Source organism: Panicum hallii, chromosome 1 (genome assembly GCF_002211085.1).
Source record: "Panicum hallii strain FIL2 chromosome 1, PHallii_v3.1, whole genome shotgun sequence".
Classification (NCBI taxonomy): Eukaryota; Viridiplantae; Streptophyta; class Magnoliopsida; order Poales; family Poaceae; genus Panicum; species Panicum hallii.
In genome coordinates, this window is record NC_038042.1 from 44,245,448 (window position 1) to 44,386,720 (window position 141,273).

Genomic DNA, 141,273 nt, shown 5'->3' on the forward strand with positions numbered 1-141,273 from the left:
TGATGCACTTCATGAGAACGCCTGATCGAGCGCCACGCCGGTAGAGCTTGCTGTCGACTAGGACGAACCCCTTACTTCTGCGCATGACACGTGCTGCCTCTGTGCTCCTTGCGTCCATCCCCGCCGGTAGCCTTTGATCCGGATGAAATCAATATAAGACTCTCTCCAGTCCTTACCAAGCACCATAACCTCCCGATCAGGTTGTTGAGGGCCCGCATCGGTGGTTACCTGAGGTGAAGACATGATGAACCTCCAGGCCGGAAAATTTGTTTTCCAGTTTGCGCACTTCCTGTACATAAGCGTCCATCGTCTTCTTGTTGCAGTCCCACTCTTTGTTGACTTGCTGAATGACTAGAAGTGAGTCACCATATACAAGAAGTCGTTTGATGCCTAGTGATATCGCCAAACATAGCCCGTGAAGGAGTGGTTCATACTCAGCTTCATTGTTGGATACCTCCCAAAGGATCTGGAGGACATACTTCAATTGTTCACCTCTTGGAGAAATAAACAAAACTCCAGCACCACCACCATCGAGCTTAAGAGACCCATCAAAGTACATGGTCCAGTGCTCTGGCTTGTCGACTGGAGTTGGAATTTGATTCTCTCTCCACTCAGCCATAAAATTGACTGGAGCTTAAGATTTGATTGCAGTGCGTGGCTTGAAGTCAATAGACAAAGCCCCCAGTTCCACTGCCCACTTTGATATACGCCCCGTGGCATCTTGATTATGGAGAATATCTGCCAACGAAAAATCCGTAATCACGGTGATCTTGTACTCGTCGAAGTAATGGCGTAATTTTCTTGATGTAATCAAAATTGCATATAAAAGTTTCTAAACTACCGGGTATCGTACCTTGGATTCGGAGAGTACTTCGCTGACGAAATATACAGGCATCTGCACTCCAAATGCATGGCCTTCTTCACCTCGCTCGACTACAATAGCACTGCTGACAACATGAGTTGTTGCCGCAATGTAGAGTAGTAGATCTTCTCCCGGCAATGGTGCTGTAAGGACCGGAGGGGACTGAAGGTGATGCTTCAAGTCTTGTAAGGCTCGCTCGGCCTCCTCCGTCCAATGGAACTTGTCTTGGCGCTTTAGGAGCTTGAAGAAGGGTAGTCCTCTCTCCTCGAACCGGGAGATGAACCTATTCAGGGCTGCCATACAACCTGTTAGCTTCTGCACATCTTTGATTGTGGCCAGAGCCCCCATATCAGTGATGGCCGAAATCTTCACAGGGTTGGCTTCAATTCCCCAGTTGCTGATGATGAACCCGAGCAATTTCCCTGATGGTACTCCGAAAACGCATTTAGTTGGATTGAGCTTCCACCGAAACCTGCGTAGGCTGCTGAACGTCTCTTCCAAGTCTACAATCAGGCCATCGGGATTCCTGGTCTTGATGACCACGTCATTCACGTAGGCTTCAATGTTTCGATGCAGCTGATTGGCAACGCACATCTGAATAGCGCGCTGATAGGTTGCTCCTGCATTTTTCAAACCAAAAGACATAGTTTTGTAGGCGTAAGTCCCAAATGGGGTAATGAACGCAGTCTTGATTTAATCCTCCTCCTTGAGCGTGATCTGGTGATATCCTGAATAACAATCAAGTAAACAAAGGAGTACACAACCTGCCGTCGAGTCGACGACTTGATCAATGCGCGGCAGTCCGAAGTGATCTTTTGGACAATGCTTATTGAGATCGGTGTAGTCAACACACATTCTTCATTCATTATTCTTTTTCCTTACAAGGATGGGATTAGCTACCCACTCTGGATGAATAACTTCTTTAATGAAGCCAGCCGTGAGGAGTTTAGCTATTTCCCGTTTAATTGCCTCACGCTTGTCGTGAGCAAATCTTCGAAAGCGTTGCTTTTTGGGCATAGCCTTTGGGTGTACATTCAGACTATGCTCGATCAGCTCCCTAGGCACCCCTGGCATATCCGCTGGCTTCCATGCGAATATATCTCGGTTAACCCAAAGGAAACTGACGAGCGCGAGTTCCTATTTTTCATCTAAGCCCGCGTCGATGACGGCGGTCTTAGATGAGTCACCCTCCTGGAGCTGGATCAACTTGAGGGCCACGTCACCAGTCGACTGGATGCTTGACTTGCTGGCCTTTCTTGAAGGGATCTCCAGCCCGGCTTGGGAGAGATGCTGCGCGGCCGCGAGTACTTCCCCTGAAGCATCTGGCACACGCGTAGTCGAAGCATATTAGATCGCCTCCTGGTTGCAATCATATGACTTATTCAAGTCGCCTCGGAGAGTGAGTACCCCACTTTATCCTGGCACCTTAAGAAGAAGATAAACATAATGCAGCACTACCATAAATTTGGCGAGTGCCGGACGACCCAGTATAGCATGATAAGAAGATTCGAAGTTAGCAACTTCGAATTTAATGAACTCGGTGCGGTAGTTCTCCCTCGTGCCGAAAGTGACTGGAAGAACCACCGTGCCAAGTGGGTGCGCCGCATTACCTGGGACAATGCCGTAGAAAGGAGACTTGCTTGGAACCAGCATGTCCGTGAAGTCCAGACCCATTTTCCTCAAAGTGCTGGTGAAGATGAGGTTGAGACCACTCCCACCGTCGATGAGCACCATGGTGAGTCTGACTTCTGCCACCATCGGGTCCAGAACTAGGGGGAAATTATCAGGCTCCGAAAAGCTTGTTCACTGATCGTCGCAGGAGAACGAGATGGGCAACTCCGACCAGCGGAGTGGTCGTGGTGCCGCCGGCTCGACGGACATAATCTCCCAGAGAAGCAGTTTTTGTTCCCGCTTGGAACCGAAGTCTCTATCCCCCCGAAGATGACGTTGACAGTCTTCGAAGCATCCTGGAACTTCAGGTTGCGCCCTTGGTCCCCTTGGTCATCATCTTCGGGTTCTTTGTCCACTAGCCTCTTGTTCTTCTTGCCACCACCGGAATTGCTGAAAGTCCTCCGGAGGTGGTAACAATCAATTGCCGCGTGATTGGCACGTGGATGCCATGGACATTTCTTCTGCATGAGCTTCTCGAACTCCTCCTACGTCGTTGACTTCTTGCCTCGCGAGGGACGATCCACAGCCGCGATGAGATCATCTGGCTTGCGCTTTCGGGGTGGACCCGGATAGTCCCGCTGGCTCTTGTCGTTACGGTTGTCATGAGGACGCCGCAGATTGCCATCTTGGCACCTCGGGAACCGCTCCCGCATCTTCTCCTCCTGCTCGGACCAGTCGTGCATCATGTCAGGCAGCCCCACAACAGTCCTTGGCCTGTTCCGCCCGAAGTCTCTGTAGATGCCTGGACCGGTGATGCCGTTGTAGAAGCAGTCGATGATGTCCTCCTCTAAGATATTCGTAATGGTGGCGCGAACATCAAAGAAACAGCATGTATATGATCGTAGAAGCTTGTTATGTTCCTGCTTACATTAGGCAAGATCATGACGAGTACCTGCATGAGCGATCGCCCCCTGGAAGTTGTCGATGAAGACCTTGTTGAGCCGCTCCCAGGAGTTGATCGAGTTGTTGCTGAAGCTCTCCAACCACGTGAGCAGCACAGAGTCTAAAGCCATCGCGAAGTAGACGACCTTGGTGTTGTTGGAGCCCCTTTCTACTTCAATGGCGGTGGAGTAGCAATATAGCCATTGCTGAGGAGCTTGCTTACCATCATACTTGGTGATGCCAATCGGCTTAAAGCCCTCAGGGTACTTGTAGCTGCTGAACCGTGCGGAGAAAGCTGGGAAACGGTCGCTGCAGTCAGTACCTTCCATCTCAACTTCTTCATGCACTTTACGCCTGGAATCGATCACGGACCGCGCATCGCGGCCTTCATTGATGTGCTAGCGCAAATCTTCTGGAGGAGGCCGCTGATTGGCCTATCGCGGGTTACCCCCTGGAGGTAGCTGTTGTCTCCCGCCAGGGCTCTGACTCCCGCGAGCGTTGTTGTTGTTGCTGCGCTGAGGTCGAGGACGGCCGCCTGCTGTTTGGCTGTGAGCCTAGCTTCGGCTTTCTCCCACGCGCTCTTCCCTGAGGGTAGACATCGGGTGTTGATGATCAAGCTGAATCCAGGCCCTCTGCACGTAACGAAGTGCTTGACGCATGTTCGGATCGTTACTGCGCTCGAGTATGGCTGTAACCCTGGCGACGTTGGCCACCGGAGTCCTGAAGCCCCGCTCACTTACGGCAGCGAATTCGGCGTCAAGCTCACGATGCATGGATCGCATGCGCTCATTGACCCTCCTTCGGCGAGCTGCGCGAGCCCTGTTCCGGGACCTCCGTGCCTCACGGTCGGCGTCACTTTCGTCGCCGGCGTTGGCTGTGGCTTCGTCTTCGGAGACCACATCAAATTCATCGATGGACAAGTCGCCATTGTCCTCGCCTTCTTCCACCATCAGCACCTAGCGGGAGATGAGCTCCTCAGAGTTCTCGTCGACTAGTTCAATCGACTCCTCCACCATGGTGGCTAATGGCCTGCCCTCCTGAAAAGGCAAAGGCTCGAGGTAGGCCACAAGTCAATCCTCAGCCTCGAGTAGATCAGAAGGTTTCATGTGGCAGGACCAACCTGAATTACACCGGCTCAAGTACGCGAGTCCACTCTTGAGGGCTCCAACGTGCTTCAAACGGTATAATCCCTTGGCCTGTCGGGTAACATCCCGATAAACCACCGAATGCAGGATCAAACAAGGTACCTCGCACGAAGGCGAGTCCAAAGATACAATTGCCATCACATTTTACAGCACAGGCAGATATATTACATGAGTGTTTAAATGTAACATCAGTTCCCAACTGATGAAAATTATTACGAAACAGTTCTAAATTTCAAGTCATGGCAGCGGAGTTTTAACACGGGCACTGTACACGTCGCCAATTCAGATATCATGCTAGCCTTGGCATGATATCACTCGGAGGGAACTGTGTTGGCCGGGGACGGATCCCACTCCACGGACCAACCATCGGGCAGCGAGTAAGGCCATGGCATAGGCAGAGCAGGGTCGTTAGGGGGATTACCTAAACAAAAGTTCATAAGGTAAGACTGAGTATTCTAATACTCAGCAAGGCTTACCCGTTCATGGTATACTTAGCCATATAACTAGACTTATGACGGCTTTTCGGGTTTTGGGTAAAGTTTTCAGCTGAAAACAAACAAAGAGTAGATCCTTAATTTCAACTTTTATCTTTCAAGTTCTATGTGATTATTTATTCTAGATAAGCACCTATAGCTATTCAAGCATGCTAGAATCTTTAGCCATACATCATCTTTGATAACCATAAAGTTACTCTTGTTACTCTATGTGGTAAAGGGATCAAGCAGTCTCAATTTCCGCGAGAAACGGACGATTCCTGAATCAAATTTCAGCCTTGCAAGGGTAAACCTAACTCACACACTTGGAACTTTCAGAGTTCGTTCCGAAGCAACCGTTTGCCTTTCATTCCGACTCATGGATCAGAGCCACCACAAGCGACTGCAGGACCATACGCACATCCAATGTGTAGGACGTATGCCTGTAGAGCGACTACACGGCCATACTCCTGGTTGCCCTGCAACACGTATTCCCACACGTCGAGCCAAGTAACAGGAAAAACCAAATATGAGTGGTGGGAGGTATGTCCACTCCTCGGGCCGATTGGTTACTAGGCTTACCACTTACCATATTTCGCGGTATGTGGCTAGTACTTTCAAACGCTTAACCATCGCTACGACACACTGCGACCTTATCAAATTCACTAATACAGACGGGGTATCATCTCAACCATGATACCTCACATAAATTCCGTCCGTCAGCCTTATAGTGTTTACAGGAATGTAAACATTGCAACTCCTATATCGCGCGAGTGACAGGAAATCACTCGACTTCTACCGGTCCTATTAGCGTAGCAGCTATTCGAACTCAAGTGCTAGGATTCAATACATTGGTTCCTAGGAAAAGGTAACTAGGGTTTCTCATATAATTCCTAAGAACATAATGCATAGATAGGTAGAAATAATATAGATTGCAGTGTAAATAAAGTAGGGGTTATGTCCGGGGCTTGCCTTCTTGTGTGGGGTTGGGGGTAGTAGTGTTAGAGTTTTCCGAACTTTGGTTCGGAGCTTTAGTTAGATTTCCGACGGTGTTCCCGGGGTCTTCAGAAATGTCCACTTCTTGATCCGGGATCAGCTCGCAATCTCCGTCGGCGAGAGTTGTTGAGTCTACATGATATGCAAAGTTATAATTTAAGGGATGCATATACTTTTATTTTATTTCACGATAAAGTTGCAATCTAATGGAAATACAATTTACTCATTACCCATATCATTTATTTTTCTACTGGGTAGTCATTTATCGGGTGTAAATTAATTTAGTTAGCTTCATTAGGCAACATGCCTAAATAAACTACTATAGCATTGGGTTAAAAATTTTATTAGTTATAGATTAAGCTATGTCCAAGTCATTGCAAGGTTATTAATGTTTTATTTCTATAGAAACTAAGCCACAAGGGTAACTAATAATAGAGTTAACCTAATAAGTATTACTTAGATCTATATTTACATGCAAGACTTTAGCCTAGATTTTTGTGTATAGGTTATACTACTCAATTCTAACATCTCAAAATAATTTCATGATTTTTGAACATCTAGAACTACATATATTAATTACATAAGATCAATTAAGCCTTATTCATGTTTAAACCTATGCATTATAAAAATATTATACAAACAGTGGGTTAATTATTTTTCCTAAATACTACATGTCAAAGTGAAACTAACACAATTGGTTTCATATTTTTATCATTTTTCTGTTAATTACTATGCATTTTCTTATCCCACATCTACTTAAACATTGGCATTTAAATTAGAGTACAAACTACTCAGAAACTGAAAATCAATCTATAAGGAAAATTGTAGACCTTAGAATAAGGAACCCAACAAATTTTAGTTTGTATTTTTATGATTTTTCCTTGAATTGATATGGAATTTTAAAGTTGACAGCACAAATAACACAAGGGGTCCTTAGGGCACTATTCCTATGAGTCACAGGCTTTGCAGATAGCCCCCTGGGCTTTCGAGTCTTCCAACCCGTGGTCCTTAGCCGGGGTCAGAGGGGGAGGCAGGGGTTTGACCGGCCTGTTCCGGCGAGGAGGGTCACCAGCGGCGAGGTCCGAGGGGAGGGGAAGCTTTAGGGGCTTATAGCGGTCAGATTGAGCCACGTGTCGAGGGTAGAGGTGGTCGGGAAAGGGGATCTCAACGAGAGCCCGAAGCGGCGGCGGAGGGGTCAACGACGACGGCGATGCTCCAGCGGCCGGCGTCGGCGAAGGACCTGCGCATGAGCTTTAGTGAGGTGTGGGGAAGGTATTGGTGCAATCAATTGGGAATACGAGCTTCGGATTAGGGGCAACCGGCGGAAGCAGTGACGATGGCGGCGGAGGTAAACACCGGCGAGCGTCGGGGAGTCGATGTAGTGCACTGGGGAACCAATCGAGGGGTTGTAGAGCTGCACGGGGTCGAGAGGGAGCAAACTGGGGGGTTGTCGTGGTGCGGGGGTGGCTGAGGTGGCCTTTCCACGGTGAGCAGGAGGCGGCGGCGGAACTTGTGCTGGCCGGAGCTGTGGAAGACGAGGCTCGGATGCGGGAGGATGAAATTGATCGGGCTGGAGAGCACTAGTGGGTCACTGCGGTGCTCTAGCAGCACTGGATTGGGGTTCAAAGGGAGCGAGGGTGGCGGACGATGGTGGGCAGTGGTGGCGGCGGAGGTCCGGTGAGGGGGTTGAACTCGGGAAAGGGAAATGTTGTGCAAAAAGAAGGACGGCAGCAAGTAAACAAGATCACAGAGTGGTTGTTGGGTGTGTTTTAAGACCAGGAACGGTGCTACGGGTGCTAACAGGAGCTGGCAATGACGACGAGGGCGTGACGGCCGGCGGTGGCTCGGGAATGCGTGGCGCGCGCAAGGGAGGGCAGCAGGGGAGGGGAACAGGGCCGCAGAAGGGAGAGGACGACGAGTGGGGGCCATCCCAGCAGGAGGTGGAGGAGCGGCGACGGCAGAGCGGCGGCGAGAAGCGGGGCACTGCGCCGGCGGCAGGAGGGCAGAGCAGAGCACGTGCCCAAGGAAGAAGAAGAGAGGGGAGGGGGTCCGGGGGGCCTGTTTGAAAATTTCAGAAACCTCAGGGACCTCTTGGTAAACTAAAATTTCCCACTGATGTAGAGGTCTAATAAGAAAATGCGCAAAATGAAAATTTGAGGGTTTTTCAAACTCTACAACTTTGATTTAGGGTTCAAGTTCAAAAATCCAAAGCTTATAGCTTTACATATTAAATTTCGAACAAAAGTAGAATTTGAATTACTTTTGTCCTTACCAAGATGGATTTGATGTAATTTTGGACATATTTGTAAGTTTTCATAGGATGTCATGATGACTTGTATTCTTATATTTTGGCCCTAAGTAAATTTAAAAGTTACTTTTATATTTCAATTATTTTGCATAAAAGGATCCATGATTTTTACATTAACCACATCTAGGTCCCTGTTTTCACATAAAGACCCATTTTTCATAGAATTCAACCTATCTTTTGCACTTTCTTTCCTATAGTGATATAAATTTGACACCTAGTGTTATATTTTTCCTAGGTTTTGATGCTATCTCCCATTTTACCCTATTAACACTAAAGGACCTATATTTTTACAGAATTACAATTATACCCCTATTCCTTTGTACTACACACATACACCATAGCAAGCATATACTTTTCACACTAAAATCTATATTTCTAATTACCTGAATGTCATATTTCATGCCCTTCCAATGCACGAAACGCCCCTCCGGGGTGGAGGTGATCATCAGATCGCTAGCACCAAAACAACCCGAAGCCCCCCGATGTGCGGTGGCTTCGGGCCCTTCAAGCTGGAGCAGAGAGTCCAACTCCTTCTCTAATGCGGAGAGGGACTCGGAGATGTTGGCCTCCTGGAGATCAGTGGCCAAATTGCGTGGACCGAGTCATGATCGGCTACGCGAATCCTTAGATTGGAACGAGTCCAACCTAAGGAAGGTTGCCGCAGCGCCAGATGAAGTCGCGCCGGAAGCAGACTCCACCTCGGTTCTCGCGGTGGATGCATGGATTGACAAGTCGCCGAGATCATCAACGAACTTGTCAAGGTCGCTGCGAGGACCCGTTGCGGGAGTTTTTGACTTCATGTCGACGAGGAATCGACGAAAACTGCCCACACCATCTGCGATGTAGACCCACGAGCCAAAAACAAACGTTGTACCCTGAGAAGATACTGACCTGGTGAACTGGAAAGATGCCATCGAGTTCGCCGGTGGATCTTCGATGCACTCCCCCACCTGGCGCGCCAGCTGTCGGTGTTTTACCGGCTGCCCACCGAGAGGTATGCCCAAGGTGATAAGTTTAGGTGAGGAGACGCCGAGATCAGGAACTCGAAGGTGCAAGGAACACAAAACTTAGACAGGTTCGGGCCGCGAGGTGCGTAATACCCTACGTCCTTTGTGGTGGTTTGTATTGCCTTGGGTGTAGAATGAGATGTTTTGAGGGGGTCCCTGCCTCCCCCTGTTTAAACTACGTTATGTGCACAGCCCCGTGACCCTGGATCTGACAGGAAGCAATTCGTCGGATGCATCTTACTCATCAGCTCGACGCAGAGGTAAGCGTGGGGATGAGGATGAGAGGGAGGGATTCTTACCTGTGACGATGAGTTGGGTTGGGTGATGTGGGCATGGACGAGGAGGATGACGGGGAGATGCGAATAGCGAGCTCGTGGCGGCGGGGATGGGGACACCGACGGCGTCGGGGATGGAGAGCTCATGGCGGTGAGTACGGCGATATCTAGCACCGGTGAGAATGTCGGCCGAGCAGCGGAGACGATCCCGACAGAGGCTTGGAGGAGTATCCCGGCAGTGGCTCAGCAGGGGATCTCGGCGACGGCAGCTTGACAAGGGATCGAGCTCCCCAACCCTAGGTCCTGGATGAACTCCCATTTGTTTGGGTTTTTTTCTCCAGGATTGGATCGATGCCTTCGGCTTAGCAGGAGCCATGATGGAGGAAAAGTGGCGGGAGGGTCTATTTACAAATATTTGATGCTGTAGGGTCTTATGTGCATATGCGTCACATATTAGTAGGCATTTTCTCCTAAACACCTTCTCTGTTTTAACCGGCAATTTTACAAAACCACCTTCAAAAGAACGTATTATTACGGCGCTGTTCAGTTTTGCCTTGTAAGCAGCCAGATTTTTAGGCGTTCTAGGGAGAACGCCTGCATAACCAGGGTCGGAGGAAGGCCTAGAACCACTAGGGACGTTAGGCTGTTTTTTCTATACTGTAGCAATGGGTGGCCCCATGAGCCCATGGAGTGGCCCTAGACGCTGGGCCAGCCCAGCTCCACCCCTGTGCATAACTGAGGTGTTTCGGCGAAAACGCCATCAAATAGAAGTTAGTAAATAGAAGTTAGTAAGGTGTTTCTCCAGAATGTCATTAGCAAAACGCATCCTAATCCCTAGTGTGCTGTAGCGGCAAGGGCGGGCATTTGGTAACGCTAAAAGAACCCGACTTCTGGAGGCAAGCTTTGCCTGCGGGAGCAAGAAAATGCTTACCCAGCTAGGCGAGCCGAATCAGCTCTCCCTCAACGGCAAGCTGGTGGTTCCTGCAGAGAACGTGTCCTTGCATGCAGTTACACCTAGGAACCAAATAAGAAAGCTCTCTTGCCAAGGCATAGCTCGGATGAGCTAGGTGTTTGATAGCCTGGCAAAGCAAGCTGCATGAGAGATCCAAACACGCTCTCGTGGTCGTCGATGGGGAAACTAATTAAAGAAATCTATGCAATCGACATGGTCATCAAAGGCCTGACCCAGCCCATGCATGATGGAAGCGTGAGCTGCTGGGCTGTTGCTTGGATCATTTCAACTGGGCCGCCCATAGGTGGGGATGGGCCAAGAACAGTACAACCCAAAAAAATTAGTTCGAGATGAAAATGCAACTCGCCCTCTCCACCCTCTTAATATTTTTATAATTGCATAGTTTCAAATTTCCAGCATGGCAAAAGACAGAGGTCCGTCGGCACCCAATAGCTGACTCCATGGATGAAATTTATGAAAGGAACCTTTTGGCGCTGGCATGTCTCAGGAGTCAGGAGTCCAGGCTGTCCAGAATGTGAAGATTGTACTTGCAGCAAAGACTGTCGATTCGGGACGTCAATCTAGAAGCCGTATTCTTTGCTACTTGTGTTCATGCAGTAACATAAAATAGAGAAATGGCTGGATTTGAGACTGTGCTAGATAATGTGTTGCTGCTGCTGCTGCTGTTGCTTGGACAAGGAGTGAACATTTATACAGAATGGTTGCTCTCCGACTGTCTGATTGCAAAATGGAAGAAAACACCAACTTCACTTGAAGCCTAGCAGCTCGAAAATGGCATACAGAATTGCTCCCATTATCTGCTTGCAAAATGGAAGCACCAACTTTAGTGCTAGCAAAATGTCTGCTTGCATATTGCTTCTTCTCTGGCCTGCAAAATGACCCAAAAATAGAAGTACTTTAGCAGAACCGAATAAAACACTAATTTGCTAGCGGTCCCTATGAATTAAATAATGAAGTTTTTTAAAAAAGCGTTGCAAATTTGTTAGCCTTTTCTTCCATCTCAATACTACAGAGTATTATTAAAGATCTCCAGCTTAGCGTAGCGCGTGCTGCACCGCTTGGCATCTCCGCCTGAAGCCGCGGGCAAGCTTACCGTCGCAGGGCCGGGAGCCTCAACGTCGTACTGCTCCTCAACGGCAGCTGCAGGCAAACCACACGAAGTGCAAAGAGGAAGAAAGGATAAGTTAGGGGTAAAACTGTCCGCTCATGAGATCTGGAAGAGCAAAAGGAGTAGAGACACCCGAAATAAAAAATTTGCATGCTTCGATGTTGAATTTTGAAAGGTTTGCGAACTGAGTGTTAAATAATAAAATATATACTGAACCTATTTGATAGGGCTGTAGCTCCTCCTAAAACGGCTCCAGCTCATTTGGTGCGGCGGCTTTTTTGGTGGAGCTAAGGCCGTTTTGAAAAACGTTTGGTAAAACAGCTTTAATCGTCGAGAATCACGGTAGGTGAGAGTGAAGCTGCAACAAGCTATAATTTTCAGCTTCAGCTGTGCAGGGAAGGCTATTTTGCGGTCTTTTTATAGCTTCGATGGTGATGCTATTTTGAAAATAGCTCTGTGATAGGGCTTCAACAGAAGCAGATGGTGAAGCCGGTGGAGAAGTCATGCCAAACGGGCTCCGTGCGCTGCATCGGCCAACCGCGCGACGCCTACCAACCGGTTTTCCTCAAGTCCGCTCCTTTACATTCCGGTGGGGGGAAAAACCGTGGATTTCAACTTCGTCGCCCTCCATCAGCACCCGTTGCCCGCAGGTTGTAGCCCAGCGTCCCTCCGTCCAGATGAGTGGATTGCATTGGATCCAATTTCTTTAGTTGTTCTAAAAATATCTATTTTTTCCAGGTCGGCAGTGTGAGGTTGAGAGGGAAGGCCAAATCCGATCTCTGTCGGTTGGGTCGCATTTCCGGATTCCAATTGGGGGCTGGGGCTCGAATTGGATATGGACATGTTCCGTGTATAAAAATCGGGCAAGGCAGGTTGGTTCATCTGTTCAACCTTTCGATCCCCATCCCTGCCTGGCCGATCACCTCCACGGCTCCACCTTCCGCCCTCTGTTAAATCGGGAGCGGCTACGGCCGGCCAGGTTTACTGCTGCCTGCGCAGATGGAGAGAGGCGGACGGGTTCTCTTGTAGCCTCCCATCTACGATGAGACCGACGAGTGGGGCGACCTTGTCCACCGCGTGGTGTTTAGGCACGGCAGGATGGAGATCATTGAACTCGGAGGTCCACGGACACTGGAGGAAGCTCACGAGCTGGTGCGCGAGATACTGCGAGATGGCCTCAGGAACGGCCACTACGATGAGAGTGACTTCTACCCGCAGAATCCCAGTGACATGTATATGCAGCGGCTCCCTTACTACTACGTTGCTATGGGTGGCCGGGGCCTGGGATAGGAGCAGGGCAATGCGGCGCATGGACACGGTTGCGGCATCCCGGCCTCCGGCGAGGCCATCTTGGGTCTACTGGAGACAAGCGCGAGGAGGGTGTGCCTGATGGACTTCGAGGCCGGCAGCAAGCTCAGGGTGATGCCCTGCTCCCACTACTTCCATGAGCAATGCATCTTCACCTAGCTCCAGCTTAACCATGTCCTCTGCCGCTTCCTACTGCCCACCGAGCAGAAGTAAGAGGGGGGAAGATCGATAGGCATAAGCTCGTGCCAAAAGTCAGAGCACAGCGGATGCATTGTGCTACACCGTTGACCTCTAGATGGTTGTATTATTGTTGTTTATGATCACCTAGTTCCATCTTATACTGGATCTAACCACAAAGATATTTATGTATTGCTTTCCCAAGAGCATATATGTTTTGGTTATGCCGACTACCGAGACTAGTAATACATGAGCTAGGTGCAAGTGCAATTTCGTACGCAAGAATATCTCTTTGTTAGACTAGAACTAGCAATTGTGTGCTTTTTTATTTCTGGGTGCTTCTACTGTTGTCACCCTTATGTTCTTTAATGCTTCTAGCGAACAGCGGTCGATCCCTGCAATATGGATGGGGATACTGGAGCATTTGTTCTACTTTGTTGTGGACGAAGATGTTTGAACTTATCCCCACAGGACTAAGCTATGATAAGTAAAACTGCTACTCGAGGCATTTGTTAGTTAAATATTAGGCAGATCTCCTAATAAGGATTTAAATTGCATGATGTGATGACTCAAATTGCTGACTGGATCCAGGAGGTCATGACAATTCTTGAGCAGTGGTTGATGAAGAAAAGGCTGGAATAGATTGATCTCAAATGTCCCACAAAACTTATTATTTCTAGAGTTCGTAGGCTTAGCCCTTCTTATATGTTGAACTCTATCTGCCTAAAATAGAAATTAGTGTGGGATGATTGTTGGCAGCAGCTGATGGTGATTATTAGTACAAGCAACTGAATATCTGGCTCCCCTCTTTTATTTCGAGTGAAATTGTGTTTCCCTGTCCCTGTATCCATTATGCATTAAGACGTCGCTGCTGTCATTAGTGCAGTCATGGGCTCTGTGTCCTCTCTATTCAAGCTTTTGAAACTGTTACTGAATTTTCCTTGGATGGAGTTTCTGCTTAGTAATTTCTACCAAGCATTGTGATCAGCCTCTGGACTCTTGTTGATACAGTAGATGGAAGGGTCAAAGATAAGGGGTGAAGTAAACGTTTTGGTAACCATCGGACTGAGCCACTGCAAGCATATGTATCTATGTTAATTTGTGAGCTATACCTGCCTGGAAATTTGGCTATTACTTAGTGGTTTTGCTCCTCCATTTCAATACAACTCAGCTCACTTGTACGACTCAATCCGAAATGTTACAAGCAACGCCGATAATCAGATTTGTAAACTGAACCAATTGTGAACAAACAGGAGTCCATAAGACTATAATCTCATTACTGTGCAAAAGCGCCACACCGAACACTTCCAAGTGTCAATGTTAACTAAAATAAGATATTCCACGTTTGAAGCTAAGTTTCAATGGACATTGCACGCTACAATACTTTGTCCATGGTTACAATATTTCCAACTCACAAATGAACACTCATCACTGGAGCAACCAAGCATCATGTTTATGATACGCTTCATATACTAATATGGACACATTTCTGATCTTTGATTTCAATATGCACATCCTGTTTCTTGGCCCTAGCATCCAAGCCAGCCAATCTGTACAAATGTTGCTTGTATTATAGGTTACACACATTAGACAAGCTAACCACACATTGTAAATTTTGTCGTCACATAATTCTGATTCAAATTCAAAAGTTTCTAAATGCTCCAATGCACAATCTGTTGATAGAATTGACATGGACAAGATGATCCGAGCATGTATTGGTAAGATATGCTATAGTCATTTTTTCAATTAAAAAGGAAGAAATTCCTAGCTAATATGCTTTACAGTTTATAAAAATGTGGCAACTTCAAATTGTTCAATCATGATAGTCGTCTAAGTAAGAACGTGATATTACTTAATGAAGACATTAGGTACTTACACAAAAGAAAGAAGATTCTCATCTAATGCAATCAAGACTACCTTATTTGGTACCATACTCAAATAGGGGCTAGATACTTACTACACATAGGATATTACTTGCATGTAGGATTGATTTTAAGTGTATTTATGCCATTTGCAGAAAAGAAAACATGACATATTTAAGCTTTTTCTACAAAATACAAAGGCAAGCAAAAGAAAATAGTTAGATTCAAGCTTTTACGAAATACAAAGGCTAGCAAAAGAAAACAGGAAGATTCAAGCTTCTACAAAAATACAAAGGCAAATTATACATGCATGTAGTTCAAGTACCATGATCCCTTATTGACTTCACGCCCACCTCACGACGACCATTCAATTCTGAAGAAAGAAATTCCATTTGTTCTTGTGTAAGATTTGAGCCATCCCCATTAATGATCCAAGCAGGCAAGTTCTTCAGCCTTTCATGATCACCAATAGGAACAATGGAAGTTTCAACCTAAAAAAATATCACAAATACAGCAAAAATGTGCATTGACCAAAAGAAGTACAACTTAACACCAAACTTCCAAATTTGTAGTCTCAACCAAAGAAATTGATGTCGTAGTTGCAACATCAACATTTTCATTTATCATTCCTCTCCATTCTTGTAGAGTGACAAATTCTAGAATAGCAACACCTTTCAGGTTATGAAGCAATGAAAATGAAGACAAATACAATGGTCACAGCTCCTCCTTCATAATTGCAAATAACATTTGAACTATAGTCCTACAATATATAAGAAAAGATCACATTTCCATATAAACTTAAGACAATTATTAAATAGGTACCTTCATCTTTTGTAGCATGTTTAGAGATTTTTTGTGTCTCTCGCCGCAGTCACCTCCCACCACTACAAGATTCTTATTGCATTTTTCACAATGAAATAATCATCAATGTGGCTTGCAAGTTATATGATGTCGAGGGCAGACAAACTGCAGATCAAAAGGAAATATCATAGTGATAAATCAGTATCTCAATTTTGCACATATTAATTAAAAAGTAAAACTTTCAAATTAGTACCTTATCTCACAATATGTGCAAGTGTATTGTTGAATGATATTTTGGATATTCAATTGGTTCTTTAACTTTTGAGTCATGTCACGAATCTGACACTTGTCAACATCAGAAACCTAGGTTTTAATAAACAGCAAAAGTACAATTAGGCACCATAATACTGCAAGCATCATAAAGCCTATCAGTACCACATATCATAACCACAATTTTCTCTATAGATACAATTGGTCGTTTAATAGATATTTTTTATAAATAAAAATTCAATATACACGTCTCCCTACCCAAAAGAAGCAAGAATTAAGTATTGCATTACGAGAAATAATATTAGCATAGTCCAAACAACAATATGAATTCAAGTAAATCTTTATTGTCTCTTCTCCGCACATGGTGACAATTGGTCTGTCAGTCATTGTGCTAGATGTCATCTTCTTCCATCTTTTTGACTAAGCTCGCATAATGTACAGCCAGAAAAGGAAATAGAAAGAAATAATGAGTACATTAGTCAGACACAAATGTATCAGGTGCATAAAAAATACAACTAAACTTTAAAATAAACTTTGCATGCGGAAATCCACATATCCTAACAATTAGACGAATCCAATAGTTATCAATGATGAAGTAAAATGCTGAGGAAGTGCAGCGTTGCAACATGTATTATGTTGAGCCTTTGGGATCCTTCGATACATAGACTTATGTCATGATATAGCTATTACATGATTAAATACAATAAAAGAAAAATGTATTCAACTAACATTTTTATTTATCATTCTTCTCCATTCTTGTAGAGTGACAAATTCTGAAACAGTAACACTTTTCATGTTATGAAGCAATGAAGGCAAATACAATGGTTGCAGCTCCTCCTGCTCCGACAATATATAAGAAAAGATCACAATTCCATGTAAACTTAAGATAATTATTAAAAATAGGTACCTCCATCTTTTGTAGCATGTCTAGAGATTGCTTGTGTCTCTCACCACGGTCACATCCCACCACTACAAGATTCTTATGGCATTTTTCATGGTGAAATAATCATCAATGTGGCTTGCATGTTGTATGATGTCGAGAGCAGACTTACTGCAGATCAAAAGAAAATATCATAGTGATAAATCAGTATCTTAATTTTGCACATATTAATTAAAAAAGTAGAACTTTTAAATTAGTACCTTATCTCACAATCTGTGCAAGTGTATTGTTGAATGATATTTTGGATATTCAATTGGTTTTTCAACTTTTGAGTCATGTCACGAATCTAACACTTGTCAACATCATAAACATAGGTTTCAATAAATAGAATAAGTGCAATTGGGCACCATAATACTGCAAGCATCATAAAGCCTATCAGAACCACAGTTTCCTCTATAGGTACAATTGGTTGTTTAATAGATTATTTTTATAAATAAAAATCCAATATACACGTCTCCCTGCCCAAAAAAGCAAAAATTAAGTATTGGATTATGAGAAATAATATTAGCATAGTCCAAACAACAATGTGAATTCGAGTGAATATTTATTGTCCCTTCTCCGCACATGGTGACAATTGATGTGTCAGTCACTGTACCGGATGTTGTCTTCCATCTTTTTGACTAAACTCGCGTAACGTACAGCCGGAAAAGGAAATAGGAAGCAATAATGAGTACATTAGTCAGACACAAATGTATCAGGTGCGTAAAAAAGACAACTAAATTTTGAAATAAACTTTGCATGCTGAAATCCACATGTCCTAATAATTAAATTAATCCAATAGTTGTCAATGATGAAATAAAATGTTGAGGAAATGTAGCGTTGCAACATATATTCTGTCGAGCCCTTGGGTTCCTTTGATACATAGACTTTTATCATGATATAACTATTACATGATTAAACACTATAAGAGAAACTAGCATATTTAACTAACATGATATAAGTTCCAGCAAAACTGGAGTATAATATCAGAAAAAATATAAACATTTCATGTGAATTCTCTTCGGATAAAGTTTTCTTCTTGCAGAAGCACAAAATAGGTTCTATTTTCCTATCCAAGTCAAAATTTTTCCTAGATCCAATGGTGTCTGAGGAGAAATTTGCCAAATATAAACATTAATCACTATATACAACATAAATTGATATGCCGCAAACATGAAACTATATGACCAAATAAATAAAAAAATTCATATTAGCCAACAACAAAATGAGAAAAGCAACAATGCAATAGCAAATTAGCATTTAAAAAAGATCATAAGTTTGTTTTGCAAGGTTTACTAATGGATGTAACCTATCAAATTTCTTCTTTAAAGGTAAATGATAAAATATAACATGACAGATAAATTATAGCATAGATCATTATGCCATAGAAATGTAGCGTTTCCAATAAAATTACAAAGACTAACTAATACTAAATCTAATTGGTATCCAAAAATATTTTAAATTTTATTTTCAAAAATATTATTATCAATTGAAGTACTGGTCACCTTGGCAGAGACTATATGACTAGATGATATCCATCCGGGCATGTGGACTCAAGGATGTTTAACCCATGTTTGCTATCAAAGCGGCTGGGGGCATCCCTAACACTGGATTTACCAACACCAGCAATCATATGGAGCAACTTGAAAGCAATGAACCAAACTATTCTTGACAGGATGCCTTTTGTGAATGATATGCAAACTCCTTCAAGGGTGACAAGGCAAATCAAATGCCATCGTAAAAGGAGACCAAAATTTATTACCCAAGTTTTCATGCCAACAATGCCTATGTGCAGTGCCATGATTAGGAGGTTATAGGTGATGATTGTCTAGTGCTTGATGCAATACAAGAAGTCAAAAGGTTTTGATAAGCTGTAAGAGTAGTTAACCTATGAGCTTATTTTGGGCCCATCATGGAATGAGAAGCATGAAGAAAGACGTCCTGCATGGTTTGTTTATTGGAGAAATTATCAATATTACAAATGCTGACTTTATGATGCAATACTTGGTAGAGTGTTACTAGGAAACCAAACACATTTATAATAACAGAGGGCTGCATTCAAAATGGAAAATCAGCAATATCTGGTAGGTGTTCAAGGCAATACCGTTATGGAGGCACCGTGGTTTCAGTCCGGCCAGGGCAGCCACTATAAGCAAGATAACAATACCACTAGTTGAGACTTGGGGAGAAGGATATGAAATTGTAGTATGCTAATGTGTATAGTGAGGATTTGCTTTTTCAAATACAGATGTGGATATGTATGTCGTAGACAATGGCACAATATATTTTATCAGTTGTGTGCCAAATCAAGTGAAAATACCTTGAGACCCTGGTATTGAGAAGCCTAGTTCTGAAAATAGGATGATCCCTACAGCTCACGGATTTGGATGCACTAACTTTGCAAATGCAATACTGAAACTCCAAGGATCCCTTCAAGGGGCACCTCGGCCAGAATTGCAAATGTTGGCAAGAGAGGCTTTTAATGCAAATGTTTGCAAGTCAGTCATCCTCAAAATCCAAAGAGAGCCATGTGCAGTTGCTATGATAGAGAATATAATATTTATAGAGAATATAATATTTATAAGAAAAATGGTTCAGTGCAAAATGTAAAGAGCAGACTATGGGATCTAGGAATTCCAGGTGTTATTCTCAATTATGCAAGATCATATCTGCATATTAGTTCACATTCAACAGGGATGGTTCAGAGTTTAGCAGAGTTCGAGATGCAGTGGTCCGTTCGGGAACAAATACTTCATAAAGCATTCATGTTGCAAAGTATTCATGTTTCAATCTGGTGAAGATCAAATAATATGGACACAAAGTGATCATGTCTCTCAACAAGTTCAGAATTTTGCATTCATCATGACTATTTTTTATGGTGTGGTCGCAAGGAAATAAAAGGAGTTGCGGTGCTAGTTGAGAATTCGACCGGTGATGAGCTTTGGGATGAGGACAGGAAAATGACAGGAGGAGGAAGAAGGGGTCTGGGCTGAGGTGTTTATTTGAATTTTTATAGCGCCAACTTGTCCACCTATTGCTTGAGCGCTTACTTGACAGTGCAGCACTGTCGCTAGCGCGTGGCACACTCAAATTTCGCATGCGGCGACCGGCGATCGGTGTGGAAGCAAGAAACGCTAAGGTACCCTCAGCGTTAAAGAGTTTTACGTCGAGCTTTGGTCCGATGGCCGCGTTAGCAACGATGTGTTAAATTTGGCATTAGTTCAAGCAGAATCAAGCCACATACCTCGCCGTGGAGTCCGTGTACACTTACTTTTGATCCATTTTTTAAAATAGTTTTGCCGAGGGTCTAACTAAATAGATTGTAAAAGGGATAAAGTTGTAAAGAAACACTTGTCCATAGAATCTGGGGTGGGCCCAGTGTGTATCAAGGGTATTCAGGTGAATACCTATTATTTTTGGCAAAAAATTTTGTATGTGTAGGTATTTCTCAAGTATATGGAGAAAAAAATTGAAAATAAGCACCATATTAGCATAGCAGGCTCAAAAATACCAAGCAGCCCACATCCTCGGTCCCCTTTCCTCACTAACAGCCCACGTTGCTCACCTCCTCCCCGGCCCTCCTACGGCCTAGCCCAACTCGCCGCCCCTGCACTCCTGAAAGGATCTTGGTGATACCTAGAGTGGGGTGAATAGGCGTAGCTGAAAAATCTAAAAATTTGTTCGCAGCAATTAAATGTGTCGGAACTTCCGACACTGGACCGGAACTTCCGACAAAACTAAAGTTCTTCTATAAAATTCAAAATTAAACTTTAAACTGTAGAACCTGGCTGAATCAAAAGTTGCACAATGATACTAAGAGACTTCTGCAGGTGATCTTTGCAAGCATAACAACTCGAGTATGTAGATCGGCACAAAACAAACTCTAGATCAATAAGAACTAAATAAATACAATAAGCACAAGACACAAGAGATTTGTTCCCAAAATTCACTTCCACTAAGAAAGCTACATCTCCGTTGAGGAGCTCATAAAGAGCCGGGTCTTCCACTAACATTTTACCTTACTCAATTAACCACAAAGGAGAATTGAGTCACTTACTATGAAATCCATAAATGATAGGGTAATACAAACTTCTCGTGGCGCACACACACGAGAGGACGCTCTACGGCCGACACCAAACCATCTAGAAGCAAGCTTCAAGTGTAACAAATGAGAATCGAAGTATAAGAATGCTTCAAGTACTCTTGAGATGAACTTGGCTGCCCTTTCACTTAAAAGATTGAGTTTCACACCTCAGTCTTGCTCTCACTCAAGCCCCAGCTCAAATCAACTGAAGGATTAGCTCAAAGAAGAATTGGGAAGGAGTAGTAAATGCTTTTGGAGGTGTTTGTCTCGGGTTAGATCAGCAGCAAATGAAGGAGGGGCTGAGGGGGTATAAATACCCAAGGCCCAAAAACTAGCCATTAGTGCACTAGTTAAGTGATTGTCGGAACTTTCGACACACTTCCGACCATTTAAAATCAGCTGGTCGAGGATCCCGGAAGAACCAAGTAACTTCCGACAAGTGACATAACTTCTAACACATACTGAAACAGTCAGAAAACTAGGTGCACAAGTGTGTGATTTTGTGTCTCTCCTTGATGGTTAGCATCTCAAATAAGCACTTTGATACCTTCATGCTATACATTCGTATCCCTCTTAATAGTATGGTATTTCCTAAACTCAAATAAAATAAATAAAGATCTTCTTTCAAGCCCACCACCGTCATTTAAGCAAATTTAGCGTCTTTTCTTGCTCTTTTTTATTTGATTGAATTTTAACCTATCCATAACTCAATAAACTCATTAGATCCTTAATTTTGTATGTCACCAACACCAAAATCTAGTTAAGGGGCCAAATACACTTTCAATCTCTCCTTTTTGGTGATTGATGACAACACAATTAAGGCTCACAATAAATTCAATAAAATATTTTGAATTCAATCATATGGTTGAACTTCCCTTAATATGTGCATTCATCAAGATAAATTCAAAAATAGCCTCAAATGCCATTTGCACGTATTAAGGAAGATTTCTTCTATATAATTGCATTGGTTGGGTGCAACGTCATCGTGATGCATATGACACAATATATCACATCAACTGGTGGAAATAAACAAGCATCAAGTTATGGCAGAACCGCCTGAATTATTCCGGTTCAAGTACGCAAACAATAGAGTCTCAACGCACTTCAAACGGAATAACTCATTGGTCTGTCGGGTCACCGCCCGATTCAACCACGGTTACACAGGATTGACGTAGGTTTACCTCACACGAAGGTGAGTCCAGCATTACAACATATCACAAATTTTACACCACAGGACAATTACACATGATTACACAGAAGTTTTGTTTTACCCTAACTAATACAAATTTGTACAGATATTATTCAAAACTTTAAGTTTTAACAGCCATTGTTCAGAGGGGGCAGGGGAAAGATATAACAACGCGACTACTCGTCGCCAAAAAGGCAGCATACTTAGCCCAGAGTATGGCGTCATTATGATGGGTCATTGCCAGCCAGCGACGGATCCCATTCCACGGACCAGCCAAACGGAACAGAACAGGACCAAGGAGAACTAGCCACTGAGTCCTCGAATGGCATACCTAAAAATAACATTACTAGCAAGGCTGAGTATACCAATACTCATCAAGGCTTACCCGTCAATTGGGTATACTTAGCCCATAACTAAACCATGAGAGGTTGAAAGGTTCTAGGTTTTCTTTTGCTGAAAAGCAACAAAGAGTATGTCCTTACTTTCATATTTTAGCTTTCAGATTCTAGTTTCTTTTAACCATTCTAGGTAAGCACCTATACTATTCAAGCAAGGTAGATATTAGGCATCCATCCAAATTATTCCATTAACTGTTACTGTTCTTACTCTATGTGGCAGAAGTATCAAGTAGTCTCAATCTCCGTGAGAAACGGACGATTCCTGAATTGAATTTCACAACCTTGCAAGGGATCCTAACTCACACGCTCAGAAACTTTCCTTTCCGGGCAACCATTCCCCTTATATTCCGGGGCGTGGATCAGGGCCACCACAAGCGACTGTAGGACCGTACGCACATCCAATGCGCAGGACGTACGTCTACAGCGCGACTGTATGACCGTACTCCTGTCTGCTATGCAGAACATACTCCCGCACGTTGGTGCGTGTGTGCAATAAAAATCAAAATTCGAGTGGTGGGTAAGTCCACTAGCCGGGTCAATCAGGTATTACGCGTACCATATTTACGGTACGTGGCTAGTACTTTCAAACACTTGACCACCACTACCACACACTGCGACCTTATCAAACTTAATTCAACACAGACAGGTACCATTCCAAATCATGGTACTGCACATAATCCTGTCCGTGATCCTTATAGTGATTGCAAAATAGTAAACAATCAACTCCTATATCGCGCGAGTGACAGGAAATCACTCGACTTCTGTCGGTCTTATTAGCAGAGCATCTACTCATCCAGAACTTGAAAACATTACATAGGTTCCTAAGTTTCATGCAACTAGGGTTTCATAACAACTCCTAATACTTAATGCACAAGATAGATATATAGTAACATAAGTGCATAATTTAAAATACTGGGTTATGCACCGGGGCTTGCCTTCTTGGGTGGGGCTGGGGTCAGGGATGTCAATAACTTCCAAACTTTGGTTCGGGACTTCAGTTAAGTCTTCGGCGACGTTCACCTGGTCTTCAGATAAACCTTGCTCGGGTTCCGGGACCAGTGTATAGATTCCATCGTCGAGTGTTGGTGACTCTACATGATATGCAGTGATTTGAATTAGGTGGTTATTGATTTAAGAACTTTACTTCACGATAAAGTTGCAATCTAATAGCTTATATACAAAGCATCACAAAGCAAAGTTTTGAAATCCAAGAATTCAAATCTATTTCTTATAAATTAAACCTATGATAACAAGTTTTATTTTTAGTTTGAAATCTACAGGGGCTCTGGCTTTAAATTTTTGTGGGTGTGCTTATTTCTATCAGATGAGATTATTGTAAATTTTTTATAAATTCTTGAAGACAGAAACTAAGGTATTTGAATTAAGTTCAAATTTTAAGTTTAAATCTAACCTTAGGCAAAACAGTGCTTTTAAATTCTTGAAAAATTACTATGAGTCACTTAATATCAGAACTACACATGGTAAAAGATCTAAGCAGGAAAGCATTAGCATCATGCTTGAATATATTGATTTCATTTCAAACTTGAGTTGCACAAAATTTAAATGAGTTCAAGTTAGAGTGTAGTATTGAAGGTGAAATTTGCACACAATTTCACTTACACCTTAAACAGGTTGCATACCAAAAATCATATGAAATAAAGTTAGCATGCAAAAGTTATACACAAGATACCCTTTTGCTAAACTTTAAAATAACTCTAAAATAATTTAGTTTTAAACTAAATTCTAGTAACAAAAGTTGTAGAGCTAGACTTCTAGAGTTCAACAAAACTAGTTTGATAATTTTTGGATTTTTCTACAAATTCCTATCGATTTTCAAAGTTGACAGCTTTGAATTGGGGAGGGGTACTGATATTTCACAGAAAAGACCCTAGAAAGATTTAAAAGCTTGCAATCGGGTCCTTGGCTGAGTTTTACAGAGAAGCCGATCGACGGTGACCAAATCCCGGCGAGGGGGCTCACCGGCGGCAAAGGGAAAGTGGGGGAAAAGATTCAGGAGCTCACGGCGGTCACGGGGGTGGCCGGAAGCGAGGAAGGAAGGGCTGAGGCGGCGGGTCGACGGTGAACCGAGCCGGTGCGGCGGGGCTCCGAGGACGGCGGCGGCGTTCCGGTAGTCGGAGTGCCGGAAAGCGACGGGAAAGTGGCTAGGAAGCTTCTTCGAGTAGATGTAGTGCGGATGGTGAGCTCGGTGAGGGCCAAGAGGTGGCGGAGCGGTGGGACGACGGCGAGCAGAAACGGCGGCGGTGGAAGAGTTCACTGGCGCTGTGGTCCGGGCGGCGTGGATGCGAGGGAATGGAATTGAACTGGTCAGGGAGCTTCAGTGGGAGGTGAGGATGCTGGCGGAGCACTGGGTTGAGCGTGTGGGGCGATGGAGGCGGCTGACGACGGCGAGCGTATATATGAAATCGAGGAGGACTCCCGGTCGTTCTACGAGAAGAAGAAAGGGCTCTGGCGAGCTGAAGCAGCTGCTGTCAACCGGCAACGTGCGTGGCGGCTTCGGTTACCAGCGGCGCGACATGGAGGGGCGGGAAGAGGCCAGCAGGGGTTGGGCGAGCGGCGGGCAGGTGACTTGGAGGGCCAGGTGGTGAGGTTAAAGCGGCGAGGGGCAGCTGGCAGCGCGGGAGCTCGCCGGCGAGGGGCGGCAGGCGGTGGAGCAGAGCAGCAGAGAAAACAGAGAGGGAGGGGAGACAGGAAGATGATGAGGACCTGGTTGGAATTTTTCAAAAGTGCAAGGACTCCAGTGTAAAGTAAAATTATCTTTCAAACGATAGCTCAAATAAAAATATGCCTAAAAGCAAAAGTGTAGAGTTTAGAAGGATCTACAAGTTTGCTTTAAGGGTCAGCTTCAAAAGAGTTAGATTTTTAAAACTATTTTGAAATCCGTTAAACTATCAAATTTCACATAAAACCTATTTAAAAATTCACATTCTAAAAGAACCCTTAGGATAATTCCATATTTATAGTGATTTAAAAGTAACTTCTTACCTTTATAAAACTAACCTTCTTATATTTTGAAATTACCCTACCTTCACACACATTTAGCAAAAGAACCCTAATTTTTCCATAATTACAAAACTACCCTTTAACTTGCATTTTGGTTTTAAAAGTATTTATCAAAGCAACACACACTTCATTCTAACAAGCATAACATATACTAAAATTTAATATGCCTATCTCCTAAGTACCTGAATGTCATACAAGTCATGAGCATCGCAAAAGCAATAAGGTTCTAAGATCACACTAGCATAGAATCTCAAATAGGTCTTACAACACTAAAAATCTCGCTTGGCACACCACATATTATATAAATACAAGTCTCATTTGTCCACAAACACCAGAGTTTAAAGTTCAATGTTTCAACGACGAAGCTAAGATAGATAAAGCAGCCACAAATCTTTCCCAGGTGGCGCCTATGGTGAGCTCACTCCCTCTTTGGCAACAAGCACAAAAAAAGGAGATGCCGTTCCATAGCCACTACTCGTCATCGCCATCATCATCTTCTGCATCATCTTGTTCCTTATCGGTGGATGTGTTGGCAGCGGTAATATCCTCTTCTTCGTCCACGTCCGACTCCTCACACCCATCCAAATCTTCTTCAATTTCATCCTCATCAACTTGAGGAGCTCCAAACATCATGGAAGATCCACTCATCTCTTGCGTCGTACGGGCTGTAGAAGGTCGGTGGATGAGAAAAATATATGGAAGCACGAAGAGATCCACAACAGATAGTTGGGAGGTTATATAGATTTTTTTCAAATTTAAATTCTAATGTTTAGTGAATATGAATATCGGATATTTCCGATACCCGTATTCCCGTTTCTTTCCAAGGCCCGTATTCCCGTTTCTTTCCAAGGCCTGGCGAGAGGGAGCCTGCACGCGCCGTGCAAGCCAAGCTTTGCTTGTGCGGAAACCATTCACACCCTACATGATCCGGTGAGTTCACGCCGGCCTAGCTAGCTTTAGGTGGCCTGCAGCTTGGAGGAGCCCGGCGCGGAGAACGAGAATAAAGGTGAGGCCTGAGGCTGAGGGGATCGGATCTCAATGGACCGGGCCGGCCGGGGGGACATGGAGCATGTCAGGGCAGAGGCAGCTGCAGCTTTGCATCGCATCATCGTGTAAACATGCAGCTCCAGCGCGCTTAGGTCAGCAGCAGCTACTCATCATCACCTTTACAAACGGAGCTCGCGTTGCATATTTTTGCATGCGTTGGTGTTGTTCTGTTCTCCACCAGGGCGTCTCGATCTCTGCGCGCTGCGACACGCTATATGGGTGACGGGTCGTCCGGGACGACGGAGACCGGTGGCTGTGTTCGGGGACAATGATTCGTGCATCATGGTCTCCCACCATTGCCGGGCAGATCGAGCAGACATCCAAACGGAAGCCTTTGGCCGACATCCAAACGGAAGCCTTTAGCCACCATCGCCCTCACCGCAACAGGATCTCGCTCATCTTTCTCGATCACTTCTTGCCTTTATTCCAGGCTGTCCCGTCTCTGCCTCTTTATCTCTCTTTTGCCCTTGTCTTTTTTCTTCCTCGGATTAATATGGAGGGATTAATATAGTACAAACATTGAAACAAAGATGCTCATATAAATACATGTATATTTGTTCTTGAATTTATATATAAACACATTCGTATAGACTCTCTCTCTCTCTCTCTCTCTCTCTCTCTCTCTCTCTCTCTCTCTCTCTCTCTAAACACCTTTATGTGTAGTAAGGCAGGCATGGTAGAAGAAGCTTCTCCAAACTCAAATGAGCACATGCATCGTGTAGGCGAGAAATCATGGGTCGCATCTGAAACCACCTCATGCCGACCTTAAAGTGCACAAAAGAAGCTTATGCTTATATGTGGATCAAAAGCACTTCGAGACACTAGTACAAAATTCTTTATTAGTCCCGGTTGGGAACTGGGTTTAGTCTCGGTTTTCCAACCGGGACTATTTATTCGGAACTAATGTGTCTAATCTTTTTATTCCGGCGGCTATTTAATCGAGACGAATATTATTTTTTTAAAAAAAATTTGGCTCGCCAGCTCGCGTACGCGGCTAGCTTCTCCAAATCCAAATATTTCTCCAAAATTGCAATCATAAAATCAATCACAACCATAAATAAATCATTCACAAATCAATTCCGGCCACATATACATATTTGAAAAAAAAGTAAAAAACAATCTCACCTTGCGCGTCGCACCGCCACCCGTCTGGGCCAGGCCGAATGGGGTCTGGCCGCGACACCCGCCAGGGCTAGGCGAGCCGCCCCTGCCGGGCCGGGCTGTGCCAGCCCTGCCGGGGCCCAGCTACCGGCGCGCAGCGTAGCTTGCCGTGCCGCCGCTCACATGGCTCGCCACCGGACACCCGATCTGGCCTTGGAAGAAAAGGGAGAGGGAGTGGGATCGAGAGGAAGAGCAGAGGGAAGAGGATAAAGCAGCGCAAGAAACAAAGGAAATGATGTGAGTTTTTGATCCCGATGGTTGGCACCACCCGGGATTAATGCTCCTTTTTTATCCGGCTGGAACCACCCACCGGAATAAATGTTATTTGTCGTGATGGGTGATTCCAACTGGGACTAAAAAGATCAAATAGAGTTACCAACTGGGACTAAAATCTTTCTCTGATAATAGTTATTGGATCCAGGACTGATGTCCATATTAGTCTCGGTCCAAAACCAGCCGGGATAAATAGGCTGGATGGATGACTATTTATGTAGTAGTGAGAGAGCAATTTGTGGTCTGTACTCTGACAGTGATAGTAACAAAGCTATCTATCTACCAAACAAACATTATTTGAGATAACATCACGTGCATTATTCAGATCTTTATTTCGATCTCGATCGATAAAGGGGCCCTGCAGTCTCGTTCTCTAGCTCCAAAGGGGAAACCAATGAGAATTCCACGTGTCAGCATCTCCAAAGGTATCTATATACCTCGACCAAGTTGCAGTAGTGATGATCCCAAGGAGAAGAAACATATTATCAAAAAAGAGGAGGAGAAGAGACATGGCAATACCTTTTGTATGCCGGACACATATTAAGCCCAACCCACAACCACGTGCTGCTGTCCCAGGCACTCACCTCGAACGCAGTTTCACATGGTGTGCACTTGTGGTAAAAGCGAACGCTAGTACAAATAGATTTCTGCTTTCCCTCTATCACATCGAGTCTAGTGTCTTGTGATGCATCTATGTCTATGTGTGAGGATAAACTGTTTCATATGATGTTTTCTGTTTTAGGGCAGGGTCTATAAGTATCCTTATTACCGGTCGTGTTAGAAACCGATGGTGGCTGTCATGTATAGTTAGGTTTCACTATATACTTCATAAAAGGACTTTGCATAAGTTCCAAATTATGTACCATTGCTACCGAATTCGGAACAGGCAGTATGTATAATGAGCAGTGAATGCGCATGCGTGTATGTGAGAATCTATATTATTATTATGGTTCATGAAACAAAACCTAAAGAAAGTATTGTCGGACTCGACTCCTCGCTCACTCTCATGACAATGTCATCTCGACCAGATCCAAAGGTGACATCACCAAACCATTACCTTCATCTCCCTAGACCTCCTCCCCATCAGTAGAGGAGGCACTCAAGTGAGAGGTGATGGAAGGGATTTGTGGTGGCAGTGTTGTACTGGTAGTTGCAAGGTAAATAGTGATAATTAATTATATTAATGTTAATATGTGGACCTCCTCTCCATGAATATGCATTTTCGAAGTTAGCTACAAACACCTAATGGTATGTGCCCCTACACTTGCGTTGTATAATGGAATGTATGCAGCTAATAAACAAGAGTCCGCTAAGTTTCATGTTTTTTATAGGAAAAGCTATATTAATCTTAGATAATTATATCAAAATGATACAATCGTACTTAGATCACACCCCAGCCTCTACATAGCTACTTAACTAGATAAGAGTTAAAAAAACGAAATGACACAGCACATAAAGATGTACCATTTTTCTGCGTATTTAAGTAAAAGAAATATATAGTGAGAGTTAACCGCTATCAATTTCACTGTCACTTCATTATGTTATATAACATCTATTGTAGAGCATTTGTAAGAACAAATTAGTTCCCACACATTTTAAGCTTACGGGGAGACGTAGAGGTGATCAAATTAAAAGGATAAGAGTTTGACTGCACACCCGGCTAAGGATGACCGTTACGAGGGCAAAATGGCCCGACCACGTTCACTTCCACTCTAACGATAGGACCACTTGAGACGCGAGTTGTATCATCACATACACCTCCAAGAAGCAGGTCTCAAACATTCCATGGCAGGACGACTCCACGCGCATACCCGCTACCTTGAGCACCTGTAGCACCAGTGGAGGACAAGGGCTTTCTGGTAAAATCAACCGCCAGGTTATCGTATAAAGATCCATAGTTCCATACTTCCAGCACCAGCACTAAGCACAAGCCTCGGGCAGTAAGACCACCGCCGCCCCTCTGCCATGCTCACTCCCCTTTTCTCAGCGGCCATGGAGCCCCAGCGCGGCGAGAGGGAGCTCCAGCTTCTCCTCCTCCCCACAACCACGCCTCTCGACGCAGCCTTCCACGCCCCTCGGCCGCCGGCGAGCCCCTCCGACCACCCGCAGCTGGACCTGAGCCTGTCCATCAGCATTGGACCACCGCCTGCGCCACAGCCATCGCCGTCGCCGCCAGCAGCCGCTGCTGACCAGATCAAGAAGGCGGCAGCGGGGGCGGCGGACGTGCAGGCGCTGAAGCGGCAGACGGCGGAGCAGGCCCGGATGGCGTCGGCGGAGCGGGCGTACGCGGAGCGCGTGATGGAGCTGGCGCGGCGGGAGCTAGAGCTGGCGGAGCGGGAGTTCGCGCGGGCGCGGGCCATCTGGGAGCGCGCCCGCGGCGAGGTGGAGAAGGTGGAGCGCGTGAAGGCCATGGCCGCGCGCCGGATCGCCGCCGGCTCCGCCGCGGCGCTGGAGATCACCTGCCACGCCTGCATGCAGCGCTTCCACCCTTAAACCACCACCATAGATAGACCTCCACTCCATGCCGTGCATGTTCTGCTAGCTACCTTAACTATTATATTAGCTGCTAAGAGCTTTGTTTATGAGTGTTTTTATGTCAGTTAATTCAGGCCTCGATCGCATCATCGATCATCTGTTGGTGATTCAGTGGGAAAAAGGAAAGGAAAGGAGCAGATCAATGTTCTTCTCTTGCTTTTCTTGTAGAATACAGCACCGTTTCCAGCCTAAAAGGAGAGGGAAAGGGAATCTAGCCAGCAGCTTAGCTTTAGCTAGTGGTGTGCAATTTGGATAAGCTGGCCTCACTGCTGCGTTAGTTGGCCGTCTTTGCGCAACACATGCTTCTGGGATGGGATCTCTCTGACAGCAAAGGATTCAGGACAGTTTGTAACTCAGGAATAATTCTGTCTAAAGTTTATACGAAACAGTTAAAATAGAGAGGAATAATTCCTATACGATCCAAGCAGACTGAAATCTTTCTTTGTTAGTTGCGGTATCCAGTGGCAGTATCAAGCAAGGTCAGGCCAGGACCACGCTTGATCCAAAGCATGAAAGCGTGCATGTCAAATCCGTACGGCAGCCAGGGATAGACACTTGCTTATTAGGCGACAGTGAAGGGTGGATAGCAGCCCTGTAAAGATGGTTACGCAGAGGCAGAGACGAGCAGGAGTAGTAGGCCGCACCGCCCGCAGTAGGCGCAGCAGATTCTCGCAGCCATCACACTCGCTCTTACCCATGAACAGGTGCGCCTGCCTGCAGGCTGAAAGAGACGGCAGGGATGGCTCGCACTCGCACGGCGCGTCGATGCTGCCAATTCCGATGCCAAGCCAAGATGTCGGCACTCGATCGGCAGAAAGGATCTCGCTGTGTGCTGCTACAGCTCCTTGATTTTCCTTTTACCTTTTCCATTTCTTGTGATCGAGTTTTGTGGTACATCAGGCATCAATGTTGGCGATAGCTTGGATCAAGAAGTATGACACGCTGGCAGTAGTATGATCTAATGATTGGTGTGCCATGCTTATGCATGGTGGGGTGGAATCAGAGGAGGTGCTCTCCCTCACTGCTTTGCTCTAGACCAGACATGATGAGGTGATGAACAATCTCTTAGAAAGTAGCTAGCTAACCGCCTCCGAACTGAAACATCTCTAGCAAAAGCCAGCCCATGTGCGCGCGCGGTGGTGCCTTTTGCACTCGGGAATCTTGTCCTCGCATCGCCTGATTTTGTCGATCAGGGCTTCTCGAGCTTGATCAGGGATGAAACGTCATGTGGTGGTCTACTCCTTTGTACTACATGCGTCCCTCTTCTGTTATCTTGTCTTGCAAAGATTACTCGATCATGGTTGCCCATGTTGCTGTCATACGAGTTTCTCGGCAATGGCAATCAAAGTACATACAGAGAGGATGAGCAGCAGCACAGAAATGGGCTACTGATGTTTCTATGTCGGCCGTTCAAAGATCCACGATATGGCAGCGCCAGCGCTGATCAGCAGCATGAGTGTGCATCCCCGGCGAAAGCATGCATACAGATGATCCAAAACTGGGAACCTGACAGACAGAAGCTAACAGATGATCGAGTAGCAGGTACAGGTAGCTTTGGCGTCGCGAGACAAAAGGAAGGGAACAAAGTAGAAGCAGATGGATGGCCTCCTGGGCTGGGCTGAAAAGGACAGATACACTGCACGGACAACGCGCTACGTTCCGGTTCAAAAGTTTGTGTCTTGTGCAGATAAGATGAAGGATCTGTATGCAGGCAATTATGCTTCTACTGGGCCTTCCACAGAAAGATGCAGAACTACTGTAACTGCGAGAGGATTTCAAGTATGTAGTGCCATGCACCGGAGAATACCGATCAGGAAGGTGAGCACGGCACAACAACAAATGATTGGCCGTTTCATCTGCTGCAGACCAAAGTTTACCGACAGTGATAATATCAGAAAACACTGCTACAAATTGCGTCATTGCAGTGATCATCACCGCCGGATCGTAATACAACCCGTTATGACCCGGCGGTGATAGAATCGACTGGCATTATCGCCGGATCGTAATACGAACCGGCGGTGATATCTACTCCTATTATTTTCCTCTCTCCCTCACAGTATTTCTCCTCTTATCCTCTTCTACCCTTATCTCTCCCCTCCGCCCTCATCTTCCCTGTACTGTAGCAGAACCAACCTGAATTATACCGGCTCAAGTACGCGAGTCCTCTCTTGAGGGCTACCTCGTGCTTCAAACGGTATAATACCTTGTCCTGTCGGGTAACGTCCCGATAAACCACCGAATGCAGGATCAAACAAGATACCTCGCACGAAGGCGAGTCCAGAGATATAACAGCCGTTACACTTTACATCACACGCAGTTATATTACAAAAGTACACCAAACATCATCAGTTCCCAGTGAAGGGAGATTATTACAAAACAGGTTTAAGTTTTTAAGCCAAAGCAGCGGAGTTTAAAAGCGTAAATATTGTACACGTCGTTATTACAGCTATCATGCTAGCCCTGGCATGATATCACTCAGTAGAATCGGTGTTGGCCGGGGACGGATCCCACTTCACGGACCAACCATCAGGCAAGGGATAGGGCCATGGTGTAATGAATGTTGGTTCATCAGGGAGATTACCTGAAGTAAATCAACAAAAGCAAGGCTGAGTATACTAATACTCAGCAAGGCTTACCCGGGATTGGGTATACTTTAGCCCATAACTAGACTTATGCAGGCTTTTCAGGTTTTGGGTAAAGTTTTTAGCTGAAAAGCAACAAAGAGTAGACCCTTATTTTCAACTGTTAGTTTTCAGGTTCTAGTTGATTAACCATTCTAGGTAAGCACCTATAACTACTCAAACAGGGTAGATTCTTTAATCAAACATCATCTTTCATAATTACAAAGTTACTCTTGTTACTCTATGTGATAAAAGGATTAAGCAGTCTCAATCTCCGCGAGAAACGGACGATTCTGAATCGAATTTCAAACCTTGCAAGGGTAAACCTAACACACACGCTTGGAACACCAAAGGGTCATTCCGAAGCAACCGTTTGCCTTTCATTCCGACTCGTGGATCAGTGCCACCACAAGCGACTGCAGGACCATACGCACTTCCAAAGTGCAGGATGTCCGTCTGTAGCGCGACTACAAAACCCGTACTCCTGGTTGCCCAGCAACACGTATTCCTGCACGTCGAACTAAGTAACCAAAAGAAGCAAATACATGTGGTGAGGGGTATGTCCACTCCTCGGGCCGATCGGTTACTAGGCTTACCGCTTACCATATTTCACGGCATGTGGCTAGTACTTTCAAACGCTTAACCACCGCTACCACACACTGCGACCTTATCAAGTTCCACAACACAGACGGGGTATTATCTCAACCATGATACCTCACAAAACTCCCATCCGTCATCCTTATAGTGATAACAGGAATATAAATATTACAACTCCTATATATCGCGCGAGTGACAGGAAATCACTCGACTTCTACCGGTCCTATAAGCAAAGCAGCTATTCGGACTCAAGTTCTAGTGTTCAATACATAGGTTCCTGGAATTATGCAACTAAGGTTTACAAACAACTCCTAAGAACCTAATGCATAAAGACATATATAAATAGTATAGTTTGCAGTGTAATAAAGTAGGGGTTATGTCCGGGGCTTGCCTTCGCTGGTGGGGTTGGGGTTAGTCAAATTAATATCTTCCGAACCTTGGTTCGGGGCTTCAGAGAATTCCGTGACAAAGTTCCCGGGGTCTTCAGAATAACCTCCTTCTGGTTCCGAGATAAGCTCGTAGTAACCGTCAGCGAGAGCGGTCGAGTCTATATGAGATGCAAAGTTATAAGTTATGGAATGCATATACTTTTATGTTAATTCACAATAAAGTTGCAATCCAAACAAAAGATCATTACATTTTAATAAACAACCTAACTATCTTGTACTGGGCAGTCATTTATTGAGTATTAAGTATCTTATCTAGATACATTAAATAACTAAGTTAACTTTACTAAATATCTAACTAGTGGCATGGAGCAACAGGTTGGGGTGATGCCCAATAACTAAGTTAAATCCTTTTATCTATTGCTTGTATTATTGATTTATATGAAGTCTATATTGATACTAAATTATGTACTTATTATAACATGTTCAATTTGTTTTTAGTTGTTTTCCATCTAATCTTAAGTTGGAAATTTGGCAATAAACTACACTATTATAAAACAGTACTGGAAAAATAATTTCTTGATTTTTGAGCATTTAAATTATTCATAAATTTTTATGAACTAGAACTATGGGTCATGAATTTTTCTTTAAATCTAAACTTAAATTCATGGCTGAGGTTACATTAGGCCTCTGACTTTCAAATTTTTATCTTAGATTTCTCCTATTGTAACAAAGCTAAGATAAATTTTTCAGCCCTAAACATGAAGGAATACATTTGGAATTAAATTAAGTAACTTTTATTAACATATAACAAAAAGTACTCGAAATCTAAGCAAATGAACAGTAAATTACTCGAACTTTTTACACAGAGCTATACATAGTACATACAGTCTAAGTTTCAAATTTCAGCTATAACACATGCCTATAACATGAGATACAATTAAAACACTTATTTTCTAATATTTAATCTACATCAGAAAATATACACCTACAGCTCAAACTTCCTAAATAAAAGTAGTCGAGTTTTACTTAAAGATTCCAACAAAATTTAGTTTGCATTTTTATGATCTTTCCTCGAATAGATACAGAATTTCTAAGTTGACAGCATTATTTACACAAGGGGGTCCTTCGGGTACTATTCAGCTGGGTCTATAGCCTTACAGAAAAACCCCTGGGTTTTCAAGTCTTCTAACCCGAGGTCCCTGGGCTGTGAACCGAAGCAGAGCTACGCGGGGGTGGTCCTGTTCCGGCGACGGCGGTCACCGGCGGCGAGGTCTGAAGGGAGGAAATGGTGCAGGAGCTCACAAGGGTTCCGTTGCACCACGTGTCGAGGGCTGGGGTGGCCGGAATAGTAGAACTCGACGAGGACCCGAGATGGTGGCGGAGGGGTCACCGTTGACGGCGAGGTTCCGGTGATCAACGTCGGCAAGGAACCTACGCACAAGAACCAGCACGTCATGGGGAACATGTAGGTGCAACTAATTGGAAGGATTCGCGTCGGAGGAGAAGCAATCGGCGAAGACAGTGGCGGCGGCGGCGAAGTTGAATACCGGCGATCGTCGGGAGGGTGATGTGCTGGACTATAGAGCCAACGGACGGATCGTGGAGCTTCACAGGGGTGATGTGGTGCTAGCTAAGGTACTGTGGTGGCGTGGGATGGCTCGGGGTGAGCTGTCCACGAAGAGCGGGAGGCGGCGGCGGACGGTGGCTGTCGGAGACGAAGCTCCGGTGTCCGAGCGGGGAAAAGGAATGGCTGGGAAGCTGCGCGGGGATGATGTGTAGCTGAAATTGGGGTCAGCGCAGGCGGATCAGCGGTGGAGAGGTGGGACGACGGTGAGCTCGAGCTCGCCGGCGTTCGGGTGGAAATGTCAGCGGCGTTCCGAGGCGTGGGAGTGGAGAAAGAAGGAAATAACGCGACCATTAGCTCCGCGGGTTAATAGTAGTGCTCAATCGCGCGCGAACGCGAAGCTTGGGCGCTCGGTTTGGAGCTTGCCACAGCGACAGCTCGGTGGCGGCCGAGCGGTGGTGGCGCGCGCGTGGCGAGCGCAGGGGACGCCAGGGAGGGAGAGGAGCAGAGGTGGGAGAGGCAAGGGGCGACGTGTGGGCATGTACAGAAGCTGGAGGTGGAGCTCGGGGCGCGGCGCCGGCGGTAAGCGGCGGTGGCAGGAGCGGAACAGAGGGGGAAGCGGTGGTGCCAGAGGAAGACGAAGCAGGGAGGTGTCAGGGGGACTTGTTTGTGATTTCCAAAAAGTTCAGGGACCCCTCTGTAAACTAAAATTTTTCACTGCTACAAAGGTCAAATGAGAAAATGCTCAACATGAAAGTCGTAGAGTTTTTCAAACTCTACAACATTGTTTTAGGGCTTAGATTCAGAAACTCAAAGTTTACAACTTTTTAAATTGCATTTTGAAACAAGGATGGAATTTAAATTAACTTTGTCTTTTCCCTTCTAAATTTGATCAAACTTTGGACATGTTTACAATTTTTCTGGTTTGTCATGATTACTTGCAGTTTTACACATTAACCCTTAGGTAAATCTAAATTTTACTTTTACACTTCAATCTTTTCATATATAGACCCTTATATAATTATGTTAATTACACATAGATCCTTAGTTTCATACAAAGTCTATTTCTCTTAGATTTTAACTTAATATTTGTACTTTTCTTCACTATAGACATTTGATTTTGACATTTAAGAGCATTTTTACACAATTGCACATAGGCACTTATAAAATTCATTATTTACAAATATGCCCCTAGTTCTCTGTACAACTCACATACACCTTAGCATGCATACAACCTACGAATACCTAGTGTCTATATTTCTAACTACCTGAATGTTACATGTACTCTCCAGTCTAAGAGCATCTCCAGCAGATTACTCATCCCCCATATCCTATATATTTTTTCTCTCCATTGCCAATAGTATTTTTTGTATTTTTGGTAATGAGTGTCATAACATATTACTCAATAGATACGGTGCAGGGAGGAATCCCCCTACATTTGAGCAAGAGGGAGGTGTGTTTTAGCGACCATCAAATTTTTTTTATTGACGATGGAATTGGTAATCTGCTGGAGCACCTCCTATTACCAAAAGTACAATTTTTTAGTATTGAGGAGAGAAATGAGTAATCTGTTGGAGATACTCTTATCCCCTCCACTGTGCCCCTCCCACTCCGGCGATGCTCCTCGATCTTGACCCTGGCGCTACTCCCCTCCCCTCCCCTTCGCTGCGCCCCTCCTCTCTCCTTCCCCGGTGGCCCTCCCCTCCCTACTGCTGCTCCCCAGTTCCCTCCCCTTCCCTGTAGCTGCTCCCCTCCTTGGGCGCTCCTCCCCCGCTGCAGTAGCGTGATGGCCTACGACATGCGGTGCACAGGGCGGCAGCATGCCGCGCGGGGAGAAGCGGCACGAGGAGTCGCGGTGAGCTGCGCGAGGGTGTGAGGGAAGGTGGGGCGCACGAAGCGGCGGTGCGGCGGCGCCGGTGAGCCATGCGAGGAGAGGCGCAAGGCGCCGCGGCGTGAGGGGCCGCGCGAGGAGCCACGAGGCCGTTGCGCGAGGAGAAGCGCGAGGCCGCGGCGTGTGCGGTGCGAGGAGAGGCGGCATGGCAGCGAGCGGCGCGAGGAGAGAGGCGCCGCGGCGGTCAGCGGGGCGGCGGCAAGTTGCGTCGTGATTTTTTTTATTTTTTAACGGGCATCACCGCCGGTTCTAGAGCCGGCGGTGATGCTCCGTCCCATCCCGTCGAGCCTAATCCAACAGGGACCTAAATCGGTGGTAGTGATCTAATTTGTAGTAGTGAAAGATCTTATTTGATCGAAGAAGCAAGAACAATGTTGATTGGGTTTGTACGCTACTCGATATGATGTTCGGATCGGACGACTGGTGAGAGCGAAATGACATGCTGCTGGCATGGTTGAGCAATGGGGCTACCTGCGCGTCTCTGAATGAGCAGGGATGAGAGGGGCACCAATGGCCACTCGGATCGTGGGCACTGCAATCTTCACGGTAGGCTCCCGGCATGTGCAGGGCAGTGTTGGGTTCCATTGCGTCACAGTGTCAGTCGTTCAGCAGCGTCGACGTACCTCGATCAACATTCTCGCCCCATACTCCCATAGTCATCCCCTACATGTGCCGATGAGCAAGGAGCCATGTGCGTGGTGCAGGAATCCTTAAAGCCTCACAAAGAAACTACCAGGTAGCAAAGAGACAGGCAATGAAGCCAACAGTTCTGATGCCTGGCCATCTCGGGGCTGATCGAGATAGCAATATAGAGCTGATCCTGTAAGGAACTGGCAAGCTCGAAGCCAACAAGCAATTGATCGAATCAACTTTGGGTTGCGCACCCGATCGATCGACTGACGGTGGAGGCAATTGGAGGAGGTGCTACGGAGAACGCTGGTGGCCTGACTCCGTCCTGAGCTCGCTGCCTGCCCTGCCATCCACGGTAGAGTGCAGGAGGAAGCAACGCGAGGTGGGCGCGCACGTGGTTCGGCTAAAAGCGACGGGTCGTCGGCGGCCGATTCCTCGACGCGGAAGCCAACAAGGGGAAGGGAGAAACCTGCGGGCGGCGGAGGGAGCACGAGAGGCTATTTCTTCGCCACTTCGCCACCAGGAGGGGGACTGCATCCGGACCGGCATGCACCGGGATGCATGCGGTGGTGCTGGTGCTCTCAGCTTTCTAGCTCTCCAGCTGCAGCCTTCAGGTGCGGGTCAGAGCGACGGGTCGAGTTGGTTGGTTGAGGTTGCAGTGGATTGTTCGAGGGTTCATTGTTCGTTCGGGGAGGATGACAAGGATCAACATAGCACCAGCGACCAACTGTCTATACCTTGATGCAGAACGATTGCCGTGCTGTATGTCCATGGTGTAGCTTCTGCCTTGAACACATGACTTGATTCTGCCTGGCTGCTCACGTGTCGGCAGGAACAATGGCAATAATGAAAACGTGCCCTACTGAGCGCGCAAATGGGCCGCATTCGAGTTCGAGCAGTGGTTGGAAGGCCCAAATTTCTTCCAAATAAAGGCTGAATTTCTTAATGTGTCTGTCTGACTCTTATCTATCTGAATGAAGAAGATAGACCCCAAAAGTTGGGCCTCAACTAGTTTAGACCTCAGATGCAAATCCGATGGGCCTAAACTACAAAACCTGGGCGGGCCTAACTAGACCAAACAAATTGAGGCGGCCCATTTCCACGCGGCGCAAATCCGTTAACGCTAGCCCTCCTTGCAAGGAAGGAGGCGGCGAACGGCCCCGCGCGCTCCACACAACACAAGCCGAAGAGGCGGCGGAGCGGAGCAGCGAGCGAGGCGGCCGAAATATCTTCTCCATCCGAAGAAAAAGAAAGCCTCGGTGGTCGCGGCTGCCGCCGGCGAGCGAGAGTCACGAGCACGGGAAGATGGCTTGCTGCCGGGCCCTCGCGCTCCACCTCCTCCCCGCGTCCGCTCCCTACCGCCGCGCTCCCCGCGCCCGGGTTGGCGCCCACCGGCCCCGCCCTTCTCCCGTCCGGTGCTGCGCCGCCGCGGGCGACCAGGCGGAGCCGCCGCAGGACGCCGTACTCAAGGCCATCTCTCGTGAGGAATCTTCCTTGCTTCTTCTTTTATTTTTTTCCCTTCCGGACAGTCGATGGAAGGGGCGATTTAGCTTCAGTTGCCTTTGCCTCTACTTTGACATGGATATTCTCGATAGCTGCCGGAGAATCAGTTGAATGTACAGATTCTGGTTAGTTGGGATCGGGATTGGGAGCTGTTGGTTAATTTGCCGATGTCCACTGCCGTTTCTAGCTTCTTGACTGCACAATTCAGCGTCGACAGTCGTAGTTTTGTACTGTGGTACTGCTCCATTGTGGTGCCCTAGGTTTTAGTTTGCAGCTGCGATGTGCTCGAGTTCCCACTAATATAGGCAAGGCAGCAACATAAAGTATTGCCTTTATCTTCCGATTTGGTGATTTCCAAATCCCATCACTTGGTAAAACAGTTAGGGAGATGTCACCAAGATTTTGCTTCCTCTTTTATTGTGGTGTCTATGTCAGAGTTACCATATTGCAACCGGAAAATGACATCCCATAATAAGCTTGTAATTCTTTTTGGTCATACAATTCTTGAAACCTTCCAACTATTGGAAAAGGTTTGCCTTGTCTCAAGTCCTAATTGCTGAATTAGGTCCTCTGAATTAAAAAAAATTGAATTGTCGAGTTTATTGATTTGGACCTTCAGTATAATAAATATTATTCAAGTGACTTAACTTCTTCTTAGAGAAATCAACTCATGTGCTTGATCATAGCTGATGGGTTACCATGGATCCTATTTATCATGCTCTGCAAGAGTCCATAATGGCTTGAGCTAATTGTATAGCATGTTAGATGAACTTGGGCCTAACCCCTCCCTCTGAAGCAACCAAACACAACTTTTCAACAATCCGTCTGTTTTGTTTTCTTGTAGGATTTTCTACTACCACTTCTACCAATTTTTTGTTTGTCATTGTACTATGTTTTTCAATGCACAATTTCCGGATGGGTCTTGGATAAACTATTACAGATACATCTAGCTTGCTTAATGTATAACATTTTAATTATGAATGTTTTACATGCTATGCGCACTTACTATACTATTGTGTTGTTACATGCTTTCAAGCATATTGCTTAGTTGATCCAAAGCATAAAGTAATGCACTCCTTCCATTGTCTGACATGTTTTATCTTGTTAAACACTCACAACTCTTTTCATTTCCAAAAACAGAGATAGCTAGCTCTACTGGAAGAGTTGCACAAACAACAAATGTTGTCATGGGTGGTACTGTAACAGATGACGCAACAGATGAATGGCTTGTTCTTGATAAAAAGGTGTTCTCTCTTCTACATTAGATTATTTCCTCAGCTTCTGTGTGTTCTTCCTTTGGCAGTAGTTATATGAACACCCTGTACTTTTCTAAATCTTGACAGAGCCATTAGGAAATATGGAAATGAAGCCATTTTACTTGAATTTTGTTTCATGTTAATGGTCCCTTTAGAGGAATGATGTGTGTGGTGTAATGTAAATAAACTACATGCCCCTTATAGCTAATATTTCTGCATCAGCTCCTGGTTCTATTCTGCTCTGAACCTGTACTTTGGGTAGCCCAAATACACTAATCGCCATATCCTAGAGATGTAAATAGCTTTTTATGTAAGCTACGTTCTCAGTATCTTTTCTAAACTGTGTTAACACCATAAGCGTAAGGATTAAGTTGTCTTAAACTCAGCAGTTATTTGCAAAAGAGCAGAAGTTGTTTGAGAGTTGAGGTAGTAAATTATCTTGGCACGAGATGCTATGGTATGAAATGTGGGCTCTGAGTGACCTGTGATCCATTTTCTTACTGCTTTTCTTTTAACTATGCCTGAGACCAATTATAAGAAAATGAGAGCAGTGCTCTTAGATTTCACCTGATGCATCATTTTAAGAAGCTTGCTGGTTCTATGTTGCAGGTAAATACTTATCCTACAGTTAGAGGGTTTACAGCAATTGGTACAGGAGGTGATGATTTTGTCCAGTCAATGGTTGTTGCTGTTGAATCAGTTATTGAAGAAAGTATTCCTAAGGTTGGTTTCTTCGGTGTCTTTGCTGCTACGTTTGTAAAATTACATGCATGGATTTAAAAGGTTCCAATTGTCACTGCACATATAATTTCACTAATTATTTTCGAAGTAAGAATACACAGTAGCACATGCAAGAACTGTCAATAACTCGATAACATTCCCAAAACATTTGTTTGGGTCTGAGCAAGCTCCTAAGTGCTTAGTTTCTTATTATTATGCACTTCAGTGCTGCAGGCCCTTTTATTGTCTATGTTACCACATGTGGTTCAGTTCTGCCCTTGTGTAACTATCCTGTTTTCTGATGAGCTGTTAACCCTGTATGTGTAGGGTCAAATATCCCAAAAAGTGTCTGCAAAGGGTAAATATGTGTCTGTCAAGATTGGACCTATCCGTGTGGTTTCCAGCGAGCAGGTAACCCTGTCATTTCGCTTTTGATCAACATAAAACAGAAGCCCACGATCTGAGCCCAGACATATCGATCAAGGCCTTTCTGCATTTCCGACCCTTTCATTTATGTGATGATGTCTGGCACCATCTCGTTTCCAGGTCCAAGCGGTGTACAATGCCATGAAGAAAGATGTGCGCATGAAATTCTTTTTGTGAATGACAAATAGGTATTGCTATTCTACACGAAATGTTGATTATACTTCTTTGGTCGCATCATTTTATAGTAGTGGGCTAATGACATGTTGCAGGTTGGAGTGCTGTACGTCGAACAGGTGAATGGCGAAGATACCCTTGCTCCGCATGAGTAAAAGCTTGCAAAGCAGAGTTGCTTGCGTTGCTTGCTGCATCATCCTCTCGTTGGCGAGGACCAATGCGACATGCCAGTCAGGGAAGGGGTTGATTGGTGGTCAGATCTATGTACGGGAGTTAGTTCCATCGATGTAGCTGGAGATTAGTTTTGGAGACGTTTCAATGTTCAAAGCATCATTATTGTGTTGTAATTAACGGTGGATATAGAAACAAGTATAGAATGGAATGGGCAATGTATACGTCCCCGTTCGGAAGTGCTGCTGCTGCTGCAACCGCTGGAAAATCAGAAAGCGAGGAGGCTGAGAGTTCGTCAAAAAAGAGAGGCAGTGCATGCAAGTCTTTTTCCCTTTGGTTGGATCGAATCGATGCGAGCACTCATTGAAAAAGGAAGTAGACGCAGCACAAATTTATCGCTCACTCCGACTGGCCTAGTGATACCGTGTGCGTAACGATGGGTCGCAGGTACGGCCGTAACGCAAACAGTGCTGCTCACTCAATTGGCTGCCTGCCTGTGCCTGGTACTTGGGACAGTGCTACTAGTGTACGCGGCATCTGCCCAGAGCAAACCGACTGAAAGCCAGGGCAGCCTCGTCACTTGTGACCACGAAACCCACATTGTTTTATGCGGCGGCAAGCAGCACGGTACGTCGACGGACAATCGACACGTCGCGCAAAACCTCCCTCCCATCGCGGCGCCTCCGCTGGCTGACGACCGGGCCCCGCACTGGCGTGCGCCCGAAACGGGCCCACGGTCCAGTGAGGAACTCGCCGAAGCTCGGCCGCTCGGCCCATCCGGGGCCGGGACGACGGCACGTCGCGGCCCACGCCTCGCACGTCCCGCTGACACCGCGGGGCCCGCCGAGAAGACCGCTTGCGGCGATAAGATCGTCCGCCCACCGGCAGGTGCCCGTGGCCGGCGGCGGCACCGTGCTCGCGGGTTGTGCTGAACGCAACCGCATGGAACGGACGGAGCGGGTACGCGCGCGCGGCGGGGCGGCCTGAATCGTTTCCGTCAGGGTCAGGGAAGGGAGGTTTCTGCGCGGGCGGGCGCGAGGAGCGCGCACTGCCGATAGGCGGTTGCTCTGCGCCGCGCGGGGCCCTAGATTTTGGGAAGCTGCGCTGGCCTTTTTAAAATTGCTATATAAAACTGGCGGTTTCCTCAACTGGACCCTCATCGAAATTCCATATTGCATTGGACATTTTACGTCATATAAAACCAGAAACCACATGTTTGCTACTATCAAGCCAGGGAACTGTGATGGCCCTTTACGTCATAAAAAATCACTCGTTTACTGGTTAGTGTGCAGTGGTATCCAATGTTAAGTTGCTCCATCACAAACCAATCGATTGGATGAACCATGAGTTTAACCGGGATATACGATCAATGCACAATGCACTTCTTCAATACTTTGATATGAAAATTGCATCAAAGGTCATGCCATACTGTTGTATTGATAACTCAGTTCAACCGCGCACCGAGTTATTCATTTTCAACTCCGAACCTACTACCACTCTATCACTCAAGCCCCTAGTCACTGTGCGGTCACTCATCGGTTTCTGGTTTCGTCATTGCTACGCGTGACGTAGTAAAGACCGAAGATGAGGCGGTTAATACGCATAAACGATCATATTTCATGGCGTGATTCATGCGCTATAGAAGTGCTTTTTGTATTGTGGCAACTAATAAAGGTAGGTGGGAGTTCAATGAACTGCAACTCTGACTTTTAGATGATACCGCAACTGAGATCTGACTCTACTTAAGAGAAAGTACAAAAATACTCTTATTTTTTTTGGCATAACTTATTTAGTCACTATGAAAAACGGAAACAAAACAGCAAACAATATATGTATACTTCAATACTTATAGAATAAGTGAATAATTAATGTTATATTCTCAATTTCGCTAAATTAAGGTTGGAAGAAATGTCAATCATGAGAAATACCAACACTGTCATTAGACAAAAAATACACTTAATTTTGTTAATATCAACCATTATATTTATGTGCAACGATGTACATACTCATTACCACATTACAATATGTTTTGAAAGAGGCACATGAACCTGCATATTCCAAAAGCGAATTATCATTTTTCATCATTAAAGGTCACGCGCTCACGTTTCACCTCAACGTAAGTTACAGCAATATCACATAAAAGACATTATGCTTGGTTATATTTAAGTAAACTATAGTCTTATTGATACAATTTCAAATAAAGACGTGAAGCCGTAAGGTAGGTACAAACTACATCACTCGATAATATTGATAGAGTTATGTCCGTATAAATTATTTTGTTTTTTTCTTACGACTCACGCTCCTAAAAGTTAGGGTAGGGTAGGGAATCTACAACTACAACAAACGCATACACGTCATGCAAAACGTGAAAACTTGGAGGACTAACTCGAGAAAACGCCAGAAAAGTTGTGCAGAAAAGCAAAAGGAGCCGAACAGCAGGGAGGGAGCACGACTGTGCCCGTGCACCTCGCCTCTATAAGCGCTCCTCCCGAAGCCCGCCACCTCCACCACCTTCTCCGCCCCCTCCGCTTCTCCCCTCTTCTTCCTCACCCCCCAAACCCTAACAGCCCACCACCTCCCGCGACGAGGAGGCCGAGGGGGGCTTAAGTCCTAGTTTGCGACGGAGGCCCAGCGGCGGCCATGAAGACGCTATGCCCCAAGCCGGGCAAGGGCGGCAAGATCCACCCCTCGCCCGCCGAGGACCCCATCGCGGCGGCGTTCCGCCTCCTCCCGGCCACCATCCTCGTCCTCGTCGCGGGGCTAACCCCCGAGGACAAGCGGGTGCTGGCCCACCTGGTGACGCGCTCGTTCCTGGTGGGCTGGGACGCCGCCACGGTGCCGCCGTCGGAGCAGGCGCGCGGCAGCGGGCGGCGGCGGCGCGGGCACCCGCCGACCGTCGGGTGCCTGTGCTTCGAGTGCTATGGCAGCTTCTGGACGCGGTGGGGCTGCTCCCCGCAGCACGACCGCATCCACGCCGCCCTGGAGGCCTTCGAGGAGCACCTCAACGCGGCCGAGTCCGCCGCCGCCTCCTCCTCCGCCACCCCTCCCTCCTCCAAGCGCCGCGACAAGGGCAAGCGCGGCAGGGCTGCCGCCGCCACTCCGTCCCCTCCGCCGCAGCCGCCGATTCGGAGCCGCCCCAAGTCGCCGGAGCCCCCGGCCGTGGCGGAGGCCATCCCGGAGCCCGCGTCCCCGCCCCCTCCTTCCTGCCCTCCTCCCACGCCGCCCCCGGCTCCCGCGGCGTGCCTCTCCGAGAACAAGGAGAATGTCCCGGAAGCCCCCACTGCGGAGGCCACGGCAGAGGAATGCGGCGGCGAGGTGGCGGCGGAGGCCGAGGAGGAGAGGAAGCGCGGGTGGGCGGACGTGATGGGCGGGGTGCTGAACCTGCGCCGCTGGGGGATTTGGAGCCCCGCCGTGGAGAGCGCCACCTAGAGGCCGCAGCCGCCTGAGGGCATTCCTGTGAATGCCGGGCCTCTCTAGGGTTCTTTTAGGGAAACCTGGCTGCATAAGCAGCGGCAGAGATAAAAGAAGCGCCGGTAAATTCCTCTTCTCCCTCGAGGAAAGTTGGAAATCTTCGAGCGCCGCTAGTTACTACTAGTACTGTAGTGTGGGGTAACATGGCAACCAGTGATGGTGCAACTACAACTGAACAAGATGAACGTCACTTGGTGCTTCCTGATGGTGTGAATTCTGCTCGTCTGGCATTGCTGTGTTCATAGCTTCCTTGCTCGCTTGCCTTGCTGATGCTACGTCCCTGCTCGAGGCGGGTTGCGGCCTCGCAGGAGAAGCCTCTTCCTTTTGTGATGTAATTTAGGCAGGTGGTTTTCTGATGGTCGATCATGTAGAGTATTCCCTAGTCAATGCAGTGCTCGATTTCGACAGTATTGCGCTTCTTTGATCCGGCGACCCTGTCTCGTTGGCCTCTTCAGTTCTTGCCTAGATTGTTTTGCTTTACTTGATGTGAATGATCTCATCCGGGAACTGACGTGGAAGAACCATTGGATGAACCGGCTGCTTGTTCCCATTGGAGGCATTGCGTCTGGTGGACAACTGTAGTTCCTGCCAAGTTCTTCAGTTAGTACAAGATGACCACTGTTTCTCTTGCTCAGCAGGATCAGTTCCGACTGGTTTTCGCTGCGCTGATGATTTGTACTTGCGTTACCCGATACGCCCTCTGGCCCAGATCCAAATTGCGAGTTTTTTTTTCTTCTCTGCAAGACTGTAACCGTGTGCATTTCTGAGAGCAGAACATGGAGGGGGGCAGGGGTGAATGCTTCATCTTTGCAGCATTGTGCTCTCCCGTCCGATACGTGGTCTGCTCAACCCAACCTGCTGGATGAGAGGGACGGAGTGGTGGGGGAACTCTGAAGAGCAGCAAGCAGGTGGGGAGCATCAGAGCATGGCGATGCTCGCTTATCAGCCGGAGAGGCCGCAGGACTGAGCCATCGCTATCAGGTACCACGAGCCATTGTTTGGCGGCTCTACTGTTACGGGGATGAGGAGGATTGTTCTGCCTCGCTTCCCTCATCTTTGGGCCATTGTTTAGGGGATCCTAGCGGGGTTCATTGCTCCTTCCCCGAGGACCATTCCGTGATATCGTAACAGTAGCACTAGTCCTGCCTGTCTCCTTCATCAGCTAGGATTCATCCACACAATTCCCGCCTTTCCTGGGAACGGTAACTGGAGCGTCCATGGATCATTCTCACCGTCCTTCCGCGGTAACAAAAAAATTACCAGCTACGTGCCCATGCATATTGTTGTCCGTGGCTCGCCAAACATTGTTGCTTGGCAAATTGTAGCGTGCACACTATTCTTTTCTGCTAGATGATGCACAGCTTGCTGCAGTTACGGTGAATCTTGGTAAGAAGATAATTAACTCACGTGTAATCGGGCTTTAGGAATCAGAAAGTTTGGCGACTCAAAACTCCAAAAGGCATGTTAATGACCGTATACTGAGTCAGAAGTCAGAAATGTTCTGTTCAGTATGCGGCGCCTAAAATTGTGGCAGACAATTGGGGCCAGCAAGCAGGTGCTTTGTGTTTCACTCGACACTGATGGAAAAGGAGCGGGTCAAAATTAAATAGTTTGCTCCTCCTGCACAGCAACACATGCATTCAGTAGAGGGGGTGTCATCTTCCTTCATGCCATTTGAAACTTAGCCTTAAAACAATTATATTCTAAGTTGTCTCTTTATTTAGGCATTTTCTTCAAATACGAATGGAACTTGAAATATCATTTTTTTAATTGTTTTTGTTCCAAATTTAGCTATTCAACTCTTTATTTAGTAATTTGCTTGCCAATCCGTCTTGAACTCAAACTGGGAAATAGATGCAGGCTCCATTTGAAACCCAAGAGTTTTGACACGAACCCCATAGGAATTCGTCTTTAGAAAGGAAACCCCACAGGAATTTAATTGACATGATGGATTGGTCAGTGATGAAAAGCACAGTTTAGAACGTCGGACGGACGGAGTTGGGAGAGGGAGGAGCGATGGAACGCCTGTCCGTCTTCTGGCGTGAGGCGCACGGCCACGCCACGCCGCCGCTCCGTCGCGGCCAGTCCGGCTCCGGATTCCACACCGCATACATGCGCGCGGCGGTGCGCCTCGTTGCCCGACTCGTGCTGTCCCCCACCGGAACGCGGTCGCGGCGCCCCTCTTTGGGCTCCCGGCGGTTGTGGGCATCGCGCCTCGCGCGTGGCAGGAAGCTGCTCTGTTTTGTGATGGCCTTCACGAGGGCACGTTGGCCTTTGCGGATGCCGCTGCACTAGACCGAGGCGTGCTGCGGACCGGCACACGCGTCTTGCTTGCCTCCCCGGTCGCGGTCGCGGCGATCAACGGAGATCGACGCCGAGAACATGCCCTGGAACAAACGGAAGGAGCTGGCCAAGGCCAGCCAGGAGACCGACCGGCCGGCCGAGCCACCATCCTCGTGTCAGCGCGACACGGCGACGCGGGTTCACGTCGCGTCGTGGTCAGCTTAGCTACGCACGCATACGTCTCCATCGGCGTCGAGTACTCGAGGAGCCTCTGTTGCCAAGAGGACACTACTACATTAGTTTTTTGAGGGGACTGCTCTAACAGAGCTGCAAAGCCTGGCCGCCTTGCCGGGCGCGGCGGCTCCAGCACCAGCAGGGCTGCGCCGGGCAGAGAGCCTGACCTCACGACTGCTCCATGCCGTGCTGCACCGCCGCCGCGCCCGTACGCTCGCTGCGCCGACGGCGAGGCGGCAGTGGCACTGCGTGCTGGGGCACGGCACGGCACGGCCGGTCCAACAACCGCGCGCCGCGTGTCGCTGCTAGGAGCGGAGCGCTTTGGTCTGGATTCTGGAATGATGAAAAGTTCACGTCCGAGGGTTTGGTCTGAACTGGCATGCGCGCGGGGCGCATACGTTTGGGGTCAGAGCGAGCTTGCCTAATCCGGATACTGCCGTGCCGTGCCGGCTGGCCTTGAGGAGCCGTGGCGCGCACCGCGCTGCGCTTTTCGTTTTGCAGGCCTCCGTGGTCTGGTCCACGCGACGATCGAGACGCTGCTGCGATGCGATGCGAGGGGAAGGGAAGCGCGTCGCCGCCCCGTCGCTGTAAGCCTGCAGCGCATTCACTATACCACTCTATGAATGGATAGGCAGATGGCGAGGTGGTGGGGGTGTGCCGTGGGCGTAGCAGGGTCGTTCAGGAACCAGGAGAGAGATTTATAGAGCTGAGCGCGACGGGGCATGCACGGACGGTGACGGATTCCGACGGAGGACAGGACGGTTGCATGGATCCGGCTTCCGTCCCCCCTGCCCGGCTGCCCTCCCGCTGCGGATAAGCACGGTGCCGAGCCTTCGCCGTCCTCGTGCACCCACCCCTGTGGCCTTTAGCTCTCAATCTCAAGGAATGCCAAGAAGGGGATAGGGAAGCTGCATCGCTTCGCCCTACAAGGCCATGCTTTTGACGGATCGGCGGAGCCACGTCATCAACGGCGGCGCGTTTTACTCTGAACGGGCGCAGCTTGCGTGCGCCTCCCTGTCTGTTCGTTCCACCGAGCGAGCGGAGTGCTATGGAATATCAGCGGGTGGGCTTCGCGCCTCCGGAGTCCTGGCCTCCGATTCCAATCTCGTCGTCGTGGGCGCGGGCGCAGTGGAGACTGACAGGAAGGAGAGGAGGGAGGGAGAGCTCACAGCTCACGGGGCCTGTTCCCGGCGGCGAGGACCACCGCCGGCCCACCGTGGCGCGCCGGGCCCTGATCAGCCTATGCTCGGTCATGAGTCATGACCCACACTGCTACAGTAAATGACGGGCCCACTGTTTCACGGCGTAATTTGTACCGCGCATGCGTGAGTATAATACTACTACTTCACACCATGAAGACGGAATAAGATCTTCGCATGTGTGTGCTCATGGTTAACAACAGATCAGGTACAAGAAGATGAGTCAAATTAGGCTACCGAGGGCTCCAACAAATGTGACGTGCTAGCTGCCACATCTGGGCTCCAGCAAACATCAGAACTAGCTACTATGCACGTAACATTATTGGCGACTTCTGCCAGCACAAACCTCGTAGTTACCACAGTACCACTGTATAGTTTACGACAAAGTAAAGCGAACTGTGTTTTGGGAAATATTGTTAGTATATGGATAATTTGACATGGCACTGGATCTAAAGACAACTCTGATCCAGCACCAACACCAGCACCAACAACACCAACACTGACAGGGAACCTCTAAGGAAATGTTGAGTTCGACACTAAGATGCATGTGATGACTTCTTTACTCTTAAAAATTTGTATGCTCAGTTTCTCGGAAGTGCTCGTAGAGATAAAATTGCGTGAGTCTGTACTGTATTTCTAAATAAAAAAAATATACTTTCTCCAGCTCACCCCGCGTCATGGGAGAGAGTTTGAATCTGAAGGACCGGCACTTTTCTATTCCTCCTCTCAGGCTATGTCTACCGGCTTCTAAAGTTGGGCTTTTAAGAAAGGCCAAATTGGCCCGGATAAAGTGCATCTGGAGTTCTCTCGTATTCATAATGAAAACAAATCCATGGAAAATACAACAGCTTCAGCTGTATGTATGGAGCTTAACTAATGCGTGAGCGCGCGCTAGGAACGGCCAACAATCAGCTTCCGACAGCCGTATAGTTTCCCTTTTGGGAAATATGTTCTTTCCTTTTTCAGCTTGCCATGCTTCCGCGCACCACGCGCCATCGCACAGGCAGGGGGCCTGCTAATTTTTTTTGAAAGTTTTTTCCTCCCCAACTTTCTATATTTAGACGGTTATAACTTATAAACATAATTTTACACACGACATTTTAAGCATAACTTTAGAGAGAATAAATTCTCACCATAACTTTTACGATACAGGAGCTTTTACGTATAATTCTTTCCTAAAACCTTTAAAGGATAACTTTTTGGTACAACTTTTACGATACATACAATTTTGATGCATAGCTTTTTCTATAAAAAAGTTATAGCTAATAATTTTTTTAGCACAACTTCTATGGAGATATTATCAGGAAGACTTCTCGCACAACCTTTTACACACAAGTTTAATATACAACTTCTAAGCATATCCTTAATATAGTTTTTTTAGTTCAATTTTTATAAGATAATTGTTAAGAGCACTTCTCTAGAGAAAACATAATAGAAGATAAAAAGAAAAAACCTGAAAAGAAACAAAAATGATAACACGAAGCGCTCTAGCGCGCGATCGTAGCACTGGATTCTCCGTATGTATGCGTGCTCAACAATTTGTACAAACGACGATGACTCAGCGTTCGTCCAACGGGAGGCCCAAAATTGCGTCAGTGGCTAGTAAACTTCATCAATATTTAGCAAAACAAAACGCGATCCGCGGGTTAAAACAAGAGTGATGCAGCTTCGTCAAGTTCGAAAGCATTCGGAAATTGTGCATGATACTTTACATCAGTTAAACAAACTGGGGATGTCTATATCACCCACGGGTACTTTTTTCCTCTCTCCACACCTGAATTTTTTTTACCATCAGATCGAGATCTGACGGTGGATCTCGTTGTTGCACTGTTCATCTTCTTCCTTCCGCCCGCCGCCGTCGCCGCCCCGCCTCCCCAGCCGCGGGCGCGGCATGGTCTCGCGGGAGCCCCTCCCAGCCTGCCGCCATGGCCGTCGTCACCCTCGCCCCGGCTTGGCCCAATCGGCCTCCTCCACCGCCCCTGCGCCCGCCACCTCCGCCGGGCAGGGGCGGACCCACAGTGGGGGCAATGGGGGCGGTCGCCCCACCTCAATTTCGGCCCAGCACGCAATCGCCGGCCCAGCCAGCCTCCCAGCCTCCTGACGCGCCCCCTCCCAGCCTCCTGACGCGCTGCCTCCGCCTCCAGCTCGAGCCCTCCGCCCAGGCGCCCTTCCCAGCCTCCTGACGCGCCGCCTCTGCCTCCAGCTCCAGCCCTCCGCCCAGGCGCCCCTCGCCCCCTCCCTATGGCTCGCTGACTCGCTCTCCCGGTCTCCCCTGGTGGCCTGCTCGATCCCCCTCCCAGCTCCCTCGCGGCTCGCGGGCTCCGGCCTCTGGTGGCCTGGCCGTGCCCTGCTGGCCGCACCCAGCCCCGCGCCAGCGCGCCGGCGCCGTACCCGCCTGGCCGCCTCGCTAGTCGCTCCCGTGCGTGCTCGCGCTGTCAAGGGCACATCCGAGGTCGAGGGCGTCGTCACGCTCAGGCAGGAGGACGACGGTGCGTTTCCAAATTCCAATCCTTACCCTGCCACTTTCTCCTCTCATCCACCTTTCATCTACTACATGCTTAGCTAGTTAGCTAGTTAGCTTTGGTAGTTGGATCGCTGGGCAGCCGAAACAGGAACCTTTGTTTCCCCTTTTGTTAATTGGCAGTAGCACACTTTATTTCTCTCTGGGATGTAGAAATTTGTTAATTGGCAGTAGCACCTCTTAGGGTTTAGGGTTTAGAACTTTAAATAATTAAAATTTATTTCTCTTTGTACAGATTAACAGATAAATGAGGAGGTTTTTTCAACCAGTTGCAAGAGGACGAGGATCCACCGCTGGTGGTGTCGGTGACAATAATGTGCAAGCAGAACCTTCAAGAATAGCGGCTTCAGAACAATCAAATGTTGGAAAACCGTTTAATCCGGATGAAATAGTTGTTGATCCTGCATTAAGAAGACAGATTCAAGAATATGATAAAAATGTCCAAGATGAAGTGAGAAGGGCCTATATTCTGAAAGGTCCGTGCCAACCAAAAGGTTTAGATTTTCCTCGCAGGCCATATCGTCAAGGTTCAAGACCTTTTAAAGAAGAATGGTATGAAAAATATGATTGGTTGGAGTATAGTGAGTCAAAAGATGCATCCTATTGCTTTTATTGCTTTCTTTTTAAGCAACCAGGCAAAGGTGATAAATATGAAGCTTTCACCAAAAATGGGTACAATAACTGGAAAGATGCAGGTGAAAGGTTCAAATCTCATGTTGGTGGTGTTAATAGTATCCACAATAATGCTAGGTTGCATTTTGATGATTTTAATAGCCAAAGACAAAGCATTGATACTGTCATGTCTAATGTTAGTCGTGAGGCTGAGGAGCTCTATAAAATTCGTTTGACTTCTGCATTGGCTTGTGCAAGATTTTTATTGATGCAAGGCTTAGCTTTTCGTGGCCATGATGAGTCATCTACTTCCTTAAATAAGGGAAATTTTTGAGAGTTGATTGATTGGGTGAAGGATAAAATTAAGGAAGTGATGGATGCTTTCAATCGTGCTCCAAGAAATTGCATTATGATATCTCCACATATTCAAAAGGATCTTGCCAAAAGTTGTGCTCAAGAGATCACAGAGACCATCATAGGAGAAATTGGAGATAGGAACTTCTCTATTCTTATTGATGAATCACGTGATATTTCTGTTAAAGAACAAATGGCAGTGATATTGAGGTAATTATATTTGCAACATGGATGATAATGTATATTTATATTGTTTTGCCTATCTAACTATATTTTCTTGTAATGTAGATATGTGAATAATCAAGGTTATGTGGTCGAACGATTCCTTGCTCTCAAGCATGTCAAGGATACTACGTCGGATGCCCTAAAGGAAGCTCTTTTGACTCTTTTAGATCATCATGGCTTATCTACATCCAAGATTAGGGGACAAGGATATGACGGAGCATCAAATATGAGAGGTGAATTCAATGGCTTGCAGAAAAGAATTTTGGATATTAATCCACATGCGTATTATGTTCATTTTTTTCGCACATCAACTTCAACTCGTAGTAGTTTCTGTTGCTAGTAGTGCCTGCTGTCAATCAGTTCATGATTTTTTTGAGGATATTCAGAGAATTGTAAGCACCACAAGCTCATCTTGCAAGAGAAGAGATGCTCTAAAAACAAAACAACGTGAAAGTATTTTAGAGAAACTAGAAAGGGGTGAAATTTTTACTGGAAAAGGTATTCATCAAGAAACTAACCTTGTTAGACCTGGTGACACAAGATGGGGTTCTCATTATTTAACCTTGATTCGTTTAGAAACTATGTGGGAATCAGTATTACATGTTCTTGCCATTGTGCATGAAGATGGTCGTATACCGACACAAGCAGCAGGATTGATAGAAAAAATGGAGACTTTCAAATTTGCTTTCATTCTAAAATTGATGTTGAAGGTGCTTGCAGTCACAAATGAGCTTTCACAAATATTGCAAAGAAAGAATGTCGATATTGTTATTGCTATGGAGTTACTTGATGTTGTTAAAGCTAGAATGGCTATGATGAGGATAGACAGTGGATGGGAGTCATTCTTTGAAGATCTGAAGCTTTTTTGTGCTGAAAAGCATATTCCTGTGGTAGATATGGATGCAGAAGTACCCATTAGAGGTCGATCAAGGCGAGATGGATTCAGAGTGACAAACCTTCATTACTACCGTACCGAGATATTTTTTGTTGTTCTTGACAAAATCAATACAGAGTTATGCCATCGATTTAGTGAGGTTTCAAGTGAGTTGCTTGTTAATTTTTCTTGCCTGGATCCAAAGAACTCCTTTTGCATGTTCAATTTAGATAAGCTTGTTAAGCTTGGTGAGTTATATGATCAGGATTTCACAATTGTTGATCGTGCAATATTAAGAGAGCAACTTGAGACATATATTGTCCATGTCAGATTGCATTCTGCTTTTAGTACTTGTGAAGATATTGCATCTCTTGCTATTAAGATGGTTCAAACCGGGAAGCATGTTGTCTTTCCTTTAGTCTACAAGCTAATTGAGTTGGCCTTGTTATTACCGGTGTCAACAGCAAGTGTTGAGAGATCATTTTCAGCTATGAATATAATTAAGAGAGAATTGCGCAACAAAATTGAAGATGATTGGATGAATGATCTAATGGTTTGCTATACTGAGAAAGAGATCTTCAAATCTCTTGATGATGAGATAATTATTCGACGATTTCAGCATCTCAAAACTAGAAGGATGCAGTTGCCTCGGTCATCGAGAACTTAGCGGTATGTTTTTTTTCTTTTATTCATATAGTTTCCTTCTTTGAACTTATATGGTGTATTGATATGTAGCTTAAATTTCATATGGCATTGCTTTATGATCTTGTTTAATTTTATCGTACGGTCTTCTTCGCCCCACCTAGATTCTCGTCCTGCGTTCGCCACTGCCGCCGGGTGGCCTACCACCCCGGCCTTCCTCTAAGGTTGGCAATGGAGAAGCTCGTCGGAACCCTAACCTCCAACCTCCGAAACCTAACTCCCAACCCCGAATTCCAAATCTCGCCGGAGAGCTCACCGGAGACGAAGAAGAAGGTGAGAGGAGGAGAAAATCTCGGATTGGTTATAGAAGGAGAAGAAAAAATTTAGAGTGTGAGAGGCAAAGAAAATGCTCGAGTAGAGTATAGCTTTCCTGAACTTTCAAACTGTTGGTCAAGCTAAAAATTAACCGCCTGTTGTCTAAATAAAAGTTAACTTAAACCGATTATAATCTGAGTGTCTCGCCACCGGTGGTTCGTCGTGGAAAAGAAACCCGAAACAAACTCGGATCAGGCTGCCCTTCGCATCGTCATCTCTAGCGGTCCTCTGCAAAATGAGAAAAAAGAAAATACTCGTATGAGACGTTTGAGCAATTGATCCTGATGGCAAGATAAAGCACGAGGTCAGTTTCAACAAGCCACAAAGCGTTTGACAACTCTAAGCACCATAGGCTCGCTCGAACGCTATGTGGATATTATTGACCTAGAAGAAAATACATCAATAATTGCTACAAAATACAAACGTGTATATATACTGTGTTACTAAAAGTTAAAACTCTCCCCACTATTATATAATACATGGAGTTTAAGCTAAAGGCTAGACCTAGTCCGCTCGAGTCGGAGACCATCTATCGCATCACCAGAGCTTCAAGCTGAACTTGCAGTCCATGCTCTTGACCCTGACGCTGCCCTCGGTGGCGAGCCTGTCCAGCACGAGGTCGCACCGCACCCTGGGCGTCACCCTCGCCGTCGTGACGGGTCCGACCCTGACCCGCACGGGCACCTCGCCGCGGAACACGAGGGGCAGCTCCCCGCCGGCCCCGTTCACGTGCCGCATCGCCTCCACGACGCCCGTGCCCCGCAGCCGCGCCTCGCCCATGGCGACGCGCACCGTCGCCGCGCCGCCGCGGGGGCCCTGGTAGAACGCCGGGAGCGCGCCCTCGGAGAGGCGGTACCCGCGGAACCACACCGAGAGGCTGGACCCGTCCTCGTAGCGGATCCCGATGGCGCGGTTCGGGTTCTCGAACCGCACCGACGCGTCGAACCGGGCGCGCGCCGTCAGGTCGTCGTCCATGCCGAAGGCCGTGACCGTGAGCGCGTCCACCGTGTACCGGGGCAGCTTCGGGTCCAGCGCCAGGTACAGCGCGCCGAGGAGCGCGGCGGCGACCGCCGCGGCGAGGAGAAGGCAGCAGGCCAGCCGGCGGCAGCAGCAGCCGCAGCGCGTCCGCGTCTTCTTCTTCCTATTATTCTTCCGCGAGGGTTCGTTCGCCGCCGCGGTGGGAGGTGGCGCCGGCGGCGGCGGCGGGGAGTGGCGGCCGGCCTCGAGGTCCACGTACACCTCCTCGTCCTCGTGGATCCTCTCCAGACGTGCCATGGCTCGTTCTGCTGCTACCTCGTCGGACGGCAACATCTGCATGCAGAGCGGTTGGTGGTGCGGCACGTACGGTTGGTACGGCAAACTTTGTATAAGTATCTCGGTGAGCCGTGGATGATTAATCATAATCGCAGGGCTTTCTCTGATACTTGGCAGGAGGGTTCGTCATTGCCTGAATCCGAAAGGGAAGGGATTCGATCGATCTCGAATTCTCGATGCGCTCGCGCGTTCGGAGTCGGAGAAGGGCCGACGTCACGTGCCCGATGAAAGGAACCTGCTTGCAGGTTTGATCTCTTTTGTGTATGGATAGGCAATTCTGGCTAAGGTTGGTGTCCCCGTAATGTTTCTTAGAAATTTAGATCCAACAAAGGGTTTATGCAAAAGAGCAAGGCGCTCATAGTCACACTTACTCATCACCGTGTGATTGAGGCACAGATTATCACAGGATAAGCAAGAGAGCTCTAGCCTACGTCCCCAGGACGTACAGTCCCTGTTTCAGCCGACCAAAAATGAGCATGGAAAATAAAGCGTCGTCGATCCCTGTTCGTGTTCCATATGCCATGTTAGTAAACAAAAGCCAAGGACAAACACTGAGTAAAGTTACCACATTTACCTATCAAGCCAATTGTTCTCTCGTGGTCAGTTCTTTGTTGCTTTCTCGCGTGTTACATCCCCAAGAGGTCCGCGTGTCCTGATCGAGAATAATCCGCCTGAATATGGAAACAGCACACATAATGTTGTCTACACTGAAATTTTCAGTGACATCGAATCGATGTTGTTAGCCATGGCAAGTATCCTGACCATGCTCGATTTCCTTTAACGACAGTTAGCAACGATTAATGTGTCTTTTTAGGACGGATGGAGTAATTCAGCGCTCACAATTTCAGGTTTAATCTAGATTCTAGACTAGCTTTGTTTTCCGAGTTGTTTCCGCAACCGTACTTCTAAGTTAACCTTATCCCTACGCTGCAAGCCTCGTCATTTATGAAGCCACTTCAATTGTTGGCATTTCATTGCAGCAGTAAAAGACATCAACAGAATGACGGAAAACACAGTGGAAGAACACTATCGAGAACAGTGCATTTCATTAGGTAAACAGATACAACGACATGGTTCCTGCAAAGCGTGGCCCCAGGCTCACAACAATAGACAAAAAAATTTGCGATGCAACAGATCAACCCAGAGTACAAGTTAGACTCGATACGAAACATCTAGTATTTGGGCACCTTTATTTCCTCATTCAATTCAGCTGGATGTGGGGTAAACAAGCTCTTACAGGGGAATCGAGAACGACTTCTTCAACTTCTCTACCTCCAAATAAGCGGTAGAGTAAGGGAGGAACTCTGAGAAATGGCTTTGCATCAGATCGTTGATTGCCGTCGCGAGCTTTGGGATCTCCATGATCTCCTCATTGGTTAGCTTCCGGACAAACCTGGCCGGGCTTCCAGCCCAGAGTTCACCAGTTGGAATCCGCCTTCCAGGGGGCAGGACAGAGCCAGCCTCAAGGATCGAGTTGGTTTCAACCAGTGAACCTTCCATAAGGATGGAGTGCTGACCAATGATGCACTCAGGTTCGATGGTGCAAGAGCGCAGCAGAGAGTAGGCACCCACTGTCACATACCGATCGACAAGAGTCTCAGCTGGAAGTCCTGCAAACAACATTGAAAGTGAAGATGAGATCAATGCCAGCCTTACCCAAAACAGTAGCCATTCACAGGGAACTACAGCTATACATACAGATTATGAACATGAGGGTACAAGAGGGTGAAAATCCAATTATACAAGAAAAGAAGGCAGAATGATATCCATTGAATAGAAGATCGAAAAATACAACTGAAAAGGTGCGCAAGCAAGGACCAAGGAAGACATTTTCTAAAAGGAAATGTAGATTTCCAACAAAACCAAATATCATGTGGATTTCTTTTATCAAACAGCACTGCTTGTATTTGCAACTCATGCAATTTTCTGTTAAAATGGCAAAGGAAGCAATAGTAACAATACATCTCAAACATCAGTACACAGTAACCAAGTTTGTGGGCATGTATTTAAATAGTCACACAGATCATAATAGTCACCGAAAGTGGCAATTGCCTTATTATACAACTGCTTAGCTTGCACAGCTTATAATAGAAGGCAATAATATTATCATGAACAACTATCAACAAAGAATACAGATTACTCAAAGTGATTTATTGTTTATAATAAATTTAACATACAAATGTGACATTAGGCAAAAAGGAATCAAGGTACAGCAGATGTCAGATTGGACATTCCTATTTATGGGCATGGGTCCAGTACCCGTTTAAAAACAGGTCTAACATTAAATTTAATTTACAGAACTAAAGATCAGAATCCTCAGTTCAATATGCACATAGTACTGCGCATGTGGCCATGACTTGGTCCTCCATCCTATAAACACCACACAAACTTCCTAGGTTATCATGATCATAATTTAAGACATCGACTAACATGGTAACAAATATTAAACATTAAGCCACTGATGAAGCCACCTATGTGCAAATAATCCCGCTAAGCAGTTAATACTGTCAATGCATTCCAGATAAGAAGTAAATCTGGTGGAACAATTAATGAAAGCATCTATTCAATACAATTCAACAGCCTACACAGGCTTACTAGCAATATAATCCGTCCGGTAAAAAATAAGTGGTCTTTTGGACATCAACACGGTCTCGAAGACACAACTTTGACTAGTACTTTTGTTGTAAAATAGTTATAAAACATAGCAAAAGCATACTTTTAACAAATTTTTGATGAAAATCTACCCATCATTTCCAAATATCCAAACTAAACACATAAGAGGTAATTTGTAACCAAAGTTTACAATAGTTGACTCCATGCGACCCAATACAAAACTCATCAGTGTCTGGAGGGAGTAGCATCAAATAAACATGTGTTTTCAATGCTAAAAACTTGAATCGGCACGTTGAGTTGCCTGCTGCTGCGTGACGTTGTGACCTCATGCTAATAAGCAACTAAGAAAAAGTAGATGTGTCAGACATCTTTATCACCAACGTTGAGTTGCCTGCTGCTGCGTGACGTTGTGACCTCATGCTAAAAGCAACTAAGAAAAAGTAGATGTGTCAGACATCTTTATCACCAACTGGCTCTGCTAGTTACATTGCTATAGAAATTCCATTGAAGTGTTGAAACCATGATAAGACTTACCAAAGGAAAAATTGGTTCTTCTCTGTCACATCCAAAGATCAACGATTCAGTTATAGCTCAAATATTGTGACAATTAGTTTTATGGCTGCCCCCATTCGTGTCTCCCATGTCCCTTCTGCCCTTTATTTAGAATTTTCCCCTTGCCAAATCATTTCATTACCACAGTTTCTCAACCCTAAACTGACATGTCTCTTATGTTCCCTGTAACCAAACTTCCCACCAGCCAATTGAGTATTACCATGCTATAACAACAGTGTTATTTGCATTCTCAAGGATTCGCGAAGGGAACCCAAGAACGCATCCATAAATTCCTGGTACTAGCAGTGCACTATTTTCCTCCACTACTACTTTTTTCTACTCGAGGATGAAAGGATGCTGTATCACAAGACTTGGAATCTTTTTCCCCTGTTCTGTGGGGTCATTTGTCTGTTTGTAGTTCTTGGGGCAAGAATTAGATGGGGAATATGCAAAGTAGCAGAAGAGAATTTTATCTGTGTACCCCAAAATGTAGATTATTTTTTTCCAGGAATCAGAGACAGCAGGTCTGAAGAGGGTAGAATGGACGCATAGAAGAACTGGGGGGGTCTGGTAATGGAGGGGAGTTTGGGTTGTGCAGCCAAGACCAGTGAAGGACGAGGAGAAGAGTGGTGGTGGCAGAGGGGATCAAGCTAGGGAGTTTGCGCCTCAGGCCATGGGGATCCTGACAGACAATGTCAGACAAAATGGACACATCTAATCGAAATGAGGCCCACGTTAACAGGAGTTGCACAGGACAAAACAACAGTATTTTCGTAATATTTAGGTGAACCAATTTTTTTCAGTAGTACAAAAATGAGTAAATTACATTGGAGCTCCCTGAACTGGCTAAGTTGTATCGAATAGCTCCCTCGACTTGAAAAGTACCCTTTCAGGTCCCTAAACCTTACACAGCTTGCACCATACATTACAAGTTCAGGGACCTCCAAAACATTATATGGCAACTTCACTAACAGGCTAACTAGCAGATCATCACCAATCTAAGCAAATTGTTAAAGTACAACAAGAAATTGGTAATATTACCGAAAGTCCAAAACCAAATGTGGTTCCTTGAATGAGAGTTAAATGCAATAAACTGACATTTTGCTCCGGGCTTATAAGCATAAGAGAACCATAAAGTACATAGATAACAACAACTAGAGGTGGCTTCTTTTCTTTCCATGAAACAGCTTGCAACCGCACGCAATACAGTTAACACAGATCCTTCATCCATCTAAATGATCAAACGTTACTTAATGATACATTGGACAGGTCCACCAACAGGAGCATTTTTGCACAGCTACAGTATAGGAAACAAACATGGAAGCACGGTTCTACTTTCCTTAACAATTTGCTAGGCAGTAACCATTCATAGCTGAACTATTGCACAAATGCTGACTGCTATTTTCACCCAAAATCACTAAAACATTCAGGCCAACTATTCAGAAAAGCATGGCACACAATGTTTCATGTCACTCTCAAGTTGCGCAAGGCATCACCAAATTACCAAACACGAATAATTCCTCACCTCACCAAACGAAATGAAAACAGCCTCACCGCGTACGGAATCACCTCAGGAATTCAGGTAACAGTCCTAGCCGACCAGATCTAGCATTTGGGAAGGTTCCAGAACCGAATCGAGTGAGGAGGGTGACCTGTAGGTGCCGCCCATGCGGCGTGGAGGACGCATCGCTCCTGGACGTTGGCGCAGAAACCGAGCGTGATCTTGTTGAGGTCCCCCCGCAGCACCGAGCCGCTCCAGACGGAGGCGCCGTCGTGGACGGTGACCTGGCCGGCGAGCACGGCCTCGGGGGCGACGTAGGCGTCCACGGCCACCTTGGGCATCCACTGGCCCAGCGGCACCAGCTGCCTCTGCCCGCGGTAGTCCCACCGCACTCGATCCGCGCCCGCCGCAGCTGCCGAGGCCGCGCTCGGCGGCGGCGGCGGGGCGGACTGCGCGGCGGGGGCGGTGGAGGTTGCCGAGAGGAGGCGACGGAGGGAGGGCGCCGCAGCGACGGCGGAGGAGGTGGCGCGGCGGGAGAGGCGGGAGAGGGAGGCGGCCGCCATGGTGGTGGTGGTGGTCGTCGGAGGTGGAGAGGTGTGGCCGTGCGGGTGGGGGGAGTGGGCGGAGGGTGTGATGGGTTCGTGGGGACGTTTAGGACGAGCTGTTGGACCGGACGTTTGGGTTGGGCTCTTGTGTGCAAATGGGCCTTCGCAACATACTTCTCTTAGCCCAATATTTAGCTGGCTGTGTATTTTTTTTCATTTTCTCTTCACTTGGATTTTGAGGAAACTGCCAAACTGGCTTTACGGTTGCTCAATGCAACACTTGCAAGTACCCAAAAAAACTGAAAACGATGCCCATATATTATATCTAAAATATAGCACTTGGTACTTATACTGAGCACCAAACGTTAAACTTATATCTAAAAACATCAGCAATGTCGTTTCGTCTTAATGAAACACGTGCTCACGCATGTTGTCAGAAAAAAAAACACTATATGCTTAACTTTATTTTGTCGTGCATTGTTTAACAAGACACTGTGTGTTGGGAGCCCCACCTAACAACTATTTTTGAAAGGAACCACCTGCCATCTTACTCGGATAAAACTGTGTTTTTACTATATATTTTTTTAGATAAAGGATAAAACCGGCCTACTATATGGGCCTTCGCAACATACTTCTCTTAGCCCAATATTTAGCTAACAATTTTTGCTTCACTTGGACTTTGGCTTTCGAGGAAACTGCCAAACTTCACAAGAGACTGTTTGGGAAAACATTTGCAACCTACGCTGCAGCTCGATTGAAAGGTCCCGTTGATCGAGATGCTTAGTCCAATAGAGTAAGAAAAACAAAAGGCTTAATCTCAAGGGTAGAAAGAAGAAGAAGAAGAAGAAAAGGAGGCTTCACAAATAAAAGGAGCTTATCTCTGTTGGTAGCAGTCTTTAGGATAGCATGTCGCAGTCCCTGCGCATTTGTAGCTTAGCAGCGGAAGAGAGCTGAAACAGACAGAAACCTGGGTGGGGTCCACGGAGCCTGCTCAAACAGAAGCGGACTACCGAGGAATTTCTGGACGGAGGAAGCGTGTTCCGGCTGCGTTATTATTTTGGTTTGTTCCAGCGACGCCCAAGCGACCACGAGCTCGGGCGCCCGCCCTGAGAAAGTGAGAGCTGTTCGCGAAGGTGTGGGATGCTTGGCTTCAGTACCCACCACGCCGTCTGAGCAGAGGAAGAAGAGTCGGTAGAAGGGATTCGAGCTAGTGGTTGGTTGGAAAACGAGATCAGAACCACTGAACCAGCGCTGTCCATTCTCTGCTCCGCATCGATTCAAACCGCTCAGACTGAACCCATAGTCCCGGGCCATCTCGTCTGAAACTGAAATCGACGCGCAACCGAATCGAAGCAAACGAAAGAGCAAGGAACGGAGAATCTCACGATAATCCCTTCATTGCAATACAACACACCGCAGCATCCACCAGGTTGCTTTCGCTGCAGATAAATTAACAAGATACACCACCACCAACAAGAACACTACTAATCCTGCCAGCTTAACTTCCAGGCAACACGAGCAAGCGAAGCAAGCAGGCGTCACATGTACTGCTACTAGGAGGAGTAGATCGGAAAACGGAGCGACCAGAGGAGAGGAGACGTGGCGAAGGGCGGGCGGGCGGGCGGAAGAGACCGAGCTCAGCAGCTTCAGCTAGCCGGCGTAGATGTGGACTCCGATGGCGATGAGGAAGATGGTGATGAGCGCGAAGTAGAGGACGGCGTGGACGAGGATGGCGATGCCGCTGGTGTGCATGGTGCCGAAGCCGACGATGCGGCCGTGCGCGGGGAGCTGGAACAGCAGGCCCGGCGTCAGCAGCACGAACAGCACCGTCGCGATCACCACGGGGCCCCAGTCCGCCATCGACGACGAGATCCGGCGGGTGGATCGGCCGGCGCCTTAGTTCTTCCTCTGTTTCAAACCTCTCGCTCGGAAGCAGGGAGCCAGGGAAGGAGGGGGTGGGGAGTAATTAATGGCCCGGGCGGGTGAGGAGACGTTGCGTCCCGTTTAAGTAGGAGCAGAGCATGAGCTGGCGCTGGCCGTGTCACCACTCACTCACCAGTAGCACGGCACACCCCTGGCCGGAGCAAGCGGTCGGCCTGACGAACCATGGATTGGGTGGCTGACCCGCGGGACCCCGCGCCTGGGTCTCCGAGCGGGGACACGTGCGCGGACGCGCGGCCGCTCCGCGCTGTCCCTTTTCAAATCCTGGGGGCGGGCGGCGCGGCCGCTCGGCTCGGCCGCTTCCTCTCGTCGTGCTTAACGCGGCGGTGCCGTGGCGCTCACCGTGGTGTTCCGCGTGTGATCGCGTCGGTCCGTGCGGGTCGCGGCGCCGCTCCGCTTGCGCCTTGTTTAGATCGCAAATTTGTATAACAGTTGGAACTTTTTGCTACTGTAGTACTTTCGTTTGTATTTGATAAATTTTATCTAATTATGGACTAACTAGGCTTAAAAGATTCGTCTCGTGATGTACAATTAAACTGTATAATTAGTTATTTTTTTTACATACATTTACTGCTCCATGTATATGTTCCAAAATTGATGTGATGAAGAGAGAGTGTAAAAATTTGAAATTTGGAAGCATCTAAACGGAGCCTTGGCCGTTTGCCCAGCTCGCGCGCGGCCGGCCTGGCGAGCTCAGCGCGCCGCGCATCGTACGCGTACACGGCTGGTGGTCGTGCTGTTGCCTTTCCGTGGCACATCATCAAAAGTATCGATCGACGTGGCCAGGAGGAGCACCTGCGCCGCTGCGTGCGCACGAGTGCCATCAGTGCACTAGGCTTTGGCGCCGGCCGTCTGGTGGAAAGCGCGCGAGCCATCACTCATCAGCTGCCGACGCAAAAAAGAAGAGAGAAGGATAATAATCCGATCCGATACGCGGAACAAAAACAGCCATTGCTTTGTTCTCCGTGTCTCGTGCTTTTACCAAGTGCCAAGAAAGATGGTTTATGCGCTGGGCACGGATGCTTTGCCTCGGCCTTCCAGCAATCATCCAACCGAAAGGCTTCCTTCCGTAACGGGGGTTGGAAAATGTAAAGCCGGCTGATCAACACCCCGAGTGCGTGCTCTGTTCGTTGGGGAATACATATTTTCGGAAAAGACGTGCGAGTCTTTATGATAAAAAACAAAGTTCCCTGCAAAAGCTAGAGCGCTGCAGCACTGCACCTCGATCGCATGGTTTTACTACTTGCTCCTCCTGGCACTGGCCGCAGTTCCATCCGACGGATGATCCACCGACCGACATCGGGTGCGTTGCCCCGTGTGAGCGGCGGTAGGTGGCACGGTCGCGGTGTGATTGTGTGCCGCCTCACACGTCTCGCCTCCGCGAGAAAAAGCGATCGGTCGCCGACGTGCCTGTAGCAAAAAATAACAAAAAAAACCCAGCTTTCGAGCCGGCGGGAAGGCAACGGCCCGACCACCCTGATGAGCCCATGATCAGATCTTTGCCGAATAGAACGGACAACTTTCTGGCTCTCTTACGTGCCGCTGGCCACGAAAAGAAGCTTCCGCTGCCACGGCAGAAAGACAGGAGGAATGATGCCTTGTCTCAGCCTTTCAGCAACGAAGTGAGAGGAAAGGTACGAGGCGGAAAAGACGACCGAGCTAGGCCGGGCTATCTGGACTTAACCGACACAGATCTCACACCACCTGCAGGAGGAATGCGCCTCCACAAATCGAGCTCATGCAGCCGTAGTGCATGCTTTTCTCATTAAATTTCCTGGTAAAGCCTTTTAAAGCCGCGGCTGGACACTGCACGTCGCACGTAGTACTGTACTAGTATATTGTCCAGTTGGTGATGATGCATCCTGGATATAAAGAGGCCGCTTCTGGTCTCCAGAATAGGTGTATTTTTTTTTCCAAAGTGAGAATGAAATTAGGGCCTTTCCTTTTAAATTAAGAAAACATCAACTATGCTTTTTCAGAATGATAAACTTTCTGATGCGGCATTATTTTTTCATGATCATTCTGGTAGGCATTTGTTGGAGACAGGAAGCAAAAACAGCAAGTGAGAAACAGCTTTGGGCTCCTCGTGTCGTGCCAGAACCAGAGGGACGCCTCTCGGCAGATGCTGTTCTCTACGCTTCACATTGCAAAGGCGAGCTCATCTTGTTTCTGCGACATATATACAGCAGAAAAGAAAAAAAGACGCTGAGGATTGCCGGGGTTTTTTTTTTCCGGATCCCTTTGTGTGCGTATGAAGGAGAGAGAAAATCGCCAAAGCTTTGCGCGGCCATCAAGTTACAACCATCCTCCTTTCGGCTCTAGGTTGCTTGGCACCAACTGCAAAGGAAATTAAAAGATAGATGTCGCGGGAGGATGGTAATAGATTATATCCTAATGCTTTCTTCACAATCTAGTTTAGCTGCTTTATATTTTTAGCTTAATATATAAGATTAGAGCTCGATTCTTAGATTATCTGGTGTAAAAATTAAATCCCTTTACCACCGTAGAGCACGGAGTCCAAATCATTCTCGCTCACCAGTGAAAAGGTCTCGTCTCGTAGTCGTGTAGATGGAGGAGGAGAGGAATGTGCCCAGACTAAGGATAAACTTCGAGCTGCATCATCCTACTTGCTACCTGAATCTGAATTGCTGATTTCAGATGCGTGCGTAGGCCACGGCGGCGCGCTCGCTCTGCTGCCACGCCCATGCCCGGACGCCAACGTGGCGGCGACCGGCCAGCCAGCCGGAGTCAGCTGATGCAGGATTGCAGATCGCCACTGTCACGGTCAAGCAGGTGAGGCGGAGGAGCGAAACGCAACACGGAGCAGCTCTACCGACTCGGGACACCCATCAGAAATCAAAACCGAGCAGACGCCTGCTCACGAGTCAAATCAATTTGAACAGCAAAGCGAGGGAGATCACCGCCGTCGCGTCGTGCCCTAGCTCCAGATCGGGATTCAGATCGAGTTGAGCATCCCCGTAGCGCGCGCACCCACCCAAAAACAACCGATGAATAGCGTAGCGCAGAACATCGCGGATTCGACATTCAATAGCATGGATCGTACTAGTACAGGGAAACACAGAAGATGAAATCGAGAGACTTGACGAGCAGCAACCAGACGGATCGAATGAACAGACGGCAAACGGCACACCAAGAAGGAAAGAACTATTAGATTTGCTTGAATAGCTGGATTGGATCGATTGGAGGGCAAGCAGCTCGGTGGTCCGCCTACAGAATCGAATTACAGACGATGTCTTACTACATAGCTGGCAGAACCAGTACAGGCACTTGTTTTCGTCGAGGATGAACAAACAAGCAGCGGCGGCGGCATGCCTCCTCCCGATCTGGATCCTCCCGTCCGCATCAGCCTAGCTAGCCGGTGTAGATGTGGACGTGGAGCGCCAGCGTGAGGATGGTGAAGGCCGCGAAGAAGATGAGGGTGTGGACGAAGATGGCCTTGCCGTTGGTGTGGAAGCCGCCGAAGTCGACGTGGCGGTGGGAGCCCGGGAGCTCGCACAGCAGGCCCGGCGACAGCAGCACGAACAGCACCACGCCCACCACCACCGGGCCCCAGTCCGCCATCGATTTCTAGCCTGCTTGAAGGCCGGGAGGGGAGCCTCAGCTCGTCTGCTCTTGTGATCGCCTTGGTATGGGGTGGGAGTGTGTGTATGGGGTGGAACTCGGGAGGGAGAAGAAGAAGGGGAAATAAAGTGGCCGCGTGGGAACAACCGAACAAGCGTCCGCACACGTTTGCGCTGTTGGCACGATTCGATGCCACCCCCTCCCCACAAATCTCAGATCAGGTCGGCTCTCTCTCCGCCCGCCGCCCACCGACGGACGGTGCAGCCAGCCGGCATGGGATGAGATGTACCAAGAATGAGACGGGCAGGAGGACAAGGACAACGCTCGCCCTGGCCCACCTGTCTGACGCTGGCGCACTGCCATACAAAAAAAAGACTCGATTCCTGAGCTTACCGTTGCGGGCGGCGGGGTCACGTGCACGCCGGAGGCCGCCGGGCGCAGCTCGTGATCGAGGAGAAGCGCGGCGCGAGGAGCCGTTGAAGAGAGCACAGCACTCGGAGCGAACCAGAAATTATGGATCCTTAAATATTTTTTATTTATAATATACCAAAAGAGATAGTAGTGCTAATATTATATATTTAATTTTGAAGGAAAATATCGATAGTACAACTAAAAAAGCGGCAAAATAAAATTAGCTTAAAATTTGAAATTGAAGATCTAACATGCTAAATAAAAGATTAATGAAATAACTTTGTCAGTTCCTGTAATGGTCGGTAGCTAAACCTACTCAAAGTGTGTATTGTGCGTCGTGATCGGAGGTGGTCTGGCACATAATGACTCAAGATTTATACGGGTTTAGCCAAATATTGCCCTATGTCCAGTCGAGGGTCGGTCGGATGTATTGCTTAAGCCCAGGTGCTCGTGAGACATGGAGAGTTACAAGCTTACGAGTGGAGGGTGATGTGGCAGAACCGCCCGAATTAATCCGGTTTAAGTGAGCTAACCATCACCATAGAGGCAATCCGGCCTAACACGCACTTAAAATGGAGTAAAACGATAGTCTGTCGAATAACATCCCGATGCAATCACTGGAATTTCCATCGAAACAATGCATACATACAGCCCATACGAAGGTGAGCCTAGAGATTACAACAGTCCACAATTTTATAGTCCAGAGTTCAACAGGAATTATTATTACAAATCAAGTTCAAAAATATTTATAAACAAGTACTTTTAGAGTTTAATAGTGCAGCGGAAAAAATGATAGTTCTAACGACGATACAAGATATCATGATGAAGCTCATACATGACATCATTCAGCGTTATCATTATTGGCGGGGGACGCATCCCATTCCACCAACCAACCAGAAGGAAGAGTACATGGCCAAGTCAAACTAGCAACCATATTCTCAAAGATCTCACCTGAAAACAAAACCACAGACAAGAATAAGTATACTAATACTCAGCAAAGCTTACCCGACCAGTGGTATATACTTAGCCGACTCCTAGACATGAAGACTTTTGGCTAAGGGTTGTTTTGCCAAAAAGCATCTAAGAGTGAGTCCTTACTTTCAAATTTTAGCATCAAGTTCTAGTTGATTAACCATTCTAGGTAAGCAACTATCCAGATCACGCATGGTGGAAAAATTAATTGAGCATCCAACCAGATTAATCATCATCATTATTTATCTTCTTACTCTATGTGTTAAAAGGGTCAAACAGCCTCAATGGCCGCGAGAAATGGACGATTCGAATCAAATTTCTTAACCTTGAAACGGGAAATGATCAAGGACATCACCATGCTGGATACACTCGATATTTGGCCTTCTACGAGTTACAAATCGTCTCCAACTTGGTCTTCACGTCCGGTTCGGATTCAGCCGACCACCCTGAACGGAAATACTAATATCGCCTTCATACGACGTCGAAACGAGGCGTTGTTTGATGCGTTGGAAAGAAGACAACAAAATCTTTCTTTTAGTTCTGGTCCAAACTCCAGAAGATTCATGGATTATTCTGTGTGACGACGACAAAATACTGCATCACCTATTTTGAGCCAAGTCGGCCTTACATCGTGTCGGGCCTTAAGCCCAGGTTGAGGACGTGCCAACTGGTCGCCCTCAACCCTAGGATATTCCCCCTTTGGTATAAACTTAGTAGCAGCTGCCATATTAGAGTTTGGGTTTTGTTTAGTTTTAGTTTTCCATCAAGAAACAGATCTCTTTCATTGTAACTGTGATGTCGAGTCCTTTTGTTGTGAATCAGGCCCCCGTTCTTGTTCTTCACCAGTGTGACAATTAGTCCTTTTCTGATCAGAGCTTGAACCCCATGCTTGTCTTTGTTTCTACACATCCGCAATTTCAGATTGCGCGCTTATACGTTCTTACTTGTGTTCTTTGATTCGCTTGCAAGGAAAAGCCTTCTTGGAAAGGTCAATCGAGTTGTGCTTGGTTGACAACCAATAGAGCAGTGGTGTAATGGTTGTAGGGGTTCGAGTCGTGTCTGATTAGAAGCCCAGATTGCCACATTGGAGTTCTCCACCAATCAAATCTATCATACCCATCGAAAGATCGGGCCAGTGTTACATCACAGTAGAACTAGGGGTTCTTACTCTTGACTTCAAGCCTCGCACCGCCATCAAGTTGCAAGCACTAGTCGATTTCATGGCAGAATGGCAAGAAAGCCAAGTGGAAGCTCCAGCCAACCTACCAGAGCATTGAGTCATGTGCTTCGACGGCTCACTCAAGCTTGGAGGCGGTGGCGCCGGAGTACCCTTCATCAGTCCAACAGGACAACAACTTAAATATGTATTCCAGATACTATTTAAGGTCTCAAACAATGAAGCCGAGTACGAGGCTCTACTGCACGGTCTACGCCTGGCAGTCTCTCTGGGCATCAAGTGACTACTTATTTACGGTGACTCCTTGCTGGTGATCCAACAAGTCAACAAAGAGTGGGATATCAACAAGGACGCCATGGACACGTATGTCACACAAATCGGCAAACTCGAGAATAAGTTCTCAAGCCTGAAAATTCATCATATGATTCGCAACAATAACGTGGGGGAGGATGTGCTCTCGAAGTTGGGCTCCAATCAGCGAAATGTCCCATCAGGAGTTTTTGTCCACGAGCTGCATCACCCATCCATCAAGATACCAGATCAAAGCACCATCGCTCACAGTCCAACAGAACCCGGCCGAGATGTCATGATGATCGATGTTGACTGGCGGGTGACTTTTATCAACTTCATCAAGGAGCACAAACTACCCCTGGCATCGACAAGAAGAGCGCCGAGGCTACACGCATCTTAAGGCGGAGCAAAGGGTATGTTCTGGTAGGAGACAACCTATACAAGCGTGGATTAGCATGAGACATACTCATGAAGTGTGTCCGCACGGAGGAAGGTAGAGAAATACTGCAGGAGATCCATGAAGGCGCGTGTGGGAACCATGTTGCTTCTCGCATGCTGGTCGGGAAGGCTTTTGGATCTGGATTTTACTGGCCGACGGCTTTGGCAGATGCTAAAGAACTTGTCCGTTGGTGCACCAACTGTCAGTTTTTTAGCAGGCAACCCCATGTCCCGGCTCACAATCTTATCACCATACCACCTTTATGGCCATTCGCATGCTGGGGCCTGGACATGATAGAGCCTTGACAACTGCGCCAGGAGGTTTTACTCACGTGTTGGTGGCCATCGACAAGTTTATAAAGCGGATTGAGTACAAGCCTGTAGGAGGAATTCTCCAGCCGGGTGGCGGAAAGCACCCGCCTAATCCTAGTTAAGGATGGGTTTGGAGGAGACTTAGGAGCGCTCGATCGGTGGACAGATGAGCGCAGGAAGGACACAAAGATTTAGCATGGTTCGGGCCGCCAGAGCGTAAAACCCTACGTCCACTTTGGTGTTGTATTGATTGTGTAAGCCTGCCTGGAACTTAGCCTGGGCTTGTGCTTGTGTATGCGGCCGTGGGATGTGTCCGTTTCTATCTAACGAGTGCACTCTCCCTTTTATAGTCCAAGGGGAGTGCTTACACTGTGCGGGGCCCCGACAGGTGGGCCCGGCCATCAGGAGCCTGCTTAATGAGAGATGTGGAGATCTTCATCTCCAGCTCCTCTCCGTAGTCTTCTCTATCGGGAAGTTGATGTGCGTATCCATGGCCAGGATATGGCCGTGCACAGCCTTGTCTTGCACAGTGTCCGGTGTCAGTGTTGCCCAACAGCGAAGCCGTGCTGTCACTGTTAGGATGTAACCTTCAGCTAGGCGGTAAAACAGCGCTGACCCGTTGCGTGCGCACTGTTGTAGCGCACGCCTTGGCTTGCCTATTACAGGCCATCATCACGTACGCAGCGCCGTGACGGGACTGTACACAGTCCACGTACTGTGCACGGTGATACGACGCGCCGCCTTGGAAACAGGCGGCTTACCGTGGTGTCAGCCTACCTGCCCCGTGTGTCAGTGGCAGGCCGCTCTTTTTGACTTGGGCGTGCCCGGCCTAGCTACCGCATTAAATGCTGGTAGGTGGGCTGGAGACCCGCGAAGGGCCTCTAGCCGCAGGCACGTGGCAGGGCCAGCCCCGCTCCCACCGCAGGACGGCACGCGGCGGCGCCGGACCCCTTCCCGAGGGGAGGGGGGTCCGGGCCCCCGGGGCCGGTCGGAGCGGTCTGGCTTGTGATGGTCCGGCCATCACACGTGGCGGCCCCGGACCTCCCTGGTCGGGGGCTACCCGAGATCTCTCCAGCCTTCCTGGGGACGTGGGGGCCCCGGTTCCGGAATAGCACGAGGAGGGTCCGGAGACCACGGTCCCAGCTGTCAGACCCGGCCCGTATGCCACGTCCCCCAGAAGGCAAAAGGGGAGATTACGAATTGCGAGACGCCAAGGGCCTGGACACCCTAGCAGGAGGTACCCCTATCTGTATGTACCGACAAAGCCAATTACAAAGCTCTCCGCAGATCGAGTGGTCAGCTTCATCTGCGATATTTTGCACCGATTCAGCTTCCCTAACACTATCATCACACATCTTGGATCTAATTTTCACTCGCACGAGTTCTGGGAATTCTATGAGCACAATGCCATTGAGGTCAAGTACGTCTCAGTGGCTCACCCGCGGCCCAACAGCTAGGTTGAGCGCACCAACGGCATGATCCTTGACGGACTGAAGAAAAGACTCTAAGATGAGAATAGCAAAAAGGGCAGCAAGTGGATCCATGAGATCTCATCAGTAGTTTGGGGGCTTCGCACACAACGAAGCAAAGCCACAGGACAGTCACTTTTCTTTCTCGTCTATGGGTTCGAAGCCATACTACCGGCTGATGTCATATGGCAATCTCCACGACTGGACATGTAGGAAGAAGGTGAGGCTGATGATGCAAGACATCTCAAACTTGACTCAGCAGAAGAAGTCAGATGCAATGTCCTGCTCCAGTCGGCCTGCTACTTACAAGGCATTCGTCGTTACCATGATCGGAACATTCAAGAAAGATCTTTCAACATTGGCATATCCAGAATGAAACTGGGCTGCACAAACTCAACTCGCGATGGGAGGGGCCCTTCATCGTACTCAAGGTTACAAGACCAGGATCGTATCGCTTATAATACCCTAATAGCCAGAAGGTCTAAAACTCCTAGAATATCGAGCACCTACGTCGTTTCTACCTTTAGATAACTTGCATCCAAAGTTGTCAGCTGTAGCGCAACATCTTGTCATCAATAAAGAATTGATTCAATCTCAAAATGACTACTTTTTTTAGGTACATTGTAAGAACTAGGGGGCTGCAGCCACGAGTACTAACAATACGCTAACTAGGATAAGTCTTCAAGTATACTCGGGGCTTCGCCACGAGTACTTTTTGACACGACTACTTCGCAATGGCCCTATGGGTCGCCAAGCACTGAGTACTTGCGAACACTACCGACTACTTTGAGTACTACTATACACAGCTCACCAGAACTGATGGCTCTAGTTACTACGATACAGTTGGAGAGGCTTCTACGCCTAGAAAACAACCTAGGACATCGCACAACGTGATTTCACCCTAGTTTGTCTACATCCCTATTTGGGTTTAACTTTTGAACGCACAACCATTGACTACCTCCAGAAGCATTGCCTTCTGGGTAGCTCTAGATGGGCATCTCTACTATTTCTAAGTCCTACAATTTTCGGTCCTACTCTACAAGTCAGCACACCGAACACATCAACAGGCAAGCATCTAGTACATATATTTACAGTTATACATAGCTATGACAAAGTATTCAATGTTTGCACATCTGAACTTACTCCTGCTCTAAGCTATCGATTAGCTTCTGGGCTACCGGCTTCACCTCTTCAACAAGTTCCTTGAACTTGTCTTTGGTACAGTCTGCAGACATCCCAGTAGCTAGCGGCTCCAGGTTGGCCTTGGGCCAATAGGATTTGAAGAGTCCTAGGATGTGCTCCACGTAGGTCCTGGTAGTCTCTGATACATAACTGGAATTTTTTTTGGAGGGGGCGGTTTCGCAAAGTCACTCCAACAACGTCTTGTTGCTCACCACCCCTTCTTCTAGTGGATCCACCATGTCGACCACAATGTGGGCAACACCCTTGAGCTCTTCAAGTTCCCTCTTATTTTGCTCTTTTGCAGCGGTCATCTCCCTGATCTGTGTCATACACTCCATGAGTTGTACATCTGCATCTTGGAGGGCTTGAATCAACTTCTCCTGCAGCGATCATCTTCCTGATCTGTGTCATACACTCCACGAGTTGTACATCTACATCTGGGAGTGCTTGAATCAACTTCTCCGCGTTATCTGAACGACGATACACAAGATTCTTCAAGTTAGTGATCTCATCATCCTTATTTCTTATGATATTATTAAGCTCTGCAAGCAATAGAAGACGGAGAAGCACTCCTACTAGTTCAGATACTACTCTCCACTTACGGCAAGAAAGGATAAAGTAGTCGACAGAGTATTACCTCGGTAATACTTGGCCTATAGTCTATTTTTGTCCTTCAGATTTTCAATCTCTTTCTTCAGCAGACAAACCTGTCGGTGTTTTACTGCCACGCCCACCGAGGGATACCCCAGGTGGTGAGTTTGTAGGTAGGGTGTCGCCGAGATCAGAAACTCGAATGTGCAAGAAACACTAGGTTTTAGACAGGTTCGGGCCGCTGAGAGTGTAATACCCTACAACTTGTATGGTTTGTATTGCCTTTGATGATGATTGTCCCCGAGAGGGTCCCTGTCCGCCCTTATATAGCCTGGGGGGACAGGTTTACATGGAAGTCTTAGTCGGGTACAAGCTTAGGAGTCCTACCCGTGTACTTCTCGGGTAGTTTCCTACCATATCTGACTAGTTTCACGACTGTACGAGCAATCCTACTACATTACGAGTAGTTACAACAAATATAGGACGTGGGCCATATCCCATCCTGTATCCTAGGAGAAGTGTGCCACATGGACAGTCCCGTGTGCCCGGGTCTGACAAGCCCCCGAGCTCTTCGTAGCCGAGTACTGCACGCGTCCGAGTACTTCTGAAGGCGTCTTCGAGTTCTTCCAAACTTCGTCTTGAAGGTGTCGTTCGAGTACTTTCTTGGCTGCATCGAGGCTGTGAGGTGCTCTTGCCTTGAGTAGTTGTACAGTCTTCTTTATATGGGGTGCGATTAAACTCGTACTCCATATGGAGTAGCCTCCGAGCCTTAGGTTGACTCGTAGAATCAGACTTGAGGGTCAGTTTAATCTTGAGTCTTTTGTCCTTATATTCTAGCAGATTTGAAAAATAAATAGCTGATGACACGTGTCCTGCAGCTCCCGAGCCTTAAATCCAAATCCCCAAGGTTTTGGAATAAAGGATCCAAAGAATTGTGGCATGCAATATATAAGAGTAAAGATTTGATGGTGAATATGGGAAAAATTGGTGTAGTAAATTTAAAAACCTCTTTTTCGGGATGAGTTCCCTGAAAAAATGGTGAAACAAATAACATCCCCAACAAACACCCAAAATGACCTCTCAAATCAACCTTTATGCCCCAAGCCAATGACTAAATAAGACCTCTGGGTAATAATTTGAACAAACCCCTTATTTCGGAATAACATCCCTAAAATAATGGTTAACAAACATCTTCCCAGGATAAATCTTAAAAAGCCTCTTGGGTATTGTCTAGAAATTTTACAGCGTCTAGCATGTAAGCATGAGAGCTGTCCTTTGAGGCACGCTGAGTGCCTTGTCCCATCAAGCCCCCAAGCCAGAAGCCAGATGATAAGCATAAAGTAGTCGTAGCAGAATGGTGGCGCTAGCCCCCGAGTCCAGGCATTGGGCATGTAGCCAATGATACTTGAGCAATCAATGAAGACATCTAGTCAAAATCGGTCCCGACTAGGATTGTAGTCAAGGCAAGTATTCGAAGTAGTCGAACATGTGTAGTACTAGTCGTAAACTAGTAAACTTCTTATCATGGGAGCGAGCCCCCTTCAATAACATAGTGTACAAGTCAAAAATAAGTAATATGTTACTGGAAAATAAGGGAACGAGGCCCGTTCAGCAAACTTGCGTGTAGTACTAGTCGAAAACCAGTAGAATGGTGTTTTACTGAAAGTATGAGCGCAAGACCCCTGCAGTAACCCAAGATACTAGTCGGAGACTAGTAATTAGCTACTCAAAGTATGGGAGCGAGGCCCCTTCAGCAAACTTGCGTGTAGTATCAGTTGTAAACCGGTAAAACAGAGTTGTACTGGAAGTGTCATTCTGCAAGCACTAATAGAAGATGTGCCCATTCGATAAAGGATGAAAACGACGTAGATGCTTAATATTCCAAGAATTTGGTACCTCCTGGCCATCCGGGCACTGTAAGCAATAAGATACAAGGCCTGTAACCTTGTGCACAATGAAAGATCTTTCCCATCATGAATTAAGCTTGTGTAGTCTGGTATCATCCTAGATTCATCAAAGAACTATATCTCCAGTATTGAAAGAGCGTGATTGAACGTTCCTGTCATAGTAACGACTAACTCCTTGCAAGTAGCGGGCTGAATGGAGCAATGCATTGCATTGGATTTTCTTAGCTGAGTCAATCTCGATATGTCTTGCATTGTCAGCCTTGCCTTCTTTAAACATCTCCAGTCATGGAGACTTCCACATCATATCAGTTGGTAATATAGCTTCAGACCCGTATACAAGAAAGAAAGGTGACTGGCCTGTGGTTTTGCTTGGTTGTGTGCGAAGCCCCCAGACTACTGATGAGATCTCATTGATCCACTTCCCACCTTTTGTGCTGTTCTCGTCATAGAGTCTTTTCTTCAATCCATCAAGAATCAAACCATTGGCGCGCTCAACCTAGCCATTGGCCCGCGGGTGAGCCACTGAAACATATTTTACTTCAATGGAACTGCGTTCACAAAAATCCTAGAACTAATGCGAGTGGAAATTGAATCCCAAATCTGTTATGGTGGTGTTAGGAAAGCCACAGCAGTGTAAGATATCACAGATGAAAGTAACCACTCGATGTGGCGTGAGCGTTGCTATTGGCTTGTACTCGATCCACTTGGTAAACTTGTCGATGGCTACCAACAAATGTGTGAAGCCTCCTGGCATAGTTGTTAAGGGCTCTATCATATTCAGGCCCCAGCATGCAAATGGCCATGAGGGCGGTATGGCATGAGCCGGAACATGGGGCTATTTGCCAAAGAATTGGCAATTAGTGCACCAGCGAATGGGTGCTTCGGCATTTGCCAAAGTAGGTTGCCAGTAGAAACCAGATCGAAACGCCTTGCCGACTAGTGTGCGAGAAGCTGCGTGGTTCCCGCACACACCTTTATGAATCTCTTGGAGTATCTCTTTGCCCTCGTCCGTGCTGACACACTTCATGAGTATGCCTCATGCTAATCCATGCTTGTACAGGTTACCCCCGACTAGAACATACCCTTTGCTGCGCCGTAGGATGCGAGTAGCTTCAGCGCTTTTTAGGTCGACGCTGGGGGGGGGGTAGTTTGTGCTCCTGGATGTAGTAAATGAAGGCCACCCTCCAGTTGACCTTGATCATCAAGACCTCTCGGTCGGGTTCCTTAGGACCCTAAGTGATGGAACTTGAGTCTGGTGCCCTGATGGAAGGGTGATGCAACTCGTGAATGAAAACTCCTGGTGGGATGTTAGCTCAATCAGAACCCAGTTTGGAGAGCACATCCGCGCCCACATTGTTGTCGCGAACCACATGGTGAATTTCCAGTCCCAAGAACTTTCTCTCGAGCTTGCATATTTCCATAACGTAGACATCCATGGTGTCCTTGTTGATGTCCCATTCCTAGTTGACTTGTTGAACCACCAACAAGGAGTCACCATAGACGAGTAGTCGTTTGATGCCGAGAGAGACTGTCAGGCGTAGCCCGTGCAATAATGCCTCGTACTCGGCTTCGTTGTTGGAGATCTCGAATAGTATTTTAAACACGTACTTAAGCTGTTCTCCTCTCGGGCTGACGAAAAGTACTCCTGCACCACCGCCACCGAGCTTGAGTGAGCCGTCAAAGTATATGACCCAATGCTCTGGCTGGTTGGTTGGGGCTTCCACTAGATTTTCTCGCCACTCCACCATGAAATCAACTAGTGCCTGCGTCTTGATGGCTTTTCAGGGCTTGAAGTCGAGTGTAAGGGCTCCCAGCTCCACTGCCCCTTGAAGATGCGACCGGTAGCATCCCGATTGTGGAGGATATCCGCCAATAGGAAGTCGGGGACCACTAGGATATTGTATGCATCAGGTAGTGGTGAAGCTTCCTGGAAGGAGTATACCGTAAATAATTTTTTGAATCATTGGGTAACGAACCTTAGATTCAGAGAGGACTTCACTGACGAAGTAAACTGGTTGCTGCACCCCAAAGGCGTGGCCTTCCTCCTGGCATTCCACCACGATTGTCGTGCGAACGACGTGAGTAGTCGCGGTGATGTAGAGTAGCAGGTTCTCGCCTGGTTGGAGAGCCGTTAGGATGGGTGGTGACTGCAGATGGTGCTTGAGATCTTGCAGCGCCTGGTTTGTATCCTCGGTCCACTTGAACTTGTCATGAAGCTTAAGCAATTTGAAGAAGGGTAGTCCCCTTTCTCCGAGTCGGGAGATGAATTGATTCAAAACTGCCATGCAGCCGGTGAGCTTCTGGACGTCCTTGATCAGCTTTGGAGCATCAATGGCTGTGATGGTGTTGATCCTCTCCGAATTTGGTTCGATCCCACGGTGACTGACACTGAACCCGAGTAGTTTACCTTGAGACACGCCAAAGACCCACTTTGTCGTGTTAAGCTTCCATCAAAACCGTCACAAGCTGTTGAAGGTCTCCTCGAGATCAGTGATGAACTCATCATGGGATCTGATCTTTATGACCACATCATACATATAAGCTTCAACGTTGCGGTGTAGCTGGTCTGCAAGGCACAATTGGATAGCCCGTTGATAAGTGGCTCCTGCGTTTTTCAACCCGAATGATATTGTAGTGTAAGCGTATGCTCCAAAAGGGATGATGAATGTTGTTTTGATCTGGTCTTCCTCCTTGAGAGCTATCTGATGATAGCCCGAGTAGCAGTTGAGGAAGGAGAGCAAGACGCAGCCAGCCGTAGAGTCGATGACTTGGTAGATGCATCGGAGAGCGAAGGGGTCCTTCGGACAGTGTTTACTGAGATCAGTATTATCCATACACATCCTCCATTCATTATTATTCATTTTCAATACAAGTACAGGATTAGCTAACCACTCAGGGTGATACACTTCTTTAATAAAACCAGCTACGAGTAGTTTTGCTAGCTCTTTCTTGATGGCCTCCCTCTTGTCGGGGGCAAAGCATCATAGTTGTTGCTTCTTTGGAGTGGCTTTAGGGTCGACTTTGAGGCAATGCTCAATCAACTCCTTGGGCACCCCTAGTATATCCGCTGGTTTCCACACGAATATATCTCGGTTAGCCCTAAGGAAGCTGATGAGCGCGCTTTCCTATTTGTCGCCTAAGCCACCCCCGATCAAAGCAGTCTTGGACGGGTCGCCCTCTTGCAGCTGGATGGCCTTGATGCCGATGTCGCTGGGGTTGGGTTTAACCCTCGACTGGCTGGGCCGCTGGTTGGAGATCACCATCTCTGTGTTGGTCAGCTTCAGCGCAGCCTCGAATACTTCTGCAAAGGGCTCTAGCACGTGCGATGTCGTGGCGTACTCGATCACCTCCTGGTCGCAGTCGTACGACTTCTTCAGGTCGCCACAGAGAGTCAGTACACCTATCTTGCCTGGCATTTTAAGTAGCAGGTAGGCATAGTGGGGCACAGCCATGAATTTGGCTAGTGCCGGTCTGCCAAGGATGGCATGGTATGATGAGTCAAAATCTGCCACCTCGAACTTGATGTACTCGGTGCGGTAGTTGTCTTTCATCCCAAAGGTGACTGGCACGACCACTGACCCGAGTGGTGTAGCCACGTTACCCGGGACGATGCCGTAGAATGGGGTTTTGCTGGGAGTGAGCATCTTGGAGATGTCCAGTCCCATCTTCTTCAGGGTACACGCGAAAAGCATGTTGAGGCCGCTCCTGCCGTCGATGGTACTCGGGTGAGCTATGAGCCCGCCACGACAGGGTCTCTGATGAGCGGGAATTTTCCCGGCTCGGAGAAGCTGATCCATTGATCATCCTTGGAAAAGGAGATCGGGACCTCGCTATATCTCAGAGGCCTTGTCGTTGCCGGCTCGATAGAGAGTATTTTGCGCAGGGTTAGCTTCTGCGCGCGCTTGGAGGGGAAACCTCTGTCTCCGCCGAAGATGACGTTGACGACATTCTTTGGGTCCTTGGAAGTCTTGAGCCCCCGACTTGTCACCTCCTTCATCAGCCTCCCTGTCCTTTCGCTTTCTTGCTTGAGGGAGGGGTGGTGCATTGAGTGATTTGCGGATGGTGACGCACTCGAAGAGCGTGTGCCGCGACTTCGGGTGTATCGGGTATAGTTTGTGCAAGACTTTCTCATATTCCGAGTCCTTGTTCCCTGACTTCTTGCCATGCGGGTTGCGCTCGACAGCCGCAACTTCATGGTCTAGCTTGCGCTTTCGATTATTCCCCAAGTGGTTCCGCTGGCTTTTGTCGAAGTGGCCGTTTCCATTGCCTTTCTTGTCGTGGTTGCGCTTGCGGAAGTGGTCATTCTCCTCGTCCTCCTGTCAGCCCACCGTGCCATTATGTCACGCAGCTCCACGGCAGTAATCGGGCGGTTGTTCCTAAAGTTGTGGTACGTGTCTTCAAGAAGAGGCCATTTTGGAAGCAATGAATGACATCCTCATTAGTGATGTTGGCGATGGTGGCGCGCGTCTTGAAGAAATGTCGTGTGCAAGACCTCAGGGTTTTGTTCATCTCTTGCTTCACCTGGAACAGTTCATGGCGAGTGCCCGCCCTGATCATGGATCCCTAAAAGTTTTCGATGAAGGCCCGCTTGAGGTCCTCCCACAAGTCGATGGAGTTTGGCTTGAGGCTTTCAAGCCACATGAGGGGCGCGGACTCCAGAGCCACTAGGAAGTAGAGAGCTTTTGTAGAGTTGGAACCCCTGAAACTTCAATGACGATGGACTAGCAACGAATCCACTAGCGCGGGTCCTGTTTACCGTCATACTTGGATATTCCAACTGGTTTGAAGTCCTTTGGATAGTACTTGTCGGTGATGCTGGTGGTGAAGGCAAGGAAGCGGTCGCTGTCGTCATCATCGTGGCGCCTGCCGGTACGGTCCCTTCTTCTCGCTTCGATGACAAGCCGCGCATCACGGTCTTTGTTGATCTTCTGCCTGAGGTCGATCGTGGGAGCGTCCTGGAGGTTGGCCTCTATTGGATCTTGGCCGTGATGCCTTGCCCCATGCTGGTTGCGAGTGGGTTGTTGTACTTCTTGTTCATTGTTGCCACACGCGGATGGGTGGCCCTTGTTGCGCTGGTGGTTGACGTTCGTCCAGCTCCCAGGCCCTCCTCCAGGGGTGCAACTGACTACTACGGTATCACCATGGTGCTCAGACCTCGAGGGCTGATTCCGAGTGGAAGACGCTGGATGTTGCCCATCGAGTTGCACAAGTGCGCGCTGGGTCAAGTACTGCAGCCTTTATATCTGAGGATTGGATGGGAGTTGTTGAGCTAGAAGTGCTGCTTCTGTAATGGCACCAATCGGTGTACAGTACTCCCGATCCGCGACAGCTGCAATAGCATTATTGAGATCCCTTGGTTCGCGGGCGCAATTCTGTGTGTTGCGCTTGCGTTGAGCGCGCTTGGCGTTCTTTGCCTGCCGAATCCTTCAGTGCTCCTCATCTTCATCTTGGGGAGCGTCAGTTGTGGGCTCATTGGCTGAGCCATCCGCGAGTTATCCATTGTTGTACTGGGGGTCCAGCTCATCTTCCTCCACGTTGCGAAGGGAGGCCATGCAGACTTGACGGTCCAGCGAGTGGTTAGCCCTAAGGCTGTACTCGAGTTGCTCTGTGCTACTTTCTCCTTCTTCCGCAATGGAAGAGAGGGGTCTACCCTTCTGGAAGGGTAGTTCCTGCATGAAGGCCACAAGGCGGGACTCGTAATCGAGTAGTTCGATGGGCTGAAAGCCCTTCTAGTACACGAAACGTCCTTGCGGCATTGATGTGATGGTTAAACCCAGAAGGATGCCCGAAAACATTTCGATGTGGCCGTCGGGTTGCAAGTGGTTTTCAAGGGCGGAGGCTGCCTGACAAGCGGTGACTCCCTTGTCTCCGAGTCCTTTTCGGAACTGGCTGGAAGGTGCAGTACTGCACTGGGAGTACTCTTCGTTGGTGTCCGAGAAGGTGTCAAAAACGGGAGCCGCCCGACAAGCGGTGGCGCCCACGTCCTTGATCTTGAGCAGCAGATCCAAATCCTCCTCCAAGTCGGAGAGGGATTTACATCGTGAGGTCTTTTCAGATCAGTTTGAATCCGACCCGACTAGATCTAGTGCGTCACGAGTGGAAGTCGCATTGAAAACAGACATCTCTTCGATCTGCTGGGCCAGATCAGGAAACAACAGATCATCGAATTTGTCGATGAACTCGTCGAGATTGTTGCTTGGAGTTGATGAAGAGGCCTCCGGCTCCTTGGAGTTGGCTAGGTAGCTGTTGAAGCCACCCAAACCATTGGCGACGTAGATCTAGGAGCCGGAAGGTAAAAGTTGTGCCCTCATCAGGCATAGCGCTGGTGAAGTTGAAGGATGCCATCAAATTCTCCGGTGGATGCTCAATGAACACCCCTACCAGGCGCGCCAGCTGTCGGTGTTTTACCGCCATGCCCACCGAGGGATACCCCCAGGTGGTGAGTTTGTAGGTAGGGTGTCACCGAGATCAGGATCTCGAAGGTTCGAAGGAACGCAAGGTTTTAGACAGGTTCGAGCTGCTGAGAGCGTAATACCCTACGTTCTGTGTGGTTTGTATTGCCTTTGATGATAATTGTCCCTGGGAGGGTCCCTGACTGCCCTTATATAGTTTGGGGGGACAGGTTTCCATCGAAGTTCTAGTCAGTTACAAGCCGAGGAGTGCTACCCGAGTACTTTTCGGGTAGTTTCCTAACGTGTCCGACTAGTTTTACTACTGTACGAGAAATTCTACTACACTACAAGTAGTTACAACAGATATAGTGCGTGGGCCATGTCCCATCCTAAATTCTAGGAGAAGTGTGCCACGTGGACAGTTCCGTGTGCCCGGGTCTGGCAAGATGTCCCGGGCGTGCTCGAGCTTCAAGGTATCTAGTTCACACTGCACCTCAGCATTTTCTGCTGCTTGTGCTTCGATCTCTTGCTCCCTGGTCTGCAACTATTGGAATTTCATCTCCATGGCTTGCTATTTGTCCAACTTGATGCGGGATCAGTTGGCCATGGTCTGTTTGACATTGAGAAGAAGTTTGAGAAGCAATACTACTCGACAACAGCAAATATAGATAGTTCAGGGCACTAACCATGGAGAACCGGAACAAATCCTGGAGTGAATCAATGAACTCTTTCATTCGTTCATTTATGAGCATTGGGTCATCGATGAGCTCCAATGGGATGCCGCTCTCAAAAATTGATGGCCGTGTCGGAGCTACAACTGTTGAACTACTCGCAGCGCCTTGCTCGATAGGGTCATGTGCTGTGGCTGCGGGCTCCCTATCACATGGTTACTCCATAAGCAAACATGCAAGCAACAAAAAACTCAGGTGAAATGCAGATCAACGCAACTTACCTATGGGATTTTCTTGAGGCTCCTCTGCGTTCGCTGGCTCTAGTTCAGCGACTGGCACCACCCTTTCACCGGCACATTCAGTTCATGTGGATGAGGGGACACGGGCACCTAGCTGCTACAATGGTTCAACAATGTTTGTGGCCGCCGATATCGCATCAACCACCTTCTCTGGCTCGGGGGCTTGGGCATCCGCGGCATTGCTAGGCTGCTCCAAGCCCAAAGCTGAGGATAGTCTGCATAAGGAAACAACATTATGAGTTTTTATTTGACAGATAAGAACCTACAATATACAAAGGAAAAGCACTCGGATACTTACAGTGCAGACTTCTTTACCGACAATACTTTCTTCTTAAGTACTCGGGGCACTAGTCCAATACCTAGAGCACTCATCACTGCAGGTTCACCAGTCGAGGGTGGCGTTTGCCCCGGCAGGGCAACCGCGACGGTGACCATCAAACTGTGGCCAACCTGGGCGGCAATCGCTCCAGCGCGGCTTCATCGGTACCACTTGATGGGTCCACTGCAACGGTGGGCACGCCCTGTCCCCTTGCAGTCTCATCCCCGATCTCCCTTTCAACTGTACCACTGGTACCATTTGGGGTTTGGGGAGCTACCAAAAAAGTCAAGAAGAAGGGGGAGATTCAATCAGAAAACGTCCAAGCAAAAGCAGGAAAAGTATTTGGAATGCAATGACAAGCACTCACCTGGACGCTCCGATGTCATCACTAGCTGGTGAGGCCCTCGCCTTGCACTTCCGAGTGGTGTAAAAGATCGGTGAAGAGATCGAAGTACGGCTCTATTCCTAAGAATACTTCACAGAACTGAACAAAGATGGAAATGTGAAAGATGGAGTTGGGATTAAGATGATGCAACTGGATTCCATAGTAAAAGAGGAGACCACAGAAAAAATTAGAAGCTGGGAGGGCTAATCCTTGCTCGACAAAGTATTGAAAAAGAACAATCTCATCAACTCTTTCATATGGGCTTTTGTCCCCTGTGGCAGGGCGCCACTGGATGACTTCCTTGCTCTAGAGAACACCCTCATCAACGAGGGTCTAGAGATCAACTTCAGAGCACTTACATGAATTCCACCTGTCTCCGACGATGGTGGCGGCCTTACGCTCCTTTTCCTTCCCCTTGGAGGAACCTCGCTTGTTGCCAACCATCCTTGTGGTCACGAGTTGCTTCACTCATCTGCGCTCCAGGGCTACGATGAGAGAGGCAGCGGATCAAGGCTTTTGGGAAGAAGGATGAACTGGGCGACCACTTCTTGCAACGCAGATGACCTAGATCTAACTCTGGAAACGGCGGCGGCTGCGAGACAGAGGAAGATGAAAGGCTCGAGCAGTAAAAAGCACAAGTGAAAGGGTGAGTAAAACCCTAGGTCACCGCGCAGTTAAATAACCAGTCTGGGGGGACATGGTCCGTGCCTGCCCTTACATAGTTTGGGGGACAGGGTTACTTGGAAATCCTAGCCAGATACGAGCTTAGGAGTCCTACCCGAGTACTACTCGGGTAGTTTCCTTCTGTTACGACTAGTCTACTATTGTATGAGTAATTACAACTGATGTAGGGCGTGGGCCATTTCCTGTCCCTTATCCTAGAATATGTACGTCATGTGCGCAGTCCTATGGCCCCGGGCCTGACAAGCCCCCGAGCTCTTCATAGTCGAGTACTGTAGGCTTCCGAGTACTTCTGATGGTGTTTTCGAGTTTTTCCGAACTCCATCTTGAAGGTGTCTTCCGAGTACTTCCTTGGCTGCATCGAGGCTGTGTGGTGCTCATGTCCCGAGTCGTTGTCAAGTCTTCTTTTATATGGGGTGCGATTAAACTCGCGCTCCATATGGAGTAGCTCTCGAACCTTAGGTTGAATCGAAGAATTAGGATGACGATCAAATTAGTCTTGAAGCTTTTGTCCTTATCTTCCAGAAGATTTAAAAAATAAGTCGCTGATGACACGTGTCCCGTAGCCCCCGAGCCTTAAATCCAAATCCCTACGGTTTGGAAAAAAGGATCTAAAGAATCGTGGTATTCAATATATAACGGTAAGAATTTGATGGTTAAAATGGGCAAATTGGTTCAGAAATTCGAAAACCGCTTTTTTCGGAATGAATCCCTAAAAAAATGGTTAAATAAATAACTTCTCCAAAAGGCACCCTAAATTACCGCACAAATCAAACCGTTTTTCTTGATTTAATGGCTAGATAGGACCTCCGGGTTAAAAATTTGAAAACCCACTTATTTCGGAATAAAGTCCCTAAAATAATGGTTAAACAATTATCTTCCCAAGATAAATCCTCAAAAATCTCTTAAATCGGGTTCTTCTACGAATCTTCCAAGTAGTTTTGCAGTGTCTAGTCTCCGAGCGTGAGAGCTAAACCATTCGCCAAAAGCACGCTGAGTGCCTTGTCGATCCCAGCCCCCGAGCATGCGAGCTAGATGAGTCAGTGTCGGTACGCCAAGTAACCTTATTGCACCCAGCCCCCGAGCATGGGAGTTAGACGAGCCGCCAAAAAGCACGCTGAATGTCTTGTTTGTAGTCGAGACGAGGAGTCGAGGTTACTGACGACGCGTAATACTAGTCAGGAACTAGTAACGCAGTGTTATGGGAGCGAGGCCCCTTCAGTAAACTACTCATAGTACTAGTCGAAAACTAGTAAACGGAGTGTTACTAGAAGTATGGGAGCAAGGCCCCTTCAGTAAACTAGGCATAGTACTAGTCGAGAACTAGTAAATGGAGTGTTACTGGAAGTATGGGAGAAAGGCCTCTTTAGTGAACTACGTGTACTTCTAGTTAAAAACTAGTAAACGGAGTGTTACTGAAATTATGGGAGTGAGGCCCCTTCTGTAAACTACGTGTAATACTAGTCGGGAACTAGTAATCTGAGTGTTATTGGAAGTATGGGAGCGAGGCTCCTTAAGTAAACGGAGTGTTACTGGAAGTATGGGAATGAAGCCCCTTTAGTAACATAAAATACTAGTTGGAAATTATTAATCTGAGCGTTACTAGAGGTATGGGAGAGAAGCCCCTTCAGTAATATAGAATACTAGTCGGAAACTAGTAAACATAGTGTTACTGGAAATATGGGAGCGGGGCCCCTTCAGTAAACTATGCGTAATACTAGTTGGGAACTCCATGGAGTGTTACTAGAAGTATGGTAGCGAAGCCCCTTCAGTAAACTATGCTTAGTACTAGTCGAGAACTAGTAAACAGAATATTGCTGGAAGTATGGGAGAAAAACCCCTTTAGTAAACTACGCGTAATACTAGATGAAAACTAGTAAACGGAGTGTTACTGAAAGTATGGGAGCGAAGTCATTTCAGTAAACTACACGTAATACTAGTTGGGAACTAGTAAATGGAATATTAATGGAAGTATGGGAGCGAGGGCCATTCAGTAGCCTAGAATACTAGTCGGGAACTAGTAATCAGAGTGTTACTGGAAGTATGGAAGCGAGGCCCCTTCAGTTAGCTATGCATAGGACTAGTCGGGAACTAGTAATCTGAGTGTTACTGGAAGTATGGGAGCGATGCCCCTTTAGTAAACTACGTGTAGTACTAGTCGAGAACTAGTAAACGGTGTGTTACTAGAAGTATGGGAACGAAACTCCTTTAATAACATAGAATACTAGTCAGGAACTAGTAATCTGAACGGTACTGGAGGTATGGGAATGAAGCCTCTTGAGTAACATAGAATACTGGTTGGGAACTAGTAAATGGAGTGTTAATGGAAGTATGAGAGCGAGGACCCTTCAGTAAACTACGCGTAGTACTAGTCGAGAACTAGTAAATGGAGTGTTACTCGAAGTATGGGAATGAGGTCCGTTCAGTAACCAAGAATACTAGTCGGAAACTAGTAATCTAAGTGTTACTGGAAGTAGAGATAGGTAATTGGAGATCAATTGGCAAAAGAGAAACAAATCTTGCTGGTAGCATAGTCGATTCCTTGGGCGGGCCATGAGAATTCACATGTTGCCATAAGAATACGTCACGGTTGGCCCAAAGGAAGTGACGACGAGGTCCTTCACGTGATTTTGATCAGTTCCTTGGGCTAGCCAAGATAGGTCGTATGTTGCCATGCGAAGATGTCTCGGTTGGCCCGAAGGAATAGATTACGCAATCCTTCACATGCGTTGTTACAAAAGTGGTCGTCCTGCGAAGATGACTCAGTTGGCCCGAAGGAATTCCTTGGGCGGACCAAGATAGTTTGTACGGCGCTGAAATGTGGATGAATGGACAAAGGCCCTGTTTTGTGTAAATTCATTGATTCCCTGACCAAGTGGTTGAATGGGTTCTTTGGGGAAAACACCCTTCTTTCGAGATAAAACTCAAGGCAATGGTTAAATAAGTTCCCTAAAGATCTCCGGAAAACCTCCTTGAATCGGGTCTCAGTCTTCATTGAGTGGTGGAGCCCCCAGGGCCCTTCGGAGGGTTTGACATTAAATGGTGGAATGCTTGCTCTTCGGGTGCCATGGGCATCAGTTCTGCAGAGGCTCCTCAAAACACTTCTTCGAGTTGAGGGTTCTCTTCCTTTGGGTGGGTTGTTCCCCTGCTTCTGGCTTGCGCATCCGAGTTGTACCCAGGTAGTCGAGGGGAATATGATAGTTGGTGGGGCTATAGGCCTCCACCTTGTTGCGCTCCTGCTGCTTGGCTATGATGACATTGCGGGCGTCCCGGCAGCGTTGATGATAGTGCAAAGGTCACTTATGGAGGAGTTGTAGAGTTTGCCTTGCCCTTGCTAGTGCTGCTCGACTATGCGGTGCCTGCGTTCGGCAAGCTTTGCATTTTTGAGCCTGCAGCATTCATTTTGCATGCCATCTTCATTTCCTTTTTCGCGGTGTCAATGGCGTTCAGAACGAATTTGGGTGGCCTGCGTGTGTCGCGGTTCGGCGTTGCAGGGGCGTTGGAGATGTAGTCGTCGTTGTCGAGTTGGACGTGATCCGATCTGTTTGCCTTCGTGAATAGGATTTCTTCAATGAAAGCCATAAAGACCTCACAATCCGGTGAGGAGCTTTCGGCTATCCACCCCTCTTCTTCGTCGGAGGAATCGAGGGGCCTGGCTTCCTAGAATGGTAGTTCATCGGGGTTTATGGTGCAAAAAGGTGGGCTGAGGTCGGGTAGCTTGGAGGACTCCGTGCCCTTCCGATGCCTAAGCCTACCCGACCAAGCTGATGGCGCAGAAAGGTGGGTTGAGGTCGGGTAGCTTGGAGGACTCCGTGCCCTTCCGATGCCCGAGCCCACCCGACCAAGGTGATGGCGCAGAAAGGTGGGCTAAGGTCGGGTAGCTTGGAGGATACTGTGCCCTTCTGATACCTGAGCCCTCCCGACCAAGTTGATGGCGCAAGAAGGTGGGCTGAGGTCGGGTAACTTGGAGGACTCTGTGCCCTTCCAATACCCGAGCCCCCCCAACCAAGTTGATGGCGCTCTCAGGCCCTGGTGGTCGCTTGCTAAGGGCGATGCGTCGTCATTGAAGTTCGAGTAGTCAACAGAAACGGAAGCCCTCCGATAGATGGTGGCTAGTCCACCTCCGACTTGTAGTAGACGATCCAATCCTCCTCCGACTCAGAGAAGGACTTGTGGTACCGGACCTCGAACAGAGGCGGACTCAGTTTGAGGGGTTCTAGGTTGTCGATAAAGTCATCGATTGCACGTTTGACGTCCATGGCGGGTGCTTCGGGCTGCTTCTGATTGGAAAGCTAAAGACTTGTTTCCGCGAGCCCGATGCATTCCGCGATGTTGCAGTTGACTCGATCGATACCAGAGTAGATGTCGCCAGGAGCAGCAAAAAATGTGCGAGAAATCTCAGAGGTAATTGGGGGAAGCTGAATACCGGAGTGTTGAAGGGTGGCTTGTGCGAGCTTGATGCATGCAGCGATGTTGCGGTTGACCCGGTCCACTCCAGCGATCAGGTCGTCAGCGTCGACCTGTGGACGTGGGATCGCTCCGAGGTGACAAGCGTGGTTTCCGATTAGATCGGAAAACTGAATTCCACCGAGACCGTCGGCAACATCATCGGCTTCGCGACGTGATGGTGTAGTTGGTGCCTCCGGCTCCTTGGTGTCGGCCAGACGGCTGTTGTAGCCACCTGAACCGTTGGAGATGTAGACTCGTGTGCCGAAAATGAAAGTTATGCCCTCGTCGAGCACGGCGCTGGTGAAGTCGAAAGATGCTATCGAGTTCTCCGATGGATGCTCGATGAACAACCCTACCTAGCGCCAGCTGTCGATATTTTACCGCCAACCTCACCGAGGGATACCCCCGAGGTGGTGAGTTGTAGGTGGGTGTCGCCAAGATTAGAAACTCAAAGGTGCAAGGAACATAAAGTTTAGATAGGTTCAGGCCGCCGAGAGCGTAATACCCTACGTCCTGTGTGGTGGTTTGTATTGCCTTAGGTGTGCGTGTTTGGAGGGGATCCCTGCCCGCCCTTATATAGTCTGGGGGAATAGGGTTACATGGAAATCCTAGCCAGATACAAGCTCAGGAGTCCTACCCGAGTACTACACATGTAGTTTCCTTCTGTTCCGACTAGTTCTACTACGGTACGAGTAGTTACAGCAGATTTAGGGTGTGGACCATATCCCATCCCTTATCCTAGAATATGCACGCCATGTGTGCAGTCCTGTGGCTCCAGATGTGACAACTACATTGCCGATTGACCACAATTAAAGAATAAAGAAAAGGATGAGAAGAGGTACAAGGAGAAGAGCAAGGAATATAAGATGAAATATCAAGGTCATGCTCGTGTTGTTCAAGAGTGGGAGTCCAGTCATGAAGACTCCGATCATGAAGGTATGGCAACTCTAGCCATACCCAAGTCTTCAAGAAAACTCTTCAACATCTTCGATGATGAAAATGACATTCCTTTTTGTCTCATGGCAAGAGGGACTAAGGTACAAGAAACATCCACCTCTTCCTCTCATCTATCCACCACATCTAGTAGTACACAAAATGAATTTAATGATGAGAAAGAGCAACATAAAGCGTTCATGATAAAAGAATTTGGAAAGAAAGGTTTTAAAGAAATTAAAAAGCTTATGGAGAAATTGGATAAAAAGAAAGAGTGTCTCGATAGGCAAGAAGTCTTGCTCATCTTTGAGAAAGAGAGAAACCTTGCCTTAGAGAAAGCACTTGCTGAAGAAAAGGTGAAGGTTGAAAAATTGGCTGTTGATTTATCTCTAGCTAATGATTCGAAAGAGAGGATGTCAAAGTAGACCACTTTGATAAATGATTCTCTAGCTTCCCTAAAGGCCACTCATAGTGAACTTCAAGAAAGCTTCTCATGCTTAACGACCAAGTACAAAGCTCTTGAGTTAGCTATAATGCCCTTTGGAAAAGCACAAAAACTTATTCTAAAGAAATTCTTGACTCAAATGTCTCCACAAGTGAAGGGTGCTTAAAATGTTATAAAGTTGATGTACAAGCTTGTGTTACTAACATGGCTAAGCTAGAAAAGTTGATCCAAGCAAAGGATGCTCAACTTGAGAGATTGAACATGTTATTAAAGAATGGATATGAAGGTAATGCCAAGCCTAATCCTAAGGTAAATTACAAGGATGGAAGATATCCAAACAAAAAGGAAGCACTTGGACATTACAAGGGAGAAAAGGTAAATGACCGGAAGATGGTCAAAGGTAAGGAATGTTCTTGTTCATAAAAGAAGCAAATCTTGAGGACTTGATGAATATAGCACATGGTGTGACAACCACAACTCCTTCTCAAGTCAAAAAGAAGGTTAAGACTCCCATCAAGACGAAGATTATCACTCATGAACCATCACCAAGCTACACTACCGACTACATGGTGACAATGGACCACAATGGTAAAATAGTGGTCAGGTATGTTGGAGCTTACACTAAGAAGGCAATTTTTAGAAGTGCGTGGGTTCCAAAAGTGTATCCATCTAACCCTTTAGGACCCAAATATTTTTGGGTACCTAAATTGAAAGCTTAACTTGTTTTGTAGGCCTACTCCTCGAGCGGCACCGCATGGTTGCTTGATAGTGATGCTAAAATCATATGACCGAGGAGAAGCACTTGTTCACATCCCTAGAGCTTCATGACATACCTAAAGAAACTATTGTCTTTGGAGACAATAGCAAAGAAGATGTGATTGGTTTGGGTAAATTGCTCTCTCAAATGAAAACTCTATTTCAAATGTTTATTTGGTTGAAACTTTAGGGTACAATTTGTTGTTGGTCTCGCAACTTCGTGAGATGGACTACAATTATCTCTTTATTAATGAGGGTGTGACTATCTTTAGAAGGGGGGATTCCTCTATTGTTTTTACGGTTCGCTTGAAGGGCAAAGTCTACCTTGTTGATTTTTCTAAGGAGAAAGTTGAGCCCGAGACTTGTTTAGTGACAAATCTGACTTGGGTTGGCTTTGGCATCGCCGACTAACCCATGTTGGGATGAGGAACTTGGTCAAACTTCAAAAGGGCAAGCACATACTAGGACTAACAAATGTTATCTTTGAGAAAGATAGGTTATGTAGCGCATGCCAAGTTGGGAAGCAAGTTGGGGCTCCACACCCCGCCAAGAACATCATGACTACATCAAGACCATTGAAGTTTCTACACATGGATTTGTTTGGACCCATTGCATACTTAAGCATTGGCGGTAATGAATAAAAGTGAGGCTCAATGAATAATCAAGAAGTTCATTAGAAGAGCTCAAAATGAACATGAGTTGAAGATCAAGAACATAAGGAGTGACAATGGTTCGGAATTCCGAAACACTAATGTTAAAGAACTTCTTGATGAAGAAGGAATCAAGAATTAATTCTCCTCTCCATACAAACCTCAACAAAATGGGTATCCTAGAGAGGAAGAATAGAGCGTTGATTGGAGCCGCAAGAACAATGCTTGATGAGTACAAGACTCCGGATATCTTTTGGGCTGAAGCAATCAATACGGCTTGCCATGCCATCAACCGCCTCTACCTCCACAAATACTTGGGATGGACACTCTACGAGATAATCACCGGTAAGGTGCACTACTTTAAAGTTTTTGGGAGTATTGTTTCATACTTAACAAGAAAACCAAAAACTCAAAGTTTGCACCAAAGGTTCATGAAGGCTTTCTACTTGGTTATGATACTAACAAACACGCCTATCTTGTCTTCAACAAAACTACCGATTGTGCTGAGGTCACGGTGGATGTAACTTTTGATGAATCCAACAGCTCTCAAGTAGAGCTAGTTGCTAAAAACCTTGTAGATGAGGAGAAACCCCCAAGTATATCAATCATGAGGATGGGCTTGGGAGAAGTGAGGCCTCGTGAAGTTCAAGCTCAAACTCCGGTTGAAGAAAGAAATAATGATCCGTCATCATCCACAAGAGTTGAAGCACCAAGCTCTCAACAACCTCAAGATCAAAGTCAAGTTCATGGTGACGATCAAGTTCTTGGCATTGATCAAGGGGGAGAACAAGGTGGAGAAGCTCAAGAAGTTGCTCCACAAGTTCAAAATGATGATGATGGACCCATTCAACCTCAATCACAAGTGCCTCATCCAAGAGTTCATCAAAGCTTTCAACAGGATCATCCCGTTGATAATATTCTTGGAAGTATTCAAAGAGGGATAACTACTCGTTCACATTTAGCAACTTTTTATGGATATTACTCATTTGTTTTCTCTTTGGACCCTCTAAAGGTAGTTGAAACACTTAATGATCTGAATTCGGTAATTGCCATGCAAAAAGAGTTGAACAACTTCACAAGAAATAAGGTATGGGAGTTGGTTGCAAGACCAAAGCAAAATGTGATTGGCACCAAGTGGGTTTTCGAAACAAACAAGATGAATATGGTGTCGTGACAAGAAACAAGGCAAGATTAGTTGCACAAGGTTTCACCCAAATTCAAGGTTTGGATTTTGGTGAAACCTATGCACCCGTAGCTAGGCTTGACTCAATTTGTATACTATTAGCCTATGCTACTCACCATGATTTCAAACTTTATCAAATGGACGTGAAAAGTGCATTCTTGAACGCCCCCCCCCATCCGAGTTGGTGAATGTAGAACAACCGCCGAGCTTTGAAGATCCAAGATTTCCAAATCATGTGTACAAGCTCCATAAGGCGCTCTATTGGCTTAAGCAAGATCCTAGAGCATGGTATGAATGTCTTAAGAATTTTCTTCTCAAGAACGACTTTGTAATGGGCAAAGCCGATTCTACTCTCTTTACTCACAAACTTGATAAGAATATCTTTATTTACCAAATATATGTCGATGACATTATATTTGGTTCTACTGATAAGAAATTTTGTGAGGAGTTTAGTAGGATCATGACCAAGATGTTTAAGATGTCTATGATAGGTGAATTGAAGTTCTTTCTTGGATTTCAAGTCAAGCAAATGAAGGAAGGAACCTTCATATGTCAAACCAAGTATGTGAAGGATATGCTTAAGAAGTTTGACGTGGCTGATGCCAAGCCTATCAAGACACTTATGGCATTAAATGGTCATCTTGATCTCGATGAAGAAGGGAAGTCTGTTGATTAAAAGGTATATCGCTCTATGATCTGCTCTCTTCTTTACCTCTGTGCTTCTAGGCTCGATATTATGCTTAGTGTGTGCATGTGTGCAAGATTTCAAGCCACTCCCATCGAATGTCACTTAATAGCTGTTAAGAGAATTTTGAGATATTTGATACACACTCCTAACCTTGGCTTATGGTATCACAAAAGCTCCACTTTCGATCTACTTGACTATTCTGATTCGGATTATACTGGTTGCAAGATAGATAGAAAGGGTACCACGGGAACTTGCTAATTTCTTGGAAGGTCCCTAGTGTCTAGGAGCTCTAAGAAATAAAATTTGGTTGCTTTAACCACCGCCAAAGCTGAATATATTGCAGCGGGTGCTTGTTATGCCCAACTCTTGTGGATGAAGCAAACATTGAGTGATTTCGGTTGTGAGTTTAGCAAGATTCCACTCTTATATGACTCTGAGAGTGCTATCAAGCTAGCAAACAATCTGGTGCAACATTGCCGAAAAGAGCACATAGATATAAGATATCATTTCTTAAGGGATTATGAGACTAAGAGAGATATTGCTTTACCTCATATGAGCACCAAACGGCAACTTGCCAATATCTTCACTAAGCCTCTAGATGAGCAAAGGTTTTATGCTCTGAGGAGTGAACTAAATATCTTGGATTCTCGTAACTTGGCTTGACTTGTTGCACATACTTGATTGTTGCCTAGATAAGAAAAATGAATTTACTTGTGTTGAATTGTTTTAAAATACTTGGATTTTGATCTTTAGATCAAAACTTGACTCTTGGGATCATTGTTATGTATTGTTGATCATGGCTGATCTCTAAGAGTCAAATTATCTCATATGTCTACAAGCCATATCTCTTAAAAACTCCAAATTCATTCAATCCCAAAATCTATCTTTATGGAGCTAAAAAGTATATGTCGGAACTTTCGACCCGAGGTTGGAACTTCTAACACCCATCGGAAGTATCAGGGTTGTCCCGACAGAGGGTCCTCGGGAGGCTGTTTTAATATTCATCAGAACTTCCGACACAAGGTTGGAACTTCTGGCGATCCTCGGAAGTTTTAGTATTCTTCCGACCGAGGGTCCTCAGGATTTGAATTTTTATCATCGTCGGAACTTCTGACAATCAACTGAGTTCTATATATACCAGTTGGATACCCTTCCAAACCCTAACTTCTCACCCTTTCAAACACCACCGACGCCTCCACCTCTCTCCTCTCAATCTCTCACGGGGAAATCAAGTTTCAACTGTGGGACTTCATTGCTTTGGAGTTCTTTGGATTCTCCACTCTTCGGAACATCTGATCCCTATTACTTCTCCTTCGATTCGCGCGGGAAATCTTCAAGGTATTTCATTCAAAATCACCGATGCCCGATCTCTCAATGTAGAAGGAAGTAGATGATTTCCTTTTGGGGATAGTTTCTAGATGCATCATAGAACTCATGCCTAGAATCTTGTCAAGTTTGGTGGGCTAAATCTCTCGATAAATGAAAGATTGTGCTAGTTCGGGCTCTATCAAAAGTTCCGACCCCAGGTCGGAAGTTCTGATAGGCGCCTGAGTTGCACAATCTTGACTCATTTCACTCCATTCTTTCGATCCATCCTAATATTCATTTTATATACTCGGATGGCTTGGGAAAAGAGAGGAAAGCAGAGGGCTTCATCACTGGAAATTGAATCATCTCCTTCATCTAATTCCGAAGCAACTCAAGAAGTTTCACCTATGTTTCATCGCATTGAAAAGAGGAAGACAGTTCCCAAGGCTCCTTTGCGCTCTCGTGGTCGTGGAAGACCTAATCCACAAGGAACTTCTTCTCAAGGTGCTCGCCCTCGTATTAAGCGTGCTTCCGCTCCGGACTCTCACATGGCAGATGCAGGAGAGTCTTTGGAGTATCTTGAGAGGATCATCATCCAGATGTAGCCCCCAATTAGACAACTGCTCCATAGTACAATGGGACTCATCCAGTGGATTACACAAAGGGCAAGTATGATCTATATGCTAAAAGATTTGTAGATTCATCCAGTTTTGCCAAGGAGCAGCAAGGGGATGTCCGCTTTGGGATGAATTTTCATGCAGTTTGGTATGCCTCAGTGATCCTTTGCAAATCTCATCCCACCACCGAGATGAAATCCATCAACTGGGATTATTTGTTTAAGATTGATTTGCCAGTGGTAAGGAAAGTAGAATATGCTTGCGGAGAATGCATGTCTCCTCAATCATGTATTTCAACTGTGATTGGGATGAGGAGGTCGTTTCTCAGTTGTATGCAACCCTTTACGTCAACCACTCAACCAAGGCCTTCCATTAGACCATTCAAGGCAGACCCTTCTATGTTGAGTATGCTTACTTTGCAAGTATTCTTGGATTCTCTAATGATTATCTTTTGAGAGAAAGGATACATGAGATGGAAAAAATGCTAGAGGATGGAGAACTTCACTTCATGTATGATAGGACTTATGGAGATATTAAATCTGGAATAGTACATGGGTTGACACCTTACTACAAGCTGCTCAACCAACTCTTCCGCTACACTCTGTGTCCCAAAGGAGGTGACTCGGACAACATTTCCAACATGTCCAAAAATCTGCTAGCAAGGATGGCTCCAAATCAAAATGAGTTTAGTGTCTTCGACTTCATTTGGGAGGAAATTATCATATGCTCAGTTTCACCTAAGAAGAGTTGTCACAATGCACCATACATTTTTGCCATGATCAAAGAAGTAACCGGTGTGGAGATATTGATCGACAAAGGCCATCAAGTTTACAAGCCTAAGAAAGGTCAACTTCAGTGCCTTCTCAAGCTTGGAGCTCATGCACCTCGCCGCTCCACTCAAGGACCATCACATGCTCCAAGCTCTCATGATCCTTCAAGTTCTCATGGTCCATCTAACTCTTAAGGTCCTTCGAGCTCCCATGATCCTCCTCCTCGTGCCCCAAAGAAGAAAGAAATTCTAAGTTTCATCTCTCAAGACTTATTTGCATGCTTCAACGTTGGCCATCATAATGCCCAAGAAATCCATGATCACAAGAAGTATGTGGATGAGCAGCTCCTCAAGATTGAGACGAGACAAAAGGAAATTATGGCCAAGTATGACATGCCTCACTCACCTCTTCGTGCTCCCATGGACTTTCCTCCTCCACCGACTTTTTATAACACCTGGGAGGAGATGGGAGGTCCCTCCATGATGTTTGATGCTCCCCATGATTTGTGGCCGCTTTATGTAAGTGCAATCAAGCTCTTTGTGGGTTTTGGCGTTGATGACCACCTAATTAGGAAACTAATGAGATTCATCGAGATGACATGCAGGTAATTTAAAAAGAGGATGATGTACAGGTTGGAGGATCCCCCAAATCTATTTGATGGCTATCTTGACTCATGAAGGCTTAATTTACTTTATATTTTGAATATTGAGTTTAAGGAAAGCCGTACTATAAAGAGGGATCCAAGAACAACTGTCCAACTGTTGAACCAAATGCTCAAATACTGAAAACCACATCCTCATACTCAACCAAAACAGCCAGCAAAATTTCACATCCAGCAGAGTTGTTTTGATGGGTGCGGCAGTGCCGCGCCCTGGTGCGGCAGTGCTGCACTTAATGTACCGTTGGAACCAAAGGGGTATAAATTCCCCAACGGTTACTGACCTCCCAACAGTGCTCCCAAACGTTCAGATTCGCAGAAGAAAGAACCAGAGCTCTTCTCTCTCTCCTCCATTGCTCCCACCTCTTCCCCCAAGAGGATCTCCACATCCACCCACAAAATCTTGAGGGAAAGGGCAATAAACTTCGATTGGAGAGCAGATCTACTGTTTCCCCCACTCAAAAGAGCATTTGGTTTGCGTTTGGCCGGCGGTTCTAGGGTTTGTTACTCTTGGAGTTTGCTCCTAGCCGGCTAGTGGTCGCCCTTGTGCTTGCCCCTCCGTGTAGCAGCCTTGGGAGGTCTGTAACTTTCCCTTGCAGCTAGTAAAATCACTCCTCATCTCAAGAGTTCACTCTCTTGACTTGAGAACGAGGACGGGCTGACCTTTGTGGTGAAGCCCAAGCCTTTTGTGGCAGCCTCAACAACGTGGACTTAGGCCAGCCTTTGTGGCGACGCCGAACCACGGGATAAATCCCTGTCTTGCGTGCTGTTTTACTTTATTGCTAAGTTACTCTCTTGTTCAAGGTTTGAGGCCGATCTATTTATCTACTGCGGTGTTCTCTGTTTTAGTTCCATATATATGTTGCTGACACCTGCAGAAAACCTAGAAATTAACTCGACCTACTTTTGGTTCGGCAGTTCTTGAATTCTGTAATTTGTGTTCTGTTTGAGCACGGCAGTGCCACACTCGGCACGGCAGTGCCGCACTCTCCTCTAACGAGAATTTGGAGTTGAGTTTTTGCAAGTTCTTGGCCGGACCCCTTCTCTCCTTTCCTCTCCATTCCACGCAGGCAGTCAAGGTGAAACCCTAACCAAATCTTTTTGTGTTCGATCTGTACAATGTGATATTTGTGCTCTCAGATTTCTGTTCCTAGATGTAATGTGGGGCATTTAGAAGTGATTTTGGTGGTTTAAATCGAATCGATTTGGTTTTCCATGATTTGGAAGAAAAAGGGGGAGGGCGGCAGTGCTGCCCAAAATAGAACTTCAGTGTTCTTTGATGATTCAAACAGCATTTAACCCCTTTTTCATTCACGTTGTTGAGAACCAAATAGATTGGATTTACTCTTTACAAAGTCAAATCTTTATTTCCCATGTTTATTCTCTCAAATTCGTGAGCAAATATCATAATTTTTTAGACTGTGATTCAGAGATTTTGGTAAAGAAAAGATGGAGCATGGTGATGATCAGAGAGGCAAGAGGAAGCCAATTAGGAAGCAGCTTGCTCGCAGAGGCAGGGGGAGGGGATCCAGTAGCAGTGCAGCCCCTCGAGAGTCAATTGACAGAGAGAATCTCAGGCAGAACATGCATCAGGAGGATTTGCAGCAGCAGATTGGGTACACCATCCCTTCTGAAGGTGATCAAGGCACCCCATTTCACCCTGCAGATGCCAACATTGGATATATGGTCTTGAGAACAGAAGAGTTTATCCTCACAGCTCCAAAGAATGCAGCAAATCACCGTTTTGAAAGCTATTACAGAAAATTCAAGGAAGTGGCAGATGCTAGAGAGATCAATACTTATACAAATCCAAAGAGTCTAGTTGTTGACCATAGATTTTGGGATGGGTTCCATTCCAACTTCTATGCTTCTGTTATCTTTGACTGTAAGAAGAGTAAGATTTGCAAGATGCACTATATTGACTGGGCAGCTATGAGAGACAAAAATGAGCCCGAGTTCAATGCTGCAATTAACACTTGTGAGAAATATGAGCTGACTAACATCATGGGTTTCAGGTATAATTGGAATGTGGAAATCCTTGCTCAGTTTCATTCCACATACTTTTGGAACAGAGATTCAGATGAGATCCACTGGATGACTGATGGCAGACATTACCGTGTTAGCTTTATCACTTTCTGTCAGATTCTTGGTTTTGGGCAGATGCACAGGACTTACTCCAGGATTCACCAGGATAATCCTTTCAGGGTCAGTGACATTAGCCATTGTTGGAGAGACCCCAGCCAGGCAGATGGCAAGAGAAGTGGTCTGAAAAGCTACTATTATGTCATGAACAATTTTCTGAGGAACACCATTGATCCTAAGGATGGAGCAGCTTCAGATATTTGTGGCTTTGTGAGGAACTTGCTTGCTCGTTTTCCTGATGGTGAGAAATTTAATGTTGGTAGGTTTATTTGGGTGCAGCTGGCTTATGCTATGGATGATGCTAGGAGGAGCCTGCCCTATGCTCCCTACCTTATGTTCATGATTGAAAGGGTTTCTGGTTACATATTTCCCAAGGATGGTTTCCACACTGTCTATAATATTGAGAAGACCCAATCTTATGCAGCAGCCACAGGGACAGTTGGTGGCACCTCCAGAGGTCGTGAGGATGTTCCTGAGAGTTCTCACTCTAAGTCTCGCTCTAGGAGCAGTGGCAGGAGACTGAGTAGCACAGTCAAAGTCTGGATGAGAGCCATCTTTGGACATTGCTCTTATGCTTCTCAGACAGCCTATGACACCAGGATGGAGCTCAGAGAGTCAATCAGACAGACCAGAGGGCGTGCAGGGCTTGCACCATTTCCACCTGCTCCTGTCCCACCTCAGTTTGAGTTGCCTGATCTTTCTGGGACAGAGCAGAGCAGTGACTCAGGACAGCATTCCAGAGATTCCTCTTCTGATGATGAGTGATTCCTCTACTTTCTCTTCTCTTTTTGGTACTTGATGCCAAAGGGGGAGAAAATTAGATGGGTCAAACCTTTTTCGATGATGTGTCCATGCTGCAGCTGCGCTTCATGTCATAACCGATGAGAGTAGATGTTAGGTTGTGAGTTTGAGAGTCGATCAAAACTCTATTTGTATAATATTGCTACCTATTTGACTCCATCTATATCGGTTTATGTGCTGTAGTGTACTTCATATTTATGCTAGGGATATTATCTATCACACATGTCTTGTTGTGAATTTTTCATGTTGATCTGACTGATGCAAATGAGTGCGGCAGTGCTGCACCCCATTGCAACAGCCAGATTCTGTTATGCTCTGAACTGTCACATGCATCACGTAATTATTTTGACACAGTGTTCAGCACCCCACAGCAGGCATGGATGTAGGGGGAGGCCCCTAATCACATCTAAATATATGAACTTTGACCTTTATGTCAAAATTGGAATTCAAATCCAACTCATATATTTAGGGGGAGGCTCCTACATCCATTTCTCAAAAAATTCTCAGTTATAGTTTATATTTTTGTAAGCTCTAATTGGGTTGTCATCAATCACCAAAAAGGGGGAGATTGTAAGTGCAATCAAGCTCTTTGTGGGTTTTGGCGTTGATGACCACCTAATTAGGGAACTAATGAGATTCATCGAGATGACATGCAGGTAATTTAAAAAGAGGATGATGTACAGGTTGGAGGATCCCCCAAATCTATTTGATGGCTATCTTGACTCATGAAGGCTTAATTTACTTTATATTTTGAATATTGAGTTTAAGGAAAGCCGTACTATAAAGAGGGATCCAAGAACAACTGTCCAACTGTTGAACCAAATGCTCAAATCCTGAAAACCACATCCTCATACTCAACCAAAACAGCCAGCAAAATTTCACATCCAGCAGAGTTGTTTTGATGGGTGCGGCAGTGCCGCGCCCTGGTGCGGCAGTGCTGCACTTAATGTACCGTTGGAACCAAAGGGGTATAAATTCCCCAACGGTTACTGACCTCCCAACAGTGCTCCCAAACGTTCAGATTCGCAGAAGAAAGAACCAGAACTCTTCTCTCTCTCCTCCATTGCTCCCACCTCTTCCCCCAAGCGGATCTCCACATCCACCCACAAAATCTTGAGGGAAAGGGCAATAAACTTCGATTGGAGAGCAGATCTACTGTTTCCCCCACTCAAAAGAGCATTTGGTTTGCGTTTGGCCGGCGGTTCTAGGGTTTGTTACTCTTGGAGTTTGCTCCTAGCCGGCTAGTGGTCGCCCTTGTGCTTGTCCCTCCGTGTAGCAGCCTTGGGAGGTCTGTAACTTTCCCTTGCAGCTAGTAAAATCACTCCTCATCTCAAGAGTTCACTCTCTTGACTTGAGAACGAGGACGGGCTGACCTTTGTGGTGAAGCCCAAGCCTTTTGTGGCAGCCTCAACAACGTGGACTTAGGCCAGCCTTTGTGGCGACGCCGAACCACGGGATAAATCCCTATCTTGCGTGCTGTTTTACTTTATTGCTAAGTTACTCTCTTGTTCAAGGTTTGAGGCCGATCTATTTATCTACTGCGGTGTTCTCTGTTTTAGTTCCATATATATGTTGCTGACACCTGCAGGAAACCTAGAAATTAACTCGATCTACTTTTGGTTCGGCAGTTCTTGAATTTTGTAATTTGTGTTCTGTTTGAGCACGGCAGTGCCACACTCGGCACGGCAGTGCCGCACTCTCCTCTAACGAGAATTTGGAGTTGAGTTTTTGCAGGCCTATTCACCCCCCCTTTAGGCCTCTTTACTGGTCCAGTGATCCTACACTTTATCTATCTTAGCTTCGTCATTGAACGTTGAACTTTAAACTCTAGTGCTTGCGGACATGTGAGACTTGTATTAGTGTAATGTGTGGAGTGCTAAGTGCAACTTTTAAATTTGTAAGAATTATTTGTGATTCTGTATGCTAGTGTGATCTTAGAATCTTATTGCTTTTGTGATGCTCATGACTTGGTGCTTGTTTATTTCCACTTTATTGTTGTGATATATCTTGTCATATGCATCATGTTGTTTTTCTATCGCACTTTGCACCCCACGAATTCAATGATATAGGAGAAACCTTTTTAATATGTGCAAATGGAATTTGAGGCCATTTTCGATTTTATCTTAATGAATGCACATATTAAGGGGGAGTTCAACTATATGATTGAATTCAAAATATTTTATTGAATTTATTGTGAGCCTTAATTGTGTTGTCATCAATCACCAAAAGGGGGATATTGAAAGTGCATTTAGCCCCCGTAAGTGGTTTGGTGTCGATGACATACAAAATTAAGGAGCTAATGAGTTTATTGAGTAAGAAAAGATGCTAGATTTGCTTAAAGGACAGTGTTGGGCTTAAAAGAAGATCTTTTAATATTTTCTATTTTTAATTTGAGTACAGAAAACACCGTACTAATAAGAGTGATGCGAATGGATAGCATGAAGGTGTCAAAGTGCTTATTTAAGATGCTAACCATCAAAGACAGACACAGAATCACACACATATGCATCTAGTTTTCTGACTGTTTCAGTGTGTTGGAAGTTTCGATAAGGGGTCGGAAGTTCGGACACCTGTCCGAAGTTCCTAGTAACTTCCGGCACGGGGTTCTCGGCTAGCTGATTTTAGCTAGGTCGGAAGTTCCGGAACCTATCAAAAATTTTCTGTAACTTCCGACAAGGGGTTCTCAGCCAGCTACTTTTAGCTGGGTCAGAACTTCCGACAATCACTTATTCTGCATATTAACGGCTAGTTTGTAGGGCTCGGGTATTTATATCCACTCAGCTCCTTCTTCATTTGCTGCTGACCTAATCCAAGACAAACACCTCCAAGAGTATTTATTACTCCTCCCCAATCCTTCCAAGAGCTAATCTTTTATTTGATTTGAGGTAGGGCATGGGTGAGAGCAAGATTGAGGTGTGAGACTTAACCATTTGAGTGTGAGGGCAGCCAAGTTCATCTTAAGAGCACTTGAAGCATACTCATCCATCTATTCGAGCTTGTTACTCTTAAAGCTTGCTTGTAGATGGTTTGGTGTCACCTGGTTGAGTGTCCTCTCGTGTGCGCGCCCCGGGAAGTTTGTATTACACATTCTTTATGGATTTTATAGTAAGTGACTCAATCCTCCTTTATGGTTGATTGAGTGAGGTAAAGGGTTAGAGGAAGACCCGGCTCTTTGTGAGCTCCTCAACGGAGACGTAGCTTCCTTAGTGGGAGTGAACTTCGGGAACAAATCTCTTTTATCTTGCGCTTATTGCATTTATTTAGTTCTTGTTGATCTAGAGTTTATTTTGTGCCGATCTACGTACTTGAGTTGTTGTGCTTACAAAGATCACCTGCAGAAGTCTTCTAGTATCATTGCGCATCTTTTGATTCAGTCAAGTTCTGCAGTTTCAAGTTTAATTTTGAATTTCATACTAGAACTTTCCTTTTGTCGGAAGTTGCAGTCCAGTGTCAAAAGTTCTGACACATTTAATTGCTTTGAAAAAAATTTAGACATTTTAGATATACCTATTCATCCCCCCCTCCCCGCCCCTTCTATGCATCATCAAGATTCTTTCACCATGTACCTCGTTGCTTGAGCCTTTAACGGCTAGCGCGATGCAATGAGGCACACTACCATTGACCATTGCTGGCGTGATGAGAAGGGTCGCCCTCATGCTGTCGAGGGCTCACGAAGACCAACGCTGTTGTCCCGCTGCGCCACGGAAGCCTCTTCAGAGGGGCATCGACGCGCCGGCTGCATGCGGCAGCTGCACAGCTGCGTCGGCCAACCCCTCGGACCAGGCAGCATATGGGCTGGACCTAGCTACACCACTTGCATTAGACCCCCCGCACGTCAAGGTCGTCGCTGACCACCGACGCCGCCGCACCTCGTCGCTTTGAGCCCTCAGCGGCTCGCGCTATGCAGCGTGGCACACCACTATGGGCCAATGCCGCGTCCAGACGCACACCCCGCTGTTTGAATCCTTGGTTATTCGTACGAACAGAAAGGCACATCATCACTGATGGTTGCCGTCTGTTGCTGACCATATTGTCATCGAAGGGCAGCAGGCACCAAGCACCACGGGGAGGTCCTGCAGCAGCCCCTTGGTGTGAGGCAGCCCCAACAGGCCTTGAGGCGCTGGAACGCATCTCTCGCCACGGCGCGCACGCCGCCGGCCTGCGCTGTTGACGGGCGCGACGCTAGGGTTAGGCAGCGCCCGAGTCGCTCGCGCAAGCCTAGGGGCGCCGGATCCGGCCTCCGGCCACCACGGGCACCCGTCCGCGCGCTACCCGTGTAGATCCAGCCCCGGGGGCGCCGGATCCGGCCCCTAGGACGCCGGCTCTACAGCCCCGGGGCGCTGCAGCCGCCATGTCTGGTACCAGCGCCCCGCGCGCATAGGTCTGGGGCGCGGCCGCGTAGTGACCCCTGCACCGTCAGCGACGTGGTGCACGAGGAGGGGCGGGGGTGCGGTAGCCGCGGCGGCATGGAGGGCGACGGTCGCGGTGGAGTGGAGGGGCGGCGGCCGCGGTGCTGAGGTAGAAAAAGGGCTCTGCCGTCGCCATCCTAGCTGCCACACGGACTTCCGGCGGCGGCGAGGGGGCACAGGAGGCTGGAAGGGGCGGCGGTGGGACGCGGCGGGGGGGGGGGGGGGGGGGGGCGCTCGTTCGTGTGATCTAGAGTTTTGGGTCGGATAGCTTCTTCAGAAGAAGAATATAGGAAAGATAAAATTGACATCAGATTGAATTTCAGAGGCAGTACCTTTCATGCATAATATTGATGTTCTACCGTTGGTACCTTTGTTTTCTTGTCCGTCGTTGCCTGGTTTGCAGATCTGTGAAGGGCATATTGAAGCCATTGTCCTCCACTTTGCTCAGGTCAAGTTCCTCCCAGTTGAAGGTGGAAGTTTTTAGCTCCTTTGTTCCCAAAAGTTCCTGCTACAAATGAAATAGTTAGCCACGAATAACAGACCAAACAACAGCTCACAAGAATTGTGGTAGCTCTGCCAGTCCAAATTGGGCCTGCAATGCTCATTAATGTAGTGTGAAGCTTAGATAACGTAGTATGAGTATCATTAGACAGTTAAAAGATATATTAGAATTTACTTTTTAATGTTAAAGTAATAATATTTATAATTTTATATGTGATTATTAATTATTTTATCCTTTCGTTAACGGATTTCGCTTTCACTATATCTTGCTGTGTTTATATCTTGCTGTGTTGCTGTGTTTATATCTTGCTGTGTTTATTAGTTTTTAGAGAAGGATGCCGCTTTATAGCCCGCTATTTACCTACAACATTGCTTCATTGTCGTAACAGTCGCGGGCACATGCGTAGAGGAGCACCATGTACTCGTCCTCCTCCGGCGACGGCACCAGCGACGGATTGGCACGCTTCAGGGCCCGGATCTCAGGATCGACAGGTTCGTTCGACTGGGAGAGGATCCAATTGACCTCTTCCCTGGGCAGCCGCCACATCTTCTTCGCTGAAGCCTCCTCTCCTTCGCCGCCGGTGACCACCGGCGCTGCCGGCCCCTTCTCCGCCTCGGAACAGTCGATCCTTTTACTGGCACGTTCCTCCAGCGAACACTCCTCGCCGGACAGAGACTCCGCCTTTCCTTTGCTATGGGTGACCTTCGGCTCACACTCGACGCCGGCCATCGCTGATCTAAACTCTCTTCGCCTCGTCGAGAGATCTGGCTGGGATTTCGCAGCACAGGAGGAGGATGCCCATGAGGGATTTGGGACGATCTGGGGGAGAAGGATGAAAGATCCTTTTATTTGTTCCGTTCCCGTCCCCGCGTCGGGGGTCGGCCCTGCCGCCTGCCGGGTTACGTTCGGGGCCAGAACGAGACTCGGACACGGGTGCAACGTCATCAGCGGTAACAGATTGGATCCTCCGGTCCAAGTCTTGTGAGGCGAAGCGAGGCGACGAGTGCGCGCGACACGCGGTGCGCGTTCAACTAGGCAAGCAGGACACGCACGGCGGCCACGCGTCGCGCATGCCAAATACTAGCTGCGCTCCCCTCCGATGACAAGGACAGCGAGCAACCGCCGGCGCGCCAATTCTGGACGCTTCCATCCTCGCCACTCCCACTCTCCGCGATCCGATCCTGCCCACCGCGGCGGTCGATTCGCCCGCTGCTTCCAGCAGGACGTACTCGTTCGTTTCTTTCGGCCGGAAAGACAACGACCATAGCCAAGAATCTCTCTCTGAATCCGTGACGCCGACGTGAATGCTTTGTTTGTTTTTTTGACTCCTATAAACTTCTGGAATCGGAAAGAGGCGTGCGGTGCGTGCCACCTCTTGCTATTATTTGGTTGACTGATCGATTGGTCGGGAGCAAGCGCTCCCTCGTCCGCTCATCGTCCCTCCGGATCGCCATGGACCTGGCCAACGGGCGACACGGCGCCCCGAATGGCGGTGTCGCCGCCGGCGCGGAGGAGACGGTGGTGAGGAGGAGGAAGCAGATGGAGCTGGTGCGGGAGGCCATCCACGGCCTCCTGGACGAGAGGAGGAGGGACTGCCAGGGGGAAGAGAAGGGCTTGGCGGCCAGGCAGCAGCTGCAGGAGGAGGAAGAAGGCCTCCTCTCCTCGTTGCTCACCAAGGTACATTCATGCTCATGCCCTGTCACTCTTCGTGTCTGGATTGTTTCTTTTTCAGGCTGCCAAGTTGCTGATGCTGAAAGGGTGTACTGACGCCGTTGCCTCTTTATCAGCTCGATGCACTGGAAGGAGATCCAGATTCGGGCATTTCTGAACCACGCTCCCTGCACCCTAATCACCAGCCACGGAAAGGCGAGAGCAGCGACGAGGAGGTGGGGCTCGCCGACGTCGCCAAGGACCTGAACAAGATAAAGAGGCAGAACACGGTCACCCACCTCCTTCTCGGCGCCGTCATCGTCCTGACCGCCGTGTGGCAGGTCAACGAGGTGTCGTTCCTGCTCTGGGTGCAGCGCAAGCTGAGCAACCCGTTCAAGTCCCTGGGGGACATGATCAAGAGCTCCCTAACGCTCAAGGGGAGGAAGCCGATGATCGAGTCGTCGCCGCTGCCTCCGGTCGGCGTCCCCGACATCAGCCGGGCCGATCTCCCGATGCTCGTCATCGGCAGCACTGAGGACATGGACAGGTGAACAGTGAACTAGCTGTGTGGTAATGCTAGGAGAAACAGGGATAGCATCCGTTTGTTGTGATTGGAGTTTCATTTGTTTGTTTTTCAGTTTGTCTAATCATCAAAGTTGGAATTTAGCAGTACTACAAGAATGTCAATAGAACGTGCTTTTTTTTTGTTAGTTTGCTAACTAGTTTCATTAGTGTTCTTGAATAGCGCACCTGGATTGATTCTTGAACTGAAACTTGACCCCTTCTCGCCAGCATAATGCCTCAGAATCGGAAAACTGGTTCTTATGTTTCTTGATTCTCTTGTGCTTGCTTGTAAGATTCAGAGTTTCAGACAATTTGTTCACCAACCTCCCAAGTCTCTACTAGATCCAAATTAAAGTTGCAGCCTCCAGGACCTTTTTCCACGCATTCTCAGAGCAAATACACCGAGAGGGAAGTGCTTCAGTTCGGCGATCCTTGAACAAAGTGCTCAATACGAGCAGGCTTTCCGAGGGCTAATAACAGTCCTTTGAGCACCGTCAGTTGATGATCCAGTTGATTAGTGACGTCCTGGGTTCTTTCTACTTCATTTTTTCATCCTTTAGATGAATGACTCATCTGCTGCATTGTGAGCTGATGCAGAGGTTCCCAGCCATTCAGAATCTGAAAACTGCACTGGCATTTGTCTCGGTACATACTGACAAGCCTCACTTGCAAGAGATCTCTTCATCTCTTGTTCTGCAAACATTTCACAATTTGGTTCGACCTGGGTTAATACCTTGGTTTATACAGTTCTCAGTTCACCAGCGCGCCGAATATCTTTTTTAAACAGAATACATTTATGTTCAGCTACTGCTCCAGCCAACATTCAGAGTTTCAGACCATAGAATCAGTGAAGCAAAAACCCCTTTGCTTGATCACTATTGTCTCGAACAGCTGCTGCCGGTGCGGCCATCGCTAAAACTACACGTAAATCCTTCACCAGAATGAATGGAGCACGAAGAGCATTCCCAATTGCTCACTGCGTTCAGAGCTTTGGCCGACAACTTTTCTCCTGGTTTGAGTGCTCCACCTCCACTGGCCTCAACATCCGGTTGGCGGTTGGTCCATGCATTCTCCTTAACTCTCGTAACTGAAAAACGCAAGATCGATGCAAAATGCTCAATTATCTCCTTATCAGCGTCATCTGGCGAGTCATAACTCTAGTCTACACTGTCCCCTGCCACCAAGCACTGTTATTTTTTTTCTCCCATCTCATGGTGCAGATGCTGGAACGGTACGGTGGAGCCTTTCTTCCCCCATTATCTAAGCATTGTTAGCATTTTATCTTCCTCGTGTGCGCGCTTCAGTCACCGGTTCACGCCTATCAACATTCAGGATCACAAGTGCAGTGCCAGCTTCCAATCACTGCAAATGCTTAAGGATCCAACAGAACAATTCCATACCTGATGAGGCTTGGAAACACCTGCCATCCTACATTGCATTCAGCAGCTACTGGACAGCCACACTGGGCACTGGCTTCCAAGATTCACTTGCAGGTTGCAAGGATCCGTGGACTAGTGGTATCTTGAGGCCGAGGAATCTGTTGTTCTGAACATCCAGCTACAAGCTCCCGCTCAAAACAAGAACAGATGCCATGACCTTCTTAGGAGTCGGATAACGCATGGAGGCTCAGCTCCTCACAGCTTAAAATTAAAATGGGCTTCTTCTATCTGGTAGCTCTTGAACACACAAGCTCATTCAGACATTCAGTGATTAGCAGCGCCATCCTATATGTAATGACAGTGTCTATCAGGGTTAACAGCAGCTGGATTAAACCATGGCAGTGGTTACCAGCACTATCATCATCAGTGCAGCCCGAGTCTCCTTTACTACATGACAGTACAGGGTCACCAGAAAAGGTCAATGATGACACTGCTGTTGCTGTAGATGGGGGAAGGTACTTATCGATGAGAAAACATGGCGAGGTGGGGCCCACGGGTGCAAAAAGGGTTTGTGGCTCGCGTACACGTACGCAACCACACAGGCGAATCTCCGAGGGACTTTTCCTGTTTGGTGGCCGTGATTTTTACCCTCCGCAGTGAAATGGCCGAAACACCCTCAAGCTTGCCTGGTTTAGCAAACCGCGACAGAGGGTTACCGCCCAGGCTGGCACCGCTTCACCGAAACTGGACCGAATAAAGTGCCGTATACGTACGCTCGTATACAAATGTGATGTACGCTGTGTTGTGTATGATGTTGGCCCCACTGCTGGGATATTTATGAACCCCACCATCTTTCACATGCCGGCGCTCCTCTGTGTTAACATCACACCTCCAGCCAATAATTATTATGTCTTTTTTTGAAAAATCAGAATTAAGTTAAAATACGCGTCGTCCAGCATCTGAATTTGTTTTAATAGTGCACTTTGTCCTGGTGGTGAAATGACAGAGAAGTCCCTGTACGGCTCTGAACCATGGTTAAGTTTGGGGCACCCAGGAAGATTAGTTCAAAACTAGCAGAGGAGCAAAATGGATTGTTTTTTTTTACTCCTACCCTGCAGCAAGTGACCTACTTTTTCTTCCTACAAGTACCCCTCAGCACCAATTATTTTTCGGCGAGTTTGACTGAGAGTTTGAGAAAAAGAAAAGAAAAAGCTTGTATTTTGAGCCCCCGGACAAATTTGGGGGGAATACAATTTTGGAGGTGCTCGTGGCTTCGAATCTCCGCCAATTCGCGCATCTCGTCCAACAGATTGCCGCAGGTACTTCCGATATCCATTCCTCTCCTCCTCAGCTCCCGATCGAGCTGCGCTTTGCGGCCTGCGGCGGCGTGTAGTGCCAGATCGAGCCTTTTCGTGGGGAGGCGTGACCTGCTTCGGGAGCACAGCAGCACATCCCACTCCCAAACCAACACCGCAGCCGCCGCCGATCCTCCCTCCCCCAAGGGTAGCACATCTCCACGCCCGCTTCTTGCGGCCGAGCTGCCGGCGGGCGGCGCGCTTCCTGCGGCTGAGCGGGCTGTGGCCTGCTGCTGCCGGGCGGCCCCGGAGATTTTCCACTGCCCCGGCTGCCGGCGCCCCGGGAGGCGGCAAACTGGTAGGCCTCCCTCTCCCTCCGTTGCCCCACTCTCTCAGTTCTAGATTTGGCCGGCGGGACACCAAATCGCGCTGGTACTGCAGGCGGCATCGATGGGGAGATCCGGGTGCGGGGTCGTGCAGCCACACGCGAGGGTAGGCGCCGATGGGACGAGGGCTCCCGCTCCCTCTCCCAGGTCGGATGAGGGTGCCGTTGGAGCACGTTTTCTGCGTTTCGGCCCTCAAACGTAGGAAAGGGGTTCGGGTGAGGGTTTAGTTGGTGAAGGTTTGAGATCCTGTGGTTTGGTGAAGGAAAGCTCGAATCTTTCGTGAGGAAAGGTTGGGGTTCTAGCTGTCCTGTGCCGCGAGTCTCATTTTAGTGCAAAATTTAGCGGCTGGCGCTTCATTTCTTGCGTCTGTTCTAGGACATTCCTGACGCTGTCACTTTTCGTGCAGATCTTGCCACGGTAATTCACACAGCTACTGGATTGATGCAAGTCTATTGAGTTCTTGCACAGTGGTTGGTCTTGGGCTCTTCTGTTCCTGCTCAAGAGTCAAGACCAACCGACTGCTGGCCTGAAGTCGAAGATGAATGCAGACCCAAGTACCCAAGATGCAATGGAGGAGGAAGCCCTCAAAGCAAAGCATGCAGCAGAGCGCAAGTTCCATGCACGTAATATCAAGGGTGCTCGGAGGTCAGCGATCAAGGCACATAACTTGTGCCCAACACTTGAGGGCATATCCCAGATGATTTCGACGCTTGACGTTCACCTCGCGTCTGAGTCGAAGATTGATGGGGAGAGTGATTGGTACAGGATACTGTCTCTCACTACCTGGGCTGATGAGGAGGAGGTGAAGAAACAGTACAGAAAGCTAGCTCTCCAGTTGCACCCAGACAAGAACAAGTCAGTTGGTGCAGAGGCTGCCTTCAAACTTATCTCGGAGGCATGGAGTGTGTTGTCTGACAAGAGCAGGAAGATGTTGTATGATCAGAAGAGGAGAGATCATTCAGCAATGAATGGGACCAATGGATTGTATGGTTACGATATGAAGGCCAATAAGCGAGCACGGAAAAATGCTGCAGCCGCTGCCTCAGTAGCAGTTGAGGCTACTACTCGTCCTGCAGGGGCTGACACATTCTGGACATCATGCAACCGCTGTAGGATGCAGTATGAGTACTTGAGAATTTATCTGAACCACAACCTTCTGTGCCCAAACTGTCACCATGCATTCATGGCTGTAGAAACTGGATTTCCCTCCAATGGAACCAGTTCATCATTCACCTGGACGACCAAGGCGCAGCAGCAAAAGAACCACACTACTGTTGATCATTCATATCAGTCAGCAAGCAGAACCTCAAGCATTCCAGGCACAGGACATGGAGCATACCAACAGGAGAATACTTATGAGTCGTACAATAGCCAAAGTTTCCAGTTCAATCAGTACCCCAAGACAACAGGTGCTGCTGCTGCAAATGGTTACAGTACACAAACCTTAGAGAAATCGAAAAGAAAACATGAGGAGAATTACATATACAATTACTTTTCAAGTGGCCATGAGTATCCATCAGGGCGTGGACGGCATTCAAAGAGGAGGCGGAATATTAATAATGGCTATGCCTATGCTTCTGTGGACTGTGATGGGGAGACTGTGGCTGGTATGACTGTGATTGCTGATGCAGGAAGGGTTAATGGTACGTCAGGGGAAAAGTTTAGATCTGCAGTAAGTGGAAGAAAAGCTAATGTCTTGAGGGAGATATTCCAACTTGACACCCGAGCTCTTCTTCTCGAGAAAGCCAAGGCAGCAGTTCGTGAAAAATTACAAGGCTTGAATATTTTGTCTTCTAGTCAGTTTGCAGAGAAAAGGAAAGCAGATAGAAGAGAGAAGCATGTCGACAACGATATAAAGGTTAATGGCATCTACCCTGACAATCCAATCAACAAATGTAAGAAATACAGCTCAAAAGATGTGCATGTCGAAATTCCTGCAGCTGATGAATTGAATCCGGAACAGAAGCGTGTACCTGTGTCCATAGATGTCCCTGACCCAGATTTCCATGATTTCGACAAAGATCGCACAGAAAGAGCTTTTGGCAATGATCAGGTGTGGGCTACATACGATAGTGAAGATGGCATGCCTCGCCTATATGCAATGGTACAGAAAGTTATATCAACGAAACCTTTCAGGATCCGAATGAGTTTCCTCAATTCTAAGTCCAACAGTGAACTGGCACCAATAAACTGGATCGCCTCAGGTTTCACAAAGACATGTGGTGATTTTAGGGTTGGAAGATACAACATTACTGAAACAGTCAACATCTTTTCCCACAGAGTTAGCTGGAGTAAAGGTCCTCGGGGAATTATCAGGATTATTCCAAAGAAAGGTGATACATGGGCCGTGTACCAGAACTGGTCTTCTGATTGGAATGAGCTTACACCAGATGATGTGATATACAAATATGAGATAGTAGAAGTGATTGACGATTTCACTGAGGAGCAAGGTGTGAATGTCATCCCGTTGCTGAAGGTAGCCGGTTTCAAAGCGGTGTTCCGCAGGAACACAGGCCCGGATGTGGTCAGAAGAATACCAAAGGAAGAGCTTTTCCGTTTCTCACATCGTGTTCCCTCTCGTCTGCTCACTGGGGAAGAAAAAAATAATGCTCCAAAAGGTTGCCATGAGTTGGACCCTGCCGCTACTCCAGTCCACCTTCTTGAGGTTATTGCAGATGTTAAGGAAGATACTGCACAGGGAAGTTCAGATTAGAGCTCAACTTCTCGGAACCTGCAACTACTAGCATGCATGGCTGAAGTCTCAGTGTGCACTTCACTGAACATGACTTGTCAGCATCATTTAACTCACTTGCCATAATCTGTCATCGAACTTCTGGCTGACGACGAGGACTATATCAAGGTCAAATATTTAATGTTGCAGGCCTTTGACTGTTCCCACCTAATTAGGCATTTCTAACATTTAATTGTATTGTAATATTGTCGCATAGAGTAAACAATTATCGGGATGCCACTTATTGTGATGAGGCCTGTTCTCAAATGATGGCAGGCCTCATGACTTTGAGCGACGTAGGTGTCAAATCAGGATACTCCTGTATGGATATGCTACTAGTCTAAGTAAGAGCGTAGTTTGAGGCTGATGCCAGACTTTACTCTGTACCAGCACTCATTTACTTATTATGTTGTATTTTCCTTAATCCACAGTATTGTCCTTATGATTGGTGTATTCAGTCATTTTGATTACTTTTCTGTGGTAATAATTACTTCCTCCCTTTTACACTAGTACAATATTTACATGCTGACGAAACCATGCAAATGGTTGTGGATGTTCAGATCTTAATCACGCTTTCAGTATCACCTTGCCTATTTACCGTCAAGTTGGATTGGAGAAACAAAGGCAAAACAAATTTTACTCATTTCCAATTGTTGACATCGCTCTGCTGCTTTTTAGCTGTTATGTCCTTCCACTTTGTTAGAAATCAGAAGATTAGAGATAATCTCATCCATAGGTTAGGGCTAATCCTAGCCATTAGATTAGACCAATAACTGATTAGCAGTTAACCTTGTAAACCCAACGGGTGTGTCCGTTGGTGTAGGGATGCGTCCCTCCGTGTACGGACGCAACTCTCCAGTGTACGGTCGCGTCCTTTGGTGAAGGGACGCGTCCTCCCGGTTCTCCCTGTATATATATATATATATATATATATATATATATATATATATATATATATTCAAATATCAATGAAATCATTCATTCACTCTTAACACGTTATCAGCACTTTGCTCTTCTGAACAAGACGCAAGAACAACGCAGAGGCACATGCCTCTGAACCCCACGGTAAGAACCATGACGCGAATCAACATCAACCTGCCTTCGCATGTTGTTCGTCAACTGTTCTTCGCACTTCGCCGCGTCGGAGGAATGCGCCATCGCCCCATCCGTCACCATGGACAGCGCCGCAGCGTCTTCGAGCGCCTTGGGCCTCGTGTTCGCCGCAGCGCCGTAAATAAAAGTGGATGTGGCCGCATCTTTGCTTCTGCTGTTCGCAATCTCCGACAGGATGCTCGTCGAGGACGCCGCTGGAGCCCAATTCGTCGCGGCCGCCAGGCTTCTCCGCTCGCTCCGCGTCTGCACAGCCAGCCCCCGTCTCCTCGCCGAGGCGTGGACGGTGCTGGCCCAAGCAATGTTGCGCCACAAGCGGTCGAAGCCCTGGCGCCCCCAATTGTTGAAGCAACGGCGCCGCCCGTTGATGAAGTGGTTGCTGTCCCCATGGAGCCAATGTCGCCGGCACTGCCTCCGCCACCACCGCGCTTCTGGTGTGACTTCTGCAAGGAGTTCACGCCGATCCCGCACACGCTCGATCCGTGGCTCCTTGCCACCCAGGCCACTCCCGCACTTTACGCCGTGAAGGAAGAAGAAGAGGACGATGTGGTGCCCGGCCTTGGCATCGCGACCCATTCAACACTGCGGCAAGGACGGGTATCTCCCTGTACTTCTTCCTCGACAGGGCCGGTCCCTCAGCCGGTGAAGACTGAGGACACTGAGATGGTGGCCGCCCCAGGCATCGGCCCCTTAGCGCCTCCACCTGGTACACGCGCGGCGGCGGCTGCTCGAATGATGGCGCAGGCCCTCCTAGAGGAAGGCACCGCGACCACCCCTCCGACACTCCGGCGCCTCCTTGGCCGCAGAGTGGCAGCGGTGGACCGGCGCCCCGGCATCCACAGGGGATCCTGGAACCCGGCGGTCCTCAACCTCCCAAGCGCGGAGGTGCTGAACATGGGAGCCTACAGCAGCGGCTTCTACTCTCCCGACGAAGGGGAGTCCTCCTCCAACTAAATCAGGCGAGCGCAGCGGCAGCACAGTGGTGAGCGGCGGTGGGGTGGTCAAGTGGCGGCGGCTGTTTCCTGGTGTCCAGTGGCGTGGAGTAGGGTTGCAACCCTGCTGCCTGCCAGAGATGCCTCTAATAGGCCGTGAAGATGGCCCAATGGCCCACGCTCGGACCTCCCTTCCTGCTGTTCGTCCTGTGCACGCTTGATGGGCCAAGCTAATGAACGTGGATTCATTTTCCAATCCCCATGGCTGGCTGGCCTATTATCTTTATTATTTAGTTGATTTAATTTCAGCAATAATTCGCATCAGACTCTGTTAGTCTACAGTATTATGTGTTGTAAAATATTACTAAATGTATTTGTACCTATGATAATTTATCATTGTAAAATATCCATTTGTGATATTATTCAAAGTATTTGTCCCGGTATGTATGACAAATCCAATAGATAATATCCCTAGCAACCATGATCTTGCATATTTATTTATTTTGCAATCAATCATTTTAATTAAGACCCTTAATTTTACGCTTTTCCAATTTCAAAGCACTACGTGCTTAAATAATGGATGCAACAAGTTATGTGTATTTTTCTCATTAATCAATTGTATAACATGCATGTTCTATAATCGTTTTGTTGGCCACTCCACAAGGTAGCACCACAATTGCTACTGCAGGATTTACACTAAGTAAATACTTAGTGCCAATCCTCAAAGTGCGTACCCAACATTAACACTTAGAACATTTGGTCTACATTTTTCTCAAAAAAAAGTGACTACCATTAATTTGCATTCCTATTGACCATACACAAGGTAGCACTATAATTGCTACTGTGGGATCTACACTAAGTAAACACTTAGTGATTATCCTCAAAGTGCGTACCCAATTCGTTTGCAAATTAGCTAAGGTCTACATCACTCTCTGATGACTACCTTTAGACGTGTTTATACAATTCGCATAAACAATTTGGCATCTACAACAGACTATGTCCATTTTGAGGTCTACGCCTTTATGGTGACTACCTCCATTTTCTTTTTATGCATGTGAGATTTTACACCATTAATATCTTGTTTTTATTTTGCATCCCAAACTTACAACACACCACAACATTTTAATAACTTAAAATGTTTCGATGGTTTGACTCGTGTAGGATCAATGGCTGTCAAAGAGTTTGAATTACTAGCTCTAGACGGTCACAACTATCCAACATGGGCTGTGGACATAAAAGTTAGTCTTGCATCCCGAGGACTTTATCAAGCAGTGTTACCACTCCAAGAGGGTGTTGCACCACTTGATGATCAACATGTATACACGGCACTATATATCATTAGGAGCCATAGCTGAATATTTATTGGAAGAAAATCCACGAAATATATGGAAGTCTCTTAAGCAACGCTATGAACAACAAAAGGCACTCTTATTGCCTGCGGCAAATTATGAGTGGACCCAACTTCGCTTACAGGACTTTAAAACTGTAAGTGATTATAATCATGCTGTTCATCGGATTTGCTCAAAGTTGCAATTCTGTGAGAAAGAACCTTCAGATGCGGATAAGATAGAAAAAACTCTATCCACTATACTTCCCTCTGAAAGGATTCTTCAACAACAATACCGTGAAAGGAATTTTCAGGTTTATTCTGATCTTATACATACATTACTTGAGGCCGAAAAACATTCCGAACTTATGGTTTGGAATAATCAGCAACGCCCTGTTGGGTCAGCTCCATTGCCTGAAGTACATGCTTATTCTAAGAATAAACCCAAATCTAACAATGGATCTTCTAAGAACCATCATCAAGAAAATTCCAAGAAAGGTAAGAAAAACCGCAGAAGCAACAAGAAATTCCAGAATCGTGTTTCCAACAAGGGTAAGAACATTTCCAAACACAGGAGTGACAAACCTGTGTGCCAAAAGTGCGGTTGTTACAGCCATATTACAAAGAAATGTCGTACCCCGAGTCATCTTGTTGATCTTTACTTAAAGTCCGTGGGTCGTGGACGTGCTACTCAAGGATAGAAGTATGAAGCCCACTTCAACTATCGACCTGACACCACCAGGGAAGAAGCTAGTTGTTCGCAATAAGTTCCTGAGGAACCAAGCAGCAACCCCATACCAGGAGGCGAGGATCTTGCTACAAAGAATATGATCACGACATATTTGGAGACCTCGAATAGGCTCCCAATCTCCAAAAGATTCCAAAGTCTTGATGTCCTATTTACTAGTATTTGTAATATTTAGCACAATTTATATCTTAAAGTGTTGTAAATAAATAAGGTCATCACTTTCATAGGTTGGATATAAAATAAATGTATTGTATACATTTGATATTCAATAAAGGTGTGTATTCTATATATCATCAAAGGATTTCATATTAAATTCTTCATTTATATATAGATATTCTACGGGAGTCAATCCGATGGACGAGGAATTATGCCTTGTGGATAGTGGAACCACAAATTCTATACTTAGGGAAACAAAATATTTCCAAACTCTTACAAAGAAACAGGGAAACGTTTTGACAATCGCTGGACGCGATGCAACGATAGTTGGCACTGGTCGTGCCACTATCGTACTCCCTATGGGTACCCATATTACAATTGAGGATGCACTTTTGTATCCCGATTCAAAGCGTACGCTACTAAGTTATAGAGATATCCGTCAAAATGGTTTTCATATTGAAACCGGTGATGACAATAATGAGGAATTCCTCCTCATTACTAAAGATAACGGATATGGCAAACAAATTGTTGAACAAATTCCTTCTTTTCCGTCCGGATTGTACTACACATACATTAAACCCGTACCACATGTTGCATACAAGGTAATTTTTCAGAATGTTGACAAATTCAAAACATGGCATGACCGCCTTGGTCATCCCGGTGTAGGGATGATGAGAAAAATTATCAGCAATTCAAATGGTCATGAGTTAAATACTGCTAAATTTCCCAAATCATCAGATTTTATGTGCACTTCATGTGCTACAGGGAAATTAATTTTACGTCCTTCATACGTTAAAATTCAAAATGAGCCACTCAAATTCCTTGAACGTATTCAAGGCGACATATGTGGCCCCATACAACCTACTTCTGGACCTTTCAGGTACTTCATGGTTCTAATAGATGCATCTACTAGATGGTCTCATGTGTGTCTTTTATCCACACGTAACCATGCTTTTGCAAAGATTATTACTCAAGTCATTAGACTTAGAGCACAAAATCCTGAACATCAAATACAATCAATTCGAATGGACAATGCCGCTGAATTTTCCTCAAAGGCTTTCAACGATTATTGTATGGCTTTAGGAATTCAAGTTCAGCACTCTGTCCCATATGTCCATACACAAAATGGTTTAGCAGAATCTCTTATTAAGAGAATTAAACTCATTGCAAGACCCTTATTACAAAATTGCAACCTTCCAACTTCATGTTGGGGTCATGCAGTCTTACACGCTGCAGACTTAATTCAATTGCGACCAACTGCCTATCACGTTGTCTCTCCTATGCAATTAGTACGTGGGAATATACCAAATATTTCCCATCTGCGAAAATTCGGTTGTACAGTGTATGTACCGATCTCACTACCTAAGCGTACCGCTATGTGGGCCGATCTCACTACCTAAGCGTACCGCTATGGGCCCACACAGGAAATTGGGAATCTATGTGGGGTATCAATCACCATCGATTATTAAATACCTTGAGCCCCTCACAGGGGACCTATTCACGGCCCGGTATGCTGATTGCATATTTAATGAGGACCATTTCTCGGCATTAGGGGGAGATTATAAGTACCAAAATGAATGCCAGGAAATCAATTGGGATGCCCAAGGCATTTCCTCCTCAGATCCACGTACTCAAGAAACTGAACAACAAGTTCAGAAAATCATAAATTTGCAACATATTGCAAATAACCTGCCAGACGCATTTACTGATTATAAGGGTGTCACAAAGTCCTCTTACCCTGCACGAAATGCACCCGAAAGAGTAGAGTTACCAAACAAAAATATTCAACTCCTCCCGCTTCCAAAGAAGAAGGGGAGAAGTATGGCTGCTCCCAAGGATGATGCTCAAACGAAGCGTCAGAGGATTCCGCAGACTAAATCTACAAAATCAGTAAATCCAAACCAACCTAAAGTTGTTAGACGCCCAAAAGTGGATACAAATCCCATACTAGGACCAAATCCACAACCCGGATCAATGGTGCACCCAAATACTGATTCTGGGACATCGGAACATTCTGACTCCATAGTCTTAGGAAATGACGAGTCAGACCAAGGGGTGAAAGAAATTTCCGTCAATTATATTGATTCTGGAGAATCATACGATCGTAAGACTACTGTTGTCAACATATACTTTTCCGCAGCAATTGCAGAAATCTTCCTAAACGATCCAGATCCCAAGACCATGGCAGAGTGCAAAAAGCGTTCGGACTGGACTCAATGGAAAGAAGCAATCCAAGCTGAAATAGCCTCGCTCGCTAAAAGAGAGGTATCCACATCCGCAATACCTACACCTCCCAAAGTCTTCCCTGTGGGATTCAAATGGGTTTTTGTCCGAAAACGGAATGAAAACAATGAGGTAGTGAGATATAAAGTGAGACTAGTAGCACAAGGGTTCACGCAGAGACCCGGCATTGATTACAATGAAACCTATTCTCCAGTAATGAGTGGAATTACTTTCCGATACTTGATATCATTGGCAGTTCAAAATCATCTATCTATGCAGTTGATGGATGTAGTGACAGCATATCTTTATGGGTCACTTGATTCGGACATATACATGAAGGTTCCTGATGGAATCCAAATTCCGAATCCAAACGCAAATCGCAACATGTATTGTGTAAAGCTTAAAAAGTCACTATATGGCTTAAAGCAGTCGGGACGAATGTGGTACAACCGACTAAGTGAGTTTCTTCTTAAGAAGGGATACACAAATAATGATGATTGCCCATGTGTTTTCACTAAGAAATCTCCAACGGGATTCTGCATTATATCCGTATATGTTGATGATTTGAATATCATCGGCAATCCAAAGGATATAGAAGAAGCACGCAATCACCTCACGACGGAATTTGAGATGAAGGATTTGGGTAAGACCAAATATTGTTTAGGTTTACAACTTGAGCACCTTCCCTCAGGAATACTAGTGCATCAATCAGCCTATATCCAGAAAATATTGGAGAAATTCAATATGGATAAATCGTATCCATCTAAAACCCCGATGGTTGTTCGTTCTCTAGAAATGGAGAAAGACCAATTTAGACCACAAGAAGAGGGTGAAGAGATACTGGGACCCGAGGTTCCATATCTCAGCGCCATTGGAGCACTTATGTATCTTGCAAATAGCACCAGGCCTGATATTGCATTTGCAGTGAATTTACTAGCTAGACATAGTGCTAAACCTACTCAACGTCATTGGACGGGAGTAAAGAATATCTTCAGATATCTTAATGGCACAAAGGATCTAGGCTTATTCTTTAAGAAAAATTTTGATCCCAGTATGATTGGATATACAGATGCTGGTTATCTATCTGATCCCCATAATGGTAAATCCCAAACAGGATTTGTATTCCTACATGGAGGTACTGCTATTTGATGGAAGTCTTCTAAACAAAATCTAACGGCAACCTCTACTAACCACTCTGAAATCATTGCACTATATGAGGCATCACGTGAATGTGTATGGCTTCGCAGAGTGATTAACCACATACAACAGTCATGTGGTATTGGTTCAATCGAATCACCTACAATTATCTATGAAGATAATTCTGCTTGTGTTACACAGATGCAAACAGGTTACATAAAGAGCAATATAACCAAGCACATTGCTCCTAAGCTGTTTTATCCCCATGAATTGCAAGAAAGCAGGGAAATAAACATCTTGCAAATTAAGTCATGTGATAATCTCGCTGACCTCTTTACTAAGTCCTTACCAACATCTATGTTTCAAAAATTTGTGCATGATAATATTGGTATACGACGACTTTGAGATTTGCAAGGATCAAGGGGAGACATATCCTAGATGCTAACCTATACCTGCATTATATTATACTCTTTTCTTTAACAAGTTTTACTTATAAGGTTTCTTGTTGAAGTTTTTAACGAGGTAATATTAATATAAGCATGTGTCATATTTTCTATTTTCCCCACCGGGGTTTTTGTAGGAAATATCAAAGACACATATTGCCCTCACAACTTATCCATGGTTTTCCCTTAAAAGGTTTTTCATGTGAAGTTATTCTAGAGGCAATACCAATAATATGTCGTCATATTTTCTCCTAGTTTTCCCACTGGGTTTTTAAAGGAGTTTTAGCGACGTATCATTACATAATACTCTTCATATTTTTCCTGAAAAGATTTTTTGGGGGAGTTATCTATATGTCGTATCTCCGATACTTTTCCCCACGGGGGTTTTTAAATGGGATACCAAAGATATAGTGATTTGTTTAAATCACACAAATATACATATTCCTCATATTTTTCCCATAGGATTTTTAGAGGAATCCAAGCTTATAACTACATTGATCTCAAGAAGATTCGATTAAGGGGGAGTGTTAGAAATCAGAAGATTAGAGATAATCTCATCCATAGGTTAGGGCTAATCCTAGCCATTAGATTAGACCAATAACTGATTAGCAGTTAACCTTGTAAACCCAACGGGTGTGTCCGTTGGTGTAGGGATGCGTCCCTCCGTGTACGGACGCAACTCTCCAGTGTACGGTCGCGTCCTTTGGTGAAGGGACGCGTCCTCCCGGTTCTCCCTATATATATATATATATATATATATATATATATATATATATATATATATATATATATATATATATATATATATATGTATATATATATATATATATTCAAAGATCAATGAAATCATTCAACGGTTGTTCTCAAACCTTTGTTCATTTGCATTCACTCTTAACACACTTTACCTATGTAAATCTTGTTATCGAAAACAGTAAGGGCATGTTTGGAAGTTACAATTTTATCCGCCTGTAGTTTACACATTACAAAACGTTTGCAGTGCCCCAAAGTGTACATATTTAGGTATTGACAGTTTGGAGGCCAGACTGTATATCATTATGGAATAAGTGGTTTCCGGAGATGGTCCGATATCGTCTAAGAATATGTGAATTAAGCATTGTACACGGGTGTCGCAAATGGTTTGTTCTTTGTACCCTTGTCAGATTTAGTTTTACAACCCTTGCATGCTGGTGCAACATAGATTGCTATATTGTTGGCATTAGGACTAGATTGTTAAAATCGAATATTATCAGACTGGGTGTTGTCTTGCAATTGCAAGCTGAAACAAACATGCCAGGGCAAAACACTAACATCATAGTTCCAAGCTGAAACACCATCGTATGTACATCACGGTTTGGTATAATCCTTCTAATGCTACAATTGCTCGCACGTCCATCAGGGTCTGGTACCTACAAGCCTTCTAACGCTAGTTCATACAATCATATAGTTTGACGACGCTGTTAACAGTCGCGACCAAAATCAGTTACTACATTAATCAAGCCACCTGCAGTGGCGGCTAAAAGGAGTAACTAAAGTGAGTAGCACTCAAAGAAGGATCAGCAGCTGTGTGCAGTGAGGTACCGATGCCTCACGTCCCACGTCGAGATCCAACGATGATAATGATGTCTGGTAATTTCTCAGTTAGCAAAGATGGACGATCTCGTATTGATTCGCAAAAATATTTGAGATAGCAGACATTTCAGTTGATGACACCATAGTCTTATCTGTATCTCTACAGGTCTTAATTACCACCACATATCTGGAGTGCACAATATGTGGACGGAGTTCCACGCTGCTTACATCAAGCATAGCTGTCGGTACAACTCCAATCAATTCATTTCAGTTACCCTTTCCTTTTTGCAATTTTCGCTCACCAGATATTAGATGAGAATGGAAAAGAAAGTAATACATAAAATTCACTCATAATCGATCATGTTGCAAGACTGGCACTGAAGATCTTAACAGTTTCACCTCTCACTAACCGTCTGTAAGGGTATGCTTGGATGTACTGATGTACAATACTGTATTCAGAAGACCAATATCAGAGTTTGCATAACATATATCTCAGAATATCAATATGGCACAATGCATACCATTGTTTCCTCTTATGAAAGCATCACCATATTTGTTCTTCAGCTGACCATTCACATACTCTTCAGTTTGCTCCATCGCAATGTTCATGTATCCATCAAGACAAGCCAGAATACCTGATTTGGATCAGAAAAGCTCCATTAGCATCATCAAACAAGCAATTAGTTTAACCAAATTCGTTTTTATTTTAATTTATCCATGCAATTAAAAGTAGAAACAGTGACAAATTTATTCTTCAGCATCTATGTGGCCCTCATCCATAAACGCGAGCACTACGTATTAGCCACCATGAATATCCAAAGAGGAGAAACTGGAAATGAATCTTCCAGCAAATTCAGCACACTGTGACATAATTTGACATACTAGGAACATGACACCAGTGACCAGTCACACCACAACTTCTGTAGACATATGTTCTGCTTTATTTTAAAAGTTCTCCTAGACAACGAATTAACATAGGGTGGATAACTGGATACTCACACCAGGTACACAGACATGTAGTAACAGGAGTCAACAGCAGAGTCAGACCATCCTTCTTTTCATTTGAAGGTGGAAAACACGAAGAATATGTATTATCATACTAATATGCCGCTTATACTTGAAGAATTGTTAAACAAAATATACATTGTAGGCACTACAGACAATAATTATGAAGAGTATGATACTGTACAATGCATCTAAACCATTATTCAAGAATATAATCATATGGCAATCATGCATTGAGATCCACTGACAGCAGCGAATCTTTGTATGGTTATATGCTCACATTGCGATATGGATAATATAACAAACAAAACAAATCCTTGTGATCCCATTTTGGGGATATTCATTTTGGCATTGAGATCCACTGACAGCAGTGCATCTTTGTACGGTTATATGTTCATATTCCGATATGGATAATATAACAAAACAAACAAATCCTTGTGATTCCATTTTGGGGATATTCATTTTGCATGGTTATATGTCACAATCCGATATGGACAATTTAACAAACAAAACAAATCGTTCTGATTCCATTTTGGGGATATTCATTTTCCTTGGTGAAAGATACATAATGGAACAAATAGTTAGACAATCCCTTTTCTACCCTTTTCTGGTAAAGAAAGTCTTCAATTTCACTCTAAAGTAGGTGGTAGAGGAACCCAAAGAGCACCTTCTATGAAAACTGAAAAGAAAGGCCTAATAAGAGTTTAGAGATCAATATACACTAGGCTATATGTTTGCAACCAGGGTTTTGCAGGCTAATGCTAATCAATAATTTAATATCCATTACAGGGGACTCAATATTCAAGTGAAAAACATATCAATGATTGCAAATACAGTTTTAACCACATGTGACTACCGAAAATCACAACTTTCGCAGGAACAATGCACCTCTCCACAGCTCCATTGTCCCCTGAATCACACTGCTTAATAGAGCACGGCACAATTTTCTCCAGAGCCCGCACGAATCGTATATTGATATACAAGTTAATTTTACTAGGATTGAAATTTTTATAGTAGATCACAACACCATCCATGAGTTTGAACTGGTAAAGTAATCCATCATGCTAACAAGACAGTACAGGACATGCCTATATACATAACCAAATACCGGGCCTAAAATTATGCAGGGGACTTGTTCAAAAACAAGACCTACAGGGGCACCTCCTAGGTTCCTTTTTCTTCGAAAGGACCTCCTAGGGTTTCACATATCTGATTAGACGCGTCAAGATCACTTAAGGCAGACCAAAAATCTCAGGGGATCACAAGTATCATATTTTATTCCGGTTGTCTCGCTCCGTCAAGCCCAAGTTATCTTAAGGAACAACGAGCAAAAATCGCCCCGTTGTTCTAGCCCGCCTAATATTGCAAAGCTCAGACCTATCGCCAGCTAGACACAAGAACGGGCCTAGATTTCCCCTGAAAATTAAGAACGTATAGAGTTAAACAAGCATGGCTGTGCCTCTCGCTGTAGGGTTTGCAACATTGCTTTGCAGATGCGACTGAAGGGGAGGGAACAGAGCGGAGGGCCGGAGGTGAGCTGACCTCGGTAGTCGACGCCGGAGTTGAGCTTGACGACGACTGGCCGGCCCCTGATGGACTTGAGGAAGTCCGACGGCGTCTTCACCGCCCCGCCGCCCGAGCCAGACTTGTCGCTGCCGCCGCCGCCGCCGCTGCTCATCTTGCCCGCTGTGTCCCTCTGCGTTCGCGGATCGCGGGCGGCGGATGCGAGAACCCGTTTGGTCTCCGGATCCCTTCGTGCCGACCTCGCTTAATCCGGGACCCACATGCCAGTAGGAGCAGAACGCGACAACCACCCGCACACACACAGTCCAGTCCAAATCGCTTTTTACTCACGGGCGCTGTACCACCGCGCAGCGTGAAGCACCTTTCTTACGGACGCCGACACGTCGGTCCCACGTTGGCATGCCCCACCGATCAGCGTGCAGGTAGCTTATACACGGCTACGGGCGTCGCCGTCGCTATCCGACTCTCCCCATCCCCATCTGAGCCGCACATCACCCACGCGCACAAAGCACGCCCCCACGCACATATCCCCCCACCCCCCCCCCCCCCCGCGCTCTCCCTCTCCGTGCCACCCGCCCCCAAACCCTCGCCGCCGCCTCCGAGACAGCCGCCGCCACCATGGCCACGACCACCGCCGCCACCGCGGCCGCCGCACTGACCGGCGCCAAAACAACCGCCGCGCCCAGGCCGAGGCGCAGCGCGCACCTCCCGTCCGCCCGGCGCGCCGCGGCCATCCGGTGCTCCGCGGCGTCGCCCGCCGCGCCGGCCTCGGCCGCCCCCGCCACCCCGCTCCGGCCGTGGGGCCCCGCCGAGCCCCGCAAGGGCGCCGACATCCTCGTCGAGGCGCTCGAGCGCTGCGGCGTCCGCGACGTCTTCGCCTACCCCGGCGGCGCGTCCATGGAGATCCACCAGGCGCTCACCCGCTCCCCCGTCATCGCCAACCACCTTTTCCGCCACGAGCAGGGGGAGGCCTTCGCCGCCTCCGGGTTCGCGCGCTCGTCCGGCCGCGTCGGCGTCTGCGTCGCCACCTCGGGCCCCGGCGCCACCAACCTCGTCTCCGCGCTCGCCGACGCGCTGCTCGACTCCGTACCCATGGTCGCCATCACGGGCCAGGTGCCCCGCCGCATGATCGGCACCGACGCCTTCCAGGAGACGCCAATCGTTGAGGTCACCCGCTCTATCACCAAGCACAACTACCTGGTCCTCGACATCGACGACATCCCCCGCGTCGTGCAGGAGGCCTTCTTCCTCGCCTCCTCTGGACGCCCGGGGCCGGTGCTCGTTGACATCCCCAAGGACATCCAGCAGCAGATGGCCGTGCCGGTCTGGGACACGCCCATGAGTCTGCCGGGGTACATTGCGCGCCTGCCCAAGCCTCCTGCAACTGAACTGCTTGAGCAGGTGCTGCGTCTTGTTGGTGAGTCACGGCGCCCTGTTCTTTATGTTGGTGGTGGCTGTGCTGCATCTGGCGAGGAGTTGCGCCGGTTTGTGGAGATGACCGGAATTCCAGTGACTACGACTCTAATGGGCCTGGGCAACTTCCCCAGTGACGACCCACTGTCTCTGCGAATGCTTGGTATGCATGGTACCGTGTATGCAAATTATGCAGTGGATAAGGCCGACCTGTTGCTTGCATTTGGTGTGCGGTTCGATGATCGTGTGACAGGGAAAATTGAGGCTTTTGCAAGCAGGGCTAAGATTGTGCACATTGACATTGATCCAGCTGAGATTGGTAAGAACAAGCAGCCACATGTGTCCATCTGTGCAGATGTCAAGCTTGCTTTGCAGGGCATGAATGCTCTTCTGGAAGGAATCACATCAAAGAAGAGCTATGACTTTGGCTCATGGCATGATGAGTTGGACCAGCAGAAGAGGGAATTCCCCCTGGGGTACAAAACTTTTGATGAGGAGATCCAGCCACAGTATGCTATCCAGGTTCTGGATGAGCTGACGAAAGGGGAGGCCATCATTGCCACTGGTGTTGGGCAGCACCAGATGTGGGCGGCACAGTACTACACTTACAAGCGGCCAAGGCAGTGGTTGTCTTCAGCTGGTCTTGGGGCTATGGGATTTGGTTTGCCGGCTGCTGCTGGTGCTGCTGTGGCCAATCCAGGTGTCACAGTTGTTGACATTGATGGGGATGGCAGCTTCCTCATGAACGTTCAGGAGTTGGCTATGATCCGCATTGAGAACCTCCCAGTGAAGGTATTCGTGCTAAACAACCAGCACCTGGGGATGGTGGTGCAGTGGGAGGACAGGTTCTACAAGGCCAACCGAGCACACACATACTTGGGGAACCCAGAGAATGAGAGCGAGATATATCCAGATTTTGTGACGATTGCCAAAGGGTTCAACATTCCAGCAGTCCGTGTGACAAAGAGGAGCGAAGTCCGTGCAGCAATCAAGAAGATGCTTGAGACTCCAGGGCCGTACCTGTTGGATATCATCGTCCCGCACCAGGAGCATGTGTTGCCTATGATCCCGAGCGGTGGCGCTTTCAAGGACATGATCCTGGATGGCGATGGCAGGACCGTGTATTGATCCAAATTTCATGGAGCGTCGCCCTTGCATTTCTTTGACATGCATATGAGCTAGTACAAGAGTGATGTGTCTTACCTTTGTGATGTTCTCCTCTGTTCTGTCGATTCCTAGCGCCTCAACTCTGGACAACATCATTTTCTAATGTGCTTGTCTGATGTACTCTGGTATGGTACTCTTAAGTAGCTTCCAACCTTCTAGTTGTGTAGTCTGTTGTTTTTTGTTCATGCAGGCATATGCGTCATAAAAGATCATGTAAGTGCCTTTTGCTACATACCAATAAAGGTAATAAGCGCTGCTGTGCAGTGGGTTCTGAATTCTGTTCTGTTGCCAACTAGTCCTTGCTTTTGTTCTTGATTTCTTTCCCTTATTTCTTATGGTTCTCCTATAGTTTGATTCCAACTCAACATATGTTGCATGAGAGAATGCGAAATTCTGCATGAAAGTGTGTGCAGTGCCCTGCGCCCTTGCGGGTGGTGAAGAAGATAGTTGAGGTTGGAGCTTGATCGGTATGGTTCCCAACTTCCCGTGGTCCGTGGAAGGTAAAGCCCATTCGGCCCAGGAAGACTTTGGGACTCTAGATTTGGCCCCGTATTTTTGGCCCAAGATAAGGAAGGCAGCAGGTAGCCAGGTAGCACCAACATCTGGCTGATCTCATTTGCGATGATGCTTAGGTGTGGCCGTGTGGGTGTTTAAAGAAAAAAACGTTGATACATCAGTAAGCACTTGTTTGAAAAGATCTCATCTCTACTAAGCAGGTACTAGTACTTTAGATATCCCTTCCTGAAGCATTAGCATGTGTTTGGTTCGGAGATTAACTGGATTGGGTTGAATCCGTCCCTTTTAGATAGGATGAACCCACTTCATGTTTGGTTGAAGCGAAAGATTCGACTCAGTTTTTTGTTTGGTAAAATGGATGAGGTTGTTTGGGAGGGATGAAATTTTTAACACTCTTAGGTATCCTTCCCGCGGGTCCCACGTGTAAGTCTCTGCTCACTCCTTTCTTCTTCCTCTTCTCTCCCTTCTTCCTCCAGCAGGAGCTCGTCCACGACCTCGCTTTGAGCTTTCCTGGGCCGCCGCCGCAGCCTCGCTGCTGCCCTCTGTGCCGCGCGTCGCTCCTCCGCCCGCCGCAGGCCGAGCTCCCTCCCTGCGCGCCTCGCTGCTGCCCTCTGTGCTGCTCGCCGGAGCAGCCCCGCGCGTCGCTCCTCCGCCCGCTGCAGGCCAAGCTCCCTCCCTGCGCGCCTCGCTGCTGCCCTCTGTGCCGCTCGCCGGAGCAGCCCCGCCGTGGGCCGCGCCGAGCCGCTCCTCCGCCCGTCGCTCCTCCGCGCGGCGCGCAGCTGCGAGCCAAGCACGGCCGGCCTCGTACCGCTACCGCGCCGGCGCCACCGCAGCCCGAGCTCGCCGCGCCTTCGTAGCCCGAGCACGCCGAGTAGGAACGGAGGAAAACGCCACCGTGACGGGGAGGAAGTGGGTCCAAATGGTCCCTTCATATTTTATTTCGGAGGGATCAATCCAACCCGAATTTGTGAAGCATACACCGGTTCTCGAATCAAATATGGGTCGATGTAGGTCGAACCCGTCGATGCACTTCGACCCACCATATAAACATACGCTGATAGACCATTCTCTTTGTAAGCATATTCTTCAAGTACTTCTACTGTTACAATACAGCTCTAGAAGCGAGTTTTCGAGAAATTTGATTCGGTTTTTTTTGCCATTGGGAGAAATCTTGATTCGTTTTTCTTTTGCCATTGAGAAGTTTAGCCTTTTTTCTCTATTTTGAGAGACACACATAGCAAAGAGTGTTTCTTCCTAAAAAACCCCCTTCCCGCCGACAGCCGCTCCCCTTGCACCTCCCTAGCTTTCTTTGTAAGCTTATCCTTCAAGTACTTCTACTACTGCATTACGGCTCTAGAAGCGAGTTTCCAGGAAAACTTGGTTGGTTTCTTTGCCATTAGGAGAAAGCTTGATTCTTTTTTTTGCCGTTGAGGAGTTTGGCTCTTTTTTCTCTGGTTTGAGAGACACACATAGCAAAGGGCGCCTCTTCCAAAAAAAACTTCCTTCCCATCGACGCCCCCCCCCCCCCCCCCTCCCTCCCTAGCTCTCACTGGGCAGCCGCAGCGGCGCGGGTGGAACGATGGCGGAGGAGAAAGAAGCGAGCAAGGCGGAGGAGGAAGATGATGGATCCAACGGACAAGAGCTCGTGCATAAATCTCGAATATCGGAAGTTATGTAAGAAATTTTCTTCCGAAAAATGTATAGATTTCCCGGAGGAGAGGAGGGTGTGGTGGACCGGATCATAAATGTACAACGACCCTTGGCATTAACTAGGATCTTCAACTTTTATGAATTCGCTCGGACACTGTACAGGAAATTAAAAGTCCATCCATATCTATGCGCGCGGCCACTATGTACAGGGCATCTACGCACACTGTTCATACATTTCTCGCAGTGACGACGTATTGAAGGCACACGGCGTCACATAAAAAACGATGTGCAGCCCAGCTACCGTGCAGTTAGCCGTACGTTCGTGCACGCGTCGGGCTAAATAGGGACCAGAAAAAAAAATAGCTATCGATGCACGACACAAGAATCCAGCAGGTTTCAGGACGAGTAGGATTTTGTTTTGTCTTTTTTTTTGTACTTTTCTTGTTTTCTTTTCCCCGAACACCAACTTCATGGTTCGTAAATCTTTAACTCGAATAATATATATCGTAGCTATAGATTGGATTGAACCACAACTATGTTCTGGTTATTGTAATTTCCTAAATATAGAGTCCCATTTTGCATTTAGCACCAGGCCCTCAATTTTCCAAATAATGCTCGTGCATCATCCATCCATGAGACCGTGAAGTTAATTCAAATCCAGTGGCCTACGTAAGCAACAGAAGTTGAGTTTTCTTCTTTTTTTTTTGATAAAAGCCCTTAGGCAACAGAAGTTGAGTTTTATAACAAAACTTGCATGCGAATATGCGAGCCAGTGGGGCAGTGGTGTCAGTCAAATGCACTCCACTTTTGACAAAATCGTGCGCGGGTAAGCTGCCGCTATTAGGCAGACTAATTAAAACTTCACCGGATGGGCTCACTCCGGGCCCAATGGGCTCAAACAGGCCCTTAACAACAACGGTCTGCCATCATGATTCAATCTTCAGTTTCGCAAAAAAAAAAAGAAAAAGAAAAAAAAAGATGATTCAATCTTCAGAGCAATGACAGTACACAGTTAATACGGTTGAGTGAGCTCTGCTCCCCCATGCGATGCGAGACGACCGGAACCAGAGAGATAACAAAGCTGACGCACGCTCTGGCTCTCCCTCGTGGCGTTCCAACTCGCCTTTCAGCTTTATCTCGCGGCACGTTTCACTTTTCAGCTGAGATCATCGCTTCATGCGTCTGACGGCTCTCTTGAAAGAGGACGGTCGCCTGCAGAAAAGGCCTGTGCAGTAGACACATCTCGTGCGAGCAATTTCGGAGATAAGATGCGCATACTCGAGGGCACATCTCATGCGAGTTTGTGCGGTGAGGATACAGCAACATTCTCTGTGGGCGTGCAGGCTCACGTTGCTACGCTGTGTGCCTGCGCGTGCGTGCCTGCCTGCCTGCCAATCTTTTTTGTAATGATGGGCGCCTGGGGGTCAGTGGTTAGAGTAAGCTCTGCTAGCTGCCAGCATCCTGCCTCCGTGTCATCATGCGCTAATCGGCCTGAGATGTATGTTCGTTCGTGTGCCGTGCTGTTACGGAGATTCGGACCTCAGTTAATGAGGTTCCTGGTACGGCTTGTGAGCTACGGAGGTGCATGCACCATGCACGTGCTGCATGTCGGCTGACACATGTTGACGTGGCCGGACCAGAGTCCACGGATGAAGCGAAGAGACGGGTCCAAGTGCTCCCTGACTCCCTCCAACCTTTCAGATTAATTAATACGGTTAATTAATCTGAATAGAACCATTGCTTTTGCTAGAAACAATTTTACAATGTTTACAATTACATATGTTGAAACAATGAAATGTTAAAAAAAATGTTATGCAAACCATTCGAACATATCTCTTGCTATTGTTGGTTTGTACTGCATTGTCGCAAAATTCTTTTTTCTTCAATACAATTAGCTGCTCGGCTGACTGAACGGCCGAGTGCAGAAGGACACTTAGAAACCATGAACTCTATTTGAACTTAGAAGAGAGCGTCGTCTGGCATATAAACCTCGTCAAATAATACAGCGGGGCCATGGTAGAGATCGAACCGAAGTGCTGTGACAACTACTGCTCCACTCAAATTCTTACTGAAATTTTACGATGGGACACCGGGCAGCAAATTAGGCACAGGCGCAGCCGTACAATAGCAGACGATCGAACGCGCATTTGTGCCAGCACCAACCACAATGGAAAATTCGCGATGGCCGGGCTCCCTTGCACGCAGGGTGTCCAAACAAAGAGACATTGGTCGGTGAAAGAATTTGTCACTGACAGAAATAAACTACTCCACACTAACTTCTCGAACTACACAAAGCGTCGCCTTCGGTGACACTTCACCGACCTTGCCGTCGCAACATTAACTATTTGCTCAGGCGATCCAGTACTAGTAAAAAAAAAACTGCTCTCCTTTGCCTTTTGCCGTTTCTCCATTCGGGAGTCCTTTCTTTAGGCTTTCTTTCTGACCTGTCATTCGGTTTCAAAATGATTGTAGTATTAGCAGCGGTAGAGGGTCCTGCAAGAAGAAACTGTAAAAGAAAAGTATTAGGTAGCTATGTCGTAATATTTGGCATACTTCTAAACTAGAGAACCTCTTCCGGCTCTAGTCTTGTAAGTTATTATTACAATGCAAAATAAATGCCATAATCGACATCTAAAAGACATATAGCCATGCCTTTTGGCTATTCTTCAAATCTTATATTATAATGTACAAATGATAGAGATCATTTTTGAACTATAGAATGACAAACAGACATCCTTTATTGCTCCTAAAAGAGACATACTTTATTGCTCCTAAAAAAACATATTCAAGTAAAAGCAAACAATCCTATACCGAAACCACAATACAAGATATGGGTTAGCTTTTCATTTGAAAATATTTACAAAAGAGATCTAGGACCTTGTGAAAATGAAAAAAGGGCGAATTAAGTACAACTATGGCCCAACGAAGTTTCAGTGCTTACTCACAAAAATGGGCAGTGCAGTCTCATTTCGGGACTTCACAAGGTCCATGTGATTTTTGCACGGCATCTAGTTTAATTTGGTATAAAATCATGTATTTCTCATGGTATGTAAAGCGAACCGTGTAGGATTATATTTCGGGTCATGTTAAATAGCATCTAACTTTTACGTTAATAATCACCAGCTGTAATTTTTGTCAACGTTCTAAATTTCAGATGCCACATAAAAGGCTGAAAACTGAATCGAACAAGTAAAATTCAGTGCTTCAACAAAAGACAGAATTGTTATTCCAGCCATGACCTGGGCCAGATGCAAAAACCTGTCCTTTCTCTCACACATTTCCAGCTCCACTCCACAAGAAAAAAAAGAGAGGGCCAAATCCACAATTAAAAAAATGTAGTACGAGCTGATGAGACGGGGGCACGGGGTGATTAGTCCCAACGCATTTTCCGTGCGGGCCGGCCGGCCTTGACCCCCACTGACCCGCCGCACCGTCGTCCCCGCTAGCCGCTGGCCCTTGCGGCGCCCGTTACAAGTAGCAGTAGCAGTTACGGGCAGCCCAGGCCATCCAAAAGTTACCTGCAGCTCACTCCCAACGGGCGCAGGAACCCAAGAGCCGGAGCCACCACTCACTCACCACTACTTCACCAGAGGCGTGACTGACTGACTGACTGACTGACCGAGTGCGTTGAGAGCGGAGCAGAGGGGTCGCAGAGGAGGAGAGCCATGGGCGAGGTAATGCCTGCGGCCGCTTGGTTGCAATGCTCTGGTTCTCTCTGGGAGAGTTGGGGGGAAAGATCTTGATGTGTGTGGTTGTGTTTGTGTGGTGGTGCAGGAGGAGAAGGCGAAGGAGGCGGCGGCGGCCCCGGCCGTCAAGGGCAAGGAGGCGGAGGAGAAGAAGGGCGAGGGGGGAGGAGGGGAGGAGAAGAAGGAGGACGCCCCGCCGCCGCCGGAGGAGGTGGTGATGCGGGTCTTCATGCACTGCGAGGGGTGCGCGCGCAAGGTCAAGAAGATCCTCAAGGGATTTGATGGTAATGGGTTTAGCTTTTCTCTTCTCTGCCGTACTATTGTGCCGTTGTGTTCTTGGTATACTTTTGCTTTTGAACAGGGAGTGTTCTCGGTATACTATTTGTTGGATTTTTTTTCTTCCGATTTTTTAACAGGACATTGACCTTTCAGCTTGTTCTTCTTCCATGGTTACGAAAATGATGTCGAAATCTGCACTTTTTTGTTTGGGGTTGATTCTTACTTGTTTTAATTGATTTGAAAACCGGTTTTGTTTTCCGAATTGTGGGATGATTTCTTCCAGCGCTTTTGGAAAAGGCAAAGCTTTGTAGTCCATCTGGTCATTTGAATTTGTTTGCTGTAACGCTTTAAAGGAACGCTTAAGGTGCAGGGGCCTCTTTCACAAGGCCAGTTTGAAAATTTTGTCTTTTTTTTTTGTTTGGGGGGGGGGGGGGGGTCTGCGGCTCTTTTTTTTTCTTTGTACTTGTGCATCATATTTCATATTCGGCAAAGGGGCTCTACTTGTTTTCCGATGATTTCTATGACTTTGCATTTGGGGTTCAAAGTTTGAGATCAAAATTTGGAGTGCTTGAGACTGAGCAGTTTTGTTAGCCAAACCATGTGGGTGTTTTAGTTACATTTGAAAAGGTTAGGTGAACAAATGCTTGCTTGGCGGAGACCACTCCGAGTTGCACGCGTCCTGTGTTTGTAATGAAACAATTTAGATCCCAGCAACCTTGACGCCCAATCAGGTATCCCACAATGCAAACAACTGCGTCTAGTGTATGTCTCTTTGTGCAGCATATATTCAAGAGAAGTTCAGGTTGTTTCCTTAAGAAAAATGTAATTGCTCTGTCATCAGATGATATTTGACCAATTATTGTATTCTCAACTCGGGAACTAAAGTTCATGAGTTTGTCTGAAATATATGCAGTCTGCGTGTGTAATTGTTCCACAGTTATGTATTTCCTCTCCGGCAAATGTGTGAGTTCATCAGTTGAGCGTCAGATTCTGAACACTGGTCTTGTGACATGCAGGTGTGGAAGATGTTAGCGCAGACTCGAAGGCACACAAGGTGGTCGTGAAGGGGAAGAAGGCAGCTGCTGACCCATTGAAGGTGGTGGAGCGTGTGCAGAAGAAGACCGGCCGCAAGGTTGAGCTTCTCTCGCCAATGCCACCGGCAGAGGAGGAGAAGAAGGAAGAGGAGAAAAAAGAAGAACCTGAGCCACCAAAACCTGAGGAGAAGAAAGAGGAGGTGAATTATCCATACCTAGATAGTTCTCGAACACACTGGCATTGGCATTTTTACTTCCAATTTGGTGTAAAATCATTTTCTCTTGCACTGTGTACTGTTTTTGTTCTATGATTTGGAACTGAGACATTGATGTTTTGTTTTGTACCAAAGCCTACGGTGCTTGCTGTGGTGCTCAAGGTGCACATGCATTGTGAGGCCTGTGCGCAAGTGATCAAAAAGAAAATCCTCAAGATGAAAGGTACAAATTTGTTGCCACATGTTCCTCAATGGTCTATCACAAGTGTAGCTTTCTGTTAGTTCACTAAAGTCTTGTTTGTGATGGATGATGTTTTATATTTTAGCAAGGTTACACTATCATGATTGTACCAACCAAGGATGATAGTCTGCCTATGAAAACCTGATAACTGTTGTTGCAATTTGTGCTTGATACGGGATATGCTCCGTTTTCTTCCCTTGTGTATTGTGTTTCTACTGAGAACTACACTGAACATGGGTTACCTGTAAAAACGTTAAGAAAATTACAAAAAAAAAAGATTTACTTCTTTAAGTTCACCAAGCAGCACTAATTTCTTAATAATAAATTATCTTTACATTAGAATAGTGCAAATTTTGTTGTATATGGTCTGTTAACAGTTATTTCAGTATAATATGGGACAATGTCAAGTAATCTCCCAAATAATTTGCATGCTGTTCTGTTCTGCAGGAGTGCAGTCTGTAGAGGCAGACCTGAAGGCTTCTCAAGTCACTGTGAAGGGTGTCTTCGAGGAGGCCAAGCTAGCTGATTATGTGCATAGGCGCACAGGCAAGCACGCCACTATTGTCAAGTCTGAGCCGGTTGCAGCTGAGAGTGCTGGTGATGGCAATGCCAAAGACGACAAGAAGGCAGCAGAAGGCGGTGAGGAGAAGAAGGATGATGGCAAGGAGGAAAAGAAGGACGGTGGAGATGCTGGTGGAGATGGGAAAGATGCAGATAAACAGAAGGATGGTGGCAATGCTGGTGAAGGTGAAGATAAAGACCCAGCTGCCATGGCTCACCTGTATATGCACTACCCAAGATTCAACCATCAGAGTGGATACGGCTACGCCTACCAGTACCCACCTCAGCTCTTCAGCGACGAGAACCCAAATGCCTGCTCTGTGATGTGAGAAGGCCAGGGCCATGTGATCCTAAGCGCGAAAAATAAGGGGATTTAGTTATCCCCTGATTTTGGAGGCGTATTGCAGGTACAGCCCTTGAGGGTGACTGATATTGGCAGCTTCAGGAATTAGAGGGCCGAGCTATTTTGGCTGCAAGTCTAAAACTTTTCCTTCTCTCTTTGGTTGAACTTTTGTCTGGTACAAAGTAAACTCTGGGTTGTTTATGGACACTATGTTATGTAAGTTAATGGCTAGTAGGTTTTTGCGTTGTACCTTTTCACCCTTGCCCTTTTCCTTTTTGTAAATAAATGTATTATATATGCTAGTTTTGATATAGGTTGTTGCTACTCCGTGGTCTGTTGTCGGGAACAGATGTGGACTTCCTAAGTTAATACATTGCTAGCGCCATCATAAAATCCATTTTTTAGTTTTTTTTCCTCTGATAAACTACAGCTTTCTTGAAGGAACATAATGTGGGTTCATCGTCTTGCTTTGTTTCAGTATGACCTGATTCAGCACCACTGTTTCAACTGTGGAGCCACTTGTCAGCATTACCCAGTTGGAAATGGTATCGACTTCTGCCTGTCTGTAGGCAGGGGAGATTTGCTGTGGGACTGAAGATTCAAAGGGTCGATCGTCCCTGCTGTTGCAATGATCTAATATCCACATTTCTGAAGTGCCCTGCTCTCTGTTCGGTGAAGTAGCATGAACATAGGAGGGATTACTAGTTTGACGACGGCCGCTGGTGGTCTGGTGCTTTGTGCGGTCAGGGTTCAAAGGTGCTCCAGCTCCGGGATAGAAGTGCTTCTCATGTGCATATGGGTCCGTCTCCGTCCGTCCAGGGCACCATCACGCCTACAGGCATAGATAGAACCGGTCGATCCCTTTCACCTTTTTTGTTCTGAGAGAAAAAAAAAATAAAATCCAGATAGGTAGTAGCTTCATGCATGCTGGCATCTCTGCTAGCTCAGACGACGACTGATGGATGGTCAGTCAGTCCCCGGCCACCAGCCATGTGGTGGCGTGGTTGCCGTAAACGGCTTCCCTCTGAACCCCGGCCGGAAAGCGCGCCGCAGCTCTGCTGTAAACATCCGGCAGAAGCCCAGGCCTGTGGCTGTGGCGGTTTCGTTCTTTGCCCGGGCGGTGAAAGAGAGAGGGAGGCACGGATAGCTGCAGTGACATGTCGCTGCAGCCATGCCGATCCTGCCTGGTGTGGTGGTGGTGGTGGTGGCGAGCATCAGAGTCTCGTGATCACCATCACCCGGCCCGCTCCACTGCTCCGCACTCAATGCGGCTATAGTGTGCAGTGTCGACGACCGACCGTAACTCGCTCAGCCGGCCGGAATTACTGGGGAGGGCTGGAGTATCTCACTGTTACTGTTAGTGGTAGACTGGTAGGAGGAGATGAGTTCATTTAGTAAAGGACAAAGTCCATTTTATCCATTACTTGAGCTTAATTTGGAGTACAGTCCAAACCTCCACAGGTGCAATTTCTTTAGCTCTGCTATATTATTCAAGGAAGTGCATCTATGTTTGCAGTAGTTTTTCCATTCGAGCTCGAGATTATATTTTTTTATGTAATATTTCACTATAAGTGCAAAAATCTATCGGATGTTTTGTCCCTTTGAAAAGAAGGGGGAAAAAATCAAAACTTACAAAGATGTGGTCAGCTTGGCCCTCGAGGCGGTTTTGAAGGGTGGTCTTTTGATAGAGTTGAAGCCGATCGTTCACGTGGACGTAACAGTGGCGGATTCTGCTATACCCTGGTCTACGCATGTGACGAGGCCAAGGTGCATCCATCCATGGATGGCATAAGTGGGAGGCTGGACCATCAGAGCTGCGGCAGCAAGCGCTGGTCCATCTGCTGACGACCAAACAGATGAACGAGTTGCAGTAGTACAGACGCGAGCTGTGTGTGTTTGCAACTGCATGTAACGTGAGGAGGAGAGGGTCGGCCGCGCCGGGGCGTGCATGGATGGAGACCAGACCTCCAAAAGCGCTGGCCGTGGCCACGCCTTTACTTCGCGGCGGCGCGCTCCCGGCCATTTCCCCCATCCCGGCCCGTAGCCAACAGGTGAGCCTGGCCGTATTACAGGTAGCTGCGGCCACAAGGAAATGACGCCCCGGCCGGTTTTATCTCATCTCTATCGGGTGGCATCAGGACACTCCATCAGGTCTTTCTCATGAGCAGCCTGAGCCCTGAGGATGCTGCCGAGCGGCGATCCCCTCGCGGCCGGCGGCCCTAGCTAGCTAGCCGCCGATCGAAGTGATGGACCACGCAGCCAGCACAGAGAGCACAGCGGCGGTACATGTCCTCTCGCTCGCTTTTGTATCGCCGTCATGTGCTGTCCACGGGCCATCCGGTATTTTGCAGCGCCGTAAGATTGCCAAGGATTTACGCGTCGGGCCGGGTACTCTCGCTCGCCGTGCGAAAGGGCTTTGCAGTAGCTGATGATCCGAAAGCACCGCATGCAGAGGAGACTCATCCAAACCAAAGAATATCTGCTGGCATGTACATCTTACGCGTGCACATGAATGCAAACTCAACAGCTAGCTTTCGGGGTTACAGCATCCAAATGCCGTGTGTTCATCAATTATGCTGTAGCCTAGCTGAAGTACGTGGCAATGCCAGTTGCACTACGCACTGTTTTGAACGTGCTCGCCGGGATCGATCTGCACCGTCTACGTACCGGCGGTATGATGGCGATGGCGACGACGCTGCCGGATCGCAAGGACGGCGAGAGGCTGCTGTCTGAATGTGAATGGCGCCACGGCGTGTGGCCTGTACGTCCTGCATTGCACGCGCGCCTACTACTACTACTATACGAAGACGCGCGTCCGGCTGGTCCTGGGCTGCTAGCTAGTGGTGCAGTAGCGTGTACTGCGTAGAAAGGACACACCGGTTGGGAATTTTACTGATGATGAGATTCTTTCTGCAGCGCTGTACGCGACGCCGCCGCTTGTGGCGACGACCCCCCAAAAAAACCAGCGATTGTTACTGGTCCAGGTACTGGCCCGGCTAGTAATAATTTTAAGACACGAGAGATTGTTGAGAACAGATAAATGGTGGGGGTGCGCCGATCATATTGCTTACTTTTTATCCCAATTATTTGCTCACACTCTGACACCATGCTAAAGCGGATGTTTTGCATACTTTCTATCCGGTTTTGATACATTTCAATTAGCTACCGTTCATACGCCTTTTTATCCTCGTTAATAATTTTTCAAAGTTCTACATCGCACGTTCATGTGGCCTTTAACATACGTTTAGTTCAAATATTAGCTTCGGCGTTATTTTCAATATGAAAATGGATAATACTTGTTGCTTTGTACATACGTGTATTTTGCATGGTGATATATATGCACCGTGCACGTATAATTTGAGTCATTTATTTTAATATTAACAATATTATAAGTGGGTAATTATAAGCACATGTATATGAATACTTTGGGATTTTTTATAATAACAGAGGTAGGGAATAATTTAGATACAGATTTACTGGTTACTTTTTAATAATACGATAGGTTGATAAATTAGATACAAATAGAGGGTTAGCTTAGATTATTTTTTCATAATAGCATAGGCTGGTAACTTAGATGAATATTAGGGGTACTCTATGCTATTTTTATTATGGCTGATATGAGTAGTTGTACAAACACAGAGGGCTACTTTAGCCTTTTTACATAATGGCAGAGCTAGGAGGTCACTTTAGACTATTTTCATAATAGCAGAGGTCAATATTTTTAAGAAAACATAATAATCTAATGGATACTTTTATCAACAATGGTTAGATTCTAGCTACTAAATATTTTTTTTGAGAATTTCTGGAATTTATCTATTTTTCTAGCACATTTGATGGGGAAAACGATCCTCCAATTAGTAACAGTAACATCTACAAATTAAAGGAAAAAGATAGCATGTATAACTTTATATTAGCACCCCATTCTCTTGCCAGATGTGCTCCTCGTTAAACTGCCATCAGAATTCAGTCCGAGTTTTTTCTTTCATTTTCTTCGTTTCATGAATAGATTCTTTTCAACAGTGAGAAATGTTGATCACCCGCATTCCCTCGTATGCAAAGTTGATGTGTGGTTCGATTCGATCAACAAGGCCCCAATTTTTTTTTTTTTTTGGGATGCAGCCACTTACGTCAAGCAGCACATCATTACTGAATTACCGGTCTAAGCAACCGCCAAAGCAACTGTCACGGACGTCCTGCGTAATGAATCGCTTGCAGTTGTCGGCTCAATCATGATCTGCATTGAAAGGCGCAGCACAGAACCCCAGAAAGCATTTTGGGCTTTTGGCCCAGGTGAGCAGCAACAGGCAGCACAGCCCATGATTTGACTGCGGGAAATCCCATCAGTTCAGAGCCTTTCTGAGAGCGAGGAGCTGAGACGGGCGGCAGGGCCGAGCTGGCTTTGCAATAAAGATGACCAGATCGAGATTGGAAGATCTTGCTGAGTTGATGGCCACTTGGCATGAATGATTGTTCCAGGAACGTCCTCCGCTGAGCTACCATACAACTAGTCAGCATTTTGCTTATCTGTTTGAGGTTTTGGAACCAGAAATGCATAGATGATGGAACCCACCGGTCTCAATGTATGGCACCGTACCGGACAAGCAGACACCACCAAAATCAAATAGACCAATCCTTTTCTCATTGCCCTGTCGTGCT

General features: G+C 46.9%; 14 protein-coding genes across 15 annotated transcripts; 8 read left to right on the top strand and 6 right to left on the bottom strand.

The window, feature by feature from the left end:
• The first annotated feature begins 30,139 nt into the window (after positions 1-30,139).
• LOC112873532 (protein SHOOT GRAVITROPISM 5-like) lies at positions 30,140-30,893 on the top strand. The gene has a single exon (XM_025936520.1). It carries the CDS (start codon positions 30,176-30,178, stop codon positions 30,701-30,703), a length of 528 nt encoding a protein of 175 aa, XP_025792305.1. The 5' UTR covers positions 30,140-30,175; the 3' UTR covers positions 30,704-30,893.
• An 8,689-nt stretch (positions 30,894-39,582) lies between these two features.
• LOC112876535 lies at positions 39,583-42,926 on the top strand. Its single transcript, XM_025940667.1, has 6 exons — positions 39,583-39,917; positions 41,081-41,184; positions 41,806-41,919; positions 42,244-42,327; positions 42,463-42,530; positions 42,612-42,926. Exons 1-5 carry the CDS (start codon positions 39,743-39,745, stop codon positions 42,517-42,519), a joined length of 534 nt encoding a protein of 177 aa, XP_025796452.1. The 5' UTR covers positions 39,583-39,742; the 3' UTR covers positions 42,520-42,530; positions 42,612-42,926.
• A 2,232-nt stretch (positions 42,927-45,158) lies between these two features.
• Positions 45,159-46,545, top strand: LOC112873973 (proline-rich protein 12-like). Its single transcript, XM_025937096.1, has one exon. It carries the CDS (start codon positions 45,328-45,330, stop codon positions 46,114-46,116), a length of 789 nt encoding a protein of 262 aa, XP_025792881.1. The 5' UTR covers positions 45,159-45,327; the 3' UTR covers positions 46,117-46,545.
• Positions 46,546-56,014: 9,469 nt separating this feature from the next.
• Positions 56,015-56,752, bottom strand: LOC112897231 (NDR1/HIN1-like protein 6). Its single transcript, XM_025965489.1, has one exon. It carries the CDS (start codon positions 56,750-56,752, stop codon positions 56,015-56,017), a length of 738 nt encoding a protein of 245 aa, XP_025821274.1.
• A 1,055-nt stretch (positions 56,753-57,807) lies between these two features.
• Positions 57,808-62,086, bottom strand: LOC112903772 (gamma carbonic anhydrase-like 2, mitochondrial). The gene is made up of 2 exons (XM_025972983.1): positions 61,609-62,086; positions 57,808-58,401 (listed from the first exon to the last, which is right to left on the bottom strand). Exons 1-2 carry the CDS (start codon positions 62,018-62,020, stop codon positions 58,025-58,027), a joined length of 789 nt encoding a protein of 262 aa, XP_025828768.1. The 5' UTR covers positions 62,021-62,086; the 3' UTR covers positions 57,808-58,024.
• A 1,150-nt stretch (positions 62,087-63,236) lies between these two features.
• Positions 63,237-63,992, bottom strand: LOC112899754. Its single transcript, XM_025968356.1, has one exon. It carries the CDS (start codon positions 63,860-63,862, stop codon positions 63,653-63,655), a length of 210 nt encoding a protein of 69 aa, XP_025824141.1. The 5' UTR covers positions 63,863-63,992; the 3' UTR covers positions 63,237-63,652.
• Positions 63,993-67,168: 3,176 nt separating this feature from the next.
• On the bottom strand, positions 67,169-67,685 carry LOC112900415. The gene has a single exon (XM_025969259.1). It carries the CDS (start codon positions 67,523-67,525, stop codon positions 67,316-67,318), a length of 210 nt encoding a protein of 69 aa, XP_025825044.1. The 5' UTR covers positions 67,526-67,685; the 3' UTR covers positions 67,169-67,315.
• A 25,247-nt stretch (positions 67,686-92,932) lies between these two features.
• On the top strand, positions 92,933-94,114 carry LOC112897241. The gene is made up of 3 exons (XM_025965501.1): positions 92,933-93,181; positions 93,268-93,342; positions 93,887-94,114. Exons 1-3 carry the CDS (start codon positions 92,933-92,935, stop codon positions 94,112-94,114), a joined length of 552 nt encoding a protein of 183 aa, XP_025821286.1.
• An 11,553-nt stretch (positions 94,115-105,667) lies between these two features.
• Positions 105,668-106,071, bottom strand: LOC112893469. The gene has a single exon (XM_025961202.1). It carries the CDS (start codon positions 106,060-106,062, stop codon positions 105,694-105,696), a length of 369 nt encoding a protein of 122 aa, XP_025816987.1. The 5' UTR covers positions 106,063-106,071; the 3' UTR covers positions 105,668-105,693.
• A 562-nt stretch (positions 106,072-106,633) lies between these two features.
• LOC112885912 lies at positions 106,634-107,769 on the top strand. Its single transcript, XM_025951615.1, has 2 exons — positions 106,634-107,010; positions 107,121-107,769. The coding sequence occupies exons 1-2, from the start codon at positions 106,786-106,788 to the stop codon at positions 107,532-107,534; spliced, it is 639 nt and encodes a 212-aa protein (XP_025807400.1). The 5' UTR covers positions 106,634-106,785; the 3' UTR covers positions 107,535-107,769.
• A 2,256-nt stretch (positions 107,770-110,025) lies between these two features.
• On the top strand, positions 110,026-113,842 carry LOC112885898 (J protein JJJ2-like). Of its 2 annotated transcripts, none has more exons than XM_025951603.1 (2): positions 110,026-110,579; positions 111,014-113,842. In XM_025951603.1, the coding sequence occupies exon 2, from the start codon at positions 111,146-111,148 to the stop codon at positions 113,318-113,320; it is 2,175 nt and encodes a 724-aa protein (XP_025807388.1). In that variant the 5' UTR covers positions 110,026-110,579; positions 111,014-111,145; the 3' UTR covers positions 113,321-113,842. The 2 variants fall into 2 exon arrangements, with proteins under 2 accessions (XP_025807388.1, XP_025807379.1); XM_025951594.1 differs by having other exon boundaries at positions 110,026-110,245.
• Positions 113,843-123,052: 9,210 nt separating this feature from the next.
• On the bottom strand, positions 123,053-125,991 carry LOC112881475 (U6 snRNA-associated Sm-like protein LSm6). Its single transcript, XM_025946181.1, has 3 exons — positions 125,531-125,991; positions 123,505-123,618; positions 123,053-123,432 (listed from the first exon to the last, which is right to left on the bottom strand). Exons 1-3 carry the CDS (start codon positions 125,664-125,666, stop codon positions 123,389-123,391), a joined length of 294 nt encoding a protein of 97 aa, XP_025801966.1. The 5' UTR covers positions 125,667-125,991; the 3' UTR covers positions 123,053-123,388.
• Positions 125,992-126,065: 74 nt separating this feature from the next.
• Positions 126,066-128,370, top strand: LOC112881465 (acetolactate synthase 1, chloroplastic). The gene has a single exon (XM_025946168.1). The coding sequence runs from the start codon at positions 126,131-126,133 to the stop codon at positions 128,051-128,053; it is 1,923 nt and encodes a 640-aa protein (XP_025801953.1). The 5' UTR covers positions 126,066-126,130; the 3' UTR covers positions 128,054-128,370.
• A 5,553-nt stretch (positions 128,371-133,923) lies between these two features.
• LOC112877698 (heavy metal-associated isoprenylated plant protein 7-like) lies at positions 133,924-136,986 on the top strand. The gene is made up of 5 exons (XM_025942058.1): positions 133,924-133,932; positions 134,033-134,228; positions 135,240-135,457; positions 135,608-135,695; positions 136,161-136,986. Exons 1-5 carry the CDS (start codon positions 133,924-133,926, stop codon positions 136,601-136,603), a joined length of 954 nt encoding a protein of 317 aa, XP_025797843.1. The 3' UTR covers positions 136,604-136,986.
• Positions 136,987-141,273: the final 4,287 nt, after the last annotated feature.

Bases quoted from the DNA above. Each gene is read 5' to 3' on its own strand.
- LOC112885912 (XM_025951615.1), top strand. From the start codon at position 106,786: ATGGACCTGGCCAACGGGCGACACGGCGCCCCGAATGGCGGTGTCGCC. The intron at 107,011-107,120 runs GTACATTCATGC...CCTCTTTATCAG, and splicing joins TCTCCTCGTTGCTCACCAAG to CTCGATGCACTGGAAGGAGA.
- LOC112885898 (XM_025951603.1), top strand. From the start codon at position 111,146: ATGAATGCAGACCCAAGTACCCAAGATGCAATGGAGGAGGAAGCCCTC.
- LOC112881465 (XM_025946168.1), top strand. From the start codon at position 126,131: ATGGCCACGACCACCGCCGCCACCGCGGCCGCCGCACTGACCGGCGCC.
- LOC112876535 (XM_025940667.1), top strand. From the start codon at position 39,743: ATGGCTTGCTGCCGGGCCCTCGCGCTCCACCTCCTCCCCGCGTCCGCT. The intron at 39,918-41,080 runs GTGAGGAATCTT...TTCCAAAAACAG, and splicing joins CGTACTCAAGGCCATCTCTC to AGATAGCTAGCTCTACTGGA. The intron at 41,920-42,243 runs GTTGGTTTCTTC...CTGTATGTGTAG, and splicing joins TTGAAGAAAGTATTCCTAAG to GGTCAAATATCCCAAAAAGT.
- LOC112893469 (XM_025961202.1), bottom strand. From the start codon at position 106,062: ATGGCCGGCGTCGAGTGTGAGCCGAAGGTCACCCATAGCAAAGGAAAG.
- LOC112899754 (XM_025968356.1), bottom strand. From the start codon at position 63,862: ATGGCGGACTGGGGCCCCGTGGTGATCGCGACGGTGCTGTTCGTGCTG.
- LOC112873532 (XM_025936520.1), top strand. From the start codon at position 30,176: ATGCTCACTCCCCTTTTCTCAGCGGCCATGGAGCCCCAGCGCGGCGAG.
- LOC112873973 (XM_025937096.1), top strand. From the start codon at position 45,328: ATGAAGACGCTATGCCCCAAGCCGGGCAAGGGCGGCAAGATCCACCCC.
- LOC112897231 (XM_025965489.1), bottom strand. From the start codon at position 56,752: ATGGCACGTCTGGAGAGGATCCACGAGGACGAGGAGGTGTACGTGGAC.
- LOC112903772 (XM_025972983.1), bottom strand. From the start codon at position 62,020: ATGGCGGCCGCCTCCCTCTCCCGCCTCTCCCGCCGCGCCACCTCCTCC. The intron at 58,402-61,608 runs GTCACCCTCCTC...TGTTGTTTGCAG, and splicing joins CGCATGGGCGGCACCTACAG to GACTTCCAGCTGAGACTCTT.
- LOC112877698 (XM_025942058.1), top strand. The intron at 135,458-135,607 runs GTGAATTATCCA...TTTGTACCAAAG, and splicing joins CTGAGGAGAAGAAAGAGGAG to CCTACGGTGCTTGCTGTGGT. The intron at 135,696-136,160 runs GTACAAATTTGT...TCTGTTCTGCAG, and splicing joins GAAAATCCTCAAGATGAAAG to GAGTGCAGTCTGTAGAGGCA.
- LOC112881475 (XM_025946181.1), bottom strand. From the start codon at position 125,666: ATGAGCAGCGGCGGCGGCGGCGGCAGCGACAAGTCTGGCTCGGGCGGC. The intron at 123,619-125,530 runs GTCAGCTCACCT...GATCCAAATCAG, and splicing joins CTCCGGCGTCGACTACCGAG to GTATTCTGGCTTGTCTTGAT. The intron at 123,433-123,504 runs GTATGCATTGTG...TTCTGAATACAG, and splicing joins TTTCATAAGAGGAAACAATG to TATTGTACATCAGTACATCC.
- LOC112900415 (XM_025969259.1), bottom strand. From the start codon at position 67,525: ATGGCGGACTGGGGCCCGGTGGTGGTGGGCGTGGTGCTGTTCGTGCTG.
- LOC112897241 (XM_025965501.1), top strand. From the start codon at position 92,933: ATGATCCGTCATCATCCACAAGAGTTGAAGCACCAAGCTCTCAACAAC. The intron at 93,182-93,267 runs GTATTCAAAGAG...GACCCTCTAAAG, and splicing joins CGTTGATAATATTCTTGGAA to GTAGTTGAAACACTTAATGA. The intron at 93,343-93,886 runs GTATGGGAGTTG...TTTTGTGAGGAG, and splicing joins ACAACTTCACAAGAAATAAG to TTTAGTAGGATCATGACCAA.